At 42.4% G+C, this 143,255-nt stretch overlaps 12 protein-coding genes and 1 long non-coding RNA gene across 16 annotated transcripts in view; 1 reads left to right on the forward strand and 12 right to left on the reverse strand.

Annotated features, from left to right (window-relative positions):
* Positions 1-25,370: 25,370 nt before the first annotated feature.
* Positions 25,371-27,193, reverse strand: hoxa1a (homeobox A1a). Its single transcript, XM_030063726.1, has 2 exons — positions 26,575-27,193; positions 25,371-25,750 (listed from the first exon to the last, which is right to left on the reverse strand). The coding sequence occupies exons 1-2, from the start codon at positions 27,185-27,187 to the stop codon at positions 25,371-25,373; spliced, it is 993 nt and encodes a 330-aa protein (XP_029919586.1). The 5' UTR covers positions 27,188-27,193.
* A 3,807-nt stretch (positions 27,194-31,000) lies between these two features.
* Positions 31,001-34,381, reverse strand: LOC115368244 (homeobox protein Hox-A2a). Its single transcript, XM_030064280.1, has 2 exons — positions 32,714-34,381; positions 31,001-32,054 (listed from the first exon to the last, which is right to left on the reverse strand). The coding sequence occupies exons 1-2, from the start codon at positions 33,075-33,077 to the stop codon at positions 31,348-31,350; spliced, it is 1,071 nt and encodes a 356-aa protein (XP_029920140.1). The 5' UTR covers positions 33,078-34,381; the 3' UTR covers positions 31,001-31,347.
* Positions 34,382-36,780: 2,399 nt separating this feature from the next.
* Positions 36,781-46,745, reverse strand: hoxa3a (homeobox A3a). 2 transcript variants are annotated; one of them, XM_030063501.1, is made up of 4 exons: positions 46,360-46,745; positions 44,870-44,930; positions 40,355-40,934; positions 36,781-38,576 (listed from the first exon to the last, which is right to left on the reverse strand). In XM_030063501.1, exons 3-4 carry the CDS (start codon positions 40,815-40,817, stop codon positions 37,768-37,770), a joined length of 1,272 nt encoding a protein of 423 aa, XP_029919361.1. In that variant the 5' UTR covers positions 40,818-40,934; positions 44,870-44,930; positions 46,360-46,745; the 3' UTR covers positions 36,781-37,767. The 2 variants fall into 2 exon arrangements, with proteins under 2 accessions (XP_029919361.1, XP_029919360.1); XM_030063500.1 differs by lacking the exons at positions 44,870-44,930; positions 46,360-46,745 and adding an exon at positions 43,040-43,449.
* Positions 46,746-51,993: 5,248 nt separating this feature from the next.
* On the reverse strand, positions 51,994-54,092 carry hoxa4a (homeobox A4a). Its single transcript, XM_030063502.1, has 2 exons — positions 53,617-54,092; positions 51,994-53,100 (listed from the first exon to the last, which is right to left on the reverse strand). Exons 1-2 carry the CDS (start codon positions 54,032-54,034, stop codon positions 52,763-52,765), a joined length of 756 nt encoding a protein of 251 aa, XP_029919362.1. The 5' UTR covers positions 54,035-54,092; the 3' UTR covers positions 51,994-52,762.
* An 8,403-nt stretch (positions 54,093-62,495) lies between these two features.
* hoxa5a (homeobox A5a) lies at positions 62,496-65,020 on the reverse strand. The gene is made up of 2 exons (XM_030064459.1): positions 64,331-65,020; positions 62,496-63,651 (listed from the first exon to the last, which is right to left on the reverse strand). Exons 1-2 carry the CDS (start codon positions 64,923-64,925, stop codon positions 63,401-63,403), a joined length of 846 nt encoding a protein of 281 aa, XP_029920319.1. The 5' UTR covers positions 64,926-65,020; the 3' UTR covers positions 62,496-63,400.
* Positions 65,021-69,722: 4,702 nt separating this feature from the next.
* On the reverse strand, positions 69,723-72,538 carry LOC115367740 (homeobox protein Hox-A7). Its single transcript, XM_030063647.1, has 2 exons — positions 72,001-72,538; positions 69,723-71,081 (listed from the first exon to the last, which is right to left on the reverse strand). Exons 1-2 carry the CDS (start codon positions 72,365-72,367, stop codon positions 70,774-70,776), a joined length of 675 nt encoding a protein of 224 aa, XP_029919507.1. The 5' UTR covers positions 72,368-72,538; the 3' UTR covers positions 69,723-70,773.
* Positions 72,539-76,901: 4,363 nt separating this feature from the next.
* hoxa9a (homeobox A9a) lies at positions 76,902-78,149 on the reverse strand. Its single transcript, XM_030063646.1, is given in 2 exon segments — positions 76,902-77,143; positions 77,546-78,149. Coding segments are annotated over 2 exon segments (846 nt in total).
* A 4,084-nt stretch (positions 78,150-82,233) lies between these two features.
* LOC115367735 (homeobox protein Hox-A10) lies at positions 82,234-84,949 on the reverse strand. The gene is made up of 2 exons (XM_030063640.1): positions 84,088-84,949; positions 82,234-82,976 (listed from the first exon to the last, which is right to left on the reverse strand). The coding sequence occupies exons 1-2, from the start codon at positions 84,947-84,949 to the stop codon at positions 82,702-82,704; spliced, it is 1,137 nt and encodes a 378-aa protein (XP_029919500.1). The 3' UTR covers positions 82,234-82,701.
* Positions 84,950-89,983: 5,034 nt separating this feature from the next.
* hoxa11a (homeobox A11a) lies at positions 89,984-92,777 on the reverse strand. Its single transcript, XM_030063645.1, has 2 exons — positions 92,123-92,777; positions 89,984-91,288 (listed from the first exon to the last, which is right to left on the reverse strand). Exons 1-2 carry the CDS (start codon positions 92,775-92,777, stop codon positions 91,056-91,058), a joined length of 888 nt encoding a protein of 295 aa, XP_029919505.1. The 3' UTR covers positions 89,984-91,055.
* Positions 92,778-104,267: 11,490 nt separating this feature from the next.
* On the reverse strand, positions 104,268-105,742 carry hoxa13a (homeobox A13a). Its single transcript, XM_030063644.1, has 2 exons — positions 105,082-105,742; positions 104,268-104,515 (listed from the first exon to the last, which is right to left on the reverse strand). Exons 1-2 carry the CDS (start codon positions 105,740-105,742, stop codon positions 104,268-104,270), a joined length of 909 nt encoding a protein of 302 aa, XP_029919504.1.
* A 1,022-nt stretch (positions 105,743-106,764) lies between these two features.
* On the reverse strand, positions 106,765-124,844 carry LOC115367742 (uncharacterized). Its single transcript, XR_003928950.1, has 3 exons — positions 124,580-124,844; positions 123,926-123,977; positions 106,765-106,891 (listed from the first exon to the last, which is right to left on the reverse strand). It is a non-coding gene; the product is annotated as an uncharacterized LOC115367742 (long non-coding RNA).
* evx1 (even-skipped homeobox 1) lies at positions 116,903-119,652 on the forward strand. Of its 3 annotated transcripts, none has more exons than XM_030063642.1 (3): positions 116,903-117,267; positions 118,328-118,556; positions 119,128-119,652. In XM_030063642.1, the coding sequence occupies exons 1-3, from the start codon at positions 116,903-116,905 to the stop codon at positions 119,650-119,652; spliced, it is 1,119 nt and encodes a 372-aa protein (XP_029919502.1). The 3 variants fall into 3 exon arrangements, with proteins under 3 accessions (XP_029919502.1, XP_029919501.1, XP_029919503.1); XM_030063641.1 differs by having other exon boundaries at positions 116,903-117,263; positions 118,321-118,556; XM_030063643.1 differs by having other exon boundaries at positions 116,903-117,263; positions 118,411-118,556.
* A 16,087-nt stretch (positions 124,845-140,931) lies between the features above and the next one.
* hibadha (3-hydroxyisobutyrate dehydrogenase a) overlaps positions 140,932-143,255 on the reverse strand; it is a 23,426-nt gene continuing 21,102 nt past the window's right edge. The window contains exons 7-8 of the mRNA XM_030063655.1: positions 143,198-143,255; positions 140,932-142,659 (exon numbers count right to left, since the gene is read on the reverse strand). The exon at positions 143,198-143,255 is cut by the window's right edge and continues 99 nt beyond it. Of these exons, the coding sequence (XP_029919515.1) occupies positions 142,501-142,659; positions 143,198-143,255 (217 nt within the window). The 3' untranslated portion in view covers positions 140,932-142,500. The remainder of the gene's footprint in view (positions 142,660-143,197) is intronic.

Genomic DNA, 143,255 nt, shown 5'->3' on the forward strand with positions numbered 1-143,255 from the left:
CACACACACACACACACACACACACACACACACCCCTGCATTCTTTGTCACCGGGGACAGTAGAGGAAAAGATGTTGCATTTTTACATGATGATACTCTTCACTCCAAATAAACGTCTTCATTGTTGCCCATCTGAAATTTTCACTGTATTTTCTGTATTTACCCGATACACCTGTTTGGGATCTTCCACACACACACACAGCAGTTATGAGGTGCTCATGGTGCCTTTATGTAAACGGTTGTTGTCGATCTCGAAAACAAAAACAAAAAAAAAAAAAAAGAAGAGAGAGAAATTGTGTTTAGCTGTAGGATTTTATAACTCCGGCTTTGTGAATTGTCCTTGTTTTTCCAAACAGACCAATCAGAACTCTCCTTCCAGGAAAGCAGGAAACCAAATGGGGCATGTTCACCTAGAGGTCAGGTGGAGGTCAGCGTTGAGTGTCATGCCCCTGCACCGCACCCCCACCCCACCACCACCCCCCGACTCCACTCCCTCCTCTCCCCCCTTCTCCTATTCCTCCATTCCGTGACAAAGAGAGCCAGTTTGGTTGCCAGGGAAACAGGCTTTTTCCATGGCGATGTTGGAACACGTGGGAAGGGCTGGGCGGCTTTGTTTCGCCCGTGATGAAGGATTCTCCCCATGCATGTTTAATCGCCAGAGTTATGGTCCCAAACCCAACAGCCGAGCCCATCTAGCACGAGCTGATTATGTTCAATGGAGCTTCTGACACCGTCACTTTGCCGGTTTTATCATGCTGAGCAGCTCCCACCGCAGGCACCTAAGCTATTGTTGCACAGCGTTCCTGATGAGTACAGCTGAGACCACAGATAGCCAGACCAAACAAGGAAGACACACAGACACACACACACACACACATACACACAAACACATACACGTCTCTTTAGCAGCAACAGAAATCCGCCTGGCCAAATAAACACACTCTCTTCCATACACACACTCTGAAATGTACACAGGCGCAGGCACACAATCCTTTTTGTCTTTTCCTCTCTTCTTGTGTCTCGGCACCCACCCACCTCTGTTTGGCTTAGCGCAGCAGGGGAAAAAAATGGCCGATCACCATGGCAACGGTGTGTGCCGTTCTGCTACAGCTGTGATGTATGTGGTGACACTTTTGACCCTCTGGTGAACTCTATAAGACTTTGCAAGGCAGGAACCATGCAGAGTCCGGATAGACTCCGTCTGCCCTGCCTATCCTGCCACTATAGCGTCCCGTATAGCTCTTCTGTGTCGGGGGCAGCAGATGACAACAGATTCTTGGGCACAGTCCCAACCAAAGGAAACCAGGGATTTCTACCTTTGCCATGGTAACAAAATAAAATCTCAACAAAGTCTAAATCACGCCAGTTTACTCTGACAGCAAGAAGACCTGAACTTACAGCGTGACAAGTATTTTTCAATTAATTTCATGAGCTGCATACATATTTTTAACTTGTAAACTTGACAGATTGAATGATTTCTATTTAAACTGGCCATCCTGCCATCTGTTGTTGTGTAAATGCATCCAACTGCAGATTAATGGACAAACATTTTTAACCTTTCCCAATTCAGTCAAGGTGACTTTCTCCAGCGGCTCACTGCAATCACTTCACATGGACAGTCATATTTTCATGTCAAGGAGGAGGAAGCGTCAAATGTCGGTGAAAGGTACAGACAAATATATGCCACATTTGTAAACATAAACTTTCAGGGGCAATTCAGGGCTTGTTTGGCCCTCACATTTTTTTATTTTGAGTCTCACTTATCTTTCAGTTGTGTCCACACATGTCCCACAGCACAACACTTCCTCAGCGCCTTTGTTGGCATGCCGTCTTCACGGACATTTACAGATCATACACACTGTTAGACACCCCACACAGAGGACAAATGCACACAGCCTGAGCCTGCATACACTGCTGCACACACACACACACACAAAGTTCCAGAGACAGTTTTGTCCAGTGATGCGCTTATACACACGTGACTACACACATTGGTTTCTGCTCACTAAGACAGATGGACACAGATCAGTCACATATGCACACACACATATACACATTCATACGCGCACATTGTAAACACATATTGATATACAAAGCCAGGCTAATGCAATACAATGCAACACCCATGCACGCAGTCTCTCTCAATCTTCACTTGTCCCCTCCTGTCAGGTTAATTTTGTATAAGTGTTTGCAGAATTGTCCCTCCATTTTCCCACCACTAGGAGTGCTGCAGCTTTGCACATGACCAGCGCTCCCAGCCTGCTGCTGCTGCTGCTGCTGCTGCTGCTGCCTCACACTCACACTGAGCTGCTGTGGAGCAGGAGAAGGGGAGCTGACACCCGGCAAATGTAGACAGGCAGACACCTTCTTAATCATTCGTGTGGTCTTTATTTTATTAAGAAACAATTGGTTCCACATGGTGCCAAAAGCATTGCGAACATACATTATGGGGTATATACAGGCCAGCAGATAATCCAGAAAAGTGTCTGTGATAATAGCAAAAAGATGTTCACAAAGAAAAAGCACCGTCCTTAAAATAAATCAATTTATCAGCGGTTTAGAAAGAAAGCATTCGCAGAAAGAGAGTAATGCATCTGTTGCAACACAGAACACTGCCAGAACTTTTATGATATTCATTACATGCACATAACAAGGTTTCTCATAATAATACTGCCTCATTCTCTGGAGAGCAAATGTTTTCCTTTGTTCTGTTGAGTGTGCGCATGTAGGGGAGGACAATTTCCCTCCTTTTCGACAGAAAAGCGAAACAAAACAAAAACAAAAGGGACATTCCTTGCCCTGTCGCAGCTCCTCAGTCCTGTTTGTCCAGGTCACAGTCTTGGAGGGTCACGACCCGCTAAGATACACTCAGACCCGTCATATGAGCTGAGAACTCAACCTGCAAGCTGGGCGAGAGAGAGAGAGAGAGAGACAGAGACAGAGAGAGAGAGAGAGAGAGAGAGAGAGAGAGAGAGAGAAGGAGGAAAAATAAATGGTTACAAAGAATAAAGCAAATAACCCAGCACAGTGGCACATGAAATACAACTTTGGAATATATTTTAAAATGACATTTAAAGAAACTCATACACACTAAATCAGTTATGCTTTCATCAGTACACCATTGATGCATGTGCAAGCACTTAGCTGGTGCATGTATGCTTTTGCTGTGCACTTGTGCTTACAAACACAAGCCACCACTGAATCTTTAAATGGGTGATTTAGCTGTCAGTCTTTCTGTTTTGGCATATGCATCCACCAAACTCCACGTGGCCCTTCCAGTCGTGATCATCAGGTTTGGGGACAATCATAGTGCCCCCCGCCCCATATCCCCCACCCCACCCCATCCCTGCCTGTGGTCCTGCCAGTGATGTTGAGCGGGTGACCTTTTCTCTAAGCTAATCCACACCAAAAAGCCCTAATTACTGCTGCCGCTCCACCAGCCTTCCTGGCCCAATAATCAATACAGCCAATCGGCCCGCGGATCACCCCGTCAGACACTGGCACTCTGCATGTGACTCGGTGTGTGTGTGTGTGTGTGTGTGTGTGTGTGTGTGTGTGTGTGTGTGTGTGTGTGTGTTTGCTTGAAAGCAAAGTAGACAGACAATGGTGGGGAGAGTTAGAGAGAAAGAGAGAGACTGTCTGCATGTGTGTGTGTGTGTGTGTGTGTGTGTGTGTGTGTGTGTTAGCGGGATGCAGAATTCCAATGTGTTAGTGCATTAGTCACCGCCTTCTACCATGAAATTTGGATACACCAAGAAATAAGCAAGCTGAGATTGAAATACGGCGTGAAAAATGTAAGAAACTCTGCACATGCAACAGAAAAGCGGACTCAGTGTGATTGCAAAACACACACACACAGACATACACACACACACACGCACACCCATCCCTCCCTCTGTCCTGAATGTTGTGACACCAGTTGACCTTATTGAGCTGCTGTTGTATAAAGAGTCCCTGATTAGAATATCTTCCCTTTAACCTTTAGCGGACTGACGCGCCTCCCGAAAGCAAAGAAATGCGCCATCAGTTTATGCAGGGAGGTAAATGTATTCTGTCGTTATTTCATTAAGCCATGGCATTTCCCTAAACGTCCTGATTGCTTTGCTGAAAATGTCGCTTTTCAACAACAATGGCCTTTTTTATATATATATATATTTTTTTTTTACTTTGGCTCAGAAAGTGCAGGTGCAGGCTTCTGGAGTTATACTGTATGAAGAGCTGACAGTGTAGAACATAAGCTGCCCTGAGCACTCATACTTTTATCTCTGCATTTTCTCACCTGTGTGTATATGTGTGTGTGTGTGTGTGCATGCATCTGTGTGCATGTGTGTGGAAAATGCCCGAGGACATTGCACGCACAACAAAGGGACAGACACAATGTTATCAGAAAGAAAAAGGAAGTTTAATTTTAGATGCAGCTGCATGAATGGAGTCATAGCTGAGAACAGAGGTAGACAATCTCTCTCTTTCTACTTCTCTCTCTTCTTCCTTCTCTTCCTTTCTCCTTCTGTCGCTCTTGTTGACAGTCTTTGATTGTATTAGACAGGTTAATGAAAAGCAACACAGAAAAAAAATGACTGTCAGTCCTCCGGTAGGCTACACCTGCCACAGTGTACATCTGTGTGTGCATACCTGCCAGTGCCTATGTGTCTCCCTGTCGTGTCCTCAGGCACGGCAGCCAGTCAACATGATGATGAGACAGTATGAGAGTGATGAGAAGCTAGTCTGTAGCTGCAGGGTGGGGTTCAGTCTGAAATGGTTATGAATATAAGCTACTGTTCCCACACTGACATGCCTAGTGAGAAAGTGGCTGAAAAAATATGCATTATGCTGGAGCATAAGGGTCATGCAAGCATTTGTGATTCATAAAAAACAGACAATATCCCATGTATTTCAATAAGAGCTATGAGATAGCAGATGGCATGGACTGACGAAGCGCCATGCATGAAAAGACTGCATCAAAAAAGTTGAAGCTAGTTGAACTTTCGACTTAACACAGGTAATCTGCTAATGGACTCAGCTAAGGAAGTTTATAAAATTTGCCTCAAATGGTTTTGGGACACACCCACCACAACATGACCCAGACTGTTTCAGAACATACAAACATTTGACAGATGCCAAATGTCCCATGTCAGTGTAACCTAAGGAACGATTTGTCACCCTGTGGGTTGGAGCCAAAAATGATTTGCGGGGCCCCAATGTAATCAGAAATTTGTACAGTAACAAATTTCTGATTTGAGTTCCAGGTTAGTAAACTGAACCCTTGCAATACAGAGCAAGTAGGTCATAAAAGCAGAGCCTGCAGTCCACCTTCACAAAACAACAATAAAACTGATAAATCTACCCTGTAGGAAGGAAAAACACTTAACAGTGGCAATTAGTTGTTCTTTGGTTCATTGTCATCGGGGAATTGCTAAATAACCCCTCTGCAGTTCAAGTGGTTCATCAAATAGTGATGGTTTTATTAAGTACCACTTTGCCCACAAGGAGTATCTGAGGAAAGACTGAGAGACACTGAAGAACTTTCTGTCTTGCTTGTGGCAACACTAATCGCACTAGTGATCAGTGGCTGAAATGATGACACCATCTCTGTGACCTGTGGTCGGCTGTGGTTGATGTATTGGCTTTCTGGTCAGAGGTGATCAGTAACTAATGTGCATCCACCATTATGAATTGACCTCGTATGTGCAGAGTATATTGACATGTAGACGTGGTTACCCTGAAAATATGTTTTTCTTCATGGCAGTTTGATGCACTTCATCTAGGAAATTGTCACTGCAACAGGAAAAATACACAGCTCAGTCCCTCCCAAGTGAGTAGTATAGGATATTAGGCTTATAATGCCACCAGCCTACCGTCATATGTGTATCATACTCATATAGTAAATGCTTGGGTATATCTATGGTAATGTGTTTATTTGTAAGGCTCAATAACTATGATTTTTATTGTCCCACAGCACAAAATGAGACACGGTGAATAAGCAGTTTGAGTCGGTCAGCGTTTTCTGTGAAAGCCTCTCAGTGAGATATGCAGCAGCAATCATATCATCTCTGAGGCTTAAAGTGATAGTTTGGGCTCCTTAGTGGTATTTGCTTCTCCATACAAGTGTAATAGATCCTCTGAGTTAGACCTGCCATCCCCTCTTCTGTTGTGAGAACAAATGCTTCACTAGGAGTGCACCACAAAATGAACAAGGTGTAGTGGCCCAGCAAACAGCATGATTTTGAGCTGTGACACAAACTTGTCCCCTAAAAATTACATTCCCATTCAACTAAACTACATTCTTAATTATGTTTAGGGGGAAATGTATTTTGTCACAGATTGTTTCTAATGCATCACAAATACATTTCTAATCAACATATCTTGTATATCATGTTGGGCATTTTAGCCAGTTTCATTACTTTAGCCACCAAAGGTACTTGGTTAGGGAAAGGTGAGAATTTGGCATAAAATCCACTTGGTTTCAATAATGTAACATAACATTTGCAACAAATGAGCATTATTGTCACTTAACGCTGGACTCAAACTTGGGTTGCTTGGGTGAAAGTCAGTTGTTTGACCCTTCCACCATCCCAGCTTGTGATTACAAACTTGCTCATGTGATATATTACAAACAAACATACTCCCCTTGAAATGTAATTGAGAATCCAGTTTTGCTATATGAGAACGGAATTTTTAGGAGACAGGGTTCAAACTAAAACTGAAATTTTTTCAAGGATGCACTCTGGGTGCCCCAGTGGCTCACGTGGTCATCACGAGTGCGTACCACGTATCATGGTTAAGTCCTTACCACAATGGCCCAGGTTTGAATCTGGCTTGGACACTTTGCTGCATGGAATCCCCTCGCTCTCCCCTGCCTTTCTTGTGTCCCTCTACTGTCACCATCAAATTTGCCAAAAAAATGCCCCCAAAAAATCTTTAAAAATGATGAACAGCTACATGTTTGTTTGGGATTCATTATTGCAGCTGAGTCTCATATTCATTCGCCTTCCATACTGTGAATGAATACGTAGCGCTGTTGCATTGTGAAACAATTGTGTTTGGAAGTAAGGGAGCCAGAAAGAGCGTTGATGATGAATCCTAAACAAATGTGTGTTGTGGATCCTTCAAGACATTTTGACAGACAGCTTTGGGTCACTGCTGACATTGATATTGATATTGATATTGACATTTCTGTGTCAAACTTGGAGAACGTTACACTTGTATGGAGTAGCAAATGACACTATATGGGTAAGAACCTAAACTATCACTTTAAGTCCTGGCCTATTAAAATCTAGAGCTTCTAACATCACTAGTCATATACACCTGGTGGCCAGTTGTGCAATTGTGGTCTGCTTGCTGGTCCTTGTCTACTTTAACATGTTTGGCTGTGCAGTCTGCCATTGTTCTTTTAAACTGTATTGCCTTGTCGGGTTTTGAGCTTTAATCATGTTGTTGATAATATTATACTCTGTCCATACAATAGATATTCATATATTTCTGTATGTTTGCAACATTCATGCCCAGGGACTACAGATGAAAATTAGCTAGGATAAGCTAACTCTAGCATTTATACAGGAATGGTGATCGATGTGCGCTGTCCCTGTAGAAATAAATTAAATAAAGTGAGGCCTGTGTGATGAGTGCACAACATTTCCTTCTCAAGATAAGCAAACAGATGACAAAGCAGCTTTGTTATTACAGTATTTCACATTGGGATGTATCGTCTCTCCACTAAATATTTCTGATGGATCTTAATTCTAATTATCAAACTTTCTTGTCTTTATTGTGATAATGTGTCTTTATTATTTGTGTCATTTACTGTCAAACAGTTTGCTGATTGGAGTCATATGTTACTTATTGCCCCTTTAAATTCAAATCTGCCTTGTAGGATTGGCAATGTAGTGTGGGCTACATGTGCCTCCACCAACATCTGCAGTGTATGAGGGTGTGTGTGTGTGTGTGTTTGAGTGTGTCTGTGCGTGTGTGTGTTTGACTGAGCTGTGCGAGTGTTTGTATGAAGGTGGACTGAAGACATGCTGGCCCGGAGAGAGCTGCCCCAGTCAGCCAGCCCCGCTGAGTGAAGCCCTGTGGTAATGTTTAACTTAGGGGGTGAAGAAGAGGGTGAGCGGAGGAAAAAGAAGGAGGGAAGGATGAGAGGCTGACAGGATGGGGATGCATGTGGAGAGGGAGAGCGAAGGGAACGAAGAGGGTAGCAGTTCATGGAGGGGAGGGATGAGTCAGAGAGGAGTGACGGGGAGAGGGAGGGAAGGAAGGATGAAAGGTCCGACTGGGACGGAGGAGAGGAGAGGTCCCGCTCAGTCTCGTCAGTCAGCCGTCTCTCTCTGACACCTGAACCTCGGCTGACCGGGTCGTGACTGCCTCCCCAGCCCGGGAGAAACCACTGGGGGGGCTGACCTTCGACTTCTACCCCCCTTCATCGCAACCACAACCTCTGCCTCGCCTTCTCAGCCGCCTCTCCGCCCTAATTTTTTTCCCAACTGTTCCCCCTCAAACCCTTTGCCAGCAATATGGCCACCCGAAACTGTCAGGAAGTCACTTTTCTTGATCTAGTGCATCACCTCAAGAAAAGACTTTGTTTCCAGCAATAAAACTGAATTCTGAAGACTTAAATTTGAAATAGCTTTCTGATATTTCAAATTAAATTCTGATATCTTACATACGACTATCCATGATATGATACTCTGAGATGAAAGCCTTTAAACAAGTCCGCAAAACTCTACAGTGCTGTGGCAAATAGCACTGTGGGAAATTTCAACACCATAAAATTTAATGGCAAAATAATTATTGTTCTTAAACGGTACACAGACCTTTTGACATCTTAAACACACATACATGAATTACACTGCTGCCACTGACTCGTTTCTAGGGTGCTATTGAGACCTTGTGTGTGTGTGTGTGTGTGTGTGTGTGTGTGTGTGTGTGTGTGTGTGTGTGTGTGCGTGTGTGTGCTTCCTGAGAGGGAGGCTTTACAGATGGTGGGTTTACATGGTTAGGACAACATACACATGCGTGCGAGCACACATACACACACAAGCACTTAAATCCCTAGAGAGTCATGCCTAATCCCAGGTTTACATTGTTAGGACAACAGGGCTAATCCTGCTAACAGGGTGTTTATCTAGAAACTGCAACCACTGAATCCCCAACGCACACCGTATTGACCCAGAGAGAGGGAACTGGAGCATAAAGGAGAAAGAGGAAGAGCTATAAAACACAGAGGAAACCAAGGAAAGGGAGAAAAAAGAACAGAAGAGATGGAAGTAAAATGACAGTGAAAGGTTGCAAAGGAAGTGAGAAAGAGAGGGACAGAGAGGGGGATAGAGCACCGAGACGGGGGGTGGGAGAGAGAAGAAGGTCTGTGCTGTCAGGTATGCAGATGAGTGTGTGATGGCATCAATGCAGGAGTGGACACAGCTAGTCCCTCAGGACCACACACACCAATGACATCACACACACTAAATGGCACACCAAAGAGCATATAAGCCTACATTAGGGAGAGCAAACACGGACGCATAAACAGAGCACACTCTGCGGCAACACAATAAGCTGAACCGGGAGCGATAGAGACTTTCTGATCTGAAAGGATAGATGGGAAATGAGGAAGAATATCAACCAGAGGAAAACAATAAGCATGCTTATTATGTGGCTCTGTGTGAAACTCTTTTCTGAATTGTCAATTGCTGCGTTCTGCGGTAAAATATTTCTTTAAAATGATCACTAACCAACAACCAGTGGTAGACAAAATATATAACCCCATTACTCAAGTCAAAATGTAGATAATCCTGGTCAAACATTACTCCACAACAAGTGAAAGTTGCTCAGTCAGATTTTGACTTGAGTTAAAGTACTTTCTTTTTAAAAGTACTTTTTCCTTTTTAATATCAGTGCATTGCTGTATTGTTTTCACCATGGATTTACAGAACCTGGTAACTCTCTGAAAGCACCTAATAAATGCACCGACTTGCTTGTAAAACCACTTTGCTACACAAATGCACTGACCACCGCCGGGCTAGTCGTTTGAGCTTTGCTAATAAAACAGAACAGGTGCATTTTACTTTGAAAGCAGATGTCCTGCTCGGGCTTGTTTCAAAGAGCTGAATGAGGTATTTCCACTTTTCCATCAAACACAGTTGAGAGCAGGTACTGCGACTGGTTTGTCTCCTGGGAGGAACACAGCATGTGACCAATAGCGCAGCTGACTTCCAAGCTGTGCTTAAAAGTTACAAACAATGACAACGTTCATAGAAATATAGTAGAGTCAAAAGTACAATATTTGTCTCTGAAATGCTGTGGAGTAAATGTCATATGTTTCCAATAAACAAATTTTCAATGAAGGGAGAGATACTCAAAAATGTACTGGTAACACTTTACAATAAGAGTAAAACAATTAACATTAGTTAATTCCGTAATAAACATTAAGTAACAGGTAATAAACATTAAGTAACAGTTAACTAACCGTTAACTAATGTGTCTAAGAATCATGTTCTAATGCTGTTCATGCTAAGGTATTAATTTATATGTTATTTAAGGCTTATTGTAGATATTATTAACATTAGTAAATGCCATAATAATCATTAACTAACAGTTAATTTACAATTACGGCATTAACTAACGTTAATTGTTGTACTCTTATTGTAAAGTGTTACCAATGTACTTAAGTGCAGTACTCAAATAAATGTACTTTGTTACTGTCCACCATGGTGAACAACTGACCCTTACTATGGGCAGTCACCTCAAGCTGGTCTGATGTATCGTACAGAAAGTCCCAGACTACTGTTAGTCAAGCTGGCAAACAACACCTGTTGTCACCAAAAAGTTGTAAATGTTATAACATGGATATCACATGCAAAGTGGATACAGATGGTAAAAAGATGGTAGGCTATATAACTTTAATTGACTTTAAACTGCTAATTTACACAGAAATGTTGGTTATTTCTTGCTTAAAGCTGGCAGCATCTTTGGGGCTAAGTGCTCACTGTGGTGTTTTTGCACTGCCCTTTTTTTTTAACAGTTTAAAATATACAAAAAATAACAAAGATAACAAATATCACACAGTGCAGGAAGAGGCAAAAAACCCAGTGGGCTTATCTGGAGCCTCCACCTAAATATTAAAATTTTACAATGTTATATAGTACACAAAATTAACATTCCTTCCCCAAGTTCACTTGTCAATCAAACTGGAATGGCTTTTCTTTGGATTCTCTGTTGATGAAGTTTAAGTTGAGTTTTATTCTTTTTCTTTTTTCCAAATAAACAACTGTTGACACCACCAGATATGTAAAATTCATTAGTATTGTAGCAGAAGGTTTTTTTCCTGGAGTAATCAACAGTCCAACAGTAAGTGTTTAGATCAGAAAATGCAAACTCTTTCATGATCAAGATTACAGGCTGAAGCATTAGCGCATTATATCAGTAGGTACAGAACATGAAAATATAAAAATGTAGTGGATTATTATTACAAATTTATTCTCTCACAAACGCATCCAACCCAGTGACTTCTGAATGTCCAACTCACTGCATATTTCATCACTATTATAAGGCATCAGCCACTGACACTGGTCTCATGCTGGTCTACCCCGCGCGCGCGCACACACACACACACACACACACACACACACACACACAAACCACTCTACCCTAATCCCCACAGGAGCCCTAACTTCAGTGGCTAACTGCCACTTCAATATTGGCCTGTAGCTAATACTGCCTGTCGGGCTATAGCGCTGGCTGGTGTTAACTTCCTGTGTGGGGGGGGTGGGGTGGTGGGGTGGTGGGGTTGGGCTGGGGCTATTGGCAGTGGCGAGCTTTAGCATGCACGTCAGGGCCGGGGGACGCTCCCCGAGCCAAATGCCAGTCTATAGATCGCAGAGGGGACTAAAGATCACATCATCGTCCGCCCGGACACGGGTGACACCGGACAGCGGACGTGGGAGAGAGGGGGGACCGAATGATCCCTGCCAGGACGAGCGGTTATAGACAGCCGCTGTCATTACAGGGCAAACATGCACACACACAGTCACACACACCCAGACAGAGTAACACACAAGCCGCCAGGACGACGTTATAGACAAGCGCTGTCATTAGACCGGTCCCCATGGAGCTCAAATGATAACGAGCGAGGGGGAGGGGGTCCACGGTGGTGGGGGTGTGAGGAGGGCGACTGTCCAGCTGTCTGCAGGTGAGTGTGTGTGGTGTTGGAGAGGTCAGACCCCTTCAACACACACACACACAAAGTACACACATATACAATGGACACAAAGTATACACTCCAAACACAACACTATATGGTAACTTAAAGGTACACTGCATAAAATTGCAAAGTGTCAGTGAAGTGAGGACCAAAACTTACAAAAACGTGGAATAGGAACATATCTACTTTGATGGTTGAGTCTACACTCTGATGAGTTTCTGATGAGTCTACATTCTCATCGTCTGTCTGACTTCTTTCACGCATTTTGTCAGCTGAGCCTTAAGAGTCACCAACTAAAGTGCCCTTCAGTAATTTAGCATCAAAGGGATGGTAAATGCAAATATGTAAATTTTCATTAGATGTTTTTTATTGTCATCATTTGGTGTAGAAAATGTGACACTGAGAGGATCTGAGTCACTTCTATACATACAGAGGTGTATCAGTTCATTTCTCTGTCAGATGATGAGTCAGATGATTGGCTTTGCTGGGGATAAAAAGCTACTTTCACATATAAAAGTGGAGCGGTCAATAAGAACACGGTTTTTAAGAACAGGTTTTAATATTGCCGCCCCTGTTTGACTGACTCTTCAGCTCCACCTGTTATCCTCCACAAAGCTCAACAATTAATTAGTGAGTGACAGTAACTCTTAGCTTGTTAGCATGGAACAGTGATTTTGTGCTGAGGATTGTTTTACCAATCATTAGTTATACTGTATGAGAAGAGGTGAGGGCTAGAGAAGTGCTTCAATATGGTACGGAACAAACTAGTGATGGTATAAAATATAGACTCTCTTACATCAGCTCCACTACTGCAAGCTTCCAAAGTGCACATTTTCAACAAGTGAGCTCTACAGTAATGTTGGCTATGAAAACATTTGTTAAGATTTTGTTGAAATGCTAGTAAGGCTTGTTGCTCCTTCAGTTCCAACAAGTAGGATATTGTCACTTTACTGGAAAGTTGGTTGATGTTTTCAGCGTTAAGACATTATTGTTACCCTGCATGGAGAGCTAAAGCCCACTCAGCCCTGCTGGAATGGATTACTGTAGAAAACGCAGCCCCCAAAACTACCATTTTATTACAGTTAGTGACTTTTACTATTTTGAAAAATTGGTGGATGATGAGGATAATACTCAAGAACAATACTATATAAGAAAATCACCACCTTAAACCAGGTTTAGGCTACCATTCCTTTAAAGTAATAATCCATATCATTTTCATATTAATGAATGTCCATTTTGCTGCTTTACAAATCTGATCTGACTGATCTAGCACAACCAATAGGTCAGTTTCAGATTGTGACATTTGCTCTTCTTAACACCAATTGTTTGTCAGGTTTGCCTAAGCAAAACATTCTGGCACCCAGGAAGTGATGTGTTTCACGTTTCAAACAGCAGCAACAACATCAGTTTGGAACAAAAGAAAAAAAAGAACTGGTTTGTTAGAAAGCGTTTAGCCACAACTGTGACCACATTGACAAGGAAAAGAACCCCACCTATAGAAACTTAAACTGCATCAACAGGAAATCCAAATGAGCCCCGCCCACACTGTTTGATTGACAGGTGCAGTGCAGAAACACCACTGTAGTTACTGCTCTGCACTGAAGATGTTGCCAAAGCGCAAAAAAACATGTATTTTTAGAGTTACTACTGTATGGAAATCATGATTGACTCACAGTCACATTCGCTGGTGTTGCTGAACAGCAGTGACCACCTCTGTCAGTGTCTCAACTCCAACAATGCGATAAAAAGCTATTATCTACTGTGTTTAGACAACCATAAACATACTGTATCTTGAGGATTTTAACTGAGTGTCAATTTGTCTTCCTAAGCTTACAGTAACGGGTGTTGGAGATCCAGATCTAGACTATTCTTCGCCTGGAGGCGACAGGCAGCCTATCAGTGCATAGTTTCACTTGGCTCTCAGGCTCGCAGAGTGTAATGCGCTCCGGGGTGTGCACAAACCAAAGGCTTAGAGTTACACTAAGCCTTACATCTGTCACTGAAGCATCTCCGTCATTCTTTGCAATAACAAGCTGTTGTTTAACCCACTGACTGCTTTTACACTCATGCTGGCTCCACTGCTGTGTTTGTCATTTCAAGCTCCAAAACACTGTCATAAATGTTGTTGATGAGTAATTTGGGATATATAAATTATCCTTTGGGTTGTTAGGGGACTCCAGATCTGCTTGTCAAGAGGTGTTTAACAGTCAGTGTTCATTTCAGAAGGTCTGAACAAAATTGTTGTAACACACCAGTCACACTATCAGGAGCAGAAGAAGTCCAGACAAGTATAACAACTGTGACCACTGCAGCAAACTTTCCCAGTGAGCTTGCAAATCTGCCAAGCCAAGCCCCGCCCACGTGAGCACAACAGTTAGCCATCAGAGAGGTCGACAGCTCCAGTTTGTATCAGTTAACGCACAAATTGCTCCCTAATCCCTCACAGATTACATTTCCAGTGGTCCTCTGTCACAACGCACGTGAGCACCGTTCATCTTCCTATGGGAGAGATTGACAGGCTGAGCACTGGCGTGGCTCTCAGGTGAAACAGAGTCAGGTGAGCTCAAAGGGCCCGACGATCGCTGGCACGTCCCCTCAGGCAGAACCCAACGCTCACACGCCTCCAAACCCTCTCTGATATGGAGACGTTTAATCTGAGGTGCTGAAACCTCCCTTTGGTCCCTGCGGCCGTGTCTGTTTCTGTGTGTGTGTGTGTGTGTGTGTGTATGAGCAGTGACTGTGGGTCTTTGTTTCTCTCTGTGATATGTTAACAGTGAGCTCCTCAAGGCGATTTCAACACGTGCTGCTCCACCTGTCCAGTTATTCGGGAGACCAAAGGCTTGGCTCAGGCAGTCGTTGCTTATTGACAAGTATTCAGCAAAGAGCACTGGGCCTGCAGGTTTGAGTCAGGAAGCTATAGAGACCACCTGCAGCACATATAACGCAACATCCATTGGTACAACAAAACAGTCTTTTTTTTTTTTTTTTTTTTTTTTTTTTTTTTTTTAAAGGTGCATGTTACAAAATTGCTGTGGGATGATTTAAGTGAGGGCATTTAGACCAAAAATATGGAATACGCATGCAATTCATCAATGAGTAAGGCACTGATAAGAACCATGTGGGCTCCATCATCAAATTATGTGCTTATTCCAGATTTTTTGGCAGTTTAATCTACAAGATCTTCACTTTATAAACCACCCTTCAGGAAGTTTGCATATTGCACTTTTAAATTACCACAAATTGTTAATCCAGTTAAAGGTGATCGAAGATATTTTTTCCATTATCAGTATGACTGACAGCACCTTAGCTCTCTACAACTAATAGTACTCTACATCCAGTGTAATTGGAACCTGATATGATTGAAAACAGGCAAGAACATCAAGTTTATCTGTCATTTTAGTCAGTGAGTCAATGCAGAGCTGATAGCACATCTGGTTCAAATACAATTTGAAATATTTGCAACAGTTATTGCACTCAATTGGCAGTAACTCGTGACAAAGAACCATGTTAGAGTGCTCAGACTACACTTCTGTGGTGGCAAGTATCCAGATACATCAGCTTTTTAATTCATATAATAGGTTGCTTTTTCAAATAAGGAAGCCATTATGTTACACTGTTATTTATCCCAATTCTTTTGTTGGTGCAAAAACAAATAAAAATCAAATCCCTGATCACTGTTTCTCCATGGAGGCTGTGTAGGTACACTGCAGATCCTATATGTTGCTCAGCCAGAAACACTAATGGCAGAAACCAAAACAGCCTGAATAGTGTGGAGGTATTTTGAACCAGTGATAAAAATGACAACTCTGTTTGTCATTCCCATTTGTGCCCTGCTGAGGTCATTACGGGCTGTAGACTGCTATGCAATACACCGATCATAATGTTAAGGCTGATCACACACACAAGGCATCACAAAATGGTTCTACTTTTAGCAACACTGCAGTACTCTAATATCTCACTTCTCTCAATAGATACTGCTGCAAGTTACTTTTAATGGCAGTAAGGTATAATGTCACAACCCGATTGCTTATTTATTTGAATGCCATCTTAGCTATCCAGTTCTCTAGGTGAAGTTTGACTTGCTAGTTGACGTTAGCAATAACCCATAGCTCATAGCACAGTGTGTACATGAATACAAGCAGCGCATCTACAATAAAGTTGTATTTAAAATAAATGCCAGAGTATGTATCATGTCATGATTCAAAACTTATTTAGCTGCATATCAGTATTAATCACTGTATTGCAGCAGGATTAATACTAATAGATGAGAAATACAGAGGCAGGATAGCTCATCATGTGACATCACTTTAATTTATTTGCATATGAGGAAAGTATTAAACCAATAATGAAAAATTTGCACTTAAGGTTGGAAGATTTATAATTAAAATTCTGCCTTGACAATAAAAAAACTTTTACTTGATCTCAATTCACTTCAACTCAGTGTGCAATTGTTTCACTAAGTATTTTTCTCTTTTGACTTGTTTAATTTTCTGTTTCTTTGTATCTGGACATATTTGTAAATGAGACTGAGAATGAAACGTCAATGATTTTTTATTTATTTTTTTTTTTTAGGCTTAAATAAAGGCTTGAATGAATGAACTTGATTAGACCGTGTTCAATAAACATCCATAAATTATAGATTTTTTTTTCTTTACCAAACTGATTAGGACTGTGCCTCCTTGTAGGCCTCGAGGACCAGGAATTAGTTCACGAGCAGCACAGTGCTGCGGTGACGTGTTGCTGCGATAAACATTATGTAGCACTGCAGATAAACCTAGAGCTGAGAGGAGCCCTGTGACCGCACACAAACATGGAGAGAACACATTTTGAAAAGGTTTGCATTTGTCTGTCAAACAACCTGAACATTTGCTTAAGCCTACTCAGATTGACACATCAGTGCCACAATCACTGAGACTATTTGGTTGTGGATTAGGAAGTAGAGATAAGACACAAGCCCAAAAAAAAAAAAAAAAAAAAAAAAAAAAAACTGAATGTACAAAATATCATAAACAGCTTCTTCATGTGTGCTGCTGAGCTCCTTTTGCACAACCGTTTGTGTCCTTGTTGCCAGATTAAAAATCCTTCTCCTCTGCGTCTCTTTATCCACATCTCGCCTTTGTGATTGGTGAAGATTTAACATTAAAAATCCATAAGGAATAACGACAGATTCACGTGATCAGTGTATACCATGAATGTACATATACACATCATGAATAGGGTACATTTTCCTATTATTTTCACCCATATCTGTCTAATAAGTCCTAATTTTCTGATCCACAAATTTCCATCCAGAATGTTCTGCAATGCTTGTTCCTGTCTGCTGACTGGTACGTAGGGGTGGGGTGGAGAGTGAATGTTTGTGTGTGTGTGTGTGTATGTGTGTGTGTGTGTGTGTGCACGCTTGCGGCTGGATGAGCAGCCTGTCTGTCAGGCGTTGGTACTCACATTAGTCACGTTAAAACAAAGGATTGTGGGAAGCGACGATGGCCAACACAAAGACTCCACTCGGCGTCACAGATACCCGATCCCTCCTGTCTGTGCGTGTGTTTGTGTGTGTGTGTGTGTGTGTGTGTGTGTGTGTGTGTGAGTGTGTGCATGTGTGAGGGCTTCTCTATGTGTGGTGGGGGGCTTTCTTTAGGGGGTGAGGGCGCCTCATTGGCTGCCAGCGCAGGGTCAACCTGAGGTCAGGGTGTGCGTGATGGATGGACCTTTCTGTCTCTATACCACTGCCCTTCTCCCTGCCCTCTCTTCCCCTCGCTCTCTCTCTCCTTCTGGGCCTCAGACCGCAAAAGCACCCTGGTTTAACTCGCTTCCTTTCATGCCTCTTTGTGTCACTCCATTCGGCCAAACAGGACTCCTTCGACACACAACCAAAAATGACCTTGATGAAAATCGGTGGTGAAAACTGCAGGCAACTTCTTGAGGTGAGTTCTGCTCGTTGAGGCACTGACAGAGAGGGCCACTGTTGTTCAGCAACATTCTGGTCTGGTTTTTCCTCATTCTCCACACCGTCGCTCACTATTTTTGGGTGACGCCTCTGATATACCAGCTATCTAACCAGCATCACACACGTAGCTGCAGTAGGACAGACCGCCACCAATCACATGATGTCATCTCTGCTCTCTTTTGCCTTCTTCTCTTCCTCCATCATACTGTCAATCCCTCCATTGGCTCCATCCCTTTATCGGCACATGGAGATGCACATCTGTCGATGGAGGAATTCATTTTGGCTGCCAATCACAATGGGGGTTGTGGTCAATGAGTGCAGACGTGCCAATACCTCGACTACCCTGATGAGTGACTTCTGTCTGTCTGCCTCTCTGTCTTTCTGTGCTTCAGGCTCTTTCTGTCCATCCTTTTTTTTTCTTCCCATAATGGATCAACACTTTCTCTGTCTGCTGTACTGGCATGTGTGTGTTTGTCTCCGTCTTTCTGTTGGGTGATGTTTGGATCCCTGTAGGCAGAGTGCCGTGGGTGACCATAAACAGAGCCCAGGAGTGAGAAGTTTATGTAAAAGTACAGGCTGATCGGTACAGGTGTATGCAAAGCTGTTCCAGCTACTGCAAGGCCCCGAGGACACACTGACCAGGGTGTGTTGTCGTGTCCTCATGCTGAGCATTTGCATAATGTCCCAGAACACAGAGAAATTCTCCATTACAGCGGAGAAATGACGCTTAGCCACAAAAGCTTCGGTCAATAAGATTTGATGGCGGCACGAATGCCAAATGGATATTTGCCACGGGTGGTAGCAATGCATATTCTGAACTCACTTATTTTCTGTGTAAGCGCTGTCATTTGTTCCCCTCTGTCCGTCCATCTTCCTGTTCCTAGTTCATTCTCTTGTCTTCATGGTCCATTCCTCTAACACCACCCCACTGCACGCACACACACGCTCACACACACGTACATATACACACTCATCTTCTGAAGAAAATGAAATCTACAAGGTGAGAGGCAGAGGCATCAGTTTCACAGTTTGACATCTTTTCAAACCTCCTCTCTCTCTCTGTATCTCTCTGTCTCTCTCTCTCTCCCTCTCTATGTCTCTGTGTGCCTGTGCATGCATGTACAAACTTGCCCATGAGCTCAGTGTCTACAAACACTTGTACATTTGCATTAGCTGAAGTGCTGCCTGAATCTGAATATCTGTGTGTGCCTGCATCTATGTCTGTGCATGTGCATGAGAGCTTGTGGCTGCTCGAATATCTACAAGCATGCATGTGCACTTGCATGACATGAGTTTGTGTGTGTCCAAATTTGCTCTGGTTTATACATGAATGTCTGCACGTGTGTGTGTGTGTGTGTGTGTGTGTGTGTGTGTGTGTGTGTGTGTGTGTGTGTCTGTGTGTGTGTGCGTGTGTCTGTGTGTGTGTGCGTGTGTGTGTCTGTGTGTCTCTGTGTTTGCGTGTGTGTGTGTGTGTGTGTGTGTGTCTGTATGTGTGTCTGTATGTGTGTGTGTGTGTGTGTGTGTGTGTGTGTGTGTGTGTGTGTGGGTGGGTGGTGGACTGATTACCTGTAACCTCTCAGGTGGCATGGGTTTTGGCTTGTCAGCTCCCTGCTTCCACTTCATGTTTTAGTCTTTTGCGCGCTCGCTGATGTTGCTGAAACCGACAACGTTATCAAAGGCTGCTTGTTAAGATACAGATTTATTTTTTTAGCCTTTATAATAGATACAAATGAAACAGATACTACATATATATGTAGTATCTGTGTGTGTGTGTGTGTATGTGTGTGTGTGTGTGTGTGTGTATGTGTGTGTGTGTGTGTGTGTGTGTGTGTGTGTGTGTGTGTGTGTGTGCATGTGTGTGTGTACATATATACACACACTTATATACACACACACATACGTGTGTGTATGTGTGTGAAAAAGAAATTGAGATCAGTTTTGTGTGTAATATATATATATATACATATCTTCATATGTAAATATATATATATATATCTTCATATGTAAATACATACATATATATATATATACACGTGTGTGTGTGTGTGTGTGTGTGTGTGTGTGTGCACGGATACTGAGATCAGTTTTTGGATATACATAGACACGTTTATTATTATATAGGTTATAAGTAAGGCTTGTTTAAATACCCTGGATTTTTGTCATTCAGACAGATCAAAGTCGGTAAACCACAAACCAGCTCCAACGCCCTTTAAGGCGCTGAGCACACGAGGCTGATTCAGGTTGACAACAAAAAACGAAGAGACTGTTGAGAGGAAAAATCGGCTCCTGTGTTTCGTAAATCAGCTTGGTTTAGTTCAGCTCAAACAAAGTACAACCACCCAGCACCTGGTGGGGAACAGATTAAAAACTTGAAAAATGAAGAAATATTATGTTTTAGACTATTGTTAAATTTATTATTTCTATATTATCTTCTTCATATTATGCTGAAAAGAAAATAGATGCATGTTTTTTTTTTAATTATTTCAAGTTGAATTATCATTAAAAATGACACGAATTTAAAAGAACAGGATCATAAACTTTAGAAATGAAATAAGCAGCAATGAAATCGGGTTAATCTTTTATGGTATGCTTATATTTTAATGTTATCCCAGACGTTTTTAGTTCTGTGCAGTACATTTATTTTTTTCAAATTGCTAGTGTTTGAACCCAAACTTTCCATTGATTTAAATATTTGGATGTCTTCGATTTTTTTAAAATACAAAATAATTAGCTACATAAAAGTCTAGATTGGTCTTTTGGCCGGTTAAGAAACATAATCGTTACAAGTAGTAATATTTTTTTTCTTTTTCTTTTTTCTATTTCTTGTTGTGGTTCTATTAAAAACAAAAAATAATTGTTGTATTTTAGATGACTTGTTTACCTTCACGTCAAATGAGCGGCACAAAAGCTTTCACAAATATAAAGAGATTGCATGAATTTCATTAGACTTATGAAATATCACCATGCGTTAGTTCAGGACGAACCAGCTCATTGTGTAGGCCTGCAGCCTACACAATGAGCCCATTTGACCACTCACTGTCAAAATATTATTTCTTGATCTGTTGCTTTCCATACAGGGCACAACCGTCTGGTTGGCACAAGGCGCGGGTCTATTTTAGGCCACGTCAAGGACGCGCAAACGACTCTCCAATCTCATAAATAAATTCTCCATCTAATTTCTGCGTCACCTCCTTAAGTCAGAAGCTTTAAACATCTATTCCCCCTTCACGAGGCCTTAATGGTTTGCGTCAAACATCTGTCATCGTCCATGTGTTTATCCGAGGGCCCTAATGGGAACCATCAGCCGCACAGGGCCAGAATCTGGAGGTCGGACCAGTGAAAACGTCCTCATAGACCTTTTTCAATATGCTGAGATCATTTTTTAGCATTTGCAGATGAGTTATGGAGGTGTTTTGCTCAAACAGGCCGTCGGAGCTGGACTGTGACTGCGTTGTCGAGGAGCGTGTTTGCCCAGTGTGTTCTGTAAACTGTTGTTTAGGTTTGGGTGCTGCTGTGACAACAAACTCAAACGATGACCGAGGATTGACCCCGAGGCTCCATTGAGGGTCAGCTGCGTTTCTAATCCACTCCGTGTGGCTCCTGCGCGGCGCACAGGGGCCTGCAGGGAGCTTTGGAAAGCCTTGGGGCTTTCAAGTTTCCAAATGTGGGGTCCTGGGACACCCAAGGGTCCTTGAGGCTGTGTTGTGGGACCCCCAGAATCAAGAGAAATTGTTAAAGTTTGCTACGATTTAAATTACTCTATATCAAAAATTTACTCTGATGACTTACTCTGTGATAGTTTTAATTTTCTCCACATTTTTTCTCCCCCACAGCAGAGAAATTATATTATGTCTGAATATTTTTGGCCGTAATTTCGTAAATTTGGGGTCTATGGCCTAATTTGGGATCCTAGCGATAAAACTTCTTAGAAATTGTAGATGCAGAAAAAGAAGACCTGTACGGAGATTTGAGAGGGAGCCACATCATAACTTTGTAAGAAACGAGCTACCGCTGAAATTTGTCGAGAGCTTCAAATTCTACATGAGCAACAAAATCGCAGCATGGATTATCACACATAGCCTAAAAAGGCAAATAGTTTGAGACATGCACTATCCATTTTCGATATCCATTTATCCAAAACCTCGGTGAGTTTCTATCGACAAGGCAGCTTTAGGTGATGCATCCACGTCTATGTAAAATGTTTAGAAAGATTTTAGAAAGTTGTTATTAATGTTTTTAATTAACTTTAAAAAAAAAAAAAAAAAATCTACTCACTGATATTCGAAGTTTCAGATATAATTTGTAATATAGGTCTATTAATTAATATAATGTGGGTTAATATTTTTAGAATATTTAGAAAAGTTCAGAGGGTTTTCAATCATAGACTAATGACAACAGGCCAAGTTAAAATATACATGTGTATTAATCGCATAAAAACGTTTAAAGTGGGAGTCCACAAGATTGAAATTGAGATTTTTTAACTATGTTGTAGAGCTGGTCTGCAGATCCTTCGAGTCTTCCTTGTAAAACTTTACCAACAGCGTTGTTGAATCATCTTAATCACAAATAGGGACAAGATGTAGATTGGGGAGGAAAAAACACGGCAATTGTAGAGCTACTAGATAAGCTATCGCACATAACTGGCTGTTATAACACAAAACAGTAAAATAAATAAATAAATAAATAAATAAAATAAAGGGGATATGTACGTGTTGCAGCCTGTATTTTGTTACATATAGCATCTCATTAAATACTGAGAAGTTTGTTAAGAAATTATTAACAATGATTTAAATTATAGACACCCTGCTAAAGAAAATCAAGTTGACTTTGCTGGGGGGAAAAGGAATGAAAATAAGACTATTTAGCCGTAAACTGAACAAAGTGTGCAGTGGTTATTGTAAGTGTGTTTCTCCTCAGAATAACACCTATATGGGATGATACTTTTTTGACCTCAGTAACATCCAGACAGGCCTGGCAAACACAAACAGGCCTCTGAGCAACAACCCTGTGTACGTTCGTGACTATTTATACTGAAACAGTCATCCTGTCAACAAAATGAGGGTGTCGTCCTGACTCGACTTGCCATTTACCCACCTTACCTTGTCAAATGTCAAACCCAACATCCTTTTCCCCCGAAAGCTTTAAGGTAATGCAGACAATCCCATTACAAAACAATTTAAAAAATAATTATACTTTGAAAGAGTTCAATTAAAGACAGAAAGAGAGGACTTACTTTGCTTGTCCTTGTTTGTGGTGGCTGAATGAGAATGAGCAGCCTGTGCTGCAGCCCCAGCAGGCCTCCTCAGACCCACTATAGCAGCTCCTGCAGGTGGATCCAAGGTAAAGGTGAACCAACTCATTAATCATGACTCAATTTCAGCTTTTGCGCCCTTTTATGCTAGGATGGACTCGCGTCGTGCACACCAGGAATTAAAACATCAACAGAGACAGGAAACCCTGTTTGGTTTGAAAATGAGATGGAAGATATTCTATGAAAAAGGGAGGGAACGGAAGAAAACAATTGCCTTGAATTGTGTGAAGGACTTGTTTGTTCTTCTACGGCGGTGAAAAAAACACTGTTCCACTTAGTATCTACTTTTTTTTTTTGTTTTGTTTTGTTTTTTTTAATTAATTAATTAATTAATTAATTTTGAAAAATATAGGCTGTGCTTGATATTTCATTCCCACCTCTTAAGGAGCTGATTCTCAATCCTGGAGGCATACATAATTCTGAGACATATCAAATTATAACTCAGAGTTTGCTTGAGTTATCAGTGGAAAAGTGACAGCTCTGTGTTCAAGTGATTATATTGCTTAGTAAAGTATGACACACAGCGCTGCAAGGTTTCACTGTTCCTCTTGTCATCAGGTGGGGATGATGACACCTCCACGTAACTTGTGGGAGCCAAGGAGTCGACGCTGACAGGGCCAGTGGGGCCCCATCCTTGTCGATAACCTAACCTCGATGTTTTAATCAATAGAGTTTCTTTTTTGTCCCTTCAATAAGCCGGGAGCTCGATAAGGTTGTCATCACAAATGACGCTGACGTCCGCGCTCTCATCTCCTCGGTGGATAAACATGCCTTTATTATGCCAATAACACTTTACCCCAGGGACGGGAGCGCGCACGGCTGCATACATTGAGAGATTCTGCTGTGCGTAAAGGAGACACATGCTGCTCTTCAAACGGCGGATAAATGGACAGAGCTTTGACTTCTCTCTATCCTCAAATCCTAAAATATGGACGAAAAATGTGGATCAAATATCCTTTAAAGGAACTAACGAAACTAACGGAAAAAGATGGCTTTCCCTTTCGGTATCCTGTCTGTGCTTTGTAGTACATCCACCTGCTCCCATTACTCCCATTACTACCAACATACAATAGACTTAACAGCAATGACATAGAGGAAATTGTTTTCTTAGAGGTAAAAGCACTTTAATACACATGAATTGACCCGTAAACGTTGCTCTAGATAAAGCTCCACTTGATTAAATACATAACAGATAAAAGCCTATAACATAGGTCATATATCACCGGTTCCCAAACTGATAAAACTCAGCGTTCAGTCAATAATACATGAAAGCGTTATGCATCATGCAGATCTCACACAATAGACATTCAGACAGACACTCGCGACATACAGGCCAGAAACACAGAGGGGGCGGTGATTGAGAAGGTATTATAAGAATGCAGCCTATACCAACAGCGATTAATACACGAGGTCACCTCGTTGATTGTGTGATGCCTGAACATACGACATCCAGTGCAGTAATCAGACAGACCGTGGCCGTGACGCACAACGTTGGCACATTTGAGGTATTTGTTTCTTTGGGCAGCTGTGTGACTTCATATTGGCACGTTCAGCAGCACTGGGCCGAGAAAAGTGTAGAGAAGGTATCCTCTGCACCAGCACAACCCTGCCCACATTTAACGTCAAAGTTAGAAGAAAAACGGACACATTTTAAACAATGGCCTAACACCCACTTCTTTGGTCTGCCATTTCATCCTTCTCCCCTTCAAACACAAAACACATTATAAAACAAATCTATAACCCAGCAATGGTCCATATCATTGTCCAAAGTCCCAAATAGTGCATAAACTCATCCTAAACGTCCACATCAGCGGCACCTATGCTATTCATCAACAAGGACTTTGGGCTTGAAATACTGGGTATGATCTTTGGTATATACAGGCCGACCGTGGCCCAGAGAGGTAGGAGGCAGCTGATCCTTAGTTGGAGGAGTATGGATCAGCTCCCGTGGAAGACACCGTGGAGGATGGAGGAGATGGGGTGGACGGGGCCGAGAGAGACTTATCTGACGCTGCATCGTCCATTTTCTCCTGAATACTCTCACCCGGGTCGGAGGGTGGAGCTTTGGTCGGCAGCAGCCCCTCCTTCTCCCGTTTCTTCTGCTTCATTCTCCGGTTCTGGAACCATATTTTCACCTGAGTCTCGTTCAGCTGCAGAGCAGCCGCGATCTCTACACGCCGCGCCCGGGTCAGGTACTTGTTGAAGTGGAACTCTTTCTCCAGCTCGGTCAACTGCTTGGTGGTGAAATTTGTCCGGACAGTGTTGGGCTGACCCCCATAGCCGTACTCCCCCGACCTTCCTGCGGACACATGAACAACCAACGATGAGCGGGATGGTCATTATATTGCAGAAGACAGATACAGTTTCACATCTTCTGACAATGCATGTGAACCACATTAAAAGGGAAACTATAAAGGCAAAGTTGGGGCTGACTTTGCCAGTGCGCAACTTTTACGCACAATTACTCTGTACTTTTACGCACTATATTAACCATCTCTAGCTAAAGAGCATATCCTTATATTGTAGTGAATAAGGCTTAAAGTGTGTAACATTATGAAGTTGAGGATTTCCCAGACCTCCCTCTTCGCATTAGTTTCCCTTTGTAATGGATACCGGCGTGTCGCACAGCCAGGAAGATTTTATGTAGCCTTTGGGCACATGCTTGAGTCAAGTGCCAAATTTGAAATCACCCACTATTCCCCGCAAGCAAGAACTGTGCAATGCAGCAAACATCCGTCAACGTTTCATATAGTCATTTTTATCTGGGTTCATTCCAGCAAAGATATTCTAATTTGTGTGTGTGTGTGTGTGTGTGTGTGTGTGTGTGTGTGTGTGTGTGTATTAGTGCATGCATGCATGCGTGTGTGTGTGTGTGTGTGTGTGTGTTTGTGTGTGTGTGTGTGTGTGGGTGGGTGTGTTTCAACCCTTGATAGCCTTGATACCATCACAGGCAACCAAAGGGAAGCCAGTCCACTCTCAAAGCCAGTGATCATCTCATTTACAGTGTCATTTGGAGATATTATATTCATGCCATAGGGCTATAAACAACCCATGATCCAAAATCATTATTTCTGCTATAAGACCAATGGCAACCCTTCCCAGCCTCCGCCACATGGCACCCACCTGTTTTGGGGGGGTTCCTCTTGACTTTCATCCAGTCGAAGGTCTGTGCAGAGGAGGCGCTCTCAGACAGAGGTGAACAGCAAGCTTCCAGGTGAGCAGCGTGCAGAGGCGACAGCGGGTTCGAGCATCCAGGGAAAGGGGGCAGGTTTGGCTGCTCGTGCCCGCTGCCATAGGTGCTGTGGGCATACTGGAGCTGACCCAGAGGGGCGGCACCATAGCCTTGGCGATGCTGAGAGACCATGGAGGAGGAAATGTTTCCCGAGTACATTAGTGGGCCGCACTGGGGGAAACCCGCGGCCGAGTCTACTTCCTGGTTGAGCGCGTAATGGTTATATGTAGCACAGAAACTCTGGGGTGCGTAGCTGGAGCTGCAGGCCGGATGGGCCCCGTAGGTGAGACCCAAAGAGCCCGCTGTAGATTGGTAGGACCCCGGCTGGTGATGAATGCCGTCTGGGGAAGCCCTGTTGGGCATGAAACGGTCATCCGACCCGCAGTTGTTGACGGTAACCGCGCAGGACTGGAAAGTTGTAATCCCGTGGTCCGAGTGGAAAGCCCTGACAGAGCATGAGCCACCGTCACCGCTCATCACCGAGTAGTCTAGGAAGCTGCTCATTGTAGCATTGTCCTGACGGGACAGAGGGACCGTCCACCTACAGACACCCTCTGATCTCTCTCTCTCTCTCCTTACCCTGAGTGACCGTGCCAACCTTTACCTATACTCTGTCCTTATCAGAGAAGGGAGGGGGGCGATATCAATGAACGGGTTTTGTCACGTGGGCCCGGGTCAGCCAGTGAGGCACTTGTCCTTATCCCCTTAGCTGGTGACAGATTGGTGTTTGAATGGCTATTTAAATTCCAGGCGCTCGTCGATCAAGGTGACGCGCGTCGGCACTAATGTATTGGTCGAGCAAACAATGAGCTGGGAGGCAGACGGTGGTGGACAGCTCCGGGGTCGCATGAAGAGCGGGGAACGGCAAACACGGCGTCTTCCAACCCCCGCTGAGCGCTCTGCCACCCTGGGGAAGATTAACGCTTCACCCTCTGCAACCCCTCCATGAGGACGGCCCGCCGGTCTGACCTCAGGTACGGTATTTTTTGGAAGACAGAGAGAGATGGTTGAGTGTGTGTGCGTGCGTGCGTGACTGCGCGTGAGCGTCTCCATATCCGCCCCGCTTGTACCTACCATGATGTCATATGTATAATGGTGTCATTGTTGGCAAGGGGCAGCAATCATTTTCACTTGGACGGATGGCTGAGAGTTAGTATGCCACAGGCTATCTGTGGGCTATCAGGGTCTCATTTCAGTGCATGGCGCTTCACACTTTAATACTGTTAGGCGTTTGCTCAGCAAATTGTTGGCACCGTGTGACGGTGAGGGAGAGACAGGAAGGTTTCAGAGATCAAACTGAGACACAATCTGACGCAAAGGAAAAGTTCAGTCCTTCATGTTAAGTTCTGGCCAACAGATCCTCTGGTTTGTTTCTTAATACCTTTCTTCCCCCCATCAAGCTGATACAAGATATGTTTGGCTTCTTTTTTATGCTCTCACAAGGAGGTCACAGGTGATGTTATGACAACACAACATACCCATTAAGATGATGTATTATTAATTTTTCCACACTCCCAGGGTCACGGGGTCTGCTATCTGCTCTGATTTCACTCCTACACGTTTTCATTATGCATGTATAGTGATCAAGTGATTTGATAATGCGAGTGCAGTTGCGGTGCTAATGCGCCTATATAGCCCGAGGTGTGAATGTGGGCTGATTATCCTGTTAAGTTCATCAAATAAAGCTGTTGGAGAAATTAATGGTCACGAAAAGCACCGCTGAAAAGAGGGAGCACTAGGGAGTGTGCGCAGGACGGCTGAGGTATAGCTATCATATACAGCCAGCCTCTTTTAAGAGAGAGAGAGAGAGAGAGAGAGAGGAGGGGGGAATGAGATGAATGGATTAGCGCCCCCACTGGCCATGCCTGTCTCTCAGTTCACGAGACTATTCCCTGTATTTTTAAATCCTACATGACAAACTCCCTAACACATAGACAGACCGACAGGCGGACAGACAGACAGACAGACAGACAGACAGACAGACAGACAGACTGACAGACAGACGGATAGACGGATAGACAGATAGACAGATAGACAGATAGACAGATAGATAGATAGATAGATAGATAGATTTTTTTTATTGGACAGTCAATTTGCATCAGTGCATGGGCTTTGAATTACCACGTTCTGTGTCTGAATGTTCTAATTAAAATTGGGTTATGCAGCTATAGAAAATATGTAACAGTTTTTTTTTCCCGGAAAGGATGTCAAAATTGCGAAATTTGACGCCCTGTTTCCCCAAAAGCGCCCTCCAAACAGACCATGCTAATTCCAGTCTCACTAAATACTCAAGGAAGTGTTGAAAAGACAGGTGATGCAAGAATCCCTCAAACTTCCCACCAGAACAAAAAGCTCTAGGTGCAGTGGGGCCAGCATAATTTCCTAGTTTCCCACCCCCCAGTCTCCTCCTCCCTCCTTCTTCCCAGCTGCCCCTGCAGCAGAGTGCGTGGGCGCAGTGGGTCCTGCCTGCCTTGCCTGTATAAACTTCGCCAGGCCTCGGAGCTCCTTGGCTCTTTGTGTGAACACATGCGAGCAGAAAAGGCGCGTTGTCTCGGAATGATTTTGTTACTATCCCTTTAGTTAGTCGGTGGGCACTCTGGAGTGCTATAGTGACCCCTCTTCATTCTCCTGACACACGCACGCACGCACGCACGAACGCACACACACACACACACACACACACACACACACACACACACACACACACACACACACACACACACACACACACACACACTTGGCCACTAGGCTAATATTCAGCCACTCGATTGGCCGCTTATGGCTTCCAGATTATTCGATAAACCAAACGCAGGGTCGCTCCGTAACATTGCAAGGCTATGAACTTGTGCAGATGAGTTTCTAAATCGATCCGTGCAGACCGGCGCTGCAACCGGTGGTTGTTTGCTGTTCTCTCACACAAAGCTGTTAAAGTGAGATAGCCTATTGAGTGGAGCCCACAATGAGCTAATAACTGATTCCCATAAGTCAACTCAAGTGCAATACAATAAAGCAAAACCATCCATAATCCCTATATTGAACTGCAAGACTTTTCGTATCAGTCAACCGCTGTCATGTTATAAAATCTCATCAAAACACACAATCTCTCATTGCAAATCAAGGCAAATATAATGATTTTTTTTTTTTTTTTTAAATAAGCGAGATATTTTTAGTAAATGTAACTTTGTTAAAGAGCATGTAGTCCAGAGGCAGTCTGTTTTGAGTTTGGTTTACACACCAGGGAAGAGTGCAACCCCATAACCAGAGCAGGCTGCTACTGCTGCCACTGTCGCCGAGCCAGAGCACTGTTTAAACAAGCTATAAAAATGAATTATTACCAAACGCATGCAGAGACTCGGTCCCTTTTAGCTAGAATTGGGGAATCCCGTATGAAAATGTAAGTGGGGTTTTATTTGTGCACATTGCGCCACAATTGGTCTCTTTAATGTCCGTCTCATTCATGCCACCGAGTGATTTATGAGCTCTTGAAGGCAAACATGGCTCGGGTATTTGACTGCAACATCCACACAGTGTTAGCAGCTCTGTCAAATGAAGATCTTCGCTGGCTTATTTGCTATCTACCTTACTCTAAAAGAAAAATTAAAAAATGAAAAAGAAAAGTTTTTTGCAGTAAAATAGTTACAACCTGGGTTACGGTTTCCTTGGGCAACCTTAGCAGAATAGTAACGTCTCTGTGTAAATGTATGCAGAGATTTACCACAGCTAATTCCAACCAAACGTTATTATTGGACTTGAGTGAGCTGTTAAAACGGTAGGAATTTAGACAGGCTAAAAAAAATAATTTCATAAAATAATTGCAAAGTTTTTTCAAGAAGTTAGAATTAAGAACCACGGTCGCCGAGGCATTTTTTTCTCTCTCACTGGCCATTTTCTTTTTTTAAGCTGACAGCTTATTCATACCAGTCAGAAAACAGTTTACAATAACCCAAGCAATATTCAAATTCACGATAAAATCCTATAATTACAGTCAAATTCAAATGTGTGTGAGTGAGTGAGTGTGTGTGTGTGTGTGTGTGTGTGTGTGTGTGTGTGTGTGTGTGTGTGTGTGTGTGTGTGTGTGTGTGTATGTGTGTGTGTGTGCGTGTGCGTGTGTGTGCTTTCAAACCCAATTTGCCAACTGACTAGGCTATTTATATTCACTGCCAACCTGTTGTTAACATTTGCATAACATCTATATCTTTCTGCCCTACTTACTTTTATTTAGTATATTTTATACAAGAATAATTCAATTAAAATGTTCAACTTGTGGAATGAAAATTAGAAATGACTCAGAACACAAGACAAAAGATTGTAGCAAGTTAATTGTATTCTAACAAAAATATCCAAGACATTGGAAGCTATACAAAAATAAAAATGACCAGGTTCCATAGGCCTAATATTGTATAATTATTCACATACACTTATAATTTCCATTTCAAGAGATCAATTTGTTATGGTAATTACAAGCCATGTTTGAGTAGATCTATTTCAATGATTTAATTTCATCCTTACCTTGAATTAATCGTCAAGTCAAATATCAACAGAATAAATGTGCCGAATATACAAATAACCACAAAATTAACATCAAAGTTAATACGTTCGTAGCCTGACTTTCATTGTTCCGGATAAAAACAAAACAACAAAAAAGTTATTTTGATTGATTTCAATTAGTAGTTCAGATGCTGCAGGTCGATTGTAGTTAGAGACTCCGAGAAAAAATAGAAGCTGTCCGTAGAAATGTCCACGGGACTATCCAGAGACTCTGACAAGCTCGGCGAGGCTGCATCGGAGAGCTGTAGGCAGGAATCCGAAGAGAAAGCTTGGAAATCGTGTATAGAAACATCCAGGGTCGGGGGACTGTCACCATTGTCCGGGCCAGATGCAGAGCCGGGGCCCATTGTTGACATGCAGCCCGGAACAGTGGGTGACGGGTTGGGAAAATGTTTCAGATTTTTGTCATTGCTGTTCAGCGGCGCAGCAGCAAAGCTCATGGTCTCGCCATTGTGCAGCGAGTTGCTCTGAAAGGAGCAGGTATCTCTCTCCAGCAGGGCCCCGCTCTGCTCAAACAGGGGGCCCTCGTCGTCCTCGTCGCTGTGGATGCCGTCCTCGGCGCCAGGCCCTTTCCCCTCCCCGTTGTGGTTCTCCTTGCTCTGGGTCTGCCGCTTGTGCTTCATCCGCCGGTTCTGGAACCAGACTTTGACCTGCCTCTCGGTGAGGTCCAGCAGGGCCGCTATCTCCACCCGCCTCGGCCGGCACAGATACTTGTTGAAGTGGAACTCCTTCTCCAGCTCCAGCAGCTGTGTGTTGGTGTACGCCGTCCTCAGCCGACGGGAGCCCCCTCCTCCCCCACCGCTCTCCACAATCTCAGGCGAGCCTGGGAAAAATAGCACCGGGATAGCGTGGGATTAAAACGAAAGAAAACGGACACAGCAGTTACATAACCTCCCCAGCTTGTGAACCCAGCGTTAGGCTACCACCAGAACGGCTCACAACACACTGCAGCAAAATGGCCGCTGAAGCTATACTAACCCAAGCGTAGAGCCGACAGCTTTTACTACCATATCATTACTGCATAAAGCTGCTCGTAAAGTCACAGTTTTCAAGATGGAAATAACACCCCACATGAGGTAAAATCGAGGCAAAGCCCAGCTAAGAGCCACAGTATAAAGGCAGTGAGGTCCAGGCTAGTGTGGGATACTAATGAATGCTCCAGCTGCCCTCCTCGGCAACGGCACTCCATCACTCTTCATTACTGTCACACATCAAAACTCTGGCACGGCTAGGGGAATAAATCATCGTACATTACCAAAGTTTGCCCCAACTTTTCCCCCTCTTTCTTCAGACATAAACACAGCAAAGCGATATTCACAAAACTACTATTATAAAAACGATTCAATTCGTTTTTGACAGGCCTGTGCACTGGCCTACAATTTAGCTCCAAATACCCAGTAAAATACACGACTTACGCATGGTGCGCTCGCCTTTAAAATGCTTGTGTTTTGCAGTAAATCCCCGCGGTTTGAAATCACCCACCTTTCGGGGAGAAGCACACAGGTCCATTGGAGATGGTGGTAGCGGTGGAGGTCGGCAGGTGGTTCCTCTTGGAGGCTTTCTTCTCCCGCATCCAGGGGTATTCCGGGGGTAAAGAGGCTGTGGGCAGCGGGCTGCATCCATCGGGGCTGTGTCGGGGCCGGCCGTGCCGCGGATGGCTGCCCGGGTTCAGGCTGGGAATGGTCTGCTCAAAGGGAGGAGGAATCAGTGTCGGGCGTGAAAGCGTCGAGCTCTTGATTGATGAACTTTGAAATGAATCAGCGACAGGGGGGAAAGATGTCAGGCACTCAGCAAGCGACGGCTGACTATTGATAAAACCGCTCTCTCGCTCGAATTCGTAATTCATCTCCGCTCCCTGAGAGCCGAGGAAAGTTTGCACGCGTATTTTTATAAATGTTGCGGCTCAGTGAGAAAGAGAGAGAAAAAATCATTAAAAAATCTCCTGGTGGTGTTTTTTTCTATTTCACTGATTACGGCCGTATGGGGACCGAGCTACTATTAAACTATTGAATTCATGGAGACAAGGTTGAAATTGGACCGAATTGCCTGTCACATGATTACCTCTGCCCAATGACAATTTGGGGTTTAATCAAAAGAAGCCACTGTCTGCCTGATTGATCCAAAAACTCTGAAGAACGCCTCGCTCAGTTGGGGGACGACTGTTTTTATTTACATCTTTGTCCGCTCAGTTTATCCGCCTCTCGCCCTTCCACTCCACTCCACTAAGCTACAAAATGTGTTTTTTAAGAATGGCTGACGCTCACTATTACAGGGAAGGAGCCCAGCCTAGGGTGCGCGGATTCGTGCACTCCTCTTTCTCGTATTGTTTGAGGATGTCAGTCGAGAACGCCCCCACCACACACACACATGCACAGATCACGCCAGTAGCTATTCATACAGGCGAGAGTCAGACTTCAGGGGTGAAAAAACACACACCCCAAAAACTGATATTGAGACTTCTTGACAGAAACAAACCCCACAAATCCAATGTGTTCAGTAGCTCTGTGTCTGTGAAGTCTCTAATGCTGGAGACGAAGATGTGATACTCAGAAATGTAACGCAGGCTGCAAAGATTTACTATTAAAACAAAATAACAGTATACAATATATTCATTTTACATTTGTTGCCATAAAATCCTCCATTGTGTAATTAAGGTAGCAAAGACTGATATGAAACGTTGGAGCCAATTAATCCCATAACATTGGCATGACATGAACAGAGGTAGCATAAACTTGTGAACACACCGACATATAACACACATACACACACGCACACAATATTATTGTATTAATGGTACACTATCCAGACCGTGTTAATACAGTATGAAATCTCATAGCTTAGCCTAGGTGTGCGTTTTCGATTTAATTCACAAAAGGTTGATATAATAACAAGGTCATGCGCACGCATACCCTCGCACCAGTCACGCAAAAACATATATACACAAACACACACATAGGAAATGCTCACACAATCGCTCCTCTTGTTGTTATCAAAGACAGCCTTTGTAATAGTCAGAATTTTCGATTTGTAAATATTGCAGGACTATGACAACACAAATTTACCATGGATTTGAAATGAACTATAATTGTACATAAGAGGGCTCCTTCCTTATTGATGGATGTGGCAGTGAGAGGCCACATGCCGAAGCAAAACCAGGGATTGTTGGGTGGACATTGGCAAAAAAAAAAAAAAAAAAAAAAAAAAAAAAGGAGAGAAAGACTCTCTCTGCTGAAAAAGATTATTTCTACTGTATTTCTGATAATAATTGAGCCTGTAGCTGCAATGAAACAAACACCAATGCCATTTACAACGAATCCATCGCAGGGTTATTATGCACATGGAAATGTTATTGGGTCTTCCCCGCAGTGTTTGGTTTCATATCCTTCCAGAATAATCTGTGAAAGCCACATTTGGGATGTTTTTCGTCAAGCAGTGGAGTATGTTGTATTTTCACCCAAAAGAAAAAAAGGAGAAGAAAGGGAAAAACTGGAATAGTGAGTAAGAGAGGGGAGGAAGAGAAGTGGTAGGCCTCTCTCAGTTTATTGCTTATATACCAAACAAAGAGTCCTGGAAGCCTGTGCGCGATCAATCTTACTCGCCAAAAGGTCTGACAGCTCGGTGCCCTCACAACACATTTAAGGCTTCTAACTCTCCCCCGGATCAAATGCAGCCAGGAAGTGGCGAGAAACACTGGTCACTCAGATTAGAAGCAGTTTCTGTTCGCAGTTTTAGCCGGGCTGTCGCTGGAGGGATGTTTTAAAAGATAAATAAGAATCCAACCAAACGATGCAACGATTTCCTTTATAAGGAGGCAGTAATGCGCCAACGGTGAGTAGGGCAAAGCGGCGTTTCATCCACCGGGCTTTTCTCAGTCTTTGCGTTGGAGTGGTTTACATGACGAAATTATTTTTCGTTTTAGTGTGCAAGCTGGTTTTCTGTGCGCACCAAACTGTGCGTTAAACGACAGAGTTGCTAGGAAAGAGATGGATGGCTTTTTTGGAATTACGCACAGGCTTTGTGTGCAAGAGAAGGAGTGGGTGGCGGCATTTAGTGGACCCCAGCCTGTCCTCCACACCTCTCTTTACAGCAGGATTGATTTAGAAACACTTTCCCACGGATGGAAACGCAATGAAAGAAATACAAATCTTCCATTGCAGCCAAAACGTTATTTATGTGCTACCTGTGTATGCCACATATGGGTCAAATCAGTGTCTTGCTGTGTATGCGCGGGCGGGCAGGCGCGCGCGTGTGCAAGAGAGAAAGTGTGTTGGATCCAGAATTGCTCAGTACATCAGCCTTTTTTTTTTTTTTACACTGACACACCATGGTTCAATTGTTCTAGGTTCCCCTGCTAACCATATGTCAGGGCTAGTAATGTTCGTGCCCTGTAATATCAATCATATTCAGCTGAAAACAATTTCTTGGTGCAAAATCACTGTTATCAGATTATATTGCTGTTACACCGGTATAAGATTAGCATGGAAAGTAAACATAACATAAAAGCCTCTTGCTAATTTGATGAATAGTGTAAGAGGTAAAAATGTGAGCATGTCATAGGGAAACAATTATCTTCATTTTGTGTGTGTGTGTGTGTGTGTGTGTGTGTGTGTGTGTGTGTGTGCGTGTGTCAAACCAGGTAAAAAAAAATATACAAAAACAAAAGACATTTTTTTTTCTTTACCTCTGCCTGAATATATACCACAAAATCACAGAAATGCTGAGTGCTTATTGTATATACCTGGAAGGAAATTACCAAAAAAAAAAAAAAAAAAAAAAAAAAAAAAAAAAAGTAGGCTAATTTCTGTACAACCTTCATAGCATGTACACAAACGCTCAATATTTTCAGCTCGTCAGCGCTAATTTGTTTTGCTGTGATGTTTAATTTCGACTGAGCAGCATTCATGTTCAACTGGCTTTACGTTGGCATCTGTAAATATATAGAAAAATGAGGCAAATAAGCTCCGTTATGATTGTAGTGGGAGCCTGTATTCTTTCTGACCGCTTTTGACTGACTGAATATATCAGGGAATTATTTTTCCAACGATTTCTCATTTAGCTTGTTGTCTTCTTGCAGATTCTCCAGAAGGGCCTGGGTGACATTTTTATTATTATGGATGTGCCCACGCAGACGAGAGGAGGGGAGTGGGCCACCCGAGAGTTTCCTTCATGTCGAATGGAGAGAATGGGGGAAAAATGAAGTAGCTTTTATTCAATATTTGACGTTATTTTCAGCCGCTTCCTTGGAAGTTGTATACCATTAATTATTGTTATAGATGCTGCATTTTTAAAAATATGCACTAACCAAAAGCTGGTTTATTTTAACATCTGTCATCCATTGTTTATTGGGAAAAAAAAGCTTTTTTATTTTCATCATCTCTAATTAATACAAATTACCTTTATTATTATTATTATTATTACTGTATTATGGACCTGATAGTTGAATAGTATCATGGACAATGTCTCTTTAAATAACAGTATTGTTTCTGAGGTCACTATTATTTAACTTATTTATTCGATTGTTTTATAAATGTATCTTTGTGATAATGTTTAATGTTTCTGGGATGCGTCAAAATTAAAACCGAAGGATATACTGTAATTATATTTCAATTCATTTATTTCTTTCTTCGAACTGGAGCAGCATGGAATGTATGACATTGAAAAAAAAATGATATCTGTTTCTTTTTTCTTCAATAAAGAAACTGGTAACGTGTGTCCTTCTTTCCACCCTTATTGCATGATTGATTGATTTTACATTCGTTGAGAAAATAAAACACCTCCTCGAAGAAGAAGAAGAAAAAAAGGAAACCATAATAGCAACATATAGCAGTGTCCTGCTGAGGAGCTTATGCAGACTACAATTATGGGCTGGAAAGGGCCGAGACGCTAATTTCCACCGCCCTTCTTCCCACACAAAGAGCGCAGGGATGTCAAATAATACTAAAGGACTCTTATATTTGCACCGAACAAAATAAATAACATTAAGTCCAACAGAACAACACAAGCAAGGGAGGCTGCGTGTAAGCTCAAGACCCTGCTTCTGAAAATGTATTTCCCTCATAACTCCAACTCGTGGCTCTTGAGGATCCTTTCAAGTGCAAACAAAATGCAAAACACAGTTCTTCAAATGCGGATAAATAAAAGACGGACAAATTCACATTAACAAAACAATACCATAAGATTTGTTCATAATACCCTGTTTGATTTTCGATGTCAAAACAAGAAAAAAAAAAAAAAAAAAAAAAAAAAAAAAGATTAAATAGGCCTATGCATATAATGTGCCCCCCTCCCCTCCCCCCTCCCGCGCTTGACGTCCTATAGCCCAGATAAAGGTCTTTGTGGGACAATGACACGAGCAAATAGAGAAAAATTCAAGCAAGTAGTGATTATTTTTCCTACGCTACTTCACACATCAAACTATAGAAAACATAAACAAAAGCAGAGGGAAGGTGGAAGCCATGAGGAGGCGCAGAAACAAAGCAGTAATGTGTCTGGAGGTGGACAAGACAATGGGCGGAGTGATCCGGGCTGCGCCACCGCTACAGATGCGTCAGTTTGGGCGCTTCCTGGATTCTTCCCTGAGAGTAGTGCGGCGTTAGGTCTGTGTACGTCGGGGTCGGATCACACACTCCGTGATGGTGACTGTTGCCCATTGTGATTGCTCCATTGTAGTCCATGTTTGCGGACGGCGGGTGCGGGAGGTGGGTCAGACCGAAAACGGAGGCCCCAGAACTGGGCATGGAGTCGATGTAGCCACCGCCGACATAAACGGGGCTGCCCTGCATGTGCGTCCCGTAGTTGCCATTGCCTTGGAGAGGATGCGCGTCATACTCGGGCGTGGCCGAGTCGGTCCCAGGATACCTCTTCTGGGAGGGCGGGCAGTTGTTGAGGGAGCTGTTCAAAGGAGGGGGATATGACGTGGCCATACCGTATGCATTTTGATGGGGTTTATTGTAAGACGTCGGCGACTGGGATTCATAAGGTACACTGTTTACAAGAGAATGCATAGAGTTGAGGTATCCTCCGCCACCTCCTCCCCCTCCTCCTCCACCGCCACCGGAGGCCGGCCCCACTGGACTCCGAGGGGACTGCCCACCGGGGGAAGGCATCATCCCGACGCCTTTCTGATCCTTCTTGTACTTCATCCTGCGGTTCTGGAACCAAATTTTGATCTGCCTCTCTGTGAGGTTGAGCAGGTTGGCCATCTCTACTCTCCGGGGCCGACAGAGGTACCGATTAAAGTGGAACTCCTTCTCCAGCTCCACGAGCTGGGCGCTGGTGTAAGCTGTCCGGGCCCTCTTCGATGCTGCTGACCCCGGAGGGCTCTTGTCTCCGGGGCAACTCTCCACTGTCAGGGAGGAGAAGAAGAGGAGCATGTCAATTAGTAATCTATTCCAGAGAGAGAGAGAGAGAGAGAGAGAGAGAGAGAGAGAGAGGGTGACAACATGCACACAGCTGATAACAAATCTCCCCCACCAGAGAGGGGGAGGGGTGGATAGAGAGAGAATAGTTTACTAGATAAATATGCCCTGCTCGACTACTCAAATAAAGGCTTTATCATTGACTCTCTCTCTCTCTCTCTCTCTCTCTCTCTCTCTCTCTCTCTCTCTCTCTCTCTCTCTCTCTCTCTCTCTCTCTCTCTCTCTCTCTCTCTCTCTATCTTTGTGTGTGTTGCAACATCTCAAGATTTTGATAAATCTGCTCCCTCCTGCACAGCACAGAGGTTATCATCAGGGTGCCATAAAACAATTAACAATCAATGTATGGAGAGTGAGCCTGAATGCGCGCTACTCTAACTGCAAAGCAAAGAAAAAACTATAACCAGAGAGGTCAGTGCCTAATGTAAAACCAGGTAACCTCAAATTTCCGACTAAAGCATTTTGACCCTCATCTCTCTCCGTAGTCACACGGTAGCTCACGCATAATGCATACACAAGCATTATGTATTCCTCCGGGTGTATAAAGCAGCTCGCCTTGCCCTCAACTGATAAGCATTCTCTTCCAAAAGGCTGGGGCTTGGCTGCAGAACAGCAAGGTGTTGGTCTACTTACCGCTGTGGCAGACGGCCAGCACTTAATAAATTTCACTACCAGTCGCCTTAACCCAGAGTAAAAGGAATGCAGCATGACATAACCTAACCATTAGGCTGTTTCTGAAATGGAAAGAGAGCTTACACAGGGAAAAGTCATGTAAGTTTTTTACAGGGGCAATTACTGATTATTACTATGATTATTACAAGATTATTTATGAATCTAATTTTAAAATGCTTGCAAATGGCTGGTAAAGTAGTAGTGGCAGGTAAAGTAAAGGGATTTTGGCACATTAAAGGGCATGCTGCATGTGTACACAGTTACATATGCCATCATATAAAGACCATCATCAGACTGTAGGAGAGGTGCGTGCAAGGCTTTCCACAAATATTAGCACCTTAGAGGGTAAATAATCAAAAACGAACGCAAAATTGCCACGAACACAGAATTTGCAAAGTCTTCCAGCGCTACCATGATCATCACGACTGATGAGATTGAACTGGCGCATGGAGGGAATGAATGGCGCCCCACTGCTTTTCATTTTCAGTACATTAGAAAGTACATTAGAAACCCACCCACCGCATAACAGGCCTGAATTTTGGGGAGGAAAGGAAAAAAAAAATCAGGAATGAGAAGGCCATGGGAATGTGAACATCTCCGAGCTTTAGGTTGGTTCTATGGTAAACAACCACCGCCTCCACCCAGCAAGTTTTCCTCTAATCAAAACAGCGGGACAGACTGAGACAACTGTTGTGCGTGTTTGTTTGTTGTCTCACAGGGAACACTGTGTGATCAGAGGAGATGCGTGTTTACTGTAGGGACAGGTCAGCTGCAGGGCATGAGGACAACAAATGGTGGGATCCTGCCCTGTGTAGTGTAAGGTATATCGGTTAAAATTGGCTAGAATGTAATATTTAGCCTACATCAGTAATTGCACACAAAAACGCAGTTTATTGGTCACAACAAAGACATGTCGATGTTGTCTATATTCTTTATACTGATTATGAATACAGGGTCATGGGCTATAAATTTGTGTGTGTGTGTGTGTGTGTGTGTGTGTGTGTGTGTGTGTGTGTGTGTGTGTGTGTGTGTGTACCTGAGCTGGAGCTACTGGCGGGTTTCTGCTTGGTGTTCTGACGGGATTCCTTCATCCAGGGGAAGATCTGCTTGCTGCGAGTTGTGGACGTCGGGGAACCATTCTTAGCACTGGGCTGGCTGGCCCCGTTGCTCGTGTTTTGGCTGATAGCACCGGGTGATTGTGGAGGAGGGGGTGGGCCTGACACCGGCACCTGCGGTTGATTGCTTTCGGGATGAACTGTGGACTGCGCCGCCTGAATGGCTGTGGTCCTGTCGCAGCTCTCCGCCATCTCCCCCGGCTTCTGCAGGGCCACGGAGCCGTCAGGAGACTGCAGGGAGCAGGCAGGTCGATGGTACTCACTTTCCACATGAGAGGCCCGGGGATATTGGACCTGATTGGCATCATAACTGAAACCATTTGCGCTTTGATACGGGTAGCCACTGTAAATTGCGGAGCTGTCGTAGTAGGTTGCCTTTTGCATCTCGCCGTTTCCCAATATTTATTTCAGAAACTGACAGGGTCTTGACACCCTTGTAGAATAACATTGGCACCCCGTGGTCACGTGACGCCTCTCCGCCAATGGCCTCCTCGGGTGAACCTAGGGTTACAAGAAGCACTGTGAGGAGAAGAAATGGTGGCGATCCATCTTACTTTTCAATACAGGCCTGACACGGGAGACTATGGAGGCAAGATAGGGCCAACAGTTCTGGAGACTATTACCGTTTACCTTATGGCTTACACGGGCCACAAAGGCACGCACTAACCTTGTATTACCATCTGCGCCAAACAACATCAAAAAATAAGCGTTTTCAATGGCATTTCAGATTGCCACATCAGAAATGGGGGCTAACAAGAGCTCACATAGTATTTTTCGTCTGGTAGCCTACTAACCACTAAACTGTATTAATATTGCGCTTTCATAACAATACATCTGTTGGATACTGTGCTCTAGGCTAACAAAGAAAAATAGAAACTATGGGCAAATAGGCAAATAATTTATGTCTGTGATATAGGTTGCTTTTTATTATTATTATTATTATTATTATTATTATTATTATTATTATTATTATTATTATTATTATTATCGTTATTATTCAGGGGTTTCAACATACTTATTTCCAATCCATCAGGTGAAAACATACCCTTGTGGCTGCACTGATTCTGTATTTTTGTTTCTCACTACTGGTCAAAAAAATCTTCACCATCAGTAACAGGATAGAGCTCAATGCGCTGTGCTTCTCCGGCCACCTGGCGCAAAGCATAAACAACCGCATTCTCCCTTTTCCTTTTTTTCTTTTCTTTTTCTTTTTGCATGTGTGCTGCAAGATAAATGGAAGGGCCACAAGGAAACCTGAAAAACCGGGCGGGCATCCGTGCATCTCCATGACCACGATGTGAACTTTTCCTTGCAGGCCCATAATAATGGCTGCTGTCGGTGCTGTCTGCGCGGCGGCCCGTCGCTGTGATATATGGGGGTCAGTGGGCCGGGACGGCCTGCTCGGAATGAGCGGCCCGGTGAGCAGCCAAGCCCGGTACTCAGGCGGACAGAGACCCGGGATGCACAGCTAGCCTGCTGCTAAACCACTACCATAATTCACTCAGGTAACCATGGGGATCACAGCCACTGAAAGATTATTGAGGAAACTATCAAGCATAATCAACATAGATGTACGGGTCATTTTTAGGAAATCTTTCATATTATGTCACTGCCACTGAAATAATACTGCATTAGAATTTAATATATTGACCTAAGCCTATACCTTTAAAAATAAAACATGCATTAAGGGCTTTTTTAACAATAGTCAGTGGTAGGATAGGATAATAGGATTACAGCCTCCTGGACCAAGTAATATTATTAAAAAATAATGAATAGGCCTAATAGTAATGAATTAAAATTAAAGTTAAAAATCATGTAAAGCCGCGATATATATTGAGCATTGGTTGCGTCTATAAGAAATGAAAATGTTGCTTATATGACTGAAACTTAGTGTAGTTTTAGTTAGTGTATTAGATGTGTGGCCGGCATACTAATTACAAACAAATATTGACCAAAAATAAATAAATAAATACATAAATAAATAAGTAAAAACTATGACTAAATAAAATGTCTATTTCGACTTGAAAATTCACCTGCTCAAACTGTTAGAAGGTCATAGGTCCTCTCCTAAGTCTGACCAGCAATAACTATCTGATTACTGCACAGTTAGAGGCTAAATGTGTCATATTTATTTCCCAGACACCAGATCTAGTTTGTTACGAGACCTGCGGATAGCATGAATGATCATAAAATGAACAATAAAAAAGAGGATAAAATTTGAATAGCTCCGTTCTTGTGCAGCGGCGCATAACGACAGGCAAATCTGTACAAAATCAGACCCACTCAGCTCAGAAAACCACAGAGTGAAAGAGGATCTCCTCACTACATCTGCTATTCGAATGATGATCTGGGAAAGATATCAGAAAGCTTTTTGGTGGATTTCCAGCGGAGGTAGTGCGATAGTTACAAATGGTATAGAAAGAGAGACAAAAGACAGACTTGAGCTCTCTGCTCTGCCTTCTGCTCCACGTTAGAGAAATCTGGCTGCCTGACTGTGTGTGTGAACTCTTCCTGAACCGAGATCTAAGTCATACGGTGATAAATCACCGCACGACACACAAACTCCGCCATTTACAACCGAGGGAGCCTATTTCTGGCCTGCTTACCTTATCCTCTGACGACGAATGCAGAGCACCAAGCAATATTTTCTCATTCAGCGACGAAATCGATCAAAGCAGTAATCCAGAGAAAAGTTTAAAGGCAGAGCTGGCTGGGTGAGGCAGCAGCAGACTGCGCCCTGCCATACAGCAGGCATTAGCAGCCACAACAAAAAAAGGGAAGAGCCGAGAGAAACCCCTTTCCTTTTTTCCTTTTCTTTTTTTCCTATTCGACGTGGATGGGTAAACCGAGATTACGAAAGCAGGCGTGAGCGGTCGGGTCAGCAAGATAAGAGCTATCTGGCCTCACGATTGAACTTATCACATGCTATAGAGCAATGGCCAGGGCTTCATAGCAATATTAAACCCAGTCGGGGCTATGCTGGACTATGTGATCCTTCACCAGTACCTTGCAGACACCAGTGAACTCCCCCGAACCAGAGCGTCACCATAGACAAGAAAAATTATGCAAATGAAGTAGCGCCTTGGAAAGCCAGTTCAAATCAAGTGGCTGCCTCTCCTCCTCCCCCCACCAAATGAGGTAGTGTGTGTAGAAAAAAAATATCGTTGCAAACAGCAAGGAAGCCCATACCAAACGTTTTCTAAATCATTTGTTATTATTTACTCCACGTTCTTACAGGAATTATTTCTAGCTGTTATGATGGAGTGAGGAGAAAACAATGGGATAAGCAGCCGCTCACCACGGTGCATTCGCATTTGCATGAGGCATAAAGGGCTTCTATCCTCGGCTTAATCATTAACCTGCATTTTTCTTTGTCTTCTTTTTTTCATCCACGATTTTCTTCAAACTCTGATACTACAGCGGGTAATTCGTATTCATTTTAGCCTCAAATATTCCGCCAATTGTTACAGACTGTCTGTATGGCCCCTTAGCCAACGAAGACACTATGAAATTTATTAGCTATGGAAAAAAACTTGGATCAGTCTTGTTAGATGTATACCAAGGGAAAACCCCCACCAGGAGCTGGGTGAGAAAAATGGAAAGAAGTTTCATCACCAAAAGGCGAGCACAGGACATGCAGCGAGGAGCAGAGGAGAAGAGAGCCGACAGCAGGGGGAATCCCTCTGCATGGTAATGTTGTCTTTTGCAGCCAAAAGAGAAAAAAAGATTTATGTCCTCTCGCTTCTCCAGGCTGTAAACACGTCCAGAGCAGCTTCTCTGCTGGTTTGAGGCTCTGGGACGCAGATTCAACGACACAATTAGAAAGGTAGAACGCACGGACGGCGTGGGAGGGTGAGTGGGCCAAAAATTCACGCGTGAGGATTTTTTTAGCCAACGTTGCTTTTTCTTTTCCAAACCAAAGTAGACACATTGTATAATTATTTACTCCTTTGTGTTGTGCTAAAATGCTGATTCAAGTTTCTCTTTAATTTGGCCCTGACTAGAGGGTTAAATGTCAGTGAGTTGGTGGTCGCGTGGCCGTGCGTAATAAGGCCCAAACAATGTGGCCAAAAAAATCAGAAATGTTGAGAAAAGAAAATCCTGTTCAAAACTTCAGTGCAGTAAACTATAGTGTGGGACAGGCAGATGGTTTTCACTGAAAGTGGTTTTTGAAAGGAGTAAGGCACCGTTCCAAGAGGTGCGATTCCCCTCGTCACTTTTATAGTGACAAATTACACCACAAAGACAAGTGGAGGAGAAGGAATTATTGCTCTCGGGCTCTTCATATTGCTGCTACAAGGAAATGTACAAGCCATAGGCTGCTTGTCTATCCTTGTGAGCGCCTTAGTGGGCGTGCGTGGTACTTATTAGAAATTGAATAAGGATATGACCATCAAGCTTTCATAACGCAAATCAATAAAGATATATGGACTTACCGAAGGCAGAACAGAGTGTCTCGAAGACCGTGCGATGGCCTGGGTTTACTTCGTTGGAATTCTGCAATGGAAACTAAAATAAATTTCCCAGTTTTCACTGAAAATATTATAAACTTTTCATGCCTTATGTACTAATTTTATTATGCATTTTATTTTAAAATAGATGAGCCCCATAGCAATAGACAAAGACACAGGCAGATCACACGATTATTATTATTACTGTTGTTGTTAGCCTTATTATGCGTAATGGCCCAGGCCCTAAATGCTTATTTGGCGCAATAATAAAACACGTGGCATATAATCCAAATCTAGTCAAATTCGATACTATTGTCTTGAAAATAGGCGTAGTCTTTTTGAGGCCAGAATTAATATTTCACACAAAATGATCCAGGCCCGTCTATTACGTCTTAGTATTTAAATCTTGGTGGCTTCAAAGTATCCATCAAAAAAGGAAAGAAAAAAAAGAAAAAGAAAAATAATTCTTGAGATATTTTAACAAAGGGACAACAAAAATGTATCCATGCTGAGAAAACACAAGCCTTTCTACAACTAATAAACAATAAGTCTAAATAAAGGCCAGTGTACACGCATTCTACACCGACAAAAACAACACCACAACCAAATACCGCATGCCTAATAGCACTAATAATACAACATAGGCCTATGCAAATAACATGATTGTTGTCTCTCCACTGGATGGTGTGTATTTTCTCGGGAAACGGATCGAATAGTCATTAGCTCTCGCGCACCGGCTTCCCTAAGTCCCCGTGCCCATAAATCAAGCAGGAGCGCCGTGACCTCAGCGCGGCCGCGCGGTCCTGGATGGCACTCCGTCTTCCATTATATCCTCGTTTCCCTGGCGGAGCGACACAACCCCACTGCTTTCCCTTACTTTTTATGGAGCTCAGCTTGATTTATCATTTACCCGTAGAAACCCATGTAAAGACACAAACTGGTGCATTTTATAGGACAGGCGTTGCACCTTGGAGCAGCCGCTTTCACCTGCTCTGTTTGGGTTTTTGTTGTCAGACAATATTTAAATGGCCTCGTTTATTTACAAACGGTACATAGGCCTATTGTCTCAGAGGGTTACCATCCTGCCAAATATGAGATGAAAAAAAAGAAATATATTAATACGTGCTGTCTTGTTGTAATTCGAAAATGAAACTGTGTATGGGTTGATTATAATGTTTAGCACAGCCTACTGGAAGCACAACATGAAGCAATTACATGTGTGTATCTTAAGGGAGCGCTCAGCCAAATTTTGAAATGGTAGATGCTGTGTTGTAAATTTAGAAGGCCTATTTATGTTTCGCCTGGTTAAGTGTATCTCCTATGATGAATTTAAAATATCTACACCTAGGTGAATATTGATAGCTTCTTATTATCGCTCTATTTTCTTGCCCGGCCAAAAACCCTGCAATCTTTTTACTGACCTCTGCCTTGTGCGGCAATAACTCACGACAGTAATGAACAATCGGCGGAAATACCTCAAAATAAAATCCATCCTCCCAAAGCATGGGCTCTGACTCTGTCCGCGTGGAAAAACATATCCGTCCGTGACAGGAGTATAATACCATCCACAAAACCGGGATCCTCTCTCTCTGTGTCTGCCTCTCTCCCTCTTTCTTTTTCTCCCTTCGATAAAAAACTACAAAGCCCGGACTCCCCTCACGGAAAGTGGGGGTAACCCGCATATAATCAGCATCATATGGCTAGACCGGGGCTCCGGTTTTCTTCCCCGTGCCATAACACAGCGCAGTATTATGCGCCCCGCTCACGTGACGCAACGTCAACTTAAATCCCTTTTATTTGAGCCCGTGAATCATTAATGGAGGCAGTCATTGCCCCTGAGGAGAAACGGATCAGTTTGGAAGGAGAAAAAAGAGCGGTACATGACACTGCAATGTATCTGGCAGAGGAGCAAGTCTCTTGCAGAGAAGCAGCTTTTCCACATGTCGCCCATTCAGAGGAAAAGGCTGCTCTGTCAGTTTTAAAGTGCCATATATTTGGTGCCTATTAGTGCCTAAGTGAGCTTTAGCGCTAATCCTGCTGTATTATGCTGAGTTTCAAGTGCAGCCACGGCTCTGAGCCATGCTAAGGGCAGAATGTTTGGCACTCCGGTGTGACAATTCGCACTATGTGAGATGGAGAAGGCTTTCCCTCGAAAATACCATTTAAAGATGGCATTATGATTACTCAACACTCCAGTCGACCTCTTCTTTCTCTGAGATTTACAGCACAGCCAAGACTACTGGGTGTGCTACGGGGAACTCAGTGTCGCCCCCCGCCCTCTATCCCAGAGCTGGGTTGTAGTACCACTTAGTCAGCCTCTTGCTCTATCATCAATAGCCTGCATGCTGGCGGCTAAATAGGAATAAAACGTCATATGCTACCTGTCCTATCCTAGGGAAGGTGTGCGTCCTGGTGGTCGTGAGGCGTGCCTGTAGCTTATGTCAGTCAACGGTGAGCGGAAAGTGGAGATGAGGCTACCAAAGCGTGGGTCCTCGACCCTGCTGATCAGTACATGGACCCCCGTTTGACCTGCATGCGCTTACTCGTTTCCTGTGACCACTTGAGTGATGCTGGAAATTATAGTTTTGCGCAGAGGGCGATTTTTTGTGTTTATGCGGATAGAGGAAAATATGGTTTAAAAAAAATAAGAAGTAGCGCCTACTGTGATAAATTATCAGCACCACTAAAACAGTATAGCAGTTATAAACAATTCAACTATCTTAAAAATGCAACTCCCAATTATGCTGTCAAGAAATGTGTTGGCCTCTGCCACCCCAGGTATTAACAAAAATCTTGGCCGGATGAGCCTCTCTGTCCTCGGCACCGTTTGGCGCTTGTTTTCCATCAACACCGAGTAGCGGGCGTGGAAAATCCCACCACAACTATTAATCACTCGGGGCGGACATGGACAGCATCCCACTCCCACACCAGCCTTTGTCTTCTCAAGCGACAACTTGAGCGGTAAACTTTTAAACGCTATGAGCAGGAGCAGACCTAAAGCTGTTATCAATTCAACTTCAAGACGTGTCTAACATTAAGGACAAGAGGACAAAGCTTCATTTAGCAGTGATGAGGTTTAAGAGGTGACTTTTACGCACGGCTTTAAGTCATATAATTAGTGAATGAATGGGGTTTATTTAAACGCTGCTGGTGTTTTGTTAACTAGAATGTTGGTTTTGCGCTTTGTCTTACGTTTTTATTTTTGATTTATTTTTATTTGCACTGTTCTTATATTTGTCTTTAGGTAAGCAACAAAGCCACCAGGATCGTATGCAAGGCTCGCCCTGACCATGGATAGAAAACAGAGCCTCACTCCCACGCTGCCTTTCGCCGCCGCACCTGAACTTTTCCCTGACCCGGGCAGAGGCAAAGAGACTGGAGTGTGAAGTTATTTTGGTTTCAAAAACAAGGAGAAGATAGATACCGACGGGCCTCAGCTTGCAACCTATAGCCTACATTTTTACTTTTTTGCACTTTTCAGAAAGTTGCTTTTTGCATAAACATGTTATACAACTTACTGTGTTTTATATCTCAATTGTTTTTGCAGAGCTGGCTATTTACACAAATTGAGGCTTCTTGTCACTGTCAGCGAGGAGGAGTTAGAGGCGCAGACCTCTGGATGTTGGCCAGACAGCGGTCCATATCTCCCCACAATGTTGACACTCGGAGCTCTTAACAGCCAGGCTTGGGTTACCGATACACTCAGCCGAAGATAACTCTTTCTCCAAGGTTTACACCGGCCAACATCAAGGCTAATGCGAAATTCAACGCCTTAAGCTGACTGAGAGCCCATTCTCCGAATGCAGAGCAGCTTTGGGACTCCTCAGTCGGCAAACTGCGGGATTGTTTGCTTATGAGTGGTTGTAATAAAGCACTGAAGTTGAATTTTCATGTTGAACTCGCTCGTTTATTTTTCTGTGCTAGAAAATATTCCCAAAACATATTCAGGCTGTGGCATTCTTGCACCTTGTTGCTAATAATCTGCAGTGCCTGCCCGTTAACATTCAAGTTTCAAGGTAAGTGCAAAAACAGACCCAGTAGCCATAACAACAACAGCAAAACTAAGACAATAATAATAATAATAATAATAATAATAACAATAATGATAATAATAATATATTCATTTGATGAATATCCTGAGGACTTTGTTAATATTTAACCTTTGTCTAAATTGGTCTTTGTGTCCGCTCTCATAAAGGCCTTTTCAGTCTGTCCAGTTGTCCTGACAACTTTCAGCGAAGCACAAAGGGCCTCTGAAAACTCTTTGCATAGGTTATGGCATTTTTAATACGTTTCACACTCATCTGTACACACAATGAAAGCAAAAGAACATCGAGATTAATCAAAATGGCGTGTAGAAGCATTCCTTCTGTCGCATAAAAATGCATTAAAAAAAACACAGGTTAAAGATTTCTCACCACCTTTAAATCACAAGGTGATTTGAAGTACCCCTGTCCGTCTCCAGCCAATATAAAAGCAAGTTGGTGGTGTTTCTGTTTAATTCACGCCCAATTTAAGGGATTGGATTTCTAGGCTTTACACTTTGAAAAGTTTCAGCCACTGCTAATATGTACGCCCTCTATCTTTGTCCCAGCTTGGCTCTGCAGTCAGGACCGGGGTATCACGGTCATCTTAGCGATCCTGAACGATTATTTAAGTCTAAAAAAATATATATATATATACATAAAAAAAAAAAAAAATTCTGCCATCAGTTATATTTGGTTCTTTATGGAGATGCTGTAGGGCGTTTGGAAAAGTAAAGCTGCTGGCATTAGGAAAACTTTGCAGTTCTTCAGTGAATAGTTTACATACACATCCCATGATATAGGCTGTGGCTAAGGCATGTTTCAGGCGAAACGCCAACTTACAAAATTAATGTAAAATATCACCAAAAATTAGCTTGATATAATGTCCAGCCGACAAATCTGAGTACTTGAGCTCGATGATAAACATTGGGTTTAGGGACCCCAGGAAAGTCCACAGATCTAAGGATCTAGCTGGTGAAACAGTCACTTATAAGCGGACCACATGCTGGACGATCTCGTAGCTTATGCTACCAAAGACCACGAGACTGTACAGATTTTAGGCCATTCTATTTCAAAACTCCCACTGAGCATAAAAACAACCAGATCTATACTCACAAGTCATGACGATCGGTGTCCACCACGGATCGGACAGGATTTTGTCAGGGGAGACAAGATGTGACTCGCACCCTGCTGAGGATGACTTCAAATGAAAATACGGCAGAATTTCATATCTATTTCTGACCCGAGGGCATTCATTATTCAACAAGTCACGTGGATAGGCAAATTAAAATTTCAGTACACTGGAAGTGACCTCTATTCGTGTATCAAATGAGTTGAAATCTGTAATTTAACTAGTTCGACTTCTTGAGAGGCTGCGTAAAATCGGTGCCAATCAGCCCCAACGCCATCTTCTGCACAACTTCCATGCTTGCAAGTGCTGCACTGGGTTAAAGGCCCAAAGCATGCAAAGCGTACTTACAGCATTTACACAACAATAAAAAAGCAAGTTCATTCTACTTTTTAATTTGTTAACAAAATGCCTTAGTAAACAAATGTGCAATGCAATGGAAACTGAGTCATAATCATGTAAAGCGTCTCCAAAAAGAAGTCTAAGATGTGTGTCAGTCTATGAGTTTTACCATGTAGACTGGTGCCTCGTGCATCTGATCCATGACAAAATTATTTTAAAGACGTTTTATTATTCCATTGTTAGTCTAAATAACAGTAATGTAGTTTTGAGCAGGGCAAACGTAAAGACTAGAGCGTCCTGGTGCACACAACACTGAAAAGGAATCTGACATGCATAATAGTAGCATGTTTCCCCTCATATTTGCGCTTTCCACACACGGCCTGACAGCGGTGTTTCTGTGACAAATAGCAGGAACGCTGTCTCAAAGACTAATTCGGGTGAATTCCCGGCTCCGATTCACACCTTATGCACCGTTTTGGTTTCCGCGTCGTCCATATGAGTGAATCGAAAATGAGAAGAAAAAGCTCACGGAGGTCTTAACACTGATGTATGGTCTGAACATTGTGTGTGTCGTAAGGTCAGGGGTCACAAGAAGTGCTGCGAGTCGGTGATTGGCCAGAGCAGGCCGTGTCCTCTGGTTGAACTCTCTATTGTTTGGATGTAGCAGGTAGTGACCAACACTCACACACTGGTGCACTGCGGTTCGGGGAGACTGAGATTTCCTTATAATGGCAAGTGAAAACAGTACGTGTGGTCGAATACATTTAACATTTTGCATTTGGTCTGAACTCCATGTCAGAAGGAAAAACTGTAACACTTAAATCCAGCAGCTGATATCAGCCTCCTATATCTTCTACCACACCACACATCAATTTCGTCCACAAAAGAGCGCATGACATTCATGGGCTTAAAAAGAGATAAATATTTGATGGATAAGGCTATAAAGTCAACTGAGCATTTAAAAAAACGTAGCAGAGTGGAAACAGTACTATGTGCATTCAGTTTTACCCACGGGATTATACAGGCAGTTACCACATGTATCTCTTTGAGCAGACTTAGATCTGAATAGATCACACATCCACAACTTTTTTGGAAACATTTGTGGAGCTGTTTCTGTTCATATAAATCTTATTTTGAGAAAAGAGGAGAACGCCTGAATAGTGCTGCGCCTCTGAATTAAGTCGGCCATCACTGCACGTAGCACAAAATACGAAGCAACTGGTTTCCCACTGTTTTTAAATAAAGTAGCAATTTCGTAATAATTATTTTGAAATTATGATGCACTGAATTTTCCAGATGCGCGCAAAAATATGTTTACGCACGCCATCTCAAAACACTGCATGACTGATTCAAAGTTTTCAAAGACATGTTTAAAACCAATGCAGAGCCTATTTTGTAAAAACGGAAGATCAAAAATGAAAGCAAAATATTCGAATCTGAAACTGCAATTCCCAAATTAGGAAGTCAAACAAAAACATATTTAAATGCAGCAGGCATGTTGTGTTTTACGCACGGCTGCAACAGATAACTGCTGAACTCAAAGTCACCACTAAATGCCACAATAGCCAAAGCCATGTCAGCCACATAAGTGAAGTACATATTTATTTCACACGAACAGCTTGGGTCTATACTAGCCTACATTACAGCCGTCATTATTTAGACAACACATACAAATATTCACAGTTTAGAACACAGCACAACATGGGACGCACTAGCACAAATTAAACTAGTTTACAACACCAACAAATAGAATTGCTACTTGACGAAATGCTTTCCTTATTGTGCCTTCGCTATGATTTGTCTATGTACATTAGATGTGAAAGTCACCTGGACTACATTCAACAGTAAATCGACCCACTCAAACACACAAACTACATTGTTACTCTGAATGATGCCCTACTCCAAAACGGCGGACTGCTTTCTAACAGGCATCTAGAGCTTCGCTAAATATCTTTCAAGTATATTAGAACTTTCCATGAGCGACAATAATAATAAAAAAAAATCATAGAGGACATAGAAAAATGTGTTCCCACTTACTTTCACCTCATTTCATTTTTACTGTAATGATACATTATGATCCAAGTCCTACGTCTGAATGTGCGTTATCCTTCTCTGATAATAATAAACAAATACATATACACTTCAGTTGTCACCTTGGCAATTAGAGGTGAATTTCAAGCTTATATGAAGAGGGCGAGGACGAAAAGAAGAAAAAAGGAATATGGAGGATGTGACAGGGGCCCAATGGCAGAGGCAGGGGGATAACACCATGTGTAAAATACTGGAGAACAGGTCCACCAAATTCCACTTGTGTTATGTGCCATTCTCAGTCTGGGTTGGGGTTCTTTTTTCTTTTTCTTTTTTTTTTGAGGGGTTCATGCACTATAGGCCGGCGGTGCACGGCGTGGGGACAAGCTGCTGGCCTGTTTTGATCTGCTGCTGCTGCTGCTGTTGGGCCCCCGAGGTGGTGGACGAGGCCGAGCTGGAGGAGCGGATCTTGGTGTTGGGCAGCTTGTGGTCCTTCTTCCACTTCATCCTCCGGTTTTGAAACCAGATCTTGACCTGGCGCTCGGACAGACACATGGTGTGGGCAATCTCCACCCGTCTGCGCCGGGTCAGGTACCGGTTGAAGTGGAACTCCTTCTCCAGCTCCAGAGCCTGCTGGCGGGTGTAGGCAGTGCGGGACCTCTTGGGCACTCCTCCATTGTAACCAGCACTGACTAAAGGGGGGAAAAGCCATACACAGGCAAGCAAGCAGGTGTTACATGCAGGCTGGTAGCGTTAAATCCGAAACCTCTGGACACATTAACAGACTGTAAAACTATAAAGGCATCTCTCCGTTTGGGGAGAATTACTGTCGCTCTGCTTCTGTTATTCTCTCTCTCGTTTCTGTTTACGGACATGACCTTAATGTGGAGATGCCGAGTGTACAGGCACTCGCATCCAGGGACAGATCAAGCTTAGAAATGATTAACAAAACAGCGGGGTTGGATATTACAGTTTGGCTCGGCTCCAGCCGTGGAGGTAGTTTGGGTTAAAAAGCAACAAAGGCACATGGCCCCGACAGACGAACACAGGCAATAAAATTTACGAGGGTCCTTAATTACCGACCCTGCTGCTCGATAGTCGTAAATTGCTGTTGTAAGGGCTGCTACTAGTGCTGCCTCAATGGGCTTGTGTGTGTTCCAGTGGTTGTTTCTCAGTGGTTCTGCTATTTAACCGTGACGATAACTCACCGGTGCTAACGTGGACCTTTTTCATCCAGGGATAGACCACCGGCTCCTTGCCCTTCGGTACGCCGGGATATGCCTCATTGGCGAGGCTGCAGTCTTTGCTGGTATTGGCCCCTGCGCCACTATCTGGAGCCGTGTTGAGGCGAGGACCGTGGCTCTGTGGGACGGGCTGGGGCTGTGCGTGATGCCCATCGCCGAAATCATCGAGCCCAGTGGCGGGGACATTACCGTAATCGTAGCCCGGTTCTGTGTAGTTTGACCTCGGATAGGATGCCTCGTCGTGATGGGGGAAGCCCGTGTCTTTTGGCCGCTCGTAGTAATCACCGGGGTTGGGGATGTATCCGCTCTGCTGATATTCGTCGCATGGAGGAAAGGAAGGCTCGATATAGTTGGAGTTTATCAAGTAGGAACTCATGGTCATTAATTTGTGAAGTGCAACAATACTAATTTTTATCGCGCTGTCGTTTTTCTGATCTCCACAAAACCCTCCTACTCCCTGTCAAATGTACAAAGTTGTCTGGTCACGTGTGAAGCGCCACCAATCACCGCGTGTCCTGTGGGCATCATGTAAACAGGAACCAATGGAAAGCATGGCACTGGCACCACCAACACCGCTTGGACTGGCTTACGTTTGTGTTTTCCTTATTAAATCACAGAATATAAAGCAAACACAATCAGCTAACTTGTTTACTGCATGGGACCAAACTTAGGTGGGCGAGGCTATCCAACAGCAAAACCAACATCCTCTGAAAAACAGAGGAAAAAATGGAAAAAATAAAAACCAAACCCTAAAAATTATAGATATTCCAGAAATAAAAGACTCTTTCTGATGGCCAGTGATAAATGCTGGTTTCTGGGTCTCACTGTGAATGCTAGAGGTGCACACGAGCAAATAACAGGCAGAGAAAACTGACAAAATAACAGTATGCATTCTTGTGTGGTGCATTAGGCTTTTTAAATGAATCGAAAAACAAAGTGTTAGGCCATAGTGACCCAGCACTGAGGACCACGCTACTCCGCGGACTCAGTGTGCAAATCTGCAAGTCAATAGCTTGTGAAAAGTCATACGACTTTATGGTTTGATTTAGTGCATCAATTAAAACCCAATCAACACCTGATCAAAATAAATATAGGACTTGGAGAAAACCCTCTCCACTGACACTGCGCGGCTGTGTTTGTGCGTCAGGACCTTGATTATTAATTTCATTCTTCAGAAATATTCAACACCTCTTCTTAACCCAGTTTTCCAAAACATAATCAAACATTTTCCACTGTTTTGGGGCAGCAATTTCCCTGTCATAATATTAAACATAAGAGGGTGTGGATCGTGCTCTTAGACTGTCAGTTATCATCGGTGAGCTGTTCAAAAGCCCATAAAAACCTGAATAAACACTTGCAGCATCCTCTCCCAAATTAGCCAACAAAAAGCGTGTGCTTTTTAACCAAGGCAGGGTTTTTACAGCAAAGAGGTATCAGGTGGATTTACTCTGCACAGCAGCAACAGCCTCATCTGAGAAACACACACCTCTGTAATACAGAATTATTATGGAATGATATATATATATATATATATATATATATATATATATATATATATATATATATATATATATATATATATAAATCTGTACTAGGAAAAAAAAAAAAAAAAAAAAAAAAACTTTCCAGCATTCGCAGTCATATCTGCTATGTGTTGGTTTGGAGAAACACGCGTGTGCTTCCTACGGTACTAGATTACTGTAAACAAGCCAGGCTCAGATTTGCAGCACTGGGATCAGATGGAAAAATGATAATAGCCTTTCCCCATTAGAGGAGGAAGGAGGCTAAAAGTTTCAAGACACAAATATCCCCAGGCATAAAGAATAATATTGATAATAATAATTCTAACAACCACATCAACATCAATAATAATAATAATAATAATAATAATAATAATTTGGATAACATGTAGATAATGAAAATAGCGTATGGCAATTCACTGCAATCTGATATACAAATTCAGAGACGACCTTGCTGAGGCTCCAACATTGCACAAATATTGAACATTTACAAAATAATTAAACAGCACTCTAAACCTCTGAGGTAAATATAACAGCATCTGACCGTATTTCTCGCTCTCAGCCACCATGTCCAGGTCCTGTTTCTTCTCCATGACCGAGGCGGGACACTGTATGTGTCCCCTCAAACAGCAGCAGCCCTATACACAAAGCTGTTCCCCACTGTCCACGTCAACAAGGCCTGTGCATCGGGAAACAAGAGGCCAAACTTCGGAAATATTGAAAGCTTTCTTTTCCCCCTTTTCTTTTCTTTTTTTCTTTTTTTCGCCTCCCCGATTCTATTCGCTCCCCTAAACAGAGATAACTTCTGCCTGACCCCAAAGTGACACCGTTTCCATTTTGTTTCTGATTAATCTTGCCCATTGACAGTCTTTGTTAAACAACAAGGCGTGCCCTTCTCCAAAGAGGCGACATTTTCATATCTGTTAGACGCAGTGACCTGAGGTTCACCCCGGACTTGGACTTCAGTTTTGCGGGGGTCTGTTCAACTCTGGGGAGATGGGAGAGCACTCAGCACGGGTCGGCACCCAGGAGGGTCCCAAGAGGATGAAAAAAAAAAACTTGTGTAAAACACCTAAATCCATCTGAAAAATAATCAGACGTCGACGTGCACTCCAAAGTTAAAATGTGTAGGCCCATGACCAGAGGGCCGATTTCTGCAGCTATAGAGCTCTGGGAATAGAGTCTTGCAGATGGACTTATGGTAGGAATATGCTATATAATTATATATATATATATATATATATATATATATATATATATATATATATATATACATATAATATCGTGTACCTTTTTGATATGTTGATGCAGACGGCTATTACAGGTGGATTCTTCTTCGACTCAACAAGAGGCAGCTAGGTTGCAGCTTTTGCTCATCAGCTGAATCTGCATTTTTGCCTTTCATCTCAACTCAATCAACAGTTGTTGTAAGGCAGACTGGGTATCCCTCGTCTATCTCGCATCTAACTCATTGAGAATGGCAGTGGATGTACTTTCCGCCATTTATCCACTGTATCCTTATGGCCAAGAGACCACCTGAGAGGCAATATGTCAACATAATGTCCGCGGTAAGACGACTTCACATGATATCTAAATTTACAGTCTACTGCCAATGTATAATATATAGATCCTGTATAAATATGGGCCAGGTCAGCTCGGCTATTATCCACTTACTGCAAGTTATCCTTGCGTGAATGACGGCTATCTATTTTTTGCAGGTCATTCTACTTGTTGCTATAGACAGCGTTTTTGAAATTGTTCAGCTCTGAATAACTTTATTAAAACATATACTACCATTAAAGCACACGGATCTGATGCAGTGCAAGAGAGGAGCGCAGGGGCGGCCCGTGGTGTTTTAGATAACAGTCCTGGTAATACCTCTATTATCTATTCCAGGCCTGCAAGGGTATGAGGCTACATTTGAATACAATAAACCCTCTAGGAATCTCTTGAACAATACCAAAACATAATAGGATAATAATCATCCAATCCAATTCAACAATGAGTTTAAAAGCAGCATTTGGAAAGAATTAGGTCTATTAAGTGAAAACAGCTTGCACTGCCAAAGCAATTCTCCGCAAAATTGAAAGGACTCTCATATAGTGCCTGATGTGAGCAAAAAAATCGTAAAAGGATTGTATTAGATTTTATTTTTAGGACCAAATAAGCTTACAGCTGGAGCACGGTGTTCCTTAGGAGAGGATATACTGTGAAGTGAAGGTCTATTTAACCAATATCTATCATGCTGACAGTTTACTGTAAATTTAGATTATCAGAGAAGTGCTGTGACGATAGTGACAGATTGCAGATGGCTCTCACAAGGTCTTTTGTCTATACGGAACCATGGCAGCAGAATAAAAAAAGATCACTCTGCATTCAAAATGGGTTTTAGTTTCAAATAACAAAACACACCGTGTTATGACACTATGGTAAGATTTTGATGTAAGTAACACTGATATTAAAACGTTTCAATGCGTCTCGCATGCTTGTCCCCTAACAAAGCAAGTATGAAACACATACCTGAACAAGCCAGATTTACTGAGCTTACAATTCCAAAATTTATTTCAATTTATACTGATTCATTTGGGTACAAGGCGTAATGCAGGTCTAATACATCGGCTAAAATCACAGATGGCAGGTGACATATACAAAAACAGAAAGTGTATAGACACCTTCATTCCTCTGTGGGACACTTGGCACTGAGAGCATTGAGAGCCCGGAATCCTGCAGACATGGGACGATATAACTAGTATTTTCAAAATGCAATTATTAAACACTGTGCTGTGACGGGCCGCCGGTTAAAGAATTAAAAATGCCTTAATATTTTGTTTAAAAATGTGAAAACAATGGGACTGTTCAAAGTTTCTGCCCTTTGACGCGATATGAAACATTTATCTTAAAGCTGATATGGATTGTTCCAACTCTGCACATTGTTAGAGGATCAAAAGAATTCAAAACAGGCTTTTCAAGGTTGTTCGCTGTTGATCCCAAACCGGAATAAAACAGCAGCATTGTGGGCTCTGTGAACGAATTCAGCAGGAGGCCCATTATACTCTCCATTATCCAGAATGTCATGTTATCACTTTGTAAATAAACAAATGTTTGTGATGCAGCAAGTGCCATCTTCTATTAATGTTTGAACGTTTTGTGGACGCAACTCTGTATCAGAGCACGATTTATGTAGCTCACTGTGTGGAAGGTGCACAGTGGCTCCTTCATGCTCTAAAACCTGCTAATTAAAATGCATTTTGGAGATTTTTTTAAACAAAGTGTGATAGTGTCCGTTTCATTTTCAACTGATTTCATGTTACGCCCTGTCAGTAAACTGGTGCTGAAATCGAAATACCCATTCTGATATTGCTGGGTCAAATACTGATCGGTTTTTGTTTAGAAATAATATAAAGGGAAAAAATCCTTATGTTACCATGGGCACAAATGTGGCCGTGGAATATGCAGATAGACGATTTGGGCGAGACTTCTGTTTTTAGGCCTTGTATAACCACTATGTTAAAAGACAAAAAAAAAAAAAAAAAAAAAAAAAAAGCATCCATGTGTTCTGTGCGTTAGTTTGGTTTAATTTTCATTTAGCTGCGCTTTATCCAACAGGCCTTTCCGGCTAAAACCTATATCCTAATATTTTAGTCTATTATTGGGATTTTTTTTTCTCCCCACATATAACGGGAAAAAAACGTAGCAGCAGCAAACAATGGAATGCACAAAACGCGTCAGCTCTACAATTGTGATATTAGGGCGATGCAAAATTGTGCCAAAAAAAAATATTCCCATTAATTTTCTCTTAAGTTAAGCGATTTTGCGCCATTTTTATTTGTACTAAAAGCTCTTTTCAGCTGATCAGGAAGAGAGGGGCTAAATGTTTTTTAAGGGGTCCGGGGGCTCGATTTGGGGGGCTGTGGGCCTTCCCATTACCCTGTGACCGGGTCGAGAGTATCAATCCTGAAAATGCAAATTTTGCCCTCGTCCCTAAACATATCAAATGCAATTTATTCAAAGGAAATTCACCAATCAACCGCCCTAATAAAACGCCAGCCACTCAATCTTGTGGCTGGGGACGGGTGGGGGGTCCCCTCCCCCGGTCCCTAACGCGGGGTCACCGCGCTTCCAGGGTTCACCTGGAGTGCACCGTGCAACATATGTAATTCAAAGCTATTCTGTCTTTTGTGTGGAGAGTCAAGATCGCTATTATAAGGCTGGCATCAAGCTCCGAGTGAACAGATGACGGAGACTTGTTCAGTGCGTAAACTTTTGACCCCAATTTTTCCTCCTCTTCTTTCGCTATCTCGGTCTCATCAGTCCCAGCCCAGTGAGGTATCTGCCTCTTGGAACGAAAAATTGATTTTAACAATCCGTATCTCTTGCCATTATAATGATCATTTTCACAAATATCATAATTAGAGAAGATGCCAGTAGTCGCACTAAAAACGCAATTGTGGCTTGCGCGATCTTCCCAAAGAGGGAGCGAAAAGATCAATTGAAAAGCTCCTAACTCATGACTAATAGGGCCGTAAAATATGCAAATCATTCATTAGTGTTAGATCAACTATAAAGCAGCCAAAAAGTCTTTGTTAGAGGCGACACTTTAAGTTGGACTCGCTCTTCTCCTCATTGCGTAGCCTGCTCTCTCCGTGCAGGATGCTACCACAGGCCTTCCATATAGCACGGTGAATTCATTTATTCACATTATGCTTATAGGCAACGCCAAGTAAATGTGTCATTAACGTGAACGCGTGTGTGCGTGTTGTTGTGGTTGTGTGAGTGGTTTTCCTCTCTCTTGTACGCAGGGTGACAGTGAACTTGGCCTAAAGCGAGCTCTGCTGGTGGCTCTGAGAGGATGCAGATTTATCTTGGTGCTGTGGCTGACCTCCAGATGAACCTATAGCGCTTCTCTCTCTCTGCTTGGCAGCGTGCCGCACATGGGGCCCTTCTCAAATCTCCTTCTTTCTCTCACTTTTTTGATAGCGGATATTTGCATTTTCAACTTGCCACACAATGATTATTTCATGTTGTATGTTCAATATCTATTAAATGAAACTTCAAAGCGTACGAATCCCTGTTTGGTTGACCTGCTGACTTTTTTACATGACAATAGCAACATTTGTTCAGCAATAAAACGGGTGGATATCAGCAATATGGTATAAGTGCGGCAAAATGCCAATCAATACAACATTCAAACTTTGTAAATAGGCTACAGATAAAAACAGCTTTGGTGCATTTTATGTTGTCTGTCCATGCAATATCATTTCATTTTTTTTTTTCAGGGGTGACCTAAATTTAAATGAAATCCGCCTCCAACACTGCTGGAAATGGCCAAGAGAGGAGAAATATGTTATAAAGTCAGACAACAGTAATACAGTTGCAACATGGTTCAGTAAAATAAAAAACCGTGATTTGGAATAGGATTCAATGATTTCGTTTCGCAGACCGAACGATATACGCGCTGCAGGCCTCTGCACAAAAACCCCAAACAACTTGACGATTTTTACCCAAAGCTGGCGAAGAGTAGAAAGCATTTGTAACTTAAAAGTAACAGCAGGAAAAAGAAGACGGAATTGTTGCAGGACAGAAACCTGGTTGCTAAGGATGCGATCCAATTACTCAAATCAAATTATTTCACTAAGTGATTTTAAATATGTGTATTTATTTGAATATCTAACCCAGACTTCAGGATAGGAAAAACGCTGAGCCACATTGCCTTTTCATTAAAATCAGGTTTCCACAATCCAGGGAAAAATGGCATGAGCCCTCTGAGTTTGAAAAAAATAATAATAATTAAAAAAAATGTAATAATAAATGAAATAATAATTAAATAAATAGTCCCATTTCAGTTTATTTTGGTCCATGATTTTTGGGGGATTTGGGATCCGCTGATGGCTGGTTTCCCCTCTCGGCCCTGATCGGACAAGAGGTCACCACAGAGCGACAGTGACTTTTTCTGAGAGGTCATCTGAACTTTTCAACCCCCTAAAAACCACAAAATGACGTGGCTGACACAAAACGGAATTCCTTTTCAAATGTCTCCCTGCTGCTTTTTGTTCCCATGTTGTGTTTACTTGACACTGTTTACAGCCTTGTCCTAAAGCCACGCAGGGCGCCAACATGTGGAGCGCAGCCCCGAGCACAACAACAACTGCAACTTTTCCAGAAACGAATCTAAAACTTTGAAAAGTATCGCCACATCACAAGAATAACACACCAGCCTCCACTGAACAAGCTGTACATCTGTGGGCCTGAATTATACAGGTCAGCTTTATCAAGGAAATCTAAACACGCCTTGGTAACTTTCTCGCTCATGGTCTGTTAATCCTCCAATGTAATAAAACTACAACAACTAGGAGTTTGTGGGGGTGGAAACAGACACAGATAATTATCTAACATGTAAAAATGGATTATGAGTTACACCACAGATGGAGGGAAACAAGTTACACGGGGAAGGAAGCAATTAAATAGCCATGAGCCGGACCCAACCCTGCGCAACATCTGCCGAGACCAGTACTCAGCACTGCACAACTGACAAATTAGTGTAATGGACTAATAGGGACGGATAGAGAGAGCGAATACAATCATAAGGCTGTTTAACACAGGCTGGCTGTTCTCAGGCTACCGGCTAGTCTGGAGAAACTTACCCAGAGCCGCGGTCTTCCTGCTGGGGAGCGTCCGGTCCATCCTGAGGCAGACTGAGCAAAAGGGACGGTCTGTACCGGTCAAGTAACACTTACTGCCTGCAAAGAGAGAGTCAGACGAAGCCTCGCCGTCAGTGCGATTATATGTTATGTGCAATATACTGTCAACTCCCCAAAACCATAAAACTTACTTTAATGGCCACCACGTGACCGTTTATGGCCAGTGAGCCTATCTGGCCGGGCTCCGGATGATTTTTACGATCTAATTCATAGACAAAACCCCCCATTCATTTAGCACCCAAATGTCAGAGAGCCAGAAACGGCTCTAATAAAGTTTACAGCTTGAAAAGTCGAGCTGATTCTCTGGGATTAGCCCGGGAGTCCGAGGACAGGGGACGGCCGGCCCCTGGAGCATGTCAGTGGCCAAGGACCTTAAAGCCCCCGCACCTCAGCAAGGTGAGTAAACCAAAACGATTTCATTGAGGCTACCTGTTGAATTCGCTGGGTTAAATCGGAAACAAAGTTAACCAAGTTCAATTTTTTTCTAGTTCGTCCAAACAAAGTGGACATTTTTGGATTTAACATTAAACGCTGCAACTCTTCACTTCTATAGGAGCAGAAGCGACAAAAGCGCAAAGCAAGCTCAAAACTATTTTTTTGCAAGAAGTATAGACTCAGTGCAGTGTTGCCGTTCCAGTAGAAAGTTTATTATAATGGCCATCATCATCATCGTCATCATCATCATCATCATCATTATAGTATATTCTCGACTTCCAGTCATTTAAAAACATTTACAAAAAGCTTATCACGATGGAGCTATACACTTATAGGCAATGGAATTCACTGTGGGACCTTCCACATAAAAATAGATATAGAAAACAAAGACAAACACGTTTTACTAAGATGCTGCGCCCAGGTGAGCAACGCAAACAGCAGCTCCTGCAAAACAAGGATACAAGGCACAGCTACTGTACATACAAGACTGGGTCGGAACCTCTGTCTATACATGTGTTCACAACGCACACAATAACCACACAAGGCTTACTTTTGCTGGCTCTACTTTAGGAAGCAAGTTATCTGACAAGTTGGTACAATACATCAAACAAATAAATACATACATACATACATAGAAAACGAAGGCTAAACACAAAAGGCAGCTCAACCTCAACCCTCTATTTTATTCGGTTGTTATTGTTCTTGAGTGCATCACACAACTTTTTACTGGATTTATTTGCGGAAGGTAGCATTTCAAGCTTTGACTTTTTTTTGTCTGAACAAGAAATAAGTTAAACAAACATTTATTTTCATGTGATTTTTCCCCCCCTTTCTAAATCTAGACAGAACTGTACAGAATGCATTTTTTTTACTCACATAAGCATTACCACGGTGTAAATAAAAAGAAAATCATATGAAGGAATTGAAAGGGGCGGTAGTTGGACATACAGTAGGCTAAATTGGGTGTCCCCTGTCCCGTACACGGCCCGTGACAAGTCTCTGGCGCTTTTGAAATGGGAGAAGGGTAAGTTGATATCACAATCTTTGTTTTATTTTTATAGTGCTCATTATAGGGACTGGATAGGGGGGTGAATATCAAGGCCGGTAGCCTCCACCGCCTGCTGCCGCCATGCTCATGCTCTTCAGCTTGTTGTCTTTCTTCCACTTCATCCTGCGGTTCTGAAACCAGATTTTGATCTGTCTCTCTGAGAGGCAGAGGGCATGAGCTATCTCGATCCTCCGCCTGCGGGTCAGGTACCGGTTGAAGTGAAACTCCTTCTCCAGCTCCAGGGTCTGGTATCGGGTGTAGGCAGTCCTTGCCCTTTTCCCCTCTGGTCCCGACAAATCTGACATAGAGACAGAAGGGGGGAAAAAGGAAATACAGTAGGTTGTCTAACATGATTTCAGCAACTTTTTGAACACATTTCTGGCATTTTTTTTTCACATTCCCAGTGATGTGTTTAGGCTGAAATGACTACAAACCTTGCGCTAGAATGGCTATTAAACCCGCGCAGAAAAATATTACTAATATAAGGGGTAAGCAGCATAATAACAGACACAACTTATAAAACAGGTCTACACCTTGCGAACAGGAATAATTTAAGAAAAAGATTATACCCAGAGAGATAAATTACAACCCAAAAAACAAACATATATGAAATAAAATATATATTTTTTCTATATATATTTTATATTTTTTGTACTGAATATAAGGTTAAATAGAGGGGATACTAGCCTTACTTGGCCTGTATTTATAGTACTGAACAACAGTTAAGTTCACACTACAAACAGGTGATCGAGTGGCGCATATGGTGCCACATGCCCAACTGGAAAGTAAATAAATTGCTGACTTTTACCACTGCCATATACTGGAAAAATGTAAAACACAGGCCGGTTGTGCTTGTGGCAAAACACCCACTTGCGAAAATATCAATATGGTCACTATTTGTTAACGTACACTAACACAGTGCCAGCTCTCGTAACAATCCAGTCAAAACACATATCAATTTTTAAAAAGCAGTTTACCATGACTTATATGTAGTTTTCTCATCCACGGATATATCTGCGGCTGGCTTGAGTCGGTGACATTCTGGGGAGTTGTCGGTGCGCTTCCCGCAGGCTTCTCTTCCTCGAGGGGGGAAGATTTGGACACACACTCCCGGTTCAGCAGCAGCGTGCCTCCGTTGGAGCTCGAGCACGGGGTTGAGCACGGGGTCGTTATGGAGTTTTTCACGGCTCGGTGTTGAGACTGAGACTCGGTGACTGGAGACGAGCTGGCGACCGAAGAGCACGGTAGAGGGTCAGGTGGAGGCGAGAGAGACGAGGTCCCGGTGCTGCTGGCGGACTGAGTGTACCTGACCGGGTCCACCGAGGACGTTGTTGCCGCTGAGTGACTCGGGGAGTAGCCCGGTGTCCGCTCGCTGCCCACAAAGTGTCCGGTACCGGCCCGTCCAACAGTGAGGTCCATCCCGTTGTAGCCATAGCCGTACCTGCTGGAATGCATGGCTGTTGAGTCCCTGTATTGCTCGTTTGCCGAACTATGGTCTCCATAATTATGTAACTGGAAGTCCGCGCCATTGGGATAGCGACCGCAGAATGAGTTCACAAAATAGGAGCTCATTTGTTGACAATTCCACCGGTTGTTCGTTGTAGGTATTGTTGCTGCTTTTATTATTTTTGGGGGTAAAATAATAAACGTGTGTGCTTGATTTGTGGCTCTTGATGGTTTAGCGCGTCCTATAGCACCCTTGCACAATTTATGATGAATTATGGAAATGAGTGGGACATGGACTTGATTCTCTCTTACGTAGGCACCCAAATATGGGGTACGGCGGAGAATCACGTGCTTTTGTTGACCAGTCGTAAATCCTGCTCGGTGACCTCCAGAGGTAAACTCGTGCACGGAGGAAATACTGGGTGGGATGTGAAGGGTGCGCGCATCCATGCACGCCTGAGTAGGGCAGCCTCCGAGCCAGGGGTTTGGTGTTTTGAATTGTCGTGGTGCGCCATCCTCTGGTTCAGCTGTTGCACTGCCTGTCTGCGGCGCTTTCTGAGGCGTGGGCTCCAAACGGGGTCATTCAGAGGTTAACGACCATTGCGGCAAAAAGCAATGGGTTCCCAAACAATACAACAAGTGACATGCTGAGGGTGCAATCTTTCCTCGGCAAGTGTACAGAAATAATTCGATCAGAATCTCTTAGAAATGCATGTTGTGATTGGCGACGACTACAAATATGCAGCTAATAGGATAAAGACCAGTTCAAAAGAGTTCTACAGTTGTTTCAGACGCTCTCTGATGATCATCTTGCTGTTTTTGTGTAGTTAAAATGTGAAAAAGGAAGAAAGACGGAGATAAAAACAATTAAGAAAGACTAACCATAAAACAAAATCGAATAAGGTGACCGAGACTATTCGGGGTCTGGCCTTTATGGCACTTCCAAAAATATCGTTAAATATAAACGCAAACATACATGGATCTCCTTTCCAGTTTATTTATTGGTGAAAATGCAATGTTGTGACAATACACCCGTAGATTACAAACCAGCCGATTTCACTCTTTGACTGCAAATCACGGAACGTTATATCGTTGCTCGTGCGTAATTTATAAATAGTCAGTATTTTACCAGATAGTCTACAAATATATTTTTATTGTGTTTTGAGACATGGACATAAAATTGAGAGTGTCATAATACATCCAGTTTTGAAAGCAGTTACAGAGCATGACGCTGTTTTCTTAAAACGATTCCTTTGCTTTTCCTATGAAACCTCATATGAAAAACTCTGCTGAAACAAAGTGCCTATTAAAAACGACAGTTTTCCAAAAAAAAAAAAAAAAAAGTCACAAGTGCAACTAAAATGTGTAATTTGTAAAACAACCAAATAATGCAATATTTCTTGTAGGCACTGTCCACTTTACCATTAGAAAAAAGGGTAGCGTCCTTGCGATTTTACTCTTTGATGCCAATTCAATATTCCCCTTACATAGGCTAATGCATAGAGCTTCTACATCCAAAATAAAATAAAATAAAATAAAATAAAATAAAAAATGTATAAAATAAAGTACTCCTCGGTCATTTATAAAGGCAAATCAAATAGTAAAAGTAAATCTATCTAGTAGATAAATCAGAGTATCTATTGACAAATCCTGACCAATTCTGTCGTTCTCCTCATTGTAGGCTACTGTCGTCTAAATTGCAATTTAAATACAGCATGAAAAAGGATAAAACACCTACATATATATTGTCCTCTAGTCTGTGAGCTTAAAAAAAAGCTTGAGCGCAGAAAAACGAGAGACACACAAAGCCTAACAGAGACATGCAGCCTATAAATGGAGGCATGACGCCGTATCCAGCGCTCTCCGTTTGGGCTTTCTCCTTGTGGAATTTTTATGGCACCAAATCTCTCGAAGGCAGCAGCTTGTCCTTTGGTTCCCCCCAATGCTATTTCCCCAGAGGAGTGCTCTACCGGCACAGGGCCAGTCCTGACACAAACAGGGAGATGGATAACAGTTTCTGCCTCAGATATGTGTGCCCTCTGCGGTTATATAGACCCCTAGACGGCACGATGTGAGAATATAAGCGAATACTGAGCTCCCACATCTGTGCCTAGTGGGCCCACAATCCAAAAGCAGCCCTTCTGAGTCTGTGCCCTCTTTGTACGCAGTGAAATCTCACCGTCCCTGGCAGGTTAAAAGTCTGAATGGGGGTTTTCAGGCGTTGGCTGTGAGTGAACCCTAGCTAAAATAGTCATGCTCCAACATCTGATTTATGGCTGGCCAATAGCAACAAAGTTCCCACGAAAATTATTTCCCCCAGGAGCTAGAGACACACCCATGACCTACCAAAGAAACCTAAGAAGAAAAAGAAAGGAGAGGAAAGTAGAGGGTACACGCAATAGGATCTAACATGCTGGGCTTGGAGCAAAGGAGCAAAGGGGCACAGACGCGCGAGCAGAGGAGGGCAGCAGACTCCGCAGGCACCTTCACACACCAGCACTTAGTGGCTGAACTCAAAGACAAGCGAAAACAACCTCACAATGTTTGCCTTTCATCTCCTCATAAAAAAGATTATTACGCACGAATATAGCGTGACGGAGATCACTCACGCTGCTTAGGCTATATACATTCAGGACGGTTATGGTAATTTTGAGTAATTCGAGCAGCAGTAGCACAACTTTTAGCCTGATATCCATGAATACACCTGGAGATAAGAATGTCCCCCCCCACCCCCCGCATTCAACATTCATCTCAGTCTGAGGAACAATACCTTTTCCGGTGTTTTTAATACAGGATTAAACAACTGAAAACGCAAATATGGGATATGTGGTATGAAAATATGGTGGTACGGATATATGGAATGCATTAAAATCCCATCGGCCCTCTACGTGCGTCATGGGATTTTGTAAAATTTTGATATACTTTAGATACTGAGGACCAGATGGGCTATAACGATTTTCAGTTTTTATAAAGGGTCAGTACAGACTGCTCCACTAGACCTATAACAAATCACTCCACTGTCACAACTCATTTTCTGAGGTAGCCTTTATGTTACATTTTAACTTACCTCCTCACGAATCATATCACAATAAACTTATACTGTTGTAAATCAGGTTTCAGCAGAGGAACAGTTTCAAACTGCGCGATATTGTAATGAATATCTATATCTATATCTATAGCTATCTATCTATCCACACACACACAAATATATATATATATATATATATATATATATATATATATATATATATATATATATATATATATATATTTTTTTTTTTTTATTTTATTTTATTTTTTTTTTTGTTTGTTTGTTTTGTATAGAAATATACAACCCATATAGTTTAGAGTGAGCATTGTCCATCCACATCTATGCACCGGTTGTAAGTAAGACCAGGAGTTTCAGAGACATTATGCCAAACTGAAATGTGAGTAAATACCGACATACAGGAAAAGAGGTCGACCTGCTTCAGCTTCAACCTGTTAAACAGACATTTGCAAGCAGTACAAGGGAGGCAGTCAGAGCTGCAGTCACGACCCGTCTACTTTCCCCACAGGAGGGCGTCAAAGAGCACGGCGGCTGGCCACAATCCACCCAATGAAATTATGCAGCCGATAGCCAATCCCCATTCAAATCCAACAACAAACAAATACAGCCAAGACAGCATGCCAGAGCCAACACGGAGATATAGATCAACACCATGCACTGATTGTAGTTCCATTTCAGATTTATTGTACTTATCGCGCTCTGTATGCCCTTCAAATCATAAATCATGCAAATCATGGTCATGCATTCCTTCTGCAGGCATTCAACTTTCCCTGATTCTTTGAACAGGATAAAACCCACACGATGCTGGATTGGAAGCGGCACAGTATTAAATAATTTGCAAAATGCTAAAATAACACGCAAGTGAGGACTGACAAGAGTCAGTTATCTTACCTTTTGAAGGTGTCTGATGAGGCTTGTAAACGCGGGAGATGATGGGAGGGAGTTGGCAGGTGCAGACGGGTGGTAACCGGGGAAAGTCACCAGCTGGGTCCCTGAACGGGAAATTGGGCTCCGGGGGGTCAATGACGCACGGGAGCTCCTTCCCTTCATTGTGCCAAACCGTGCCAGGACACCGACACCAGCGCGCCCAAGCGGTCCTGTCATGTCCCAAGGCAAGTGAGTGCGCGCCGCGCGTCTGCGTGACCAAGAGAAAACTCAGAAATAAAGGTTATAAAAGGAAGAGTTGAAGGGTGTCAGATAGGTCGCCGGAGAAATCGGCTGTGTGGAAGACCAGGACTGTTAAATGAAAGGCTGCTCTATTCTGCTATAGGAAATTATATATAAAAAAGTTCATGTTCACAGCTCCTTGCCATGTGACCAAGCTGCGGCCAATGGGAAGCCAGGACGCGTCGTAAAGTTGTATTGCTATGTTGTAAATTTTCATAAACAACAACGGATTTATGACCCAGTGCTGGAGGGAGAGATGTGGGAAACGGGGATGGGAGGGGGGAGAGTGAGAGACACAGAGAGAGAGAGAGAGAGAGAGAGAGAGAGAGAGAGAGAGAGAGAGAGAGGGCAGGTCACCGTGAGGCGCCATCTTACCGAGGGAAGAGGGAATGCAGAGTTCAACAGTAATTTCCTTCATGTGCAGCCTGCCCCATCTCGCATCCTCATAGTTCACATTCCCCAACTCCAGTGTTTACCTAACCCTCTAATGGATTGCAACATGTTTCCTTACATGTAACGCATGGCCACTGTGAGCGGCACTTATTGAGGGATTTAGAACAAGATAATATTAGTAGTAGGCCTACTGTTTCGAACATCATTTCATCATATGGTAAAACAGCATGCACGCATAGAATGAAACAAAATAAACAAAAGACAGGCACAAGCTATTTTATTCCATATTTAGTCATACGCACACATCAGTCCTCGCTTCAGTTTCCGTTCAAAATATATGCTCACATGTTTAAGGAATTTGTTTCTATTTATTTACACATAAATGTCCTACTTCGCTATGAAAAGTACTGAACTGAACTGTATATCACAGGACTGGTACATCTGAAAACCAATTAGAATTTATCACTGAGAAATGTGTTACCTGATACTTAAATCTAATACTTTTCTAAATATAAGTGCATGCATTTATTTTTATTTTTATTTTTATTTTTTGTTACATCCACAGCTTGAAAATTTAAAGATGAAACTCTAGACCAGAAATACGTCATAAAACCATGATTTTACAGTTCACAGTTAAGATTTAAAACGTCGCGACGGTATGCTGTTGACGTTGAAAAACAATATATTAGGCAGTTGGACTGACTGGGGGTCTGAGGTAGGCTACACAGATTCATTCAACACCATGGTGAAATTTCTATTGATTCTGGGGTGTAGGCTGGGTAAAAATTTATGATAATAATAAGATTATATTAGCAGTAATATTATAATTAAGTAAGAAACAATGATAATAAAAATACAGACGCCAACAAAACACAATTGTAAGACTCAGCAAATTCACTTCTAGGCCATTCAAAATAAGGCACTTTCAAGCAGAATTTTGTGTTTCCGTTTGAAATACAGCATCTGCGGAGAAAAGTTCCTTGAACAGGTAGACTAGATCAATTTTAATTAATTTTAACCCATTGAATTCAGTGTGTCAATGATTTAATATCAAGGGAACATTAGGTAGTTTTTTGTTCAGGAATGTTGACTCAGTAGTAAATTATAACGTTTAAATAGGACGTGTAGCAACATAGACTACCGTAAAGATTACAGTTTGTAAAGATAGTGACTTTTCCCTTTAATTTAATTTTAAATATGCAATATAGATACTGTGTAACACTTTATTTGCCTTCACTTGTCATCCACTCACAAAGCTCTAGGTAGCATGGTAGAAAAGAGTGCATTCATCGCATGTCAATCTTAAATATCTCCCTAAAAACTGTAACATTTTCTGCATTAACGACTTCACTGCGTCTCTTTTATTCATTCCTTTGCAGACGCCAGAGCAGCGTTCCGGGTTTCTCCTGCTATCGGTTCCCCGGCCTCGGACTGTCCGTGGGTTCCCGCATCATCGTCCCCGGGGGTCGAGGCCGGTTCGTCCTTGTGGTCTTTCTTCCACTTCATCCTGCGGTTCTGAAACCAGATTTTGATCTGTCTCTCTGAGAGGCAGAGGGCATGAGCTATTTCGACCCTCCGCCTGCGGGTCAGGTACCGGTTGAAGTGGAACTCCTTCTCCAGCTCCAGGGTCTGGTACCGGGAATAGGTCTGCCGCCCCCGCTTTCGGCTTGGGTCTGTGGGAAATTACAGCTTTCATAATGCACTAGCTATATTTCACTTGCGGGAATTGCATTTGTCTGTGTGCATGAAAAATAAAGATGGAGCATTCCTATTTAACTCATTAATCTGGTAATAAAACTGGCTTCAGTATGACAATAAACGCTTGCAGTTGGAAACATTTTGTGTCCCTTATGTCAGTGAGTGTTACTGCAACAATTAATTTTGTGTTCATTTCATAAATTTCACCCCCACATCAGTAGGGGGGAAAAGAAAGTTTCTCTGCAGCTATTTAAAGTAGTCCTGCTGGGGTCTGTGGCTCATGGCTCCTTTGATACTCTACATGCCTTTCCAATTAAAAGCCTGTGATGGTCTGCACTAAAGGAGCCATAGCCTTAGCAATTAGTTTACACCCACAGACTTTTTTCCCACCCATCAAAATCATAAGGAATGCCTAGCTTTTTGTTTTGCCTACGTGCTAAATTAATCTAACTTCTGTAGCCCGCATTGTTTGTGCGTATTGATCCTACAATGTGTACAAACGGATTTCTGAAAATGCCGGTAGCCACTGCTGCGCAGACCCAATTAAAAAGGAGCTGCAGAGTGCAAGAGAACTGATTTACACAACAGGCTGGTCTTTTTTACAACCACAAAGGGGAGAAGAGGCTAGGAGAGTAATAAGAGCGCAGAGAAAACCCCCAGCGGCAAGGTCTCTGCGCACTGAACATTACAGAAGAGATGGCCTAATGAATTTATGGCCACAGAACTCATTACTTGTGCAATAAAAGTTTTACGATTCTTTCCATGCAACACCACTGGCTTCACGAAATTAATTGAACCATTAAGAGCCTATGTAAGTATGCCAATGTTTTCTAAATGCATTGACCTGACAGGTTTCTACTGCAATACCATGTAAAGAGTCATATTAGCACATACCTGATCCTCTCATCCAGGGGTACATCCGGTAGTGTTTGTCCGCCGGCGAGGTGAGAGGTCCCGTCCCCGACTGGCCACAGCTGTCGGTGAACAGACGGCTCTGGTCGAACGGGCTGCAGTGCAGAGTGTGTGCGTCCGGCCCCTGGCCATAGCCCGAGGTAAACACTGGATGGCTCTGGTAGACTGCATTATTGACGTTGTAAACTCCAGACAGGGACGATGCATACGCGATGGCTGCAGCACCGCGAGCTGAGCCATAGTCCTCTCCACTGGGTCCAATAGTGCAAGAAGCCCGGTCTGCGTTTGGGAACAGAGAACTACTCGCCGTATATTTACTAAAAAGACCATCCACATAATAAGAACTCATATTTTTTCTCTCTGATTTGTTGGCCCAGAATCCTTAGTGTCGTTTTTACGAGGTAGTGTGATATATGACAGCAATACACCCTAGATTTACACCAAACCCCATTTTCCTCTGGACCAAAGAACTCACTCACGTGACCCAGGCCTTGCGGCTCTCGTCCAATCAGAGGGTAGACATAGATTTCATTATGGCGCAGACTGCGGAGTAGGTTTAACACTTCTCTCTCTCTCTCTCTCTCTGTCACACACACACACACACACACACACACACACACACACACAAAACAGAGAGAGAAAAGTATACAATCCAAATGACCTAGAGGTAAGATAGTTTTATAGCTTCATCATAAGTTTCTTAGACCACTGAATTTATAAATAGTCTTCATTTAAATTCAAAATGTCATCTGAAAAATTAATATAGCTTAGGGGGAAACATAATTTTAAACCACCTACAAAACAGAATTATGATCTACACCCTTTCACAATAACTGGTCTTTGACAATCGCAACCACCTGAAATGTTTATCGTCATGTTGGCGCACCTTGCGCTTCAAAATTAATGAGAGTAATTACAGTTTTGTGTCATAACCAACATCCCACAAATATAAATAGACCATGTAACCCAGGCTTCTTGTAAACACAATTATGTTATCAGAAGGAAGTTCCTAGAAGTTCATCACATTTTAGTCGTCATTATCCCAAAAAGGATATTCCGAGCTATCTTTTAATATCAGAGGTGAAAAACGAGATGTATTGTAAATAAAAATATATATTAAAACAGACCTTAATGAGGTCATGAATAACCTACAAGTTTGAAAATAAAAATAAAAGTTTGAATTATTATTATTATTATTATTTTGTTGGCCTGGATAACCCATGCAGTAGCCTACATTGAAATGGTCACGTCCCTCTCTCCATATTTTTTTTAATGCTGTTATTTATTTTATTTTAGTTTAGTTTAATTTTGGTTTAGTGCTCTTCTTTTGGACGCTTTTGCGTCCTATTTTTAGGACAATAACATTGGCCAGCCGCCTGTTACTACAGCGACCGGAAATATTTATTTAGGCCTATCTGAGTCAAATTCAGTTATCACCCCCTTTTAAATGAAACATGATATTATATCATTTTCTTCTTTGTGGTTTTGTCTGTGCTATGTGTTATAATTAATCTGCACTACAATGTAACATAAAAGGTCCGTAATTAAGCATAAACCCAAGTGATTATAACCTAAAAGAAAGACACCGCAGGGGGAAAAAAAACTGAACAAGAGAAAAAGAAAGCAAAAAAAAAAAAAAAAAAAAAAAACACGGCCTAGATTCTTGTAATTGTTGGTGACTCCTGCTACGCAAATAGTTGGTCTACTGTTAAGTATAATTTTGTGCAATGTGTAATTGTGCATTCAAAGGCAGACAAAGAAAAATAAGTTTCAGTTAGGACAATAAAATCGAACAACATAACCTACATACAAAAATACAAGCAAAGACAAACATTAGTTCTCAAATATTGGTGTTGATATATTAGGAGAAAAAATACACCTAATTATGATGTTAATTTATTGCAGAAGTGTCTGTGTTTATCAAACCGTATAAAACAATCCCAAAGATAAACAAACAGAATGGAAATGAGCGACTGAAACGTGAAAGCGTGCAAGGCAGAGGCAATAATGAAACATGTGTTGGCGGCTTCAATCAGGCCTGCAGAGCAGCGGGCTGAACGACGAGCTGCTACACTGTTAAGACAAGGTGTGAAATTACTTTGCTGGACTCTTAAAACCTTACAGAATGTTTCCCAGTGTAGGTTCATTAACCCAGCGAAGAGTGTTGCAGTCATACATGTCTGAGTTATGTTGTGGAACAGTGTCGCCACCCCCTGGTGAGTTGGAGGTACTGCAGGGTGGGGTAGCAGGAGCAGTGCTGCAGCATTTTTTCCTCGTTCTACTGCAATCCGGGAGAAAACAGAAGATTAAAATAAAAAACAAAAATAAAAACGCACAAAGGTATGTCGGCTAGATTGTGATTTTATGAGACGCGCTGACGGCTTGTAACAGACTGGTCCAGATGCATCTTGATATTGTCCACATCTATAGGCCTACCACTGCGTCTGAAACTAGCCGCTGGCTTTATTGCTCCTTCTCCTTTGGGCCAGGCTCGCCAGAGGAGCAGAGGGCGGAAGGTTCCCAGGTAGAGACAAAGAGTCGCTCCAAATGACCGTGAGTCCTGCGCGTCCCTGTCGGAGAGAATCCAATAAAGCCGATCATTTCCGCTGGGCCTTTTGTCCCGTGCGCGGCGCAGCCCCAGAGAAAGAGAAGAAAAAACAAATGGGTGCCATTCTGGAAACGGCCTAATTGTGTCTGGACGGCCATAAAGCCATTAAAACTGGAATGCCAGACAGTATAGCAGACCAGGCGTTTTATTGCACTGTCTCTGGCCGAGTCTTTGAAGTTTGGATCCATCTGCGTCCCCTAACGCGTCACAACAGCACTCTGGTTGGACTAAAGTCCGACTTATCACCTAACTACAATAATCCATCCGTTTCTGTAGCCCCATAATGAGGAGTAATTGCCTGGTGCATCAGAGAGTGCCGTGGCTCTTTCTGATCGACCTTGTGCCTTTACAGCTCTGAAGTACATCGGTTTGCGGCTTCTCTCATATTATCTATCGCTCTGTGCCAAACGTTGTTCCCAACATGCACAGACTTGAAGCAGCCTCGCAAAGGGAAAGGTTAAACTTAAAAAGCAGGCCTACAAATGTTCGTTCACAGCTTTCTGATATTTCTCTAACTTGCCGTGTTTTGTATCTTTAAATGCACTGGATATTATTACAAAATATCTTGGGAATTTTGCTAGGCTTGTAAAATCAGTCAGTTTATTATGTGTAAAACATGGTGCAGAGCACACAGCTATACAATTAGCGGCCATGTCATACCTCAGCGAAACAGAAATACATTGACTAGCCTACATTATTTTGGGCTTCAGCTGTCGAAGCCCTCGACGTCTTTCTTGTTTTGTGTCCTCTCGCCTCGCAGCGCTTTGCACCCCATAAACGGTTATAGCGGTAATTGTCTTTTATGGCTGTATACAGCTAACAACATCCTCTGCCAAGACGCAGCTCAGCACAGTCCGAAATCCAGACACAATCTAACACACACACACACACACACACACACACACACACACACACACACACACACACACACACACACACACACACACACACACACTGCAAGGCAAGTACAGACCACTTAATGACAGTATGTAGGTGTATTTGGCCTTGCAAAATTAATTTGGACGTTTTTTAAAAATTCTTTTGCAAACGTTCTGCCGTCTTGTGAATTTTCTGAAGTGCATATTTATATAGGTGTGTGTGTGTGTGTGTGTGTGTGTGTGTGTGTGTTAGATTGTGTGCGTGCGTATTGAGTGCGTGCGCTGAGTATAACATTTTTTGTTAAACTTTGATTGTATTCCTGAATCTTCTTATGTGAATTATATTTTGTTGACGGTAGTGATCTTATTATTATTTTACTAACATTATTAAAAATGGCCCTAAAATAGGCCTTTTTACATATGCTAATGGACATTTTAGTAGACAACGTAATCAATACTTTCTAAAATTCATAATTATTTTTGAAAAGTGGAAATATTTAATGTAAATGCGAGGCTTGAATGAAATAAGAATGCAACATGCATGCATTCGCAGATATAATTTGTTTTATTCAATAAATAAAGTACAAATTACATTTGTGAACCAAAAATCTGAACGGTCAGCAGACCGTGAGGTATTCGTTAAGTAGCCTACAGTGTTTCATTTTAATTTCTCTCGCTAACAAACATTATGTCCTTTCAAAATGTTACTCCCTGAAATTCAGACATTGTTCAGTATCTAATACAAGCAAATCTATATACCGCCTTTGAAAATAATAATAATAGGTTATTGTAGGTAGTTGAGAGACATCTAGGTAGTCAAAATCATATTGTTGTTATATAGCTTCTAACATCTGGTAATTTTATAGGCATTTTCAAGAGGTTTCTGAGGCTCATGCACCTACTTCAAAATGCTATCAGTCTGTTTTTCTCTGTTCCAATGTTAGATTCATGGTTACCAATAATAGGACTATCAATAAGGGAGAAACAGCAATAAAATTAATACATTTTACAAACTATACGCTCAGTTGACTCTGAGATAGACGACAAATAGCTACAAACCAGAGCACACACAGCTAGAAACATCCATACACAAACAAGCACAGGAACCAGGCCAACTAATACACAGCGACTTTAACGAGGTATTAATCAGAATCAACATAAAACAAAACGAATGGGCACTGTTAAAATTGTGCAATGTAAAGGTAGTCGCATCAAACTGAAGCCCGACATGCTTATTTTACAAGACAAATAGGCCTAACAGCTTCTGTTATATAGAACAATAAGACAATGAGGTTAAAAAAAAAAAAAAAAAAAAAAAAAAAAAGAACAAGGTCCAGCAGAATTTGGAGCTTTCACACATCAAGCTCGGTAACAGCCTAAATATCTCTACGGTTCAATCACTCGTCTTTCGGTGCGCCGTCTTTGTTAAACTTCTTCATCTTCATCCTGCGGTTCTGGAACCAGATTTTAACCTGTCTCTCGGTGAGGTTTAACAGCCTCGCCACCTCGTACCTACGGTCCCTGGTCAGGTAGGTGTTAAAGAGGAACTCTTTCTCCAGCTCCAGGATCTGGTGCTTGGTGTACGGACAGCGTTTTTTTCTCGTGGCACTCGCGTGGAGCCAGTTGGACACTGGGTTATCTGGAAAGAGGAGGGGGGTTGCGACATTGGTGTGAGGCCCGGTGCTGACTGACCAAATATAAAAACACACATCACTCATAACTGGGCTCATACCAAAATACTCCCCCCATTTTGGCGAGGGGAAATGGCTGCACTTTGGCAAACGGGGCTGCAATATCCAGTTGAAACTTGCCCCCTATTCGTCTCTCTCAACTCATGTTCACTTTAAGAGCTGCAAAAGGCTATCTGGTGTAGCGAGGATGAGAGCTGGAATATTAGCAAGTCCCCATAAGGCAATGGCACGCTCAGAATGGCATCTATTCAGACGCGCTCCCCCATTACCCGCACATGCACCTCAATCCCCACAGCTTTACGCAGTATAAATAGCATGGTATGAATATAAAGGAGGCACCAGCGACTTACTTGGATCGAGGCCCGGTTTCTCTTCGCCCTCGCCGCTCAGGTCCCCGGCCTGGCCGGACAGTGTGTCCTTTTCCACCGGTGATGCCGTAGCCACCGTCCCGTTAGCGTAATCAGAGAGCAGCAGCGCCGTGTGGGAACCGGGCAGCGCACCGTCCGCTCGTGTACCGAGACCCTCCGGTTTGATCCCGTAGTGATGGCTCGTCGATAATCCGGTCATGGGCAAAGAACCGGACATGGGCTCCAGCAACCATGACTGCATATAGCGGCCGTCCGTATCCCCACTGACCGGGCCTTGGGGATGCCCATAGTGGTGATGATAGACAGAGGAGACGGTGCCTGGGAACTGGGCCGGGACGTGGCTCCAAGAGGGGCTGAATACCGGAGCTTTGGACGGGAAGGTGCAAGCCCCGAGCTCGGTGTGGTCGCTGATGGAGGCGGGCTGCCTGGAGTGCTGGAGCCCCGGACCGGAGGGATATCTCGGCGCTGAGAGCTCCTCGCTCTCCGGCAGGATGAGGGAATCGACGTAGTAACTAGTCAGCGTTCCGGATGTCGACATGGCAAAAAATTATACTTTCACATGTACGCACGCATACAACAGATACATGCAAAAACAAACGCGCACACACACCACACACACATACACACGCAGTAAACCCAGCCTCACAAAATAACAATGTGAAGAAATCAAGTAGCAACTTGGCCCCTCAGAGAACTACAGTGGACTAGTAGTGGGGAGACAAGCTGCCATGCCATTGGGTAGCGGACACACGTGATCATAAAGGCTGAACAATAAAGGATAAATCAATCCCTTTGGTCATTAAATACTCACCCACTTTCCTATAACAAACTCTAGTTTTAAAGCTAAGAATTATCAGATACTGCTAACATCTGAAAGCCGAGGATGCTTGGAAAGTGGATGAAAGCAAATAAAGTTGTTTTTGAGGTAACTTTCCCAAAACTATAGGGTGCTAAAATCCCTATACTTGGTTATCCAAAATGACACAGTAAAGGCTTATTTTACGAGGTACTTTATGGTGCACGTAAGCACCCTACCAATGTTACTCAACAAAACACATATTTTGTTATTTTTCATTTTTTATTTTCTTTGTTTTTAAGCAAAGACGTGCTGAAGAAACCTAAGAGCACAACGACGGTCTTTTCTGACCAGCGCCTGTGTCTCGGGTTAGTCACAACCTCTGCAGACAAGAGAATTTTATTTATAAATTCAAGGTTAGGGCATCTTCCCATACGATGTCTTATAACAGTAAAATAACTAGCCTGTATTCTGATGAAGGGAAATGTGGCAGAGCTAGCAAATGCATCTAAAGCCTGACCCTAATTACAGCATGCAAAAATAAAATAGCTCAATAATATGATCAGTTCAATAATTTAATTATTAACCAGGTTAATTGTGTCTTTGTGGGATATCATCGTGATTTGAACACATTTAGAGTATGAATACACATTTAAGACATGTTCTGGCAATACTTTTGTAAACAGCAGATTTCCTGATTTAGTCAAATATATTTCACATCGCCGCAGATCTGAAGGCTATAACTCTAAGCTGTAACAAACCACAAAATGTCCATTTTAATTCAGCTGATACAGACATACAGACGTGTACATTTCTGCAAAGTGAACACAAAATCAATATACCCTTAAATATTGGTTCAAGTCAGCAACGTAGTTTATTTTGAACTATTTCACAAGATATAATAATAATAATAATAATAATAATAATAATAATGATAATTTCTAAAAACATAATTATACTTTCCCAATTGCCCTAACTGAATATAACTATTGGGTATAATTATTCAGTATGGTTATAAAACTAATCTATATAACAGACAAAAAAAGTGTGTACACACTGCAAATGCAGCTAATATTGCATCAATGTATATTATAAAAATAATATGCTAAAATAGTCACGGAAAATAAGTTGCACACGTCCAAGGGAAAAACACGGATCCAAAACAGAAAACAAACAAAACACGGTGTAGTATTCATCTTTTTTTTTTTTTTTAATAGTAGTCAACAAAGCGTTAGTACAGCCGAACATTGATGAAATATTTTGGAATTAACGTTTTAAAAATCACCCAGAGAGCAGAGACGCGGATCAAAGTATCGCGTTTAACCCGTGTATTATTAGCAACGCCGTTATCACCTGTATAGGGCTATATGTTGTTATTAACACTCCCATTAACAAATTAATTGTAATGTCAGTCATCAGCCACTGCTTCAGTGTAACGTTACACATAAATAGAGCTAAAGATATGCGTAATGTGGTGCTAATGGTTCCCTCCTTTTAAAATGAAATGGTCCACGGAGTGGCGACCACCAGTATATAACAGCACATTTAATATGTAGTGAAGTCTGAGATGATGTAATGAAAAGAATGAAATAAATGAACAAAGAGCGAGGCCACTTCACTATATCTTAACACTGAAAAATACATGTGGGTATCCTCATAATAATTTAAATTTAAAGTTACAACCCAGGTGAAATATATTACGCCGAAAACATATTACTAGTTTATTCAATCAAATATAATTAAAGTACTCTGTCTAAACAGACATTGATTTAACATTTTACTGAACATCAATTTGCCTTTAACTCAATATAATTTTTAGGAAAGAGGGAGGGATAGCTGTGTGCATAAACCTAACCAAGCCAAAGCTGATCAGCTCTACATAGCAACAGTCTAGAGTTCTCACACATCGCGCTACGTGTTTTATTTATTACCAGCAAATAATCGGAGAGCTGGGCCAACACCCCACAAGGCCACAGGCAATCCAGCACGTAGGAATCCTCTCCACTGTGGTGTTAGCATTACATTTGGAGTGATAGCAGTGCACAAGATGTCCATATTGTGCCATGGCGTTATATCACCTTCCTGGTGCTGGCACACTATTTGGCCCAGAGACATCAAAACGAGCAGAGGGGGGAAAGGAGCGGCTGTGCGCATAGATGTGCACTAAAACTCAGTATACACAAACACCTTCAGAGGAGGAAAAAAGAGACACTAGGCCAATGGCTCTCGGGTTGTAAACCTAAATCAGGGTGTTTTTTCACCCAGTTTACCGCGGGGGCTATTCACTTCTTTTGCCTCTGCAGATAACAGCCTGTCTGGCGGATCTAAATATCGCCATAAAGCCCTTCCCCTCCTTTTGTCTGAGCCACTATTGCGCAGCGGAAGCATCCGGTCCCATTGCCCACGGAGGTCGCTGTTGCCCCACTCACCTTCCCCTTCCCCTCCACTGCAGTGGTCGTAACCGAGGCCTTGTCTGGCGTGTCTGCGTCACTACCCACGGAAAACACACGGCTTTTGCCTAAATCCCAAGTCCACGACGCATACTGCAGCCCAGCTTTGACCAAGTTAAATACAGCACATGTCTACTCGGGCTTATTTTAAAGATGAAAAACAAGTTGAAAAGCCTAAAGAAAATATTGGAGCAGACAAGTTAAAACTATACACAGCATCCAGCCCCCTCCCCTCTCGACTTATAAGCCAGTAAGGTTTATAACCATGGTTCACAAACAGTATTTTCAACAAATCCCATCGTGTTTACGTCCCAGATTTGCTTTTCCGAAGCTTTCGATGTAAGTAACTGGGGCAATTAAGACAGTTTCGTGTTGCAGAGTTATAAAATGGATCCCAACAACATGAAACTACCTAAACCACTCGACAGTCGATCCGGGCCTCAAGTGAAACACAATCAGCCAATTCATAATGCAGCGTGGTCGTCAATCCCGTCATCAAGTGTCCAAAAATGGTCTGTATTGAAAAAGTACAACTGTATTGCTCACACTAGTGAAACGCTGCAACAAGGCGCAAAAACAGACAAATTCTCAACGTAAGTGGACTTACCCGATCTTCGAATGGTTAATCCCAGTATTCCAAACTAAAGCAGAAGGTAATATTTTATCCATAGTGGATCTACACAGTCCAGATTTCTAGCTCAGAGCCGGGCCTCCTCTCCGTCTTAAAGGCTCTCCCACGACTGAAGCTGCTCTTTGAGGAGAGGGAGAAACCTCATATACCAGCCAGTCATAAAACTCTACAATAGCCGGCTGGGCATGCAGCTAGACGGCCTAGACGTTATAGCCTAATACCTTAATTATTTCCGATAGCCATTACATTGCTCCCCAGAAACATTTTTTTAGCTGCTACATAAGAAAATAAAACTATTTCCAATCTAATAGCCATTATCACACCAACTGAAGATGAGAATACCTTGGCAAGACAGAAATGAATTCAGACATTTTTTTTTTTTTTTTTTTTTTTTTTTTTTTGGTCTTCTTCAGTAACATCCAATTATCCACATTGTTCAAAATGTAAACCAAACGTGCGAAAATATAAGCAGCTACTCGTTAAATGCGAGCTGATAATTTATTAAGCATTACACAAAAAACACACCGTCATATTTACACAATAATATACAATAGAAACACTTCTCCTTTACGTGGTACACGTTCCTCAGTTTTTCGTTTACACGTGTCCTCAACGTGACTAAAGAATTGCTCAATTTATACATTTAGCTCATACACAGAATAGGCCTATATCATGATAGACTACATCTAATGACCATATGTGAATTCTTCTTCCTTTATGTATTTGGTGATACATATAGGCATCATATTCCAGAGTGATCAAAATTGCAAAAATACAGGAAAAAGAGGTTTGAATAATGGTACACCATGCAATTCCAATTGAACAAAAATTAACATATTTTATATTTGGACGACTCAATTTGGAAGTAGACTTTTTGCGAGAAAAAAAGGAGTACGTAGGCTTTTTAAGCCTCGTCCCAGGGCACGACTGTGTTTTTAGGTTGCATTCATTTAACTCCACTGACGACATCTATCCAACGGGACGACAGAAGTGACAGAAACGAATCAACAACACAAAAACACAACAACATGAATAATAATAAAAAAAAACAAATAAAAAAAAAAACAAGGAGAACCGATAACATTCACAATTCTTTTTTTTTCTTCTTTTTCAGTAGCTCACAGAGGACGATGCATTGACATTAAGCTTGTGTGGAAAAAAAGATGTGCCCCATAATGAAATTTGAGTCTATAGTGGAAAAGATCAGGGGAGTCATTCATTTCATCAATTCTCAGCTATTTCAAATTGATCACCTCGTTCATCACGAAAAGCCATAGTTGGAGGTGAGCTCCCGGATCCTGTTTTCCCTTGTCATTTTCTTCAGTTTCATCCTGCGGTTCTGGAACCAGATTTTGACCTGTCTGTCCGTCAGGTGGACGCTCTTACTGATCTCTAGGCGGCGCTCTCGGGTCAGGTACATGTTGAAGAGAAACTCCTTCTCCAGCTCCAGTGTCTGGTGCTTGGTGTACGGACATCTTTTCTTCCGACCGCTTTTTGCTGTCAGCCAGTTGGCTGTATTTTCACTTTTTGTGTCTCCTAAAGAAAATGGTAGATAGATGTTTTTAAGACCGGAAGCGCTGGGGGACCCTGCTCTCTCACTCTCTCTCTTCCTCCCTGTCTTTCTGTGTGTGTGTGTGTGTGTGTGTGTGTGTGTGTGTAAAGGGAAACAATCTGTGTGACAATCTGTGTTTGTACGTATGTACGTATGTATGTATGTATGTATGTATGTATGTATGTATGTAGGTGCATCAGAGATTTACATATATGAAAGAGTATCTGTGTATGCGCGTGATGTTTTTGTGCGTGCTAAAGGTTTAGGCCTCGTCATTAGACTCACCAGACTTCTCTTTCAAACATGTATAATAAGTGGAAACTATTTAGCATTGAGCTACATAAAACATTTTCCGCCATTGGTCTAAGCAAAGGGGAAAAAACATTTCAGTGTCATGACCAAACAGAGATAAGACACACATTATGTGTAATGGAATTAGACCTACATATTTGCGCCTTATTAGTTACATATTTTTAACGCAATAGTCAAAAGGGATATAGACAACAGATACAAGCTGTACAGCTATGTAAGCGTCTCTTAAGTTAAGGTCAAATTTAGCTCAATATAATATTGTATGCTGTACGCAAAAAAAAAAAAAAAAAAAAACCTTGACTATTTGCTCTTACTCATTTGCTCATTTTGACGATTTTTTCCCTTTAGGCATCCGAGCTATCAATGCGTGGCTATGTATAGATTTATAAACGTATAGATGTCTTTACTGACACACAAACACGCTAGTATATATGTATGTATATATCTATATATGTATGCATGTGTGTATATCTATATCTATAGATAGATAGATAGATAGATAGATAGATAGATAGATAGATATACACTCACACACACTATATTGCTGTTATAAAGAGTGCTGTATTGCTGTACTGTGTACACATTATTGCAACCAAGCTCAAAGCTCAATTACAAGACAGAGTTAACAGAGTTTCTCTGGAACAGTCACTACTAAAAGTTAAATAACAGTTTAACAATTCACTGACAGGTGCCCTTAAAAAGCCTCGCCATACCTGCATAGCATGCACTCATAACAACAGTGGAGAAAACCACACCTATCACAGCCTAATGATCTATATTCACCTTTAGTGGCTTTTGCTGGTCTCTCCTTGTCAAGCTCCTCTGCCTCTTCAGCAGAGGAGGCTTCTGCGTCTGAGGACTCCCGTGCCTCCTCGTCTCCCGGTGCGGCGTGAGGCTGCAGGGCTGCGTTTCCCGAGGAGACAGGCTCCTCGGTGTTCCTCCCTTCCTGCGCCGTGGCTGGAGCAGAAGAGGTCGGGGTTGGTGGCGTGTGGAAGCGAGCAGGAGCAGGGGGGTGTAGGCCAAAATGAGAATGGGAAGGGTTCGGCTGGGGGCCGTTGTTGTAAAGTTTATGAGAATGTGCGTGCGTCTGAGACAAGCGGAAGTAGCCCGGCACAGGCACTGAGCCCCCGCCGCCACCATCCGTCACTGTACACGAACCCGACCCAGAGCCGGTCGTAGTTAACCTCGAATACGTGAGATCTTCGGCGGTGGAGGCTTTGGGGCATTTCGGCGGCTCATAGAGACAGTAGTTGCTCTCCTCCTTAATGTTTTGCGGGAACGAGCAGGGCGCGACCTGAGGACCTACCGGCTGCTCTTGGTCCATTCGACATGACCTCTGCGCGTCCATCCACATCTCCATGCTGGACATGTACGCGCCTGAAGCGGTAACCATGTTTTGGGGACCCACCTCGCTCCGCTTACCCATACCTGGGAAGTATCCATAGTTGTGTAGTCCGTAAGGCACTTCTGTGGCGGTGCTATGGGGCACACACACCGCGCTCCCCGGGTAGTGCCCTCCGCCGCCCTCGGTGCGGCCATTGATAAGAGAATCCACTAAAAACGCATTCCCTGACGGGCTGTCCGAACATGACATTATTGTGGTGTATTTTGGCGAGGGGAGAAGATAGCCCTTTCTGGCTGACATTTCTTGTGCAAAACATGCTGGATATGATTAGAGGTACCCCCCTCTCCGCCGTGCACACTGTAAAACCAATGGAAAAGCTTGGAGATGGGCAGTCCCTCCCACTCCGAGGCTACGTAGCAGCCACGGCCATATCCATCATGGGGCTGAGGCAGAGAAAGGAGACAGCACAGCAATCAGTGCGTTCCCTCACCTCGCTTTAATGCACCACCATTACCCTGTACAAGGGGCGAGGTCCTGCACTATGCAAAGTTTCAGATTTAGAAAAAAAGCTGCAATGTGTTCATGGATACTCAACAAAAGCCAGTCAATCACCGATCAACTGTACAAGTCACCGACTTATATTTCCAGCAAAGACGACTCTACTCTTCCACATGCTAATCAAATGTTACACAAAGCCGAGCAATAAATGCAACACAGCTCTAAGCATCAGATTTGTGTAAACCTGTAGGTTTGCATATCTCTAGCCCAATGGCACGAGGGGAAAAGTCACAGAGGTGCAGACAAAATCACCTTTTCGTTTCAAAGTGAAACCCAACTCAGTAAAAATACCAGTTTAGGTTAAGAAGGCATGGCCTTAAGGTGGCAGAACAAGTTTAAAAGTAAAGGGCTGCTGAAACCCACCTACAAAGACATAAAATAACAAAGCCATGGGACTTAGTGGCAATAAAGTGTTTAAAATGTAGAAAGGATTCGCCTTTGGCAAATGACTTGGCAAAAAGCCGATTTATATGGTGCATCCTTTAGCCTCGAGATATGTGTCCTTCCGCACTAAAAGGCAAGGTGTGAAAACTAATGGTGCCTGGTCAATAGACAGAGCAATACTAAACATACTGGGGTTTTTGTATGGTGAGCGATAGTTTCTGAAATATGATTAATCTCCAGTTAAGCTGTATTTTCTTGTAAACTAAATAAAATCTCAACGCTCTACGTCAAACACAATCAATTTCACCTCAGGAGTTTTAACTAATATGACATTCTGTGAAATTCACCAAAATAAACAACACTGTAGCCGTGCGTAAAACATGGTAAACCAGGCCATTGTAATTAGCCAAAGTAATTAACTAAGATCCTAGTGGAAACGCCATCGTTTACAAATAGTGAATTAATATCTGTGGCCAGTTATTGAACTCATTATATGCTAATTCCTGAAATTCAAGAAAATAGGCTACTTAGACGGCGGTAACATCCCGAGGACGCTCACTCCTTACAATATTTACGCACAGGTTCAATCCTAATGCTATATAAAATTGATGCGCATAGCTCTGAAATTTTACAGCATTTCACATCAAAATATGAAAATAAATTTAATAGGTCTATTTGAAATAAGGATTTTATTCTTAATAATAATAATAATGATCATTCCTCTCCCGAGATCACTCGCCGGATTTGTAGATGAAAATGTTTTCTTATGCACCTAGTCATGACGCACATGTTAAAAATTCAAACCTTGACTTTCGTTAAAAAAGCCATTAGATCATTTTATATAATTTTGTTTAACTGCAACATCTACCCTATTGCCATACATCTAAAATAGAAATAGAAATATGTACAAAACTCTGTTAAGGAAAAACGGAAAAGTACATTTGTTTTGCTACAAAGCTGATTACGGATCTGTGGAAAAGCGGTGCCAAAGTAGCCACAGCGAAGCAGACATAAAGCTTGCACATACAAGTCATGCTGCCGGTCCAATTTGGGGCAATAAGGGCCACAATAAAACTCTCCCTCCATTTTGTAGTGTCCTTGGCCATGTGCACTCTATAGCTCTCCCCAGGTTGAAGTTAATCTCGGCCAGCTTTGCCATTACCAGGCCCAGGTGGCTGCGAGCCCTCCGGGTTTGTTTGGAGCCTGGTGTCCAGAAATGGACGAATTTAGAAGAAATTCATAAATAAGCCCCATTTACGTTTTCAAGCGGTCTGTCATTGACAGCTCATTTATTTTATTGAAAGTACACTGGCTTGGATAATAGCGGGTAAATTTACCAATCGGTCCTCTGATCAAAACGCACACATTCCAAAAAAAATTAAATTACTGGAGCACTATCACAAGTTATTTGTATATGTAGATATATTACTTTGAAAAGAAAAAAAAAAAGAAACATGTAAGACATGTATTAAATAAGGGGCATTTTTCGGCATTGAGTGTTTCACGACAGAGGCCGTGCGTCGACCATTTGCGCTTGTTTAGTAAATGCCCCAAACCGTAAAATCATTACACTACCATACCAGCCTAGTAAAAACAGACTAAACTTTAACTGTTCAAACCTCATATATTCTTCTCCACAGCGGTCCTTGCTCTTATGGGACATATGAGCCACCAAGGAAACTAAATACATCAATTAATTATGTGTGCCCAGTATTAAATTGTTTTTGGTCTGCACAGTTCATGGTGCTCTACTGGCACGGAGGCCTATCTATATCTTTGTGTTACAGTTATTAATTGTAGCTATTAAATCTTCATTTTCACAGCTGCCTAGCTATTATATCCTCAAAACAGTTTACTCTGACCACTGGCTTTGATCAGGCCCATATAATCGTGGCCGAAGAGGCCGTTTGAGTCGGATCATGTTCGTCCCGAGTGCAGTTATGAACAATAATGCGGCGTTTTATTACATCCAGCGGAAGCATTTATTTTTCACGAGAGACAAAGGAGAAAGAAACTCGGTCCACACGCATGCAGGTCCAGAGTAGCCTCTCACCACTTGGACTGACACCGAATAGCCTCCTTCTGCAGCTCTCTCTCTTTCTATGACAGGAAGGAAAAGGGAGAAGTGATATCTGCCCTATCACAATCCCATCGACTTTTTAAACCACATCTTTCATACGCTTGGCACGGAAAGAGAATGATGTGTTTTGGAAGGACACCAAATCTGTCTGATGGATTCCTTGAAGAAGGAGACGAAGAAGAAACTCAAAATAGGAGCATAAGCCATACTAAGTGCATGAGCGGTTGTTGTTATTTAATCGAGTTGCGTTGCAGCACGAAGACGGTCACCAAACATGAAATCATTAACGCTGCATCAAGCACGCACTGCTTACTGCTCTATCTTTAAGCTGTACACTCATTTATTCCATTGTAAATAATTAGGGCATAGCTATGCAAAGCCATACTAGTCGTGGTTGGACTGGACAGGGTTGCAGATTTCGCCAGGTATAAGCCGACCATGCTATACCTCAACCATAAAAACTGAAGCTCAGCAAAATGAATAGCACATGCAGCATGAAGGCTTGGCGCAGATGTGTTGCCTTATTAGGGCCCCCAGGAAGACTCTCTACCGCACGGCCCAGTAAGCACCAGAAAGAAATGTGGAAACATAACACAACACAGCTCCTATCAGAGACAAGCGCGTCCTGCATGCAGGAAATGTTTCTAAGTGCTGAAAAAACAAAATGTTGGCTCTCGCGGCAGATTACAATGTGGACTACAGCGGCTGTGTTGACAACTTTTACCTGCATATATTTCGAGGTGAGCTTGGACACGATAAGATCCACGGCCATGACATTGGTCCCAACAGCGCCACCCGGTGGTAAAGAGAAGACTAGTCCTGAGTCCAGCCGTCGTCACTACCCTGATTCGAGGTGGATAAACCGCGCAAGGGGGAAAAGCCTCTCAAATGAAGTCGAGGCGGCCAAGGAGCAGAGGCTTTTCCTATCTGTCCTCTCGCTGTCGTCGCTCTCGCCTCCTTGGTAACACAGTTAATAACCTTGGGTCTCAGACGGTTTATTGCACTGCACTCCAATTGTACAAATGCTCCAGACTCTCAGACAGCTTTTATGGCCGCGTTGCTGCGGCAACGGGGAGGATGTCCCGTAATTAGGGACGGAATTCCAGCGCGCAGTAAAGGATGCGCAAGGCAAGGCCGGGCTGTGGCAGAGAGAGGCAACCATAAACTTCAGCCTCTCTCCCTGCGTTTATGGCCCTTTTGACTGTCATATATGAACGCCAATGCGCTGCGGCTAGCTCCCATAAACACAGTGATAACAACAGCAAATATGGCGATCTTCACCAAAGGAGAATGCTGTTGGAATAGTGTTTCCAAACCCAATCAGTGAATGACAAATTACACACAAACACATACGCACACAGCGTGTTTACATATGTCTATGTTTATGTTTATGTTTATCATCTATCCGTCTATCTATACCCACACCTATACCTACGTCTACCTATGTCTATGTCTATCTACGTGTGTGTGTGTGTGTGTGTATCTATATCTATATATATATATATATCTATATATCTATCTATCTATCTATCTATATATATATATAGATAGATAGATAGATAGATAGATAGATAGATAGATATAGATATACACACACACACACACACAACACTTAACACATACATATGGTATGTGTCACAAATAAGCAAATCAAGAAGTATACATGGTCAAAATTAATTTTTTTTTTGGGCAAAATTAAGTAGAATATCATTTCTTGATGACAAAGAACATATATTTATATATAGAAACTAGTTAAAATACGATTATTTTCACTCGATAGCATGGATTCAGTAGATATTTTTTGTATAAGGTGACCTGCGATTTAAAATACCGTGGGCCATGGTTCAAAATAATCAGAGCACACAACAGCAAAACACACTGAGTCAATAAGAACAATTTCCAGTTAATATATTTTAGTCTGCTTAAAGAATATGTTTGGCTTTATTATTTTGATTAAAATTAATTATTAAATGTTTCACTCCTCTAATGCAGTGAGTGTGCACACTTCGATGGTTGGACGCTCTATAATTTGCTTGCGATCCCAAAGATCTGTTTTACTGCATTGTTTTAAAGTGTTTGCTTTATACCCACCCACCTAATTGTGCTAATTCTGCTGTAAACGTGAATTTGTTGTGTTGACTGTGCGTGCGTAAAATGTTGGGCATGGGCGCATTTTTACCAAACGGGTTACATACCTACAAAAACAATGCGTCTAAGGAGTACAAAACAACAACGAGGCACAAATACCCTTTTTCAATAATCCTTTCATTTTTAATTTGGAAATATAGTATAATACACAATAGTTCGGGCATACCAAGCAATTGATTAAATGCGATGACCCTGACCAGTCCTGCCCTGACAGTACACTTGAAAATGTAGCCTTTTTCTTGTTTAGACTGCAATAAAATACCAAAGGATCACTGAGTCATGAAAAAATATTCTGTCATGTAGATCAATATATCGATAGACCGAGGAGGCCCACTGCATATACCTGTGTGAGTGTGCTAGGCCTGTACCTCAGTGCAACTCCACACGGAACCAGTGGACAAGCTTATCTCTGGTTTGGCCTGCATTATCAATACTCGATTGATTTGTATCAATAGTTTTCAAAAATTAAAACTACAACGTGGATTGGGTATTGAAAGGTATGCAAAATATAAATACCTAGTCAGCCCTCATTCTGTAATTAGGAAAGACGACACCAGCACGATTTGAGGTCAGCCCAAATTTAACACGGAATCCAAATATCCTCTTATATGAATGGACTTTTCACTTGGTTAGCCGTGGCACTAAATGAGATAGTAAACGAGTGGCTACAAAATAAATAAGCACACAAAACTGAAACACATTACATTCTCATCCGCTCAAACTCATCATTTGGTCACACCAAAGTTCTTATAGTCTCAATTATTAAAGTCACATATTCGCAATCATAAATCCACCACTTTTCTGATTTAAAAACAGAAAAAAGTAAAATAAATCTTTTGATTACAAAATACACTGGGTCAGTCAATGCAGACTGCTACTTTTGCCCGCGTGAAAACAAAATAAACAAGGCGTCTGTGTCACAATAATATTAACATAGGCCTTCACAAGCACACAGTCTTAGTGAGGACAAAAATCCATTTATACAATTTCAAACAACGTCTGAAGAGCAAAATTAAAGTCCTTAGACGGTCTTAATTCATGCTCACTCTTTTCATGATTCAAATTACGGGATACTGTTGTCCTCGAACTTGAAATTAACCACTGAGCGGAGTTGTTGCTGTTGCGGCCATTGTGGTACACAATGTACACTGGAAAGTCACAGCTAGTGAGCCAGTCTGTAAACGCAGTCAGTCCCAGAGCAGAGGACTTGAGCTGTGGATGGTTGTATTTTGACCCCTAAAGTAGAGGATTAGACGTATAATATTGTAATCTGTCTCTGTTCAGTTTCTTCTCCTTCATGCGGCGATTCTGAAACCAAATCTTCACTTGTCGGTCGGTGAGGTTGAGCATCCGAGAGAGTTGCAGGCGTTTCTCCTTATTAATGTACACACTGAAAAAGAATTCTCTTTCAAGTTCTCTGATTTGATATTTGGAATAAGGGCACCTTTTCTTACGGGTCCTCTGTCCATCTGGAGGAGAGAAAGAGGAGAGTATACCGGTCATAGAAAATATAAACAGCTCAAATTACCCATGACTGTTACAAAAAGATTTATACGCCTTGAATGTTGCCCAGATCACGCATGGACGAAATTCTCCTACATAAGGCATCAATAACCCATTTCCCATTTCTACATTAGAGGTGTCATATGCTCTGATATGATATTACACTTGGAAAGATTACCAAACCAGTCGCTGTTGGATCGCCTGTTAGACAATACACTTGGGCATTGACCTTTTCCAGCATGGAAAAACAACATGCGCAGATACAAATACCATCAACTATAGGCCAGGGTATCAAAAAAAATAATACGTTGTATTTATTACGTTTTATGATAATTTAGGTTTAAAATAACAATCAAGGAAAAATGTACCAGGGAGAGGCACATATCCATGATAGCTTTAACACAAGACCTCATATGTGCTAAACCTTAAAGCAGAGGCACCACCCTCATTACATGCAAGTGCTCCTTTAACGCTAAGAAACCGTGAAACAAGCACATTTATGATACACGGAATTAATATCGGACTGTAGAGTTCCACTATGAATTCACGTTAATAACTGGACGCTTTTTGAAAACTTCAGGCAGAGTTATAGAAAAATCACTGGCCTGATGTCTTTCACGGCCAATTTCAATTCCAAACACGTGATCCTGCAGTTTATAACAAAGTTTTGTTGGGGAGGGGGGGTCTACAGGCCCTCTATAAACCTTATATGCTTATAAAACAGCATATAAAATTTTTAACAGCAGCGCGCTAGATTGCAAACTTTCTCTCATAACCGAGGCGCTGACTTTAATACGTACTGCTGCTGCTGGATTTCTCCTCATTGTTGCCGGAAGATGACTCCGGACTGCTAGTCTCCTCCCGCGGCTCCTTCACCTCGGTGTCCCGGCAGGGCGGCGCGTCCTCCGGCGCGGAGCCTGGCTGCTTGGTCGCCGTTTTGTCCCCTGGGTAGTCATTTGTGGAGGAGCTCTCCGACGCGTTGCCGTACGCCGTCTCGAAAAACTGGTCGAAGGCTTGGGGCAGCACGCCATTTCTGCCCACGTTCCCGTAGAAATTGGAGGCAGCGGAGCCGGCGCCCGTGTGGTGGTGGTGGTGGTGGTGGTAGGCGGCGGCGGGGCTGTTTTTGCCAAACATATCCCCCACGACGGCTGTTTGTGCGGACAGACAGTCACGGTGCACCATGTCCTCAGCGGAGGGGTAGCACTGGGGTAAATTCCCCCGGTGTGGCCATTTACCGGACGCGTCAATGGCGGCATAGTCCCTGAACGTCACCTCTCTGACGGGCTGGACCTGCGGCAGGTTAGAAGAGTAGGAGTATGTCATTGGGCGGGTGGACGGGGTTTGGGACAAAAACGAGGGCAGACCGGAGAAATCAGCCCCCGCCGACACGTAATAAGTGCAACTGGGCAAATACATGTTCGATCCGACGGGGACCCTCTCGTCAAAATCCATCATCGTAGTTCACCCTCTACTATAACTGTATGTGGGGGTTTGGTTCCTCTATAGCCGCCCTGAACATGGCTCTGAAGCGCCGTGGCTCTTGCCTCTTTGAAGCAGGTTCGCTAGGCAGAAATTTGGAGACGTAAGCTGACGTGGAGAGCCATCTCCATCCACTCCACGGAGGAGGAGGTCACGTGACCCGCGGCAGAAATTGACAGATTTTCAGCCTGTGTGTGTGTGTGTGTGTGTGTGTGTGTGTGTGTGTGTGTGTGTGTGTGTGTGTGTGTGTGTGTGTGTGTGTAGGAAAGAGAGCGAGTGCAAGTGTGTGCGTGCGTGTGAGTAAGAGACATGACTGCTGCATGTCCTGAAGCTTGACATTGGTGGTTTATCGCCATGTCGGTCTAAAAATGAATTCCTTAACATGCAACGAAGTCAGAAGAGGAAAAAACTATAATTGGAAGCTGGTTGTTTAAGGGGAGTCACATGATTGCAATCGCACATTTAGCTCAATATCAATATCAATTTCCCAGAAGCTGTGTGCCTTTCGACATTTAATCTGCTTCTGGGGGATTCTGTTTTGGCGGATTTTAGCCTTTATTAAATTTCACCGTGTTTTGTTTTTATGGTGCATTTAGAATTACAGGCAGACTAAACTGAGACTGCTGCATTACTTGTCCGACACCTTACCATGCAATGACATTAACTAAATCAGCCCCACTACTATAGGTGATATAGGCCAGAGGAAGTGGACAACCGTGTAATCTTTGAAGTCTACTTTTAGAAATGTTTAGTCATCATCACAGGATGGTTTACAACGTAGCATTTGGCTCAGTTGGACATTTGGTTATCAGGGTCATGTTCAAAGTAGCGGGTAATGTTTGGACCTGGCTGCAGTCATGTGTCGGAATCGGTAAGACAATGACCAAACACTGAGAATGCTCACACAATACTGACGAAACACACATTTAAAATTCAGGGTGGACAAGGTTTGCATTTTGTAATTAGTTTACAGTTTGGCGGAGAAGTGTTTCTGAAGTCTTGCATCATTAAATAGCAGTACGTACGATATTTTCAGTATAATATTTTCAGGACATTTTAAATGCCAGCATCAAGCTATTTTGTTATAACACTAAGTAACACTAAGAGATGCTAAATCGATACAAGCCGGGTGGCATGTAAACAGATTGATAAAAATACGCATCAACTGACTATGGAAGTCTATACATTTATTAAACAGTTACAGGTCTGCTTCACTGGTAAAATGTTATTGGGTGTTTAAAATAATAAACGTCTTCTATTCTTAAATCATGGTATTTGTCTTACTGGCTTGTCTGTTTTGCTTTATGCTCATATTTAATGGACCCTTTTCTAGCCGCCCAAAAAGTTGGCCTGCACTACTCAAGCCGGTTCCAGTTTTACGCACGGCTGTTTCTTTACGTTTTCCTGCAAATATTTATTTAAATATGCACCAATTAGTACAGCATGTTCCAAAAATGCTGGTGCTGAGCTGGACACTTTTATGTTTTCATATATTACGATTTTCCAACAATTTCCCTATTATTTTTTAAATGTTTTAGTTTGTTCCAGTGAAGGATATATAGACTACACTCGTGTGCGTAATTCACATCAGTATATATGATATACATACACAAAAAATAAATATATTTAAGAATGGGGAACATTATTTAGAAGAGCAATGCTGCGCTGAATTAAAAATGGCTGAACGCAGTATAGGTTCCAAATAGGCCTATATCAGTAATACTTCTCTGCGGCATCCATTTTAAAATCCTATATGTATATATACAATGTTAAATATATACAAAAATGCATATCTAAATATCTTAAATATGCGTGTGTGTATTAACAACAAATGCGTAGTGTCATTAGAAGGCATGTGCAGCTAACCGTATCATATTAGGGTCCCAGAGAAACTAAATAAATGAAGGACAACAATGTAAGGGTAAACGGCCCCTCTCTGCTTTCTTTGAAATAGCTTTTCAAATGCACAGGTTGTTTATTTTTAAATTTGGAAAAATGGCACAATCTCTGTCTCTGCTCTGAGGCCACCGAGCAGCTTGTTTTGGAGAGACTGCAACCTGACTCTAATGTGCTGTGAATGAGAGACCTGAGCTGAGATTAGGACCGCCGGGACTGCCCTGGCCCCACAGCCCGATGGGGATACAAGGCGCTCCTGATGGGACATGTGTAACACAACCTTAAAATATCACATTTACTAAGACGCTACAAGTACCAACTAAACCCCATGTCACTGTATCAAAAACAGGGACAGCCATGCAATCTGTGTCACCCAGCGTTCAGCTGATAGGCCGTTTTATTTGGATAAATTGTAGGGGCACAAACAACTCCAGTGTCTTTGCGACCACACGCTCCGCCTCTCAGTCAATCCAGACAAATTCTACGACTTGTGCTGCAGCTTTTAAGCTGTAATTGAGCACAGGATGCCCAGGAAAACCAAAGCCTGTTCTGCACAGACCTGCGTTTTTATAGCTCCTATAGTATTCTGCTGCGCCTTTTTTTCTCCCCGGCCAGACAGACACCACAAAACTGGCCAGGCGTGATAGGAAGTCGCCACCTACGCGGATTCAAAGTCAGCAGTCGACGCTTCCCAGCAACATCGAGAAATACACACTTTTCAGCATAAGTAAGGTAAGACTTGAACTTATACTTAATACAGTGTGTCTGTACATGATAGACCATTTGGCTAAGACACTTGCATACTTGTAATCATTAGCTATAAACATAAGGGTAGGCATTAAAGATTGTCAGTCAATTTTGTCAAATAATGTGAGTTTTGTATTAAAGGAGAGCCTTCTGTTGAAACTGTGACCACCCTTGTTGGACGGTTTGGGGGATCAAAAGTAAGACTGGCGCTGCGTAAAAGCTTTCAAAGCCAAAGCTTTGTCTGTGCGGTCGACTTCAAGTTCGGGGGAGGGAGAGGGCCCTTTACTGAGAGCAAACACCATGTAAGGGCCCACTGTGCCCCGGATGAAGTTCCACTGATTGCTTTTGCATTTACGCTCCTGCTGCATGCAATATAGTGGTCCTAAGGAAAAAAGAGGGTGGCTTTGGGTTACAGATGGATCAATAATGGGCGCAGGAAGATTTAGGCTAAAGGGAAAGTCAAATGAACTTCACCTTCGCAATAACTGTGTGAGTATGACAGATGTAGATCTAGTTAATGCAATAGTCAAGCTTTCGTTTTAACATCTGGCAACAGTGACAAGCAGCAATGTTGCATTGGATAAGTGTTATGATCAAAATCGTCTAGAGCATTGGGTTATCTGTTTCACTACACCGTCTGCACTTTACGCAAGGATAACATTCATATTGCCTAACAAAATCCGATTTTGAAAAATGTAAAAATAATTATAATAATACTAAATGAAGATAATCCCATTGCAGATAAGAAATGGCTGATGAAATTCCACACAGACATGTGCAGGAAAACTGCTAAAGCACACAGCTTTGTTTACAATGGAACCTTTATTCCCTCTCCATGTTTTCATACACAGCTTAACACACACACACACACACACACACACACACACACAAACAAAACAACAAGAAGCATGATAAGGATAAAATATATTTCTGTGTGAACAAAACAGAGCTATTCTTACTAAGTGGAATCCTACTGGAGTGATGAAAACGCAGTGTTTTCTCAGGAAATGAATGCGACATAGCCTACAGCCCAGTCCTTGCGCCATAAAACGTTGTTAGACAACAAGACAACAATTAAGTGTGGGAAGGTTCTAAAAATACAGTTTAACGCCACGTCAGATATAGGCTATAAAATAAATAGGCGCATTCAGTGTCTTGCCAAGAAACCCCCTGTAGTTTTAATCTTTAAGTAAAACGAAAAGCCCCGAGCTTTAGTTCCTGCTCCTTTTTTCATTTCATGGTAAAAGGGCCACCAGACCTCAGCCCCAAGACATCTATTGGCTATTTTTAACGTATAATGTCAAAATGAAAGCACTTTCATTGAAATATCTTATGCACAAGACCGGCTGACCACCCACAGAAAGGAGGCGATGCAAAATGTGTTATTATACAAGCATTAAAAGGCCACATGGAAATTAAAGCCAATTCCATCTAAACTTGGTGGCTTATAATGAGCATGTAGGCCAGTGGACGCACAACCAAAACAAATCTCATACTCTGCTGACCTGTTTATTAAACAGATGGCTTTCAGCCGCCAGTCCGTAAAATAAAACCTCACATGTTTAGTGGCGTTATTTCACATCCACTTTTGCAAAAAAGTGCTTTTGAACTTGAATGGTATCTGATCTTGGCTGGCGAGTCTTAGGCCGTTATCAAGTTGCTGGCTGCAGCCACGCAAGCCTGCAGGTGGGGATTATCAAACTACCCGACTGAAACATGAAGCAATCATTGCTCGCGTATGGCTGGGTACAAATTAACATATATAAGAATACATCTATAGGCGTGAACCTGTTTAAATCAGCGGCCAACTGTTGATTTATCCACAGGTGACAGAAATGTGGACCGACAGCGATGGCGACAACAGAGGAGCCAGGCGGACCACACAGGAGCCAGGAAGACAGACCAACTCCACGGTCAAAGGGAGGACCTCTGACAAACCAGCGGATAAAGTCAAAATACTGGACTAGCCTGAAAATCCACAGTGAGAAATAAGACTTTAGGCTTAATGTGCAAACAAAGCTTTCTAAGAAAGCTTGCGCATTTCTAAGAAAGAAAAAACGCTGGATTTTGAGGAGGAAAATGTTATTTTCGTATTTTCGTATTACTGAGCCACAGTTTGTTTGATTGCAACATTACATGCTGTTCATGTGCAAATATAAACTAATATATACAGAGAACTGAGACAAAAGCCTTTTTGTTTTCTTGCGCATTCTATTGTTTAATTGCGGGATTATAAAACAGGTACGGGCCTTTACGCACGGTCAGATAATTAGAAATTTCTTTTCCACTTGCATCACAGTCCTTAAAGTAAGATATGTCTTGTGTCCAAAGGATCCTGTCCTATTCCAAATAATTTTAATAAAGAAAAAGAGCCGGAGTTGACTGGACAGTGGGTTTCTTTTTATCTAAATAGCCTATGGTGTTTTCTCTGAATGCGCCGGGGGCGGAATGCCACTTAACAAGTTTATATAGCCCCTCTTACTACCCCCTCTTATTGGTTTATACAATCGTATAGTATCATCTAATTTAGCATGGCCAAACTTTGATTATCTATAGCAAAAAGAAAGAGAATATTTGCCAAAAACTATCCATGCAATCACTAACCCTTCGACTACGTCAAAAAGACAATTTTTACGCTAAAGGAATTTCACGGAATGATACTATTGTAACTGCAGTCTATTTCATTAGGAAAATCACTTGAATTTGGTCATATTTTCTGAATGTCAGCTTTTTCGTAACTACTTTTGCCCATTTTACCTATTCCTTCAATTGCAATCCGTAAATGTGTTAAACATGATAACCGCACTAGTCTTTGGCAACCAGCCGATTTCAGAGACTAAATATGATGCGACTCATAATAAACACAGTTGTTCGAAACAATGTGGAAATTTTTGTCCAAACAATGCCGCTGTGGGTCTGCTGATGTTGTCAAAACACACGGCGTGTCCTGCCTTTAATATAAAGGAGACACAGGCTTGTTTGAGCACACATTTTGGATACAAGGGCAAATAATAATGATATTATCCACTGGCAGGATATCAAGTGTATAATTTGGTCATTCGCAACCCGAGCCGAATTCTATGAGATCACCACCAAAGAGAAGAACTTCACAAAATAATGCCAAGATGCAGTCAATTTGGTTTTAGCAAGACCTATCTACTTTTAAGAGACTAGCATGTGAAATTATGACAATTTAATATTCCTTGCTAGTGATCGTGGCAATATTCTCTGACTGGACACGAATATCAAGACGCTGCAGCGGTTTTCAGACAGTTTCCATGACCTAAATATTTCCAAAGAAAATTCAATCACTTCTCATTTAAACAAACATTTTCAGCCGGTTTTATTTTGTCTTAAGAATGCCCCTGTGCCACAGCGTCGAGGCTCACTTTTGCCAATAGCCTATCTGAGGGGACATTCTCAAATTCCCTCCGGCCATTTAGGACAGAGAGATTTCAAGGGGGTAAAAAACGGGACTATAGGTAGCCCACACGACAGACATTTGCTCAATATGTTGTCAAGAGCACTAGGTATTGTTTTCTATCAGACACCTTTATTCTAAGGCTTTAATGACTATGTATTTATTTTGTAAAGTGCTCATGAATACGACTAATTTTACCAAAAAAAAAAAAAAAAAAAAAGCAATGGGGCAAAAGCTCCACGTTGTTATTAATGAAGCAAAATGAATCAGTCCATAGGACCATCGTAAATAAGTAGGCCTAGTAAATAAGCTCACATTGATTATTCCAAATCAAATGGAGTGACATCCTACTGAAGTGCCAAGGAAGAAAAACACCTCCAGTAATAGGATAAGGCGCCGACAGCGATATGGAGGAGGCTTTCACATAATCTCGGTCAAGTGCTTCTATTTGACCGCTGTCACGGTCTTGGATCAGCTTATGTCTACTGGGGGTTTTCTGGTGTATTACGAGATTATCTTCCAACTCCTTGCTCTCAGGCTTGACAAAAGCAAAGTATATTGCTGAATGACTGAAGGTTGCGGGCCTTGCCTCCATTACGCAGAGAGACAGCGAAGGTCAATGTAAAGAGCATGGTATTGGCCCTGTCTGTATTCATGCACGTCTGACTGACTGGCGGGAGATATAGCCCAGTGTGCTGCCTACTGGCTGGAACACATGACAACTTTTTAGACAACTGGAAAACAGGCAATGCATTAATGAACAACCATTAATATGATTAAGTTTCCTCAAAAGATAAAGTATATATTAATACTAATTATGTATGTAAATACCCTATATGTTGGGTCTGGTTGTATCGGATACGGCAGGAAACAGTTGGTGTGAAAATGTAAAACGTTTCATTTGATGAAAACAAACAAAACCAATAATTATAACCCTTTTCAGTAGTTTCATAACATATTGCCATTTTAGTTGCTGATATGGAAGGGAAGGCAGTTGTGAAATGGCACGGACTTAAAATGTCTGTGTTTGGTAGAGCTGCAAAAAAGATTTACGGATAACTGTGTACTTCTTACTTCATTTGTCTGTTTTCTATTACGCTCAAATCAGCGATACAGTGATTAACACACTAAGCTGTGGCAACATCTTTTTTGCATCAAGGAAAATCAGATCATTTTTTGGAATAGTGCAATGAAATGTCATTCATTCTTTTGCCTTAGGGTGGCAGCAAAGCTCAAATCTGCGACAGAGAGCCAAGCACTCACAATGGAATCCAGACAAACCTTCTGAGATTTTCTACCACACTGAATGGCCACTCCCATCAAAGAGGGCTCAAGTCTGTGAAGACAGAGTTGGATGGGCGGAGCATTATGCTGTGAGTCCTGACGTCGGAGCCGCAAAGTCAGGGTGGAGGCGGGTGCTGCGGGCTTGTTTTGGTCCGCTGCAAGCCAATGAGTCGCTGCTCTGCTCCCTCCCGTCCAATCAGCTAGAGCCTCTTCACTCTAAGCCAATAAGATTCCGCTCTATTCGGTCCGTTTTTTCGGATTACAGGAAAAGCCACACAGTAAAAGGTCCCTCTCTTGTCCCATCTCAGATCTCATTGTGTAACAAGTGCGCGCACTGCCGTTGCTGCGTCGGGGGACGTGGTAACGTTGCGTCCCGTGCCCGCGTACGCAGGGACTGAGATATCCCTTGTGCGTGGCCTGAATCAACCAGTCGGCCATATGCATGATGAGATTCAGTTTACACACTATAGGCCTATGTGATATCCTGACACATTCAACACTAGTCCCAGCTGTTTCAAAAAAATTCCCTCAGTTGTGAGTAAGCTTGCATAATCTTGAATGGCTACTTGTTTGTTCACTGAAACATCTTTGCCAAATGAGAAACATGTAACCAAGTCTACGTGTAACTCCCTTTGAAAGGTCTGTTTCAATATGTTGAACAAATCAAAACAACAATCAGGGCAAGGCAAGAGAAGAACGCCTCACCAGTCACAAGACTATGGGAGAAAAAAAATACTTAAAAAGCTATAGCCTATTAATTCTAAGGCTTACACTTACAAGTATTTGTTAATAATGACAACAACAACAATACTAATATCAATAATCACAACAACAACAACAACAATAATAATAACAATAATAATAATAATACCCTTACTGTCGTACAAAGACACAAAGCCCTGACTACGGGATAGACAGTAGCGTCGGTCTAGTTACTGTATAACTTTTGACATAAAATTATCTTTGTAGGCCGTCAATAAAAAGACAAAATAAAATAAAATAAAATAAATTAAAATCAGTGGGTATGTTAGGTCTTAGAAGTCCTATTGGTTCTGAGTCAGCATGTGTAGAAATGGAAATAAATAATAAATACATGGGCTAATGTATGGATCTGACCTAGAATCGAGAAAAACCGGGTAATCAATCTTAGTCAACTTTTATCTTTATGGTGAGCAAGTGTGGGTTAATTGCCTCAAGCGAGAGGTCTCCTACTGCACAAAGTCAAGTCAAGATGGGTGTATAGTTTATTTAGCATATAAAAAGTACGCATAACTTATAGATCTAGCCTGTATTAGTTGGAGAAGACGGCTGTTTAAAGTCGATATATAGCCTAAAGTAAAACAATAGTCATGCACTCACTAACACAGATTAAAATATAACAGGTGCAAAAGGAGCCAGGGGTGTTGTAGCTCCAAATAAATTAGGATTTGATTCCATGCCTGATGTTAACTGCATATAATGCCGGCACGACTAAATCATATTCATTAATGCGTCTAAGCCGAGCATGCTGGGCTGATGGGCTTTTGGCTGGCAGCACAGTTCCTTACAGATAACATCCTTCTTATTTAAAGGGAACTGTGTATAGTGTACCATCATGTTAATTAGAATAAACGAGGCGATCGCAGCGAGGGAACTGCTCGCACAGCGTGGATGTCAATTATTTCCTCTTGCAGCTAAAGTCAAATTGCGTGGCATCACAGGATTTACCTTCTCTGTGCAGAGCACCGTCGAGTTGCCAGAAGATAAAGGTTGGCATCAATTAACTTGAAATTCACTCGATTCAAAACGTTAACTGAAATGGCAATTCACATTATGACAATGAAGCATTAATTCTCCATGATTCTTTAAAACAGAAGAACAGCTTTGTGGCAAAAAATATTTCCAATTTCTGAATTCTGCAGAAAATGCACGACATGGACAGACTGAGACGAAAATAAGACCAAACTTCTCCTAAATAATGACAGTGGATTAAGTCTCTCTTTCGGCAGCCCGTATAGTGTTTCCAATTTGTTAAAATGGAAATCCAAGCTAGTAATCACGGGAACGCCTTACTATTTTGGGAAGCTATAAGAGAAAAATGTATCAGCTCTCTTAGTTTTCAAATTTCTTAAATCGAAAATAATTGAAAAAGATTAATATGAGGCACAGCGGAATGCGTAAAGCACAAAGTTGACTGGTGTGTCATTTAAAACGAGTCTTAGCAGATTTAGAGGGAATAAGCCTTGAGTTGGTTGATTCGATTTTTTTACACACCTAAAATATAATTAATAAATATACAATGATTAATATAATAATTAAGAATATTTAAGTAATAATAATAAAAACACATTAAAAATAGCTGTCCAGCTCATAATATTCACGTGAAAAATGAATATTAGAGCAAAAAAGGCTGAAACATAACGTGATTTATGGATTTAAAAAAATAATAATGAATAATATATATATACTAAAAAATAATACGGTATCCTCAATAAAAATGTATTCATTTTGTCCTAAATCCATTTCGCTCCAAATACCACTCGTACCACCGAAACACCTCGTAGTTGTTATATATATATATATATATATATATATATATATATATATATATATATACTGTTATCATGCTTTCATTCTACGAACAGGCGAACAGGAGGACGACGGTGGGCCAAAATCGGCAATGGTTTACTTTTATTATGAAGAGGAATGAGAATCTGTGTCTTTTTTCGCTGTGGTTGAAATACTGGTCTTAGTATCTTTTTCATGACTAAATGTTTAGGTTCATTTACCCAAACAGCTGTTGTTATTTCTTCTTATTATTATCACTATTATTATTATCATTATTATTAACAACACTATTAGTAATTTTAATATTATTATTGTTACCTAAATTGTGTGTGACCAAAGATAGTCCACTGGAACGTGACACAAAAAAGTCGCTAGATGGCGACGTCAGCTCATATTTCTGCACAGTCCGGCTTCAACAGGCCTATTTCCTCTTCCCCAAAAGCAAAACAGGGGCCTGTATGACACAGGTCCACCACACAATTATGACATTTCAGACTTGTTGGGTCAAATGAACATAGATCTTCTATATAAAATAAACTACCCTGCACAGCAAAGAAGAGAGAAATATTCACCGCTGCAGCCTACAAACAGCGCCAACATTAGCCTCTTTTTTAAAATCTAGATTCAGCGTCAAGTAGGTTAATTTGTGTTTAAATGACAATCATGCAAAGAGTATAAATAAATAAATAAACTGAGCTGTTCTCCATAATACCCTATAATGAAAGGGGATGATTTTTAAACATAATTTGTGATAGATAAACTTCAACCAAGTCCATATTTTATTGGGACGGACAACACCGACATATTTGACTCACACACAAATATCCTTGATATCATGCCGGAATTTACTTTATATACAACCACATGAATACGCACACATTATAAAAGCTATGATTGATATGAACACATATCCCGGACGATTATCTATGCATTATAATAAGAATTGCACCATGGATTGGATATGAATGAGAGCACGGATTCATATAACGAGACTAAACTTCATATAAGCTAAGCATGTGAGCAGTTTTTAAAAGGAAGTGGGGGGTCGATATACTCATATTTAACATTCCCAAAGTTCAAATCCTCCATGCCGTCACTTCCTGTGAATCTCCACCGTTTACCACTCTCGTTAAAATTGCAGATAAAAAGGTATAGTTCGGTGAAGGGGGTCAGTTTTCCTGAGCTGAGAGTGAGCATGCCAAAAAAAAAAAAATCACTCACATATATATGCATATATATTCTCTTTTTCCCCCTGTTGACTCCTTGAAAAATATTTAACAACAAGTGAGGGAAACGGAGTGTTCAGCATTTACAGACTTTGAATTCTTTGTTCCAGAGGCTCCGGGAAGTCATTTGGCAACATACACATATGAATCACATTCAGTCAGAGCTGTTTGTGGTTCCAATCCAAAAGTCCAAAATCATGATTCTGTGGAGTATGTGTGTGTGTACGTGTGAGTGTGTGTGTGTGTGTGTGTGTGTGTGTGTGTGTGTGTGTGTGTGTAAGAGTAATAGTTTATCTCCCATGGATATTGTCCGTAAAAAAAAAAAAAAAAAAAAAAAAAAAAAAACTAGCTGATGGTTTTCACCTTGTTGACAATTTTCTTCTCCTTTACGCGTCTGTTTTGAAACCATATTGTGACCTGTCTTTCAGACAGGTTGGTCTGGGCCGATATCCTCCTCCGTTTGTCCTTCGTAATAAATTTATTGGCGGCGTACTCGCGCTCGAGTTCCTTCAGTTGCACCTTGGTGTATGGCACGCGCTTCTTTCTTCCACGTCTGTAAGAGCCGGAGTCTCCTCCGGAGTGGGACACCGCGTCTGTGCGGGGCGAAAGACAGAAGACAAAGGAGCTATCACAAACTGCAACCCAACAAGTCGTTCAGCATAAAGCGCAGCCTTAAATCCTTCCTTTTCTTCAAGCAACTGAAAATCTATTCCCAGATGAGCAAAGCATAAGCCACTTGTCTCCAACTGAAATAATTTTATCCCCGTAGAAACAAGTGTCAATACCTTGGAACAAAGGTAGATGACACTTGTTTCACAGAATACGGCTGATCACTCCAACAAAATGACTTCCAAGTCGATGAATTTTTATTTGATTTCCATGGGAGACAAGTGGAATCGTCTCAGCTCACTGACAGAATTTGCCCATTTTTACATTATTTTGAAATTCAATACCAGAATCAGTAACTCCTAAAGATGTGCTTGTTGTATTATAACCAAATAAACAAACTCTGGCTGCTCTACAGATATACCGAGCAGTGATAATTTCTAGTAGTACATTGTGTATTGTTACAACCTATTCGTTCCTTGCCAGTGGTAACAGTACATACTGGAAACGGGTTTGGCTCCTATATAGTTTGAATTCTGCAGATGGAGCCTACCTGGTATGGAGGGCTTCCACATGTGTCCGGGCTGAGGCTGCTCCTTGGCGCAGTACACTTGGCTGTTCCAGCCGTTAGTGGTGAGAGTCCACGGCTGGTAGCTCTCCATAGGCAGCAGGGGCTCGTGTCTGGCCTCTGACGGCGCGCTGATAGTGGGCACCACGGGCACGTCCAGGTAACTGGGAACAGGTTGGTACGGGCCTGAGGGGTAGGTCGGATAGAAGGCGAACTCCTTGGCCCGAGAGGTGAAGTCGTCGCCCGAGGCAGACGTGTCCATGTATTTCTCCCCGTACGCAGAGGGGGGCTGCGCTCCGCATGACTTTATGCTGCTGTGATGCGACATTCTGCACGGGTAGTAGCCGCTACCGAAGTACCCGTAGGGCAGGGACGCGCTGGACGAGCTCTGAGCTGCAGAGCAAGGGCTGCACTGTTTCACTGGCTCGCCCATGCCGGAGGTGGGCACGTCGCTGGACGAGTAAGCCGTACTGGGTGCCAAGGACGCGGGGTGCGCCATCAGATTCCTGCACTGGTTCGCAGCAAAGTTGCCACCAGCGAAACCCTCCATGTTCTTGCTCACTTCATCGGAACCGCCGCCGTTGTCGTAGAGGAACATCACCGACGGGTCGACCCAGCGAGGACGGAGGAGCAGTGACGTTGTCATAGCACGACATCCAACATTGAGGCTTCTGGCTCTTTTTTAAAAAGCCCAGAGACTGAAAAAAGGAGATACTGGTTCCCAGAGAGTAAAGCCACTCTGACGCGCACCAGAGCGCCGAGGTTGCGCCACCATTGGCCCAGATAGTACCACGTGACCAGGCTATGCAAAAAGGACGGTAAACATATCCCTGTACAGATAATTAAATGGAGAAAAATGCGGCGTTGTAAGGTGACCGTACCTATTGAAGAGATTTAGCATGTTTCCAGCCTACCTCAAAAGAGATAGAAGTTGTTCTTACATTTGAAAAAAAATATCAAATACGGCTAAATAAAAATAAGCATTTGCTTTTCAATATATTGGATACGGTTATGTCAGAACTAGAATGGGATCATGCTTTTTTGAGAGAGCTCCTCTTTACCGCTGGAGAGTAAAAAAAAAAAAAAAAAAAAAAAAAAAAAAAAAGACAATTACTCAAAATTGGTGGACTACTTCAAAATCCTGGTCTGAATCATCCATTGTACAGACATGGATATTATGCATGTGGCCATTACGCACGCACACTGTCCAGACACTTTTGTCTGCGTCGCAGTAGCAATTCCTTATTGTTACTCAGCCTACTATGCCCTTGAGATCTGCACAAAGATTATACTCATGCATTAAAAACATAACTTAGTATATGCTAATGAGGCGCAAGTACCTAAATGATTTAACCATAACTGTCACCTTCTGCTGTATAAATGCGTTATGTGGTGTAAAAAACTGCCTGTGATGGTTACAAAATACATGAAATCATATAGCCTAACAAAGAAAGTATAAAATAGGCGACACATTTCTATTAGTTCAGTTTATACCAGCAAATATTTGTCGAAAATAAACACTGTAGGCAGAAGGCCTCTATGCCTGGTAAAGGGGTTGGGGCGAAAAAAATCTGGGAATTCGGATATAACGTCATAGTTTTAGTGAATATTCCAGACGCTGAGCTTCCGACGTGTTTACAATATGCAAAGACAGAAAACAGCTCTTGACTTGGCAGTGCGTGCGGTTTTTTACATAGGAGGTAGACGCGGCTGGAGGCCAAGGTCAAGTTGAAAGTTGTTGTCTAGCCGTCCAGCCTGTCGGGCTATTCAGTCTTTGAAGGAACCGTCTGAGCGCCTGAAAAGAGCGGAAGAGGGGTGAGAATTCCTGTCCCAGTGAAAGCTTTTGAAGGGCATTAACTTTTACTATCATTTTGTTTTCTCCAACGTTTTATTCTCACAAACCAGTCTGTACCCGCTTTACTCGGGTGGTGCCTGCTTTAGTGCCCAGCGTTTGAAATATAACTGGATTTTTTTCCCTTCTTCTTCATTTGCCAGTCTTTTGGAAGACTTTTTGGCAAATACGTGTGAAAACGATGTGATCTCTGTAAAGAAGGGACGTTATATGTGTGTGTGTGTGTGTGTGTGTGTGTGTGTGTGTGTGTGTGTGTGTGTGTGTCTAGTCTGCTGGTTTGCGTTTACGACCAGTAGCTCTCCGTCTATTCTGTGTTGGAGGAAATGGACCTGGTGGAGCTTTCACTGGATTTGTTACCAAAGTTTTAGAATGCAGCAGCAGTTTTGGAATGTTTAGATTCAGTAAAACAATGTGTTTGTATTGTTAACACTGCTTTTTTCACAGATCACGGACCTGACAAACTGAAATCTACACAGCAGAAGCTGATAGTCTAGTGCGTAAAATGTTGATACAGACGGTTTTCCAGTCTTTGCTAATTAGATACAAGCAGGCCTGTTATGTTTATATAATTCCTAAGATGTTTCTCTCGCAAGGATCATTTCTTTGCCACATTAAAAGCGAAACTTCATCAGTGTGACTCGCAGTACAAAATAACACTTTAATTGCTTTTAAATACACGTTCAAGCTTTCACTTGTCACTGCGTTTCTTCCCCTACAATTTACACATGTTCACACAATAGCAATACAAATGCGCCATAGCCCATATTTCTGCACTTTTTTTTTTTTTTTTTTTTTTTTTAATCTGGGTTCTATTCTATTCTATTCATCACCATTCTCGGTACTGCACAGTGTCCTGATACAGAACCAAAGGCTAAGGTAAACTGCCATTTATATTTAAAAAGCTTCAGGCATTTGAAGCAACAGTGGAGAGCCAAGAAATGTATCTCTTATATATGCATATATACAAAAGTTATTAAGACTGAGGATTCAGGAAAAAAAAAATAGTTTTGATCTTTTGTTATCACGGCAAAAATACATCATCTGCACTGAACATAAGGAGCTAAATGAGGGTGTAAATGTAAAAGCTATTGAGATGTTGTAAAGATTTTTTGCCACCGGCCTCTACTGCTGGAGGTTGCATTTAATCCATAATACTTAATGACAAAACAAAAGTTTTAATCCAAGCAGCTATAACTTACAATGACTTTGGATAAAACATTCATAGATCATGTTAATTGCTCAATATTCCCCAAGAACCCACTGTTAATCATGTAAATGTTTAATCTTAAATGAAATGCATTTTAAACCTTATTCCAAATACTTACGGCTGGTGAATTTGTTAAGACTGTGATATTGCACGTGAATTTCAACCATGTCAAAATGAACAATTCAAAAAGTTTTCTTTTAAAATGAAAAATCTGCTCTTTCTCACCTCGCTGACAGGCGCACTCAAATGAGCTCGCGTCTGCATTGCAAGGGTCCTGCTCGTTAAAAAGATTCCACTTTGTCCATCAACGAAATGTCCAACGAAATCACTTTTACCCTTTCTTAGTAAATTTTGTATTATGTGTAATATGCATAACAAACTTAGATTTGAGATTTTGGCAATGCTTTCATCATTTCCCGTGGAAAATGCACTTTAATGATCAAAAATGAATAAATTAACGTTAGTCTGCGTCCTTGGCGTTATAATATAAGGCTGTGTAATTAAACATTCATCATTTAAAAAAAAAAAAAAATAGTATTGAACTCACCCGACTGGGCCTAACACGCCCTGCAGCCTTTGTTCAGTGTATGAGTCAAATGAGGATACAAAACGAGCATATCTAGGACATTCGCGTTTTGCCTTTTCATTCTTTTAAATATTGCAGTAATTATTGGTCGCGTTATATTTTATGTCCTGTACTCTATTTACAAAATGGCCATCGCGACAGGCCCTCCTGATTTTCCTGCTGCTGAAACGACCCATTTCCCCAAAGGGATCATTAAAGTTTCATCCAATCTAATCTAATCAATGTTCTTTCCAGGCCTCATGATTGTTGGTGCAACGGCTGCAGTCACGCCAGCCCAGCGCCATCACCAAGGTGGCTGTCGATGCGCACATGTGGTCAATCCCGACATCCCAACGCTGCTGGAGCACAGCAGACCACCGACAAGCACCAGAACAAACGCACACTTTAAAGTGGATTATCTTGAATCATCATCAAAAAACAAAACAAAACAAAAAAAATGCATATTATACCTAAAATGATTATCTCTGAAAGTCATATAGAAAGATCCCTTTGTCGATGCTGATTTTGCATTGAAATGTCTGTCTGCATTGTAGGAGGAGAGACAACAGTGTCACAAATGAGAGCAAGACAAATGGTCATTCTTAATCTAATCCAAGTCGAATAAATTTTAGTTTATAAAATGGTGATGCAATTATGCTTGTTTCGGCCCCTAAAGGGGCTCTGGGGGTTCTCCGAACCCCACGTTGGGAAACACTGCTCTACTGCACAGCCTGGAGGGTTTTCTCTGAGGTCATTATCAAGGCTCAACACTCGTGCTTGCACTGGCATCCACATTACCAGCGCCTGAGGGGGCCTTAATTCCAAGACCTCAATGAAACGATGCAAAGAGTAAAAGCTGGCTTTCAGAAGCCTGCGAAAGGCTACATAAAGTTATCACCTGTGCATTTCTATGGTCTGCAGTAATGTACAACGGGCTGCTCTAAGATGTTATGAACTGCAGATGGGATCTAGAAGTTTCGGTCCTGCAGCTCAAATGCGGTTAAAATAGACTGCTCTCTACTATGGAAGTTGCCAAAATATAACAGGCAATATGTTAGTGCGGCCAAAGCAATGAACCACAGGGCGGTCAGACACTTGACTTTTCCATTTTGTTTGGAGCACAGCCCATGGTGTGATTATGAAGGACAGCATCAACGAGGGTAAACTCAAACTCACTTCATTTTCGGACTCAGTGGAAGCCACTTACAGGCCTACAGTCAGCTGGAAACACAAGGTGTTCCTGATGTGTGCCTTTAAATGACTGACAGCTTCGCTGTGCATTTCGGTCTGTTTCAATTCCTCCAGCTGAACTCTTAAATGTTGCGTTAACAGCCTGCTAAAACTGTACGTAAGCTGCATGTCAAATTATTTATTGGCATAAAGGAATCTCAGTAAATGCACAGGTCTACAGTTCATTTCAATAGCATTTCAGCTTCTACCCAGTTCCACACATTTGTTGTATTTAATGCCACTGCATGGCCACGACCTGCAACTGGTTAAGTAAAATCTATAGCTTTTTTTATATGTCATTCACCTGGCGGAGGCCTGTAAGCCATTCTAGAGCCGCACCTTTACACCCCGTGAAGTGCTGAAGCGATTTAGACATAAAGATGCATATGAACTTCAAACTACTGGAGAAACTGGAAAATTAGGCCTCTCTCTCCTATTTGTCACGTGGATGCTCTGGGATTGTAGACCTAATCGTCGCAGAAAACACAGAGCTGTAACTAATAATCATCATTATCAGTCGGCTATCAGGCTGTCATTAACATTGAAAGAAACACCTATTTTGACCATTGGTTGCCATGCGTTGTACATCCAAAACAAATAGTTCAAAATTAGAGGCACAAGTGCAGGGAAGTCTCTGTCAATACAACCAAACTATTCGTTTGAATAAAATGCATGAAATAAATAAATAAATAAATAAAAGAAAAAGAAACGACAGATAGATAGATAGATAGATAGATAGATAGATAGATAGATAGATAGATAGATAGATGCTATGATGCTTATTATGTATCAAATGTGAAAGTAACATGCATTCATGCGCAAAATAAACATTAAGCACTGCCGCAAACTGGTCCCTTTGCATACATTTGTTAATTGGACTAAAGCTATTTATGCTGCCTCATGGAAGAAAATATAATAATGAAACCTAAGGAACTCCTTAAATCGCCCACGTGAATACTGAGATGTTTTACTATGGAGTCATTCGTTTCTGTACCTTAGAACAAACAAATCAATTATACGCTACGCAAAAGTGCAGCTGAAATATTAACCAAACGTCTCTTACAGGGTGGAGGTCTTCAAAATTATGCGTACATGACGATTTCTCCTCTTAAAGAACTGAAAAGGAACATTTTATTATTTATTCTTTCAGTGACTTACAGATTACTACCAGAAAGACGGAACATTAGTTCCTTTTTCAAAGTGTAGCCTTAATGAGAACGATTGATGTAATTCGATTATTTTAATAATTTAAATAATTGAGAAGGCTACATTTTAAAAAATAATTTATTCTCGGGCCCCACGATGATTGAATCCAAATATTTCCTTTCTCAATTATGTATTTCTGGTGATTTTGCTGTAGGCACGGAAAAATAGGTGCCAAAGTCTTTGTTCTTTCTGTTAGATCTTTGGCCCAAAGATATAACAGATTTTTTCCCTCTGTGAACGTTTTTTCAAAAGGTATGTAGGAAACCCTATTAGCCAGAATTGAGACTAACAACCGAAATCTAAATTAGCATACTCAGAAATGAATAAAAGCTATGTGAAAGAGGGTGGCGGAGATACAACAATGCAATCTGCTAATTTCGTGGTCTCTACTTTCTAAATGCTGTTTAACACTAAGCATCGGCACTGTGGCAAATGGGAAAGACAGGCCGTAGAGTTTAAAAACATGGAACCTAAATCCTCTGTTAGGTCTATCTATAACACAGGCTGCATCACATGGAAATCTGCTGGACGCCAATCTTCTGCTGAGTGTTACATTCCATTCACATAACATCAACACTTGGATTGCACTTTGCTATGTATTGCAAAAGCCCCGAAAGCAGAGGCTAGTTTTAGAATGACGACCAGAAATGTCAATATTTACCTCTGGCGAGTGAGTAAAACTCTGAGAGGACATGGTGATGCGATTCAACAAGCGACTATTACCATGTTATGATAGACAAGACAGAAAGAAAACACTGCTGTTATAAGGACAAAGAGTTAGAGTGCTACACAACTGAAGCCAGCCACACACAGCGTGTCCCCAAAAATAAAATCCCATTTGCAACGAGACGAACTTGTAAATATCACCTTCCCCAAAAGATGCAAGAGACGCAAAAGCCAACCAGAGGAATTACATGCATTCTTGTGAAACATTAGGGCTTTGCACCTGGTGTGCTGCCTTGCTACTGCTGCGCTGGTGATATTTTATTTTATTTTATTTTTAACAGGGTAATCCCGGCCTGATCTAAGTGGCTTCCTAAGCCCTTCCTGTTATAGCACGGGGACTCTGCAGGATGGAGGAGGGAAGAGTGATAAAACTGGTCTTACAGCACAGAGATTGGAGAGATTTCCAACTGCATAGTCACCAAGACATGTTGCGCTCCAAGGTCAACGAGTTAACTGTCGGGTAGCTGCGTCATTCAGTTTCAAGGCCAAGTTGAAGCAAAGAAGCGGGAGGGGCCAGGATAATGTAGACTATATTTTATCTTCTTCCAGCTTCCATTAGCTTGTGCGTAACGCGGTCCCACTCAGTCCATGGCATACTGAAAACGCACCAAACTTACTCATGCACACTCTGATCGGATACTGATTTTTGCTCAAAAACCAAATATTCTGGTAGGTCTGTACTGCCAGCACAACGGATTGGGTTACATACGTACTGCGCAGACTCCATGGTCAAGTTCAAGTTGGGCTGGCTAGTAAAACTGAGGGGCGCATTCTGCTATGTCTGCCGTGGGGGGCGCTCCCCCTCTTTGATCTGCTCCTGCAGACTAGACACTAGTCCAAAGCCACCACCAGCTGCAGTCCAATATGACACTTCTTCCATCAGTAAGACGAATAATTTGCAGGGCTGCAGACCAGCTCCGGTTTAAAGATTTATGGACTGCCAATACTGATGCATTGTATGGTCATCCCTACATTTCAATGAAGAGAAAAGTTCTACAATCAGCAAGCAAGCTTTCCAAGCCCATCCGGTGTCCTTCACTATCTAAAACACACACAATATAAGTGGCACTACTGTAAACGAGCAAGGTCATTTCTGGGTTGCGCAAAACCCTTTCTAAGTGTTATCTCCGGGTAGATCACAAGATCCCATCTGCCCGGGCCACGACCCATTGCATAACCTCTGGATAGCAGCAACACACTGGGAGTCTCGCCATTTTTCAGCTCTTCCTCACACGCATCTAATGCCTGCAGGAAAACATATACTTAGACATTCGATTTTTTTTAATTGCCAAAGAAGTGAATAATAATAATAAAGCTAAACCAGATCAAGAAACACGGACTGCAAAAATAAGACGAATGCTCAGCACAACCGAAGATACTGTCTGGCACATATGCTGCATTACACGATACACCAAGAAAACTCACTGTTGAATATTTAGTCTCTTCTTTTGATATTTATTGTGACAAAATTTAATCACTATCAGAAATCTCAAATATTTCTACAGATGGGTTGAATTTTATTATTTATTTATTTATTTATTATAAACATTCGATGGGTGTTTAGGTTGGATTAAATAATATTGCCTATATTTATATGCTTCAACCCTCTAGATATGTATAGTTTAATTTATCGGTTCATATAGGCCTACATGCCTTATTATTTAAAAGTCAAATATATTCTGTCGCGACAGGCCTTCAACAAAAATCCACAGGTGCATACAGCAAAAGTAGTAAGTTAGGCTACTTTTTCCTCTAGAAAATCTGCATGAAACAAAGTCATTTTGCAAAATCGGACATGGCCTGTTCTGCTCTCACTGAGGACGTTATTTATGGTGCTACTGCGCAAAGTTATTTCTACTTCTGGTCTGGTACATTTCCATTAAGCTGTGGTTCTCCATTAACAGTCCACAGGCTGTGATCTTCAGCTCCGATCCGCCGTGGGGTGTGTTCTGCGTTCTGTCTGCAAACTTCACACACATGTTACAATCATTGAAATGCCACTAGAGTTTGGGTAATCAGAGAAGTACATTTTAAGTATATTTACATAAGTGTTACTTAAGCTACGTATCCGTGTTGGTGCCACAACACAACCGGTGGCTGCACCTATAGCGAATGAAAAACAAATAACGGAAGCACAGTGCAGCAGGCTACAACAAAACTGGAAATGTGACTTTATCTGTAGCTATCTATCTATCTATTTATCTGATAGATAGATAGATAGATAGATAGATAGATAGATAGATAGATAGATAGATAGATAGATAGATTTTAAAAAATCAGGACAGTGCAATTGTTTTCATATAGTTCTCCTCCAGATTACACTATATTAGCTACAAATATATTTATAATATATCTAGATTTCCGACTATGCTTGGAAAACACATCCCAGAAAAAAAATCTCGCTTAACAAAACACTCTAAATGCAACAGGGAATGTAATACTTTAAACTACAAAGGAGAAGAAAATGTGTAGAATTACAAATTACACACCGCGGCTTCTTCAGACTGTCAAATGCAACATCAAATATCCTAATGCTTAGATTGCTGAGTGCTAAGTGCTGAGAGAGAGAGAGAGAGAGAGAGGAGAGAGAGAGAGAGAGAAAGAGAGAGAGAGAGAGAGAGAGAGAGAGAGAGAGAGAGAGAGAGAGAGGAGAGAGAGAGAGAGAGAGCTTGTGTAGGCCAGATGAAAGAGACGGGGGAGAAAGCGCTAAGGAATTTCCCTCACTCCCCAGCCGCCTGGTTGGGGGAGGGGGCGGCCGCTGCTCGGGCCTCTTCCCCCTTTTGGACAGGCGAGGGCGCACAAGGACAGCGGAGGCTGCTGGAGCGCCACTGCCAGCAGCCTGTCCCCTCTCCTCTGCCAGAGACCACATGACTTCATCCTTCTGCACAGCATCCTCCGCATGCAAGTATAACAGTGTGTATCCTGCAGCTGCAGACTTCGGATCTGATCAAAACAAAGAGTAAAAAATAATCTGCTTCCAGGATCGTGAGGAATCATCAAGCTCGAGTTAAGACCATTTGATGAGCTCCAACCTCGCTTTTATCGATTAAAGGGGCATAGAGGAACAATGGCTAATGACTAAGATAGTTCTTCAGTGTAATGCTACGTCACCAATCTATTAGAGAATCTATTGCAGATTAGAGGGCACGGCAGTTCAAAAATCGTATTTTTCTCTTTCATCCATGATACCGATTAGCGATTAAAAAAAAGAGAGAGAGAGAGAGAGAGAGAGAGAGAGAGAGAGAGAGAGAAGAACACCTACAACATAGATTCCCCTAGGCTCTATGGCAGTTCCCCAGACTTTACCAAAGCCAAAGAACGCCTATTAATATTTTCTAATATTTTACGTTTACACTTTACTGTAGTGGAGCTGGGAATGAAACAGCGCCTGAGCTTACTCGCAGGCCGGAAAGAGATTCCTCAATGTCCCTAAACATCCAACGGGCCCAAAGGTTCCCACATAGTCTAATGATCAAGCGTTACACCAAGTTCACAATGGCACAACTGTGTCTACAAAAGGCCTACAAAAGACTCCTCTGCTTCCTGAGAACACTGTAAGTTAATGAACGGTGATATCAAGTTCACCCCTCCTAAAGAATATATGTTTAAACCCTTTTCTCTTATCTGGCTTTAGTGAGTTTTTACAGCAAGAATAGGCTCCACAGCCTACATCAAAGAGCTGTGCAAACGCCCCCACCCTGAAAAGCATGCGAAGCTCCATCATTGCGCGTGTGCTGTGAAATCAAGGAGCATATAAATAAATAAATAAATAAATAAATAAACATATAGTTATATATAAATAATAATCATTAGGATTATTAATTATACTATTATTATTCATAAAAAAAAAATAAAATTTGAATCCAGAGCAGCAATGTCTGCCCAACATATAAACTGATATAAATGGCAGTCTCTAACTTACAGGCTGCAGCACGATAAAAACACAGGCTATAACTAAGTTGGAACATTTCAGGATTAAAGACAGAGTGTTGCCATCTTGTGGTCCCTGCTGCTGACCCTGCAGGCTTCATGTCAAATGGCCTGTTATCTTAACTCTGACCACACGACTTGACCTTAGAGGACTTTACTTGACACCACTTTAGAGGAGAATGAGAGATGGAGGGGGGGGGGGGGGGGGGGGGGGGGGGGGGGGGGGGGGGGGGGCAAAAGTACTAAAACGCACCGTGCCGCATGGTGTCCCCAACTCTGAACATCATTTCCAGATCATCTTAAGGCAGCGGGAAGCAAATATCTCATTTGAAAACCTGAAATAATAGGTTAGTCTTGAGATAATGGGAAGAAAATGTACATTTTTCCTGGGTGATTTCCGTTTGACGTTTGATGGAGCGCCTTTAAGATGAGGACGACCTCAAAAATCTTGCCATATCGTTTAGAAACGAGAAAAAACAGGGCTGCATATACGAAGATAAATTGGTAAAATACATGAAGTCTGAAATGATAGATAGATAGATAGATAGATAGATAGATAGATAGATAGATAGATTCTAGTGTCAAAAATCAGATATTATTCAACCTGCTGTGTTATGCACGTTTGTTTTTCATTGTTGCTTGTTTTCCTATCTGCCCTCTGACACCACCCCCACCCCCCTACACGCACACACATATACACACACACATAAACACACTGCTGTGATTGTTCCCTCTGTTTACCCACATCCAATCAATGCGTGTCGTCATCAGGGGGGGACCATCATGACGACTGGCCTATTAAGAATGACAGCTCTGGAGAAAGAGGGAGAGAGAGAGAGGGTAAATGGTGATCCCTCCCAGAGCTCCCTCTCCGCACTCTGGAGCGCTCTTCTCTCAGGGTCAGACCGAATTGCATCCCCTCTTTTCCAGAAGCCTCTCCTTCTCCTTGGGTCTCAGCCCCCCACCCCGTCGCCACCAGCACCACCACACCACACACATACATACATACACACCCCACGCACCCATCGCCTTGGTTGACGGCTTGCACTCTCCCCCGAAGTCGAATTGGGCTTTTAAAGTCGTGCTTGTAATGGAAAGCAGAGAGGAGATGGTGATGCTGGCGGAGGGAGGTCAGCTTGCCAAGAGCGGCTCTAATTTGACGGAAGCGATCGGGAGCCCCGTGCGAGAGCCGCAGGGGAAGTCGATCCACAGGAGCTGCCTGAGCCCCGGCGCTGCGCCTTACTCGCGGGACAGGACGGAGGAGGTAGAAGAGAGCGCACGGAGGAATATGTCCGCAGACATGAGGCCGGTTGGCATGTCCTCCTCCAACGAGAGACATCGGACTGATCACCCTCACAAAGACGGCAGCAGCTCAGACACCGAGTCGGACTTCTACGAGGAAATTGATGTCAGCTGCACGCCGGAAAGCATGGACTACCCCACAACTAAAGGTAGGTTTGAAAACACTATAACACTCCATGCAGGTTATGTTTGCCTGCACTTATTTGGCTTATAAGGCTGATTAAATGCAACAGCTTAAATGTGACAATAAAAAAATGTCAGTTCTGCAGCATCTGCACATGAAAATTCAGAAAGCACAATTTACAAATGTACAATGCAATCGAAATTTTAGTCAGTGCTGGATGAAATATACAGTAGCTCTTGTTATAATGTGGTAAAATTGACCTGTAATTGGTACTGCACAGCTGTTGTGTCAAGTGACCAGTGTGGCTGGAAACCTGCTGGGGTGACACCCACCCGTTAACCAAGCACTCCACTCACTGTCTTTTAAAAACGAGTCACCCCGGCGCCAACTGACAGAAGACTGCCACAGCAAATCAGCTTATATGTATATAGTTACTTCCTACGAACAACAGATTTTTTATATAAGCCACAAAAAAATAAAATTATATTAAATTTAATTAAAAAAAAAAAAAAAAAAAGGCCATGGAGGAATTTGTTGGTGGGCTGTGTTGACAGTTTTTGAGGAGAGCTTATAAAAATGGTACATCCTTCACTTAAATTATGATAAAATTGCAAAATTGTTATATTAATAAACTGCAATTGTCTGATGGTTTCAAAACAGAGAAATGACAAATAGGCAAAGGCAGAACGAATGGCGACAAATAGTCTAATTATTAGTCTTTCTGGCCAACTGAAATTATAAACCAGCATATTAATTATCTTATTTTCAAGTAGCCTAATAGCTGATAAAATAATAATAAAAAAATATATTAGCAGTTACTAGGATGTGGTTCGTTAAGCTTCTAAAACAATTAAAGGCCTAATGAATGAGAAAGGCCTTGATTGTAAAATAAGCTGAAATAGTGCAGTAAAAATATTAAGACATAAGCTACTTAAATGACAACTCTTAAGAAAATATAATAGGAACAAAACTACATGATATAGACCTAAATGCAATGCTTCAGAATATTCTTATTGTACATGAATCCTTGCACTTATGCTCTATACAAATTACATGTGATTAATTGTTCTGTGCTGATCCAGGTCGAAGTGGAGATTCTCCTGGCCACCCGAGTGACACCGGTGCTGATCCGGGTAAGACCGTCCCGGGCCAGGGCTCTCTGTCCTACGCAGCGGACCAGATGCGCCGGTACCGGACTGCATTTACACGAGAGCAGATCGCACGGCTGGAAAAAGAATTTTACCGGGAAAATTATGTTTCCAGGCCGCGGAGATGCGAGCTGGCGGCCGCCCTAAATCTACCTGAAACCACAATCAAAGTAAGATAACTTGATATTTATGGGGCAGATATAGCAGCACTAAATTAGCTCTAAGAAACGCCTGTGTAGCATCTTTAGAGATTGAAATTTCGTCATCTTGGAATTATAAGGGACTGAGATGGGCTATTGCGAATTTAAGATCTGACAGACCGTCAGGCAACGCTGTCATATAGGCCTACTTTGGTTTTGAATAGTTAATCCTTAAAATGTTCCTTTGTTGGAAAAAAGGGCACCACACAAATATGAAGTTCAAGAACTCAGTCAATTCTGATAGGGCTAGGACTTCAAATTCCAAGATTAGATAATTTGCCAGCAGAGGACTTATTATTTATACTGTGTGTTTGAACAAGCAAAAATATAAATTATGTTGATCTCATTTTCAATAATTTTACATTTACCTTCCCAACACCAAATGAATTTCAGGTTGGACGCAAGACCCCAATACTGGTTCGTGCGTAAAAGCGGAACTGCGCACCTGACATCTCTGCGTTTTCTCCTATTGTTATTGCGATAAGTCTTTCAGTGAGTGGTTGTTGTGGTTAATATTTGACCCAGCGTGTCTCTGTTCTAGGTGTGGTTTCAGAACCGTAGGATGAAGGACAAACGCCAGCGTCTGGCCATGACGTGGCCTCACCCTGCCGATCCGGCCTTCTACACCTACATGATGAGCCATGCGGCGGCCACGGGGAACCTGCCCTACCCCTTCCCATCCCACCTGCCCCTACCTTACTATTCCCACCTGGGGGTCGGGGCGGGCTCGGCTCCAACCGCCACCCCGTTCTCCAACCCCCTGAGGTCCCTCGACAGTTTCCGGATGCTGTCTCATCCCTACCAGAGGCCGGAGCTCCTGTGTGCGTTCAGACACCCCTCCCTGTACCCGGGAACCCACGGCCTAGGTCCCGGGGGAAGCCCCTGCTCTTGCCTGGCCTGTCACTCCAGTCAAACCAACGGCATTTCAACCAGGCCCTCCGGCTCGGACTTCGCTTGCTCCCCAACCAGCAGGACTGATGCTTTTCTCACATTCACGCCTTCAGTGCTCAGCAAGTCCTCGTCGGTGACATTAGACCAGAGGGAAGAGGTCCCTCTGACTAGATAAAACCCCCCAAACAACCAGGCCTTGTGCTATATAAGCTGGTTCCATAAGCTTAGGCATTATCGAACCCAACATAACACATGATCAGGACTGAAACAGCATGAAGAGGTAGTCATGTAAGCAGCACTCACACGAAAGCCAGCGTTAGGTGTATGATTAACTTGGGGCAAGATAATTAGCCAGATCTTCAGCTATGTTGACGCACAATGGATCTCCCATTACAATCTACAGGAAAAAAAAAAATAATAATCCCATCGCAGAACTCAGACAGTGGGCTGAAATATGACGGCAAGGGGACAAAACCACATTTGATTTTTTGAAGATTAATTTGGTGTGAGGGAAAGCAAAGGCACGGGCTAGAGTGGGGGACACAGACAAACGTTTAAATCTCCTTGATGGATGGCGTTAAGGTTTTTGTCATTATTTGTAGTCTCTTTACGCGTCCAAATCGACCTACATGTATTGTTAGTTCCTCGAGAGTGATGCTTTCCATCTCTCCTTTTTAACAAGGGGATTTGTTAACAGACTGCGGCCGTCTCATTATAACTCGCTCTCCATCGGGGCCCTGACGGCGGCCCGAGCCGAAATGTGCAGATGCTGGTAAAATTAGTAAGTGATGTATATGTACGATCGGTTGAATTTTGAGTGTTGAATTAATGATAATACCGGGAAGGGATCGTAGCTGCCAAACGGTAACAAGGCGCCAGGGGAACGGATTACAGCCCGCACGGTTTGACTAGGGGGGAGAGAAGAGGAAGAAGAAGAGGAGGAGATGGGGACCCAGAAGAGGAGGATGGAGAGGTGGGTGATGGAGAGGAAGAGAGGGGGATAGAGAGAGAGAGAGAGAGAGAGAAACATTGGACAATCACAGTCTGAATATTTTAAGGCCATATCACCCTCTCCACTCCCCCCCACACGCACTTCTCTCAGCTCTCTTCCTCAGTGATTTTGAGACCGAGTTCTTCTGAATCTGATGAAAGCGTGATTAGCCTATACCAATGCCTATATTACCCATTCCTTTTTCTATTTTCTTTTCCTCGCTTTGCACTGCTCTAGTGGCATATTAGTATTTCGTGGAGAAAGCGGACTGACACAAGTGACTAATTATTATGGGCTGTTTTTTTTTTTTTTTTTTTTTTTTTTATTTTATTTTATTTTTTTCTGGGTTGTCCTCGACGTCTTATTTGCAATAAACATTGTCAAAGAATCTATGTTTATGTGTTTGTCTACACCTTTCTGGTTTATTTAAATAACTTAAATATTAAAGATGTTTTTTTTCTCTGAAATATACGAAAATATAGGCCTAAATAATATTATTTAATGTTAGTACAAAAGTAAAATAATAATAATAACAATAATAATAATAATAATACAAATAAAATAAAGTAAAAACAAGCTTCAGTCCTTTTTTTTCTTTATCCCATTTCTTGTGGAGCTCCTTCAAATTCACCAGACACCTATTTCCATTTAGCACAGGTAGGCTATCAAGGATTCGAGCATGCTGAATAAGTGTGCCTCCTCTCCTCTAATAATAACACTAATTTTGTTCTCAAGTGGTGGGTGTCAAAACACCAGAGTGTGGCCCCCATCTCCTGATGGGACGGCTAGATTGACCGTGACAGTTAAGTGGTCCCCGGACTCCGTTAACGCCAGTCATATTTTCTCTCCCACCACTTAATAGACACGACAGAATTAGTGTCTGAAGATATTGGAAATGCAGAAAGATCGATGATTCAGAGGTCCCCACCAATCAGCGCGTTCTTAATTGGCTGCGTTTGACTCGGGTGCGTAAATTAAGAGTTTCTAGGTATAATAGGGTCTGCGAAGTGGACAGCCCATAGAGAGACACAAATCGCCTTTTAAGAGGTTTTTACGTCGTCGATGGGATAGATCAAAAGTTATTACGGAAAATGCGAGGAGAAATATCTGGTATCTAGTGTGGGCCTTAAAGCTTTTAAGCCCGCCTGGCAAAAAAAAAAAAAAAAAAAAAAAAAAAGGCCACTTGCGTAATTGCTGTCATAATCTCACAAGCCTGTTATTTTTAAGATTGCAATTCGATACCCTAACGAAAGACACTGTCACCTTTCCTTCAAATACTAGCGACTAAACCTCAGGCACTGCTGAATCTCTTCAATTTTATGCAATCAGAGAATGCGTACACACTATTCTCCATGCCAAACACGAAAATCCCGAAAGGATGTAGAGACCTTAGAGTGAGTGCAGGGATGCTCATTCTTCTCTCCTCCTGCTCTGAGGTAAAAGGCTGATCCTAATCACACACACACACACACACACACACACACACACACACACACACACACACACACACACACACAGATTGAGCCCTCCCTCTCTTTTCCTTCCGCCCCACACACATTTGATTGATGGCCTTATTAACTGGAGTTCTTGTAAGTGTGACCGAGCTGATTAAAATGCATATGTTTGGAATAATACACCGTTTAAGCCGCCCGGGTCGGGGCGAAACCACAAGGCAGATTTATGTAAGCTATCAGGCAGTATCTTTAAGCCTGATAGGGGAACGGAACAAGCAGGAAAATGGCTTTAGTTTGTGCATAATAAAATGATACCATAAAATAAAGATGAACGAATCAGACCCCCTGAATATTCAAAGGCACAGTCTACCCCAAAGTTCTTGTTTCATGGCGGGTTATTTTTAACAGCCCAGAAAGCTGGGAGCTGATTTTGATTAGGTTACACAGGATCAGCAGCAGCAGCATATGATCATCCTTTAAAAACTCGCGTCACACAGTGCCAGAATGACACATTCAAGTGAGGCAAATTACAACCACATTTACTCAACGACGCATATGGATCCCCGGCTCTCTTCACTGCGCGCTGCGGCTGAATCCTCAGTGGCCTAATCCAACATCAACATGCCATTTAATCGCTGGAATATAGCGTATGACTGAGCTACAAGATATGATGGGCCCATAGATTGCGCACATAACAGCAATTACTTCAGCCTTATAAGATCCTATTAGTGAGAATTGGCTCAGGGGTCCCCAGCTCCCCCAACTAGCACAAAACGTTATGATAGGGGCGGTGCAGTGCAGCTGTCCACCGGCAGAAAAAAAAACACCAATTGGATCCGTGGCTGCTGCTGCTACCGCTGTTTAAATTGGATTACATCCTAATTTACAGGCCCTTGTCGTAACGCAGAGGGATGGCGAAGGCGTGGACGGACCAATCACAGAGTAATGATGATGAATGGGAGATTAATGCGCATACAAGCAAGACAATTTAAGCCTTCATCTGTTTAAATAGGCTTCCAATATCATTTGGAAACGGAGGTCACGTTAAATCAATCGGGGGACGCGTGAAAGTCGTTTTCGGCGGCGTCTTTATCAACATTATTTACGGTGCACCGGAGACAGCTATACACACCAGGAAAATGGTCCGGCTGCTACGTGCTAATGTGACATGCCAGAGCCACAAAAGCAGAGCAGGGTAGGTTTAAGCTGTGGAACCTCCTTAAATCCTGCACAGTCTGGTTGTTTAAATCAAGTGGAACCAAAGGTTGCTCAGGGTCTGTTTACATACAGGCAATATTAATAATATTAATCTTTTTAACTGCAAGTGAAAATGTTTCATCCGCATACACCCACACAGTTGGGCTCCTGGAGTATACATACCATATCTGATCAGGGCTCCATGGTATTTAGGGATGGGGGGTAGAATTTGACTTAAATTAGTAAAGAAAAGTGTCTCTAGTTTTGGAGGCATTCTAGTTTATGAAATACTTTTTAGTAATGTCAACAGGCATAATCCGCTTTGGACTCTGGCAAATCTGCTTCACGTTGATCTCCATTTATTGATATTGTTCTTGAGTGGGAATTTATTGATTCTTCTTACAGGTCACCAAACTCCATTCACAGATACAGTGGAGTATTTTTGTGGAAGCTTTTTGAGCAGAGCAGCTGCTGCTGGAGCAGATGGGGTATTAACTGCCTTGCTCAATGGTCTCTGGCAGGGTAGTATAACTGTCTTGTCAAAGTGCCACACATCCAGCTCATTTGGTCTGTCAATGGAACCGTTTTCCTCTGCTTCACTGGGTTTGTGTGTATATCTCTCCTGTCAGCCTGAAGCCGGCCTATTCTGACACTCGCTGAGCTGCCCATCCTGGGAATCAAATCAGCAGCCTCCAATTGATCTAATCCTGCATCTTTAGACTTACTTTATGCTACTCCTCGATATAATTAATATAAACCTCAGGAAGCTACCCAAAGACAGATTATTAAATAATAGCCAATCTCACCTCTTTCACATAGCTATAGATTTCCTCCTCATTTCTCTGCCTCGAACAGGAGCTACAACAGAAAAGAAAAGGAAGAGAATTAAAGAAAATGTAGTTAATACAAGCATACAGTAACCAAGAGCTGCACAAAATATTGCAGACATGTCAACAAATCCATATGATCTACAATTTATACAATTTATTCTGAATATGTAAAGAGAAGCTCATACCATGAGAATCTGCATGTTTATTGGCTTATGGAGTATGAACTGTTTCTTAAATGTATTCTGATTTATTGGCATGACTTAACGTTACGGCTTATAAACAAGTGGAGGAAAATTGGTATGCTTGAGTTGCAAGATTATTTTCCATTAGCAACTCCGACCCTTAAAGAATATACAATCATAAACTTTGGAGGATTATTACAGTCTTTGTCCTTTGTTTACACAAAAGATGTAAAACATTTCATTGTTAGGAACGTGTTTGGGCATGAATCTTCCCTCACTGAGGTTTGGGAATTTTATTTTACACTTGAATGGGCGCTGTGATTCCCACAGGTCCACCTCACTGACCTAAAGTCATGTTCCCTCCTGCAGGCTGGTGTAGGCCATGTGAAGGCCTACAGAGCGTCCCGTATAGCTACATAGTGATGAACACACTGAGTCAAACTCTTACCTGATTGTTTCTTCAATAACTCAGGGAGACAATAGTGGTTTGGACGCTCCTGACATGGCACACTTTCACTCTGCACCGACATCAAAATGTTTACCAGCATCACCTGTTGTAAAGGCTGCAGCAGCACTGGCCATAATTGGGCAAGCTAGCTGTAAGGATTTAAATGAACTAGGCCTATAAAAACAAAACGAGTGAGACACGACACAAGCTTAGGGGGGTCCAGGAAAGCGACCACCGAGGAAGGAGGAGGTTTATATCGCCTGCGTTTCTCCATTAGCCTAGCCTTTAGCTTAGCGACTGTGTACCTGAGAATCTGCTTCGTGTTGACGCCGGCATGCGCATGCCCTGTGAACGTGAATGGTCATGTGATATGCGTTTTCGGTCAGTGAGTATGGACGGAGATTATTTCTGATGTTGTGTTAAAACGCTCATGTGGATACAGATAGTTCTAGATTTATAATCCCATTTTGTAACCCAAACCTCTCAGCATGCAGTGGCTTAAATTTATCTCCAGCTTGCTCTTCTTTTTAACTTTTGTTTGATGGCTTCCCATTGGCTGTAACTGGATTTGTGGTGCATTCAGGGGTGTTGAGTTTTATGAACATGCTTTAGAAACAGTGTAAATCAGCTGTAAGTGAAAAAAAAAAAATACTGTAGAGATTGTCAAAATCTAAAGATGGAATTTTTACTTGCAGAATGGCGCTCTGGCCTCTTTTTGTATATGTAGCTTGCTTGCTAGCATCCACCTATCACATATACATCAGCAAGGCTTTCTTTGGTGAGTTGCATTCATTTGGAATGAATAGATACAGGGAGGTGGTGCCAGCTTGACAGTGGTCAGTTTACCACAGAATGTCTTCATTGACCAATCAGATTTGAGTATTCAAGACAGTCATGTAATAAGGTAAACATAATAAGAGCATGGGATTATAGATTCCAGTGTCAGTGACTGAACATTAGATTAACAGACCAATAAATAATTGGGCATGGTCTAACAAACAAATTTTAGTTTGCATTCATGGCATGTCATAATTGGAAATATTCTGTTTTGGAAATATTCCTTACTGGACACTAGCAAACTATTGTGTGTTTAGTATGCTGTAAGCTTTCAGGAGTGTATATTGTGGGTGTTTAAGTATATAAGGCTATGTCATCTGTTGACTGCTATGCCAGCACTAGGCTTCCATAGTAGGCCACTGCTATCATGCAGCTTCAAGCAGCAATTAAAATGAACATATAAAGTAGTCAGATTAGTACAGAGATGTAATGTCATATTTTTTTACAGTGCAAACTGAGACAACATGGTGTAAAAACAACAGGGTCCCATATGGGGCAATGCAAGACATATGACAGAAAGTGCACTTGTGAGGACTATGAGGCCCAGCTGCCCTTGTCATGTCACTTTAAGTGCTGCAGAGAGAAGTGTAGTCAGTATCCAGTAGGGGATTGAGCTCATGTATTATGAGAACATGAGTTTAAAAAAAAAAAAAATAGAGAGAGTAGAAATCTGACATTATCAGCACCAGAGATCATGAATTCCTGAGGCTCAGAAATGTTGCAAAATTTGCAAAGCTTTGTGTAAGCATTAATTATACCAGACGGTGCAAATACAATTAGGATAATGATCAGTGCAATTTGGATAATAATCAGCATTTTGGTAACAGACATTGCAATCAGAGATTTAGGTTGTGGACAGAGGTAAGAAGGATGGCAGTCCTTGTAAAAATCTATAAAGGCAATGGGTGCTTTTCTTCTTATGGACATGAATTTAAGAAGAACAATTTTTGGAACAGCGAACTGCCTGCATGTGTGAGCAGAGTAGAGTAGCTAACAGCTGGTAACTTGCTTAGTAGTGTGAGCAGAATGCTGGGGCTTGTCTCTGGACCTGGAGGAGATGGAGCTCTACCCAACTGAGATGGAGGAAGTTACAATGGCTTTGATGGTTAAATATGCTAAAATATTATTAGCTTCCTGAGTCGCTACAGAATGCATGTTTGGTGATTATGTTTTCCAGGAACCTAAATGACTAGAGTTGAACAGTTTTGCAGGTTTGGGGTTTGGGACTGAACTCCTTTTGATGTCCAGGAGGAGATCTGTGTGCATCCTTTGAAAGTCAATCCTGATCATAAACCTTGTGAGTATTTAACTTCACTGTGACACAGAAGTAGAGCATAACTTCCCAAGGTTGGTGTTGCAGGTGAACTTTAGCGATTTGCTGAGCATGTGGTTGTTGGTACAAATCACTGGTGTGGTGGGAATAGAGGAGTTGTAAGAGTGCACATACCAGGGATCCTGTACTTGTGCTCAGAAAGACATATGGTGACAGGTAGGGTCCAACCGGTACAAACTGCTATGACAAGTTGTGGGGTGATGACGTTGGACGCAGAGCTCAAGCCAATGAAAACAAAGTTGGCACTGCAGCCAGGGGTGTCTCAGTGTTCCATGACAAAGTGTTAGCCCAGGTTTACTGCATCATCCACTGACAGACCTGACCCGTAAGCAAACTGTAGATGTTCAAGCAGTCAGTCTGTGATAAATTTTGCTTAGTTCTCATAGTGTAGTGCAACATCGGACAGTCAGTGTGATTGCTGTGGTCATAACAGTTACCAATAAAAAAATATTCATCACTTTCCTCCCATGAATATCACAGGAAATTAGGATTATTTCCAGTCCCCAATTCATTTTCATCATAATCACCCGCTTTCAGACTATGCAGCCATAATCTATGCCCAATCTCTTTAAGCCATTCTAGATCAAAACTGCTAGTAAGTTTGTTGTCTCCAAGTGGAAGTTTTCCCACTGCTTGGATTCATGGGGCAAAAAAATGACAGGAGCTCTGGACATTGAGGCCGTTTATTTACCCTGATCATGCATGCAGAATCACACCAGTAAAGCAAATGAATTATCTCAATTTGTTGAAGTTCAGGGGGAAGAATGGACACAAAAATTCAAGTGTCCAAATAGTGAGTAGTGAATGACTGCTCCTGTGGAGAAATAACCAAAATAATATTACTTTTTAAATAAGTATTGAAAAATATATTATTTTTTGGCAGGGCCGGCTTTTGAGGCTGGACTAGCAATGGATCAGTGTCAAATCCTGGAGGAACCTGCAGCTTATCCTTGAACCTGGAAGAGGTGAGGCTCTACCAGACAGGGATGGAGGACATGACAACAGCATTGAGTACTGACAGTGAATATATTAATTTGCTTCTGTGCTACAGTGATTTGAAGGAAATTGCCAGTGTTCTTCTTCAGGCATCTTTGCCATTTCTCTTTAACTTCTACAAATCTGTCTTCCACTGCTAACTGGATTCCATTCAGCTCCGTCTGTCTTCAGATCTGACAGACGCACTCATCAGTTTAAAGCTATAATCCATCAGTGCAAACTGAATGTGCTCAAATATTTTGAGTGCCAACAGCTTTTTTGTTGCTCTCTGGCAGTGAGTGCTTGCAGCAAGGCTAGGCATGATAGGTTGTATTTGAATCAGCGCACTGAACGGAAACATACATTTTAGGTTGGTATTGGCAGTTGTTTGGCATGGTCAGCTGAAAGGCGCTAGTTGCCAGCTAGGCACTCTTCAGTTTTCGGAGGTCATGTAACTGAATTTCATATGACCTTTCAATAAAAGGACTCTTCTCCAAACTGTGAAAACAAAGACACTTAACAGAAATGAATAATAAAAAAGACCAGGAAAAATTGTAAGTAATATGCAAAACAAAAGAGGAAATGGGATCACTTGAAATGCTTCTACCTTTAATTAGTAATTCAGGTCAGAGTAACTGCTGTACCATGAGACAAGTACATTCCACAACAAGGTGATAAAGGGGTTTCCCAGAATGTGGCCCAGACCATGCTTTCTCTCTTCCTACCTTACACCACTTTCCATCCTCTCAGTACTTGTTCTGAGGCAGAAATCCATATGGAACCTCCTGTCTGAGTGATAATGCTCATAAGGTCCGAGTCTTTTATCGGCCCTCCGCCACTGATAGCAGTAGAAATCAGCTCACTGCAGATCGATGCAGCAAGAGTTTTATTTCACTGTCAAGTGTGAGAGAATGACTGTAGACAGCATAGGTGTTAGGGGATGCGCGTGTTAGTATGTGTGTGTGCCCGTGAGACCACAAACCTGGCAAGCTTTAAAGTTTGTAACTATCATTGCTTAAGTTGGAAAATCTAATCTATAATCACTGTGCTTTCTGTGTGAATGTGTGCATGTGGCTGGTTGTCGTATATGTGTGCACAATTCCCGCTACACAGAGAAAATACTCAAAGGCTTACACAGACTCAAAGAATACTCAAAAAAAAAAAAAAAAGAGCTGGGCTCCAAGCAACTGTGATGTACATTCGTCAGTTAATGTTCAAGTAATGGCTGCGTAATGGTCAAGTGACAGTTTATTGATAGAGCTAGTAGCAGCTCAGCCACCAAGGTCTCCCAAAAGTCTTACTCAGCGTTCTGATGATAATCAAGTTATTAAATTTCATTTGATTGTTCAGCTGCTTTCCCCATGAGATCTTTTGTTTTGTGGAACAGCTTATGGAGCACACCAGATCGTGCGATATTGTTGAAAATGATTTAATAAGCACTTTGTTTTACGATGGAGTGTTATTATTTTACGACCTTCTCGGCAGCCAATGGCTTTGCAGATCAGTCCAATTCTCTCCACACCTCATTTTATTTTACTGCACGCTGGCCGCTTTACTGCTCAGCAACGGTGGTGGCTGAAGGCGACAGGAAAAGTTGTGCCCCTTCTTTCCCAGAGAATGATCAAACAGAACAGAGGGGAGAGCACTAGTACAAGCCTGTTCCCACAGTCGGACTGGACTCAGATACCACTCAATGCAGCGTACTGTCTCATGCAGAATGGGCTGCAATCTTTGGTGCTGTGGTGACGTTCTGGAGCATATCTAATTTCTTTTGTAATAAAATGATCAACATGGGCATTTAATCACAAGTTTAGGCGTTATGCATAATCATAATGTCTGTGCATGCATGGTTGTGTGTGCATGTCATTATCTATTGCTACATGTGGATACAGAGGTGTGTGTGCTGGTGTTTGTAGATGCCTGCCTGTTGGCGTGTGTGCTTGTGATGGAGCACCTCTGTGCCGCAGTGATGTATCCTCATTATGTCCCCATCCCGTGACCGTCACACCCAGCCTACTGGTCCTCTCCTGGGGGACTGGGATGTCCGGGCTTCCCCTTCTTTCCGCCCCTCCAAACACCAACATCCATCCTTCCAACCCCCCACACTCCACAGTGCATTCAGTCTGGGGTGCCGAGTCGTCCTGCTGACCTCTGACTGCTGATGACCAATAGCTGTGGTTTGGTGATATTAACTCCTCTAAATGTGTGGACTATTATAAAGCACTTTATCGTGATTTTAGGTTGGCTCAGCAGTAGTGGCTGAATGCATGGCAGGTGTATTCACCTCATGATGAAGGTCAGAATCCAGGCTGGACGGTGAACAAACACTGTGAGGGGAAGACACTCTAATGGCCATAAAGGTCGTAAAGTTCAAATTGTTCCTGAGTCAGAATTGCCAGGCCCAGCCAGGTCTGCTTAGGTACCCAACATGTAGATTTGCCAGGACCTGAACCTGACAAAGTGTTGACTGTTTTATAAAAGAAATCATAAGTTGGTGACAGCACCACATGAGCGGCGGTCTATCTCTGCACATACAGTGTAACAGTGAAATACTTGCAAAAACAGAATATATTAGTGGATCTTCATGAGATACAAGTACTTTTTTGTTTGCGAAACATCCAGCATCCAAGGAGCACAACCTTCTCATGGGACTATATGTAGCTGGCTTGGCAATTTTGGCTCCAGAACTTATTCAAACCTCTTGTTTAGGATCACAATACTTTGCAAGGAGAGAGGAAGATATATTTTGCTACTGGAAATGGGCAACGTATCCCTTAAAAGCAGGTGGAGCATGACACTGACTCTTCCAGGGTTAGGGGTTCAATTCCCACTGGGGCCAGCTATGCTAAAATGTATACACTCATGGTACTGTAAGGCACTTTTGGATACCAGTGTCCGCTAAATGCAATATTTCGTGGGCAGGATAATGACTCGAGTGCATGTGCGTGTTGAGGCAAGATAAGTTAGGGAGGTAAGGTTACACCATGGGAAAGGGACCAGAGGAGATAGTGGTACCAGATAGTGAGGGCATCAGTGGAAGAGCTAAGAGCCTGTGCTTAGTGTGTTAATGGATGATATGAAAGAACACTCACAGTGTTTGGCCTGCAGCAGACCTCCCCAAACCTATAAAACTGTGGTGATGGAAAGACAGGGGTGGGGTCAGCCTCATGTGTGTGCGCTTGTGTGTCTTTGTGATTCATGTCAGGTTAAAATACCCTCACAACAATGGAAAAGTGGTTGATTCTGCGGGCTGTTCTGCAGACCACATTAGGTTTAAGGTTTAACTTTGGGTAAGAGTTACTGCTTGAGTTGGGTTAAGGCTGGGGTAAGTCATGGTTAGGTGTAAGACTGTGGGATTAAGGCTATACTTAGAGCCCAAGCTATTTTGCTGTTGTGATCACAATTCTAAACCAAAATTTTGTTTAATAGCTTTAATGATAAATATAGAACATTATTTTACTGTACTTTTGCATCTTATATAAACTCCTCAGCTATCTTCAACTACAGCAGACATTGTAGGTTACAGGACATATTTCAATATGGCCAATATTCTAACTTTCACTACTAATGTGCAGTGAAAAGTATGATTAATACAGGAGTTAAGGTTATAACAAGTGGATATGAAAGTAAAAACTGCTACATTTTGATATAAATAAATGTTAGTAATGTGATCACAAGAACAATAACAATTCAACCTATACCCATACCCAAATCCAAATGAAAACTTTTAGATTGTTGCATTTGTTGTTCATGAAACCACACAGGTGTACAGGAAGTGATGCATTTATAGTCTGTAGCTGCTGCAACAGTGTTTTCTTTGGAATAGACAGAAAAACTCAGTATTTAGCACAGATAGTCACAGCCACTCTGGCTGAATGATTAGAGAACAGAGCACCACCAACAGAAACTCAAACGTCATTAGAAAATGTAAAGACAAAGACACAGTACTGGATACACTGACTGGCAAGTTTCTCTGGGAAGGGGGAGCTGCAAAAATCAAACAAGGGACACCTCACAGATTACCACTCTAAGTCATTAAAATGTCCTCAGATGCATCACAACAGCGGCATTTGTGTGAATGAAGGTCTGCAAGCCAAATGTGTGCACGTGTGTAAGAAACCAGTTCCATAAATACCCCAAACAAAACACATTACCACCAAAAAAATGAAACAGGTCCAACATAACAATAGTGCCTGAATAGACAGCATGAACAGATGAGGGGCTGGCTTAGGGAGGACAGACATGGTGACGCTGACAGATAGACCTGTGGCGTCTTCAGCCCGTGACTCACAGACCAGGAACCTGGAGCAAGGAGGAGTTTTGGTCAGTTGAGGAGGAAGGGAATGGGTTGAGCGACAACAGAGGAATGAGAGTAAGAGCTTGGGTGATGGTGAACTGTTTTACAGTTCCTTGTTTGCAGTTCCTTTGCCTGTCATCTGTGTTTTAGGTGGGAAGGAATGGAGAAGTGATAGAATTGAAATTTTTAAACACTAAAGCCTTTGCAAACAAAGGGAGAGAGAGAGGAAAACCAAGTCAGAGAAGCAGAAAGAAACGGGCTGACGGAAAATAAGACGAGGAGAATGTGGGAGGGAGGGCTCTAGAGATCGAGGAAAAGATGGAGGCAGGGAGGGAAAGGTTTATGGTGATGCTCTGTTTGTGATGGCTGTCTGCTGGATGAAAACAGGGCCTCTTTAACTCCTCACGGGTTAATGGAACTTTTATGAGTTTGTCCTGCAATCATGTGACCCCTGGTGTCTCCTTTCCTCTCTTTCTCTCTCATTCCGTCTCTGTCTCATTCCTTCCCCTATCGTAGGGCAGATCAGAGGTGTGCCGCTCCTGTGTTTCTGTAAACACTGCTCTCTCTGCACCGGGTTTATGAGGACGGAACCAGCCAGTTAGGAGGACGTCTAGGACAGTGGGTGACTCACTGGTCGGACTTCAGTTTACATTAGGTAAAGACTTGTTTATGCAGTGGTTAGCATAGTCAGGTGGAGTGTATGGACAGCAGCAGTGTAATGGTGTAATGGCTGAGGAGTTAACAGGCGTGGGGTAATCAAAGCTCTCCTGGCTAAGATCTTCTGGGTCCAACCTCTACCTTATCCTTGTGAGCAACCCCGCTTTCCAGTGGGTGGCAATGAGTGTTTAATTAGAGCTAAAAAATGGCTCATTTTTGTTACCACAACCACATTTAATACCTCAGACACTTTCACTTCCATGACACCATGCACCCAAAACCAAGTCTTGTTCTTTCCCCGGTATTAAAATCTCTCCTCACCCCTTTGATAGGACATGAATGAGGTGTATGGAGCATGGCAGGGGATGTGTGAGAGGGGGTGATGTTGGGCTGGGGCTGGTGAGCGGGGGGGGGGGGGGGGGGGGGGGGGGGGGGGGGGGGGGGGGGGCTCTGCATGGAGGTGCAGATTGATGGAGGTTGGCGCAGGGAGATGGTGGGGCCCGACCAGGTCTCCCGTCATAAAGCACGGCTGAGGGATGAGCGGCTGCAGGCCAGACGCAACTTTTAATAACCGGCCATGACTCATGTTGACTGTCAGTAATGAGTTTTATTCACTTCCATCATTTGAGTGTCGATGACAATCACTGGGCCATCCGAGAGGTGTGATGGACGGGATCAAGTTGGAGGGGTGGAGGGAGGGGAGGGGGCGTAAGGAAGTAAAGAAGGGAACTGGACACTGACACTGATGCTGACACTGGCACATCTTGGAAAAAAAAAACAAAAAACAAGAAAGTAGGGAGCTACTGATCGGTTTAGGACACTAAAATGAAAAAACTCAAAAGGGATAGTGTTTCATGTCTTTTCTCCCCATTTCTAAACAAACCCTAAACTGCAAACGATCCAATGATTAACAAGTCATTAAATCTTATATTCAGTGATTAACTCTTCAAACAAGGTAAAAGAAACATCATCATCAACATCAAACATCTGCGGGTGGGATGAGATAACCCTTGATTCAATGCAAATCAACTTGTTTATAGAATTTTCTTGAATAAAATGTCATTTTCTTGATTCTAGTGGGCCAATCTGACTTAATCTGCCTTGTTACAGCATAGTTATACTTGTTCACAGAAAAAATCTTGAAACAAGTGAAACTGCATCATAATCAAGTGGAATTATCTCATACCACTGGCAGATGTTTAAAAGCAACATAAATTAAAGACTAAGTATGAGACTAAGTGACTTGTTAAGATGACGATTTTTGTACTGTAAAACCTCCAAAATGATGGTTCTAAAAAAATGAAGCCACGTTGATATCTTCTCTCCTCCTTATTCTTTTTATTGTTTCCTGAGGCCTCCACTCTTTTGCAAACACCTTTAGGCTAGGACCTCCTGAAGCGCGGGGCCAAAGACAGGCAGTTTAAAGATAATAATCAATATTGATCCAGTGATAAAGGGGGATGTTGAGTGGGGAGTGTGCAGGTCCTTTCTCAGTCTGACTGTGTGATGCGATCAATGGGCTTTAGAGGATGGAGAATGGATGGTTCCTCATGTAGGCTCGACAAAGCTGACAGGGCCGAAGAGATTACACCACCAGGGCTCACACTGCCCATCTCTCTCTACTGGTCTCTATTTCTACCCTTTCCTTTTTCTTTTTCTTGTTTTTTCTCTCTCCTTATGCCTGTCTCTCCTGATTGTTATACTGTAATGAACATGCATGTGGAAATGCACGCATGTACAGTGCATGTGTGTTTGTGTGTGTGTGTGTGTGGCAGATGCTGAAGTGACAAGTTGAAACATTGGCCTTATTTTTCACCCACTCGAGGATATTGATTTGGTGGCAATAAGACGGTAATCTGCTGGGCAGTTACATTAGGAAGACATGACATACACACCTTCTCCTGTTTTATAGAGCAAGAACATTAGTGGTAAATTACACAGGGTGCACATGCACACATGAACACACCAGAATCCTTCACTGGAAAGTAAATTAGGATATTAAAACGGATGAAAAAATATGTATGGTGGATTACCTGGGAACAAAATTGGAAGAACCTTGTGAGTGCCTCAGCTTTTGGGAATAGTACGGAAAAGACATGGCCCTGAAGTGAGGGCTTCTGGGAATTGCCGAGGACAACTGTGGGTCTCTGGGCTGGGGAGGGAACGTGCCGCTCCAATCGGTAATGCTTACCCCTGACAGCAGCAGAGCCTTTTTTATTCTAATAAAGCCTGTCCTCGCTATATTTACCTGCTTAGCACAGCCCAGTGCTCTGGGGCCACTGTGACCCGCTTGTCTGAACGCATGCATGTATGTGTATGTTGGAGACATAATGGTGACTTAGCACCTGGCCATTTCACCGATATGTAGATTCAGCGATGTTGATATAGCATCTGAATTGGCAGTGAATGCGAATTTATTTGTAGACCCCAGTGTGCAGAAAGAGAGAGTTCAGAGGGTTCGTGTGAGTGTAAGTGGGCATGCAATGCAGTGTGTGTGTGTGAATGTGTGTGTGAGTGTGAGAGAGAGAGAGAGAGAGAGAGAGACAGGAAAGATGAAGATTCAGTTGTGTGGATGAGAGTGTTGGATTAGAGATGACAGCGGAGACTGAGGAATCCCATCATTCCACGCCCGGGGTACGCTCCATTCAGCCACTGACATGGCCCTCTGGGGTGGAGTGAGGTGGGGTGCCAGTTACGCCCTGTCAAGGGGTCTTATGGCCTGATGGATGTGGCGCTACGGGGCACAGGGAACACCCGGCCTGCATATTGCCTCTCTTTCACACTCATCCTGATGCACAAGAACAGAGACGGGCTGTCGTAGTGTCTTTTTATTTTGCCACAGCTGTGTTTTAAATTTGTGTTTTAAAGCTCAAAACACAGACAGAAGTGCAGAAAAGAGACGCACACACATACACACATACACATACACACACACATTGCAGGATCCCACATGACAGTGCAGAGCAGCTTTCCACAACTATCGTTGAGCTGAAAAGCCTAAAAGTTGCAGCTTCTTTTATTAGAATGGCATTAATAACTATCCATCAGCTCAGCCAGCCAACCGTATCTCTCCCTCCTGACACCAACAGCCAATCCGCTCCCTCAATATCTGAGAGCTAATTTGTCTCAGTCAGCAGAGTCCCTCCCATTTCCTCCACTCCCCTAAAGTGAATGTTATTGTCATCCCTCTGAGGACGGTTTTATCATTCCTGCTTAGTACAGCACTGGGACGCACACACATACACAGGCACATGCACAAACAGACACACACACACACACACACACACACACATATCCATAGGCATCCACCCATCCACACCAACCCCTCTGCATGCGCAGCACTTGCCTTTTTTGAGCATTTCATTTAGCTGCTTTTCTCTCTGTCTGTATTCCTAACACATACACAAACAATGATGGTGGTGTGTGCGCTCGGTTTCCCCTCACTCCACTTCAAACGAACCAATTATGGATGTTTATGTAGCTTTAATGCCCGCAAGCGTCAGGAGAGAAACATTGCACCGCTCACCACCTAATCAATGAGGCCTCGCACGCTACGCCATCTCTCGCCTCTCTGTTCTCACTCTTCCTCTATCACCACTCCTCCGCCCTTGTCTCAATCTGCCTTCATTTTCCCTCTCACACACTCCGCTTCTCTCCCCCCTCTCTCCTACCCTCTCCTGTTCCTTCTCTGTTCAATTAGCAGAGACAAGGATGAGGCATCAGGTCAATTGACCATGAAGAGAGCTTTAAACAGGGCAAGATGAGGCCATTACAGAGTTGCTATGCTCAGACCAATTGAGTCTTAGAGGCTGGAGTTTGGTGCATTTTGAGAGAGTCTCAATATTTCTAATTAGCCATTCAGACTGTGCCACAAATCTGCAGTGCAGTATGTTGATGTGATATTATGTAATGGAAGTGGTGTACAGCTGTACTCTTGAGAGGTCCTGTGGGCCCTTACACTCCCAAAATGCAATTACAACTACTGTTCATTTTCTTTTCTCTGAGCCATAGTGCAAAAGTTTTACTTGCATTTTTTCTACAGGGTTCGTTTACATTCACACCATCCAATTACAAACCAACCAGGGCTTGGAAATAAAACCAGATGAAAACAAATGAAAAGGAGCCAAATTTTAACATCATTCAAGACTGCCATTTGCTCTTGGTTAATTTTGTTTTGCTAGTCTTTCGCAGCATGAATAACTGCTGGCGATCAAAAGTTAACATCAGTCTCCTCATATCCATAAAACTACGGTTTTATGAATATGTTTCCTGTTGTTGGTTTGGATTATGTCATCACTCACAATGAGCTGCACAGTAGTTTGCTTGAAAGAGTGTGAGACCTGAGACCTGCACTTCTTCATTTGAATCTGTGTTTACATGGCATCCTTCTCACTTGCATGAAAACCACCTGATGAAGGTCCAGTACGGATCGAAACATTGTCTCTAATAAAATTTGTGGCTTGGAGAAAAAAAAAAACAACAACAAAGGAGTAAAGACTGCAGAGTTCAGTTGGACTGCTCCATACACGCTTGGTGTGAACATGGTCTATGCTCTCCTTCATGGTGTGAAGCTAGATTTGCCATAGCTCTTATAAATTTGGTCGGCGTCCAGAGCTCATTTTTCACTGGACTCCATTATTACCTCACACAGCCTTGGCCACAGATCCCCATACACCTTTCCACCAGAGCTTGTTGTAAAACACAATATGGTATTCCCCTCTGACCACAGACCTGGGATCAGACTTCCTTTCCTCCATTCTCACTCTTAGCCATTACAGGTCTGAACCAGCGCCCGCAGCACCTGGATCAGGTCTCACAGCTTCATTCTCCCCCGGCTGGTGGCAGAGATGGATGCAGCTCGGCGGGTACTACGCCCCCCCTGGGTATTTAGAGCCCACCCTGGTGGGTCCAATGGGAACGGTCAGGCCGGAGTCCCGTTACAGGCACTGGTGATTATTTACCGGGCATGGGTCGCTATGGGAACCGGGCGATGATGGATTCTGACGGGGCTGATGATCACTCTTCCAATGAGAGTAATTAATATAATGAAGAGCTAGTGAGCATGTGCAGTAGAGGGTGATGAATAGAGTGCACAGGCTGTCGTTACTCACAGGTGACAGGGATGGGGGTGTGTGTATGTATGTGTGTGTGGGGGGGGTAACGTGAAGAGGAAATTGTACAAAAGGAAGAAAGAGCAAAATGCGAAACCAAGTGCAGGATAAGTAGGTATGAAGGAGTCAGCAGCCTTGCCTTGAATTCTGGGTGTCAAGGAAAAACTGGACCCTTTGATTAAGATAAGCAGCGCCTTGAACACCCCCTTGGAAAAACACCATATAACCCAGTGGTGTTTACAAGTGACAGACAAGACAGTGTCAGACAACATGAGGTGACAGGCACATTCAGACTATATGGGGTCCCATGTCCCGCAGATGTTTACTCATATTGCTGAGATGTGACCTTTTAACCAGGTAGCGGGGTCCATGCTTCACAGCAGCTCACTACATCCCTATAAATATTCTAATGAGGACTTCATAGTTATAATTAGCTGCTGTTATGTTCCTCCCTGTCGTCGTGACATGTTGCGTGCTGACCTCCTGTCTGCAGTGGAATAATCTTCACTAATGAACCTAAGCGGAGTCAATGACTCAGGATGGGGGAATGTTGTCTACAAAACAGGAAGGGGACTTGTGTGGCTGTTGTGCTGATGTGCAGACACAGTGGGTGTGGATATGGCGTAGGCTAAACTGCCTGAGTATTATTGGTGGGTTCATGTAAAAGATATCAAGGCCACATTACTACGCAGTGAAAGAGGGGCTCGTTACACACCGCCGCGCAAGCTATTATACCTGCTAGAATCCAGCCACTAATTTAGCCACATGCCACTTAACGTGCGTTTGATATGAATCACGGGGTACTTAAAGGAGCCCTGCTTCCCCCCCTTGCCGTGACCCCACCGCTCTCACTTCCTTAAAAGAGCGAGTCGTTAAACAGCCGTGAGGATCCACCAGCAGTTATAATGGGGAAATAATGAACGCTGTTGCCTCAGGTATTTATCACAGCAGCAACTCTAAGCTGCTGAGCCTGTATTATTCTCCAAATGGTGGTGCACTGGAAGCGGAGGGAGGGGGTTCACTTCAAAGTCTGAGAGGGTACTGAGAGAAACGTGAGCGATGTGAAAGAAAGCAAAACCTGCTCATTTCTCCTCAAAAATCGGACTTATTTAGACCAATGTAACCTTATTCATATTTCCAGGTATTAGTTTTTGTGAGCATGCAGCTAGAAGAAGCTGTTGTCATATTTTCAGATCTGTATTTCAGCAAAGGGTTGTTGTTCAATTCCCACATTGCAAACATAAACTGACATCAGACATCAAACAGTGAAATCCTGCTGACACACCAGACTGGTGTTGTACCCAGTCTGGGCCCGGTACAGTGTGGTGTGTCTGGTGTCCCGCCACTGGCTGCCTGGTTGAGAGGGTGAGGCCCTCCGGCTCAGACCGCCTGGCCCGGGGCTTGGTCGGTCCGTCAGTCGCTCGCGTCCCCTTCAGACGTCAGCGCAGGCCGGTCTCACCGCGGCTCCTTTACAGCCTGCTTTCATGTGTCCTTTAATGAGGAAACCGCCGGCTCAGCAGCCTGCTATAAAACACAAGCAAATTAAAACACCCAAATATGAATCAGCTAGCAAGCCTACAGAAGGCCAGGCCAGAGGCTGTGTTCTCTTTGGTGAGACCTCAGCCAGACAAGAGTCTATTGTCTGCAAAGGCCAGGACAGTGTCAGAGGCCAAACCCTGTCGGCGGGTGACCCCAGCTGAAAAGCTAATTATACATGGGAGAAGTGATATGGGATGACAACGATTACTTGATCAGATCTCAGAAGCAGCGCGCCTCCCCCTCTTTTACATTCAGACTGAGATAATCTTCAAAGCGCACAGTTGTCAAAAGAGGCAAGTGCATATTTGTGAACTGATGTCTGGGGTAAGAAAGCATGACGATGAACCCAGAGAACAATAACAGAGTGAGTCACAAACCCACGACACAGCTCCTGCCACCATCAACGGCTCGCCGCAGTCTGCTACAACTGCGGCTGCCACTTAGACGACAGCAGCTCCATAAAACGTCGCGAAGAAACACCAGCCCCCAAAAAATGTAAAATAAAACAAAACCACATTTGTTTTTTTCCTGTCGTTTCATTGTAATGATGGAAATAAGGGCATCATTCTGAGATTAGTGCTGCTATTTCTCCCTGACTGACGCTGGGCTGGCCTCTGCTGAAGAACTCTGCAGGAACAATGGAACAACAGCAGCCCACTGCAGGGCAGGATGGTTGGATGGCTGGCTGGTGTGAGGACTTCAAGCAGAGTTAGACTGGTGCAATGGCCTCTAAAACCCAGGGTCACAGGGCCTTCTGCTGCACAAATGGCAATAAAGATAGATAAAGACCGAAAGAACAGAGTTTTGGGGGATTGACACATTGGTCAGATTAAGGCATTCAGTAATGAGAAAATAGACACCAAATCATCCATACGTTCCCTGTCAATCATGATCTCTGGTACTCCACGCGAACACTTCAGCAGTTTAGCAGAGTTAAGTGTTAACAGGTGCATTATATATAGCATTATATTAAAGTGACAACCTTAGGACTTGTAGCAGCATTGGAGGTAGACAGTAGACAAATAGTCTGGCAGTTTTGTGTAACAGAGTGGTAAATTTACATACCAAAGTAGTGTTCTGTTTAGAACTACCAGAGTCTGCCGTCCTGGCAAAAAGGCTTCTCTTCCCTCCAGAACCGAGCTCAACTTCATAGGAAGTGAACATGGTGGGGCAGTAAAAATACGGCTACATCAGCAAGTATATAGAGTAAATCAGTCATACTTAGTAAACGCATGGACCGGATAAGGACTCACAAAATGGAAATACCTATGCTTAACAACTTTCAAGTTTTGCAGAGCAGTTTTTCACATTTTTTCAACATAAATAAATTATTCTAAGTTACCAGAGCATATTCTGTGCCCACTTATGCAATCAATATTTGTGACAGAGATGCAATCAGAACTTGATGAGAAGTCAAAATAGGGTCAGTATGGTCCTAAAAAACTAGACAATCGATCATAAAATCGTTCCTCTCTCACCTGATTAACTTCCATAAATCCTACTTGTGAGAGAAACCACAAACTGTAATGCATGAATCACAGTTTAAATTACAGATGCCATATTTTCTATAAAACACGCATGTATTGCAACACCAGACAGAACCAATGATAGACAGAATTTGTTTTATTTCACGCTACAGTGTGACTGAGAATCTTTACAGAACAAAGACAAACTGTAGATGCTCTATTACTCAACCAGTTTACAGCAAAACACAAAAAATAAAACATGACAATGTATTTTGAATTTCTCCTCAATACAACACAAGAAAATAAAATATACAATATGTACATTTGCACAGAGCAAGGAGGAGCCTTGACTCAGTGGTGCTTTACACAGATGTTGTATGATGGGCTTGAGAGAGAGAGAGAGAGTGAGAGAGGGGGAGAGAGAGAGAGAGAGAGAGAGAGAGAGGAGGAGGAGGAGAAGGAAGAAGAAGAAGAAACAACATAACAGGAAAGACTCTGAAGTAAAAAGGGCAAGAGCAAGTGCCAGAGAGTGAGCACAAAATTTTGCGATGAGCAGTAACAAGATTTCAAAAAGGATGTTGAACAGGTATGGACAGTATAGACAATACAGCATAGAGGTAAGTTCAAATAGATTCAGTAACTAAGAGGAGGTATATCAAAACAGCTCAGGAGCCCAATGCATCGCACTGCGACGCACACAGTGCAAAAGTAACCAAATATATTTCACAGTATTTAAAAAAATGTAACTGGTTGGTCAAATATGCAGTGACTTAAACATACTACCAAATACCTGGATCTAAGTCTAGTGTATTATCAAGGTAAAAAAAAATACAATGAAATAAAGGAACAAATAAGTGAATATAGTAGTGAACAGGTGGACAGGTTGCTTACTGACTGAAATCTACCAGCCGACCACCAAAAGCAGGCAAACTTGACAAAACGAGTAAACTTTTCAGCCAATAGTGTGGCTAATTTTGGTAACCTTATCTATAGTGCTGTGAATGCAGGATTTAAAAAAAAAAAAAAAAAAGAACTAATGAATGCCAAGGTACAGTGAGTGCTACTCAGTCTGACAGCCACTGAAAACACATTGACCAATGAAAGACTGCTACTCTTCCATTGTCTCCGCTTTGTTTTGTTTTTTTTTTCCTCTTTCATGCTGTAGAAAGAGGCTGGTCCAGTTTCATATGGGTAGCAGGCAAACCACAAAAAAACTGACAACCCAACAAACAAAACAAACAAAAAACAAACAAACAAAAAAAAAACAAATAAAATCAAGTACTAAGTGTAATTATGATTTATCAATCACTCTCATTTACATGGTGTTAAAACAACATGTAACCGTGCTATGCTTCTTACTGCCTGTCGTCCTTTAACACTGGCTTCTTAGGCTGAACAGAGGAAGGGGGCTGGAGAGGAAGAGGTTTGGCTCTAGATACTGATCTAGGGTTTGTTTTTCCTGTGCAGAGGGAGAGCTGGGATTTGAAAATATGATGCATCTGATACAATGAGGGATGGAGGGGTGGGCACGTGTCTACATACAGTATGTTAATTGGACCACAGATCTGTGCCTGAGGGCAAGGCCTTAGTCTCTCCTGAGCATAGTGGGGAAAGGGGCACTGTGGTGTGGGGTTGTGGTGTGTGTGTGTGTGTGTGTGTGTGTCTGTGTGTAGAGGTAGGGGGTTTCAGCTCTGCTCCCCCTCCATTCACTGTCCCTCCTCCTCGCGTAGGAACTGGAAGACGGATGAGAAGTCCTTGTTAGCGTAGCCGCGAGCAGACATGACGCGGTAAATCTGGTGCGCCAGGGAGCCCAGAGGGATGGGTGTCTTTGTGTTAGTGGCAGTGTTTTGGGCTAAACCTAAATCCTGGGAACAGAGAAAGAGGTTTTAGACAGGTGGACAAACAAAATAACCTGCATTTGTTTCACCTAACATCTGATAGAAGTGGTGGGGAGAAAATAACCTGGTCATAACAGATTTATAGCTTGGTGTGTAGACATGGCGAGGTTAATGTGTAAAGGGACACACGCAGACACACAGATGTACCAAGTAACACACACACACACACACACACACACACACACACATACACACACACACACACACACACACACACACACACACACACACACACACAGAAGCATGAAACGAGTGACAGTAAAATCAAGTGAAATACAATAAGTCACTGTCGGAAAGGTTAAAAAGAGAAGAGGACTACCACACAAAGGCAAAAGGAACAGAGAAAATACAAAGGAAATAAGAGGGATGAGAGACTAAAAGGGAAGGACAAAGAAAAGAGAGCAAGGAAAAGACACAATAAAAGCTCAGAGTAGGAAAACAAAACACTGTCAGATGTCATAAAAAAAAAAAAAGTGTGGAGAAAGAGGGTGGGCAGGTGCTCTACCTTGGCCATTAGCGTGGTCCCAAAGCCGCCCTGGTAGTTGTTGGCAGAGGGAACTCCC

This window comes from Myripristis murdjan, chromosome 11 (genome assembly GCF_902150065.1).
Source record: "Myripristis murdjan chromosome 11, fMyrMur1.1, whole genome shotgun sequence".
Lineage (NCBI taxonomy): Eukaryota > Metazoa > Chordata > Actinopteri > Holocentriformes > Holocentridae > Myripristis > Myripristis murdjan.

What these genes read in the sequence shown, in the direction of transcription:
- hoxa1a (XM_030063726.1), bottom strand. Translation starts at nt 27,187, where the DNA reads ATGAGCAGCTTCCTAGACTACTCGGTGATGAGCGGTGACGGTGGCTCA. An exon ending in GAGGAACCCCCCCAAAACAG is followed by an intron (nt 25,751 to 26,574) that starts GTGGGTGCCATG and finishes ATGTGTCCGCAG; the next exon opens with GAAGGTCGGGGGAGTACGGC.
- hoxa13a (XM_030063644.1), bottom strand. Translation starts at nt 105,742, where the DNA reads ATGACAACGTCACTGCTCCTCCGTCCTCGCTGGGTCGACCCGTCGGTG. An exon ending in GTGGAAGCCCTCCATACCAG is followed by an intron (nt 104,516 to 105,081) that starts GTAGGCTCCATC and finishes CGCCCCGCACAG; the next exon opens with ACGCGGTGTCCCACTCCGGA.
- hoxa11a (XM_030063645.1), bottom strand. Translation starts at nt 92,777, where the DNA reads ATGATGGATTTTGACGAGAGGGTCCCCGTCGGATCGAACATGTATTTG. An exon ending in GGAGAAATCCAGCAGCAGCA is followed by an intron (nt 91,289 to 92,122) that starts GTACGTATTAAA and finishes TCTCTCCTCCAG; the next exon opens with ATGGACAGAGGACCCGTAAG.
- LOC115367740 (XM_030063647.1), bottom strand. Translation starts at nt 72,367, where the DNA reads ATGAGTTCTTATTATGTGGATGGTCTTTTTAGTAAATATACGGCGAGT. An exon ending in CCCCTGGATGAGAGGATCAG is followed by an intron (nt 71,082 to 72,000) that starts GTATGTGCTAAT and finishes AATTTCCCACAG; the next exon opens with ACCCAAGCCGAAAGCGGGGG.
- hoxa3a (XM_030063501.1), bottom strand. Translation starts at nt 40,817, where the DNA reads ATGCAAAAGGCAACCTACTACGACAGCTCCGCAATTTACAGTGGCTAC. An exon ending in CGCCAGTAGCTCCAGCTCAG is followed by an intron (nt 38,577 to 40,354) that starts GTACACACACAC and finishes CCTCCCTGACAG; the next exon opens with TGGAGAGTTGCCCCGGAGAC.
- LOC115368244 (XM_030064280.1), bottom strand. Translation starts at nt 33,077, where the DNA reads ATGAATTACGAATTCGAGCGAGAGAGCGGTTTTATCAATAGTCAGCCG. An exon ending in TGTGTGCTTCTCCCCGAAAG is followed by an intron (nt 32,055 to 32,713) that starts GTGGGTGATTTC and finishes TATTTTTCCCAG; the next exon opens with GCTCGCCTGAGATTGTGGAG.
- LOC115367735 (XM_030063640.1), bottom strand. Translation starts at nt 84,949, where the DNA reads ATGTCAGCCAGAAAGGGCTATCTTCTCCCCTCGCCAAAATACACCACA. An exon ending in ACCAGCAAAAGCCACTAAAG is followed by an intron (nt 82,977 to 84,087) that starts GTGAATATAGAT and finishes CATTTTCTTTAG; the next exon opens with GAGACACAAAAAGTGAAAAT.
- hoxa4a (XM_030063502.1), bottom strand. Translation starts at nt 54,034, where the DNA reads ATGACCATGAGTTCCTACTTGATAAACTCCAACTATATCGAGCCTTCC. An exon ending in AAAGGTCCACGTTAGCACCG is followed by an intron (nt 53,101 to 53,616) that starts GTGAGTTATCGT and finishes TCCCCCCTTTAG; the next exon opens with TCAGTGCTGGTTACAATGGA.
- hoxa5a (XM_030064459.1), bottom strand. Translation starts at nt 64,925, where the DNA reads ATGAGCTCCTATTTTGTGAACTCATTCTGCGGTCGCTATCCCAATGGC. An exon ending in AAAACTACATATAAGTCATG is followed by an intron (nt 63,652 to 64,330) that starts GTAAACTGCTTT and finishes TCTCTATGTCAG; the next exon opens with ATTTGTCGGGACCAGAGGGG.
- evx1 (XM_030063641.1), top strand. Translation starts at nt 116,903, where the DNA reads ATGGAAAGCAGAGAGGAGATGGTGATGCTGGCGGAGGGAGGTCAGCTT. An exon ending in GGACTACCCCACAACTAAAG is followed by an intron (nt 117,264 to 118,320) that starts GTAGGTTTGAAA and finishes GTGCTGATCCAG; the next exon opens with GTCGAAGTGGAGATTCTCCT. An exon ending in TACCTGAAACCACAATCAAA is followed by an intron (nt 118,557 to 119,127) that starts GTAAGATAACTT and finishes TCTCTGTTCTAG; the next exon opens with GTGTGGTTTCAGAACCGTAG.